We start from the raw sequence: 144,179 nt of genomic DNA on the forward strand, positions 1-144,179 counted from the left end.
TTCTTAATCTGGAAATAGAATAGCCTACACCTAAAAATCACTGTTTTGAACGAAGGGATGTGATTTTGTCCAAGTAACTAGAAGTAGGAAATTAGAACTGAAGACAAGCCACAAATATCCAAAACGAGCTTGACTGCTTGGTTGTAAGCCTACATGTGATATTATAAAAGATTGAGTTGTTCACATTTTGGAGAATGGACGGCTCATTATTTTCAGAGGAATCTTTTGATGAGAACCTAAGGTAAGGGAGGACAGCTCTGAGAATGGGGGGGTGAAGAGAATGTGTGCTTCCACCTTCAATCACCCTGGGACAAGGTGAATTCTGGAGCATAATATGAGGACTCTGTGGGGAAGATAAAAGCCATGGCCCCCTCCCAGAACCTTGGGGATTTGAGGAATGTACTTTAGGGAGGGGAAATTGACTCAAGGGCACTCTAGCAAGCATTAGGCTGGCCCTCCAAACACTGTGCTGAGGCAGTCCAGGGCCAGCACTAGGGTAAGGCCAGCAAGACCGCCAGGGGGCAGCATGTCAGGAGGCATTCCCTCTTAGGGTTGTACAAGTGCGTGGCTGGCATCACAGAGTGCATGCCTTCTGAAATTCTGTTCTCTGGGGGCCTTGCTTGCTTCACCCTAGTCCTGGCCCTGTGTGGCACTCTGATTATTGGGGAATGAGCTGTGGCAGAGTCTCACTCACAGAAGTTTAATTGCTGAATCCTGAAAGTTTCAGTAAATTAAGGATGAAAGCAGAGGCTCAGAAGCCTGAGGGGAGCAGAACATGCCAAATGCGAATCGAAATACACAGCTTTGACACATTGATTATTTGAGTGGAAGGCATTTGAGAAACAGCAGATGCAAGAAGGGCTCTCCGAACTTCTCCTTTCTACCTAAAAGCAGATCATAAAATTTCCCATAAGAAAAGTGTCCTCCACGTATCAGGAAGAGAACATTCTTATCACCAGAGATCGAGAGTCAATGCCAAAATTGATCTGTACAAACCAACCTACTAAAACAACCCTTATCTTTCATTACTTTCCCCTAATATTTCCTAGTCACTTCCTCACAATTTACCACTCCTGGAAGGTTAAACTCTTTTCCTTTGTCTTGTCATTTCTCCACAAATTTATTGTCTTTTTGATTAAAAAAAGAAAAAAAGGTATATAAGCTCTTGGTCCTAATTGCTTCTTCGGGTCTTCAGTTTTCCTATAAAGGCTCCAAGTGCACATAACAATATTCAATAAAATTTGTATATATTTCTCCTGTTAATCTCTCTTATGTCAGTTTAATTCTCAGGCCTGGCCACAGAACCTAAGAGGGTAGAGCAATGGTTTTCCCTCCCCTGCAGGGGTCATGAATGTGTTGAAGAGACTAATTCAAAGTTTGAGTATACAGGAACTGTGAGCTGGAGAGAAGATAAAGGGTGAGGATGAATTCGTAGTAGGGAAAGAAACAGATGCAGAGAATAGCAGACAAAGAATAGCTGATCATGGTGCACTAGAGAGATAGTACTTCAGTTTTTACTGCTGAGGACCCAAGAGGTGTTTTGGATTCTGCATGACCACCCAGTCCCATGGGACCCAGCTCTACCATGGTTCCAGCCATTCATGAGTGAAGCTCTCTGTGGCAAGCTGCAGAAAATGGCTCTAACTTAAGCAGAAGGGAATTTATTCAAAAGGCATTGGGGGGGACTTCCCTGGTGGTCCAGTGGTTAAGACTCTGCTCTCCTAATGCAGGGGCCTTAGTTCGATCCCTGGTCGTGGAACTAGATCCCGCATGCATGCCGCAACTAAAAGATCCTGCGTGCTGCAACTAAGACCCAGCGCAGCCAAATAAATAGATACATAAATTATTTTTTTTAAAAAAAGAGGCATTAGGGGTATAATCAAATTGACAGGAGGTGGGAGAGTCAGACTTGAGGACTGGTGGGAAGCAAGACAGCCCTAGAGACAATAGCTGTCTCGGTGGCAGGAATGGTCTGGTCAAGATGTTGCTATACAGACAGAGTGAAATTTGATAATTGATAGCTTCAGTCTCTTTGTCCCTGTGCTAGAGATTCAAATTCCAGGGAGGGAATATACAATGCCCTAGCTTGAGTCATGGGCCTGCCCTCCTAGCTTGGGTTACAAGCCAAATCTCAAACAATAGCTCCAAATTAATCAAAGTGGAAGAGGCAATAGGGGAAAAGGAAACTGGGGGGCTAAGAACAGGAAAAGATGAATATAGGGAAGCCAAACCAAGAATTGTCCACTGCCCAGCAACGTGGCTTTCTGTCCTTTTCTGTGTTGCCATAGGCCTTCCCACATGATTCTGATTCCTGTCTTTTGATTCCTGTGAGTACCATTACCCCGGCTATCCCGTAACTGTTACTTGAATGATGATTCTCAGTCCCTTGCAACAGAGACAGCTGAGGCAGATTGTGAGGCAAAGGGTGCTCTTCTGCTTTTTTTTGGTCTGTCTCCTACAGAAATGATCAAAAACCTCTCAAAAAAAGATCCCAACTTGCTTCTTCAGAGACTGTTTGGCTCTGCTGGATCCTCTTGACTTGTCAGCTTTTTCTTGGGACATTTTCCATGTGGGAAGGGAAAGGGGTCATAACATAATAGTATTTCCTTTCTCAGTTAATGTTTAGCATGGTTCGGCTCAGAGATCAGCCCAAATGGGCAATACATGGGCCCTTACACTCCCTCATTCTTTTTTTTTAATTGAGCTATAATTCACATGCCATAAAATTCACCCTTTTAAGTAATGTGACTCAGTGGTTGCTGTATATTCACAAACTTGTGCAACTATCACTACTATATAATACCAGAACATTTTCATCAGTTACTCCCCATTTTCACCTTCCCTCAACCGCTGACAACTACTAGTCTATTTTCTTTTCTTTTAATAAATTTATTTATTTATTTATTTATTTATGGCAGCGTTGGGTCTTCGTTGCTGTGTGTGGTCTTTCTCTAGTTGCCGAGAGCAGAGGCTATTCTTTGTTGCAGTGCACAGGATTCTCATTGCGGTGGCTTCTCTTTGTTGCAGAGCACAGGCTCTAGGTGCGTGGGCTTCAGTAGTTGCGGCACGCAGGCTCAGTAGTTGTGTCTCATGGGCTCTAGAGCGCAGGCTCAGTAGCTGTGGTGCACGGGCTTAGTTGCTCCACGGCATGTGGGATCTTCCCAGACAAGGGATCAAACCCGTGTCCCCTGCATTGGCAGGCGAATGCGCTTAACCACTGCGCCCCCAGGGAAGTCCCTACTAGTCTATTTTCTGTCTCTATGAATTTGCCTATTCTGGACATTTCATATAAATAGAATCATATAATATGTGGCATTGTGTGCCTGGTTTCTTTCATTTAGCATGTTTCAAGGCTCATCCATGTTGTAACATGTATTAGTACTTTATTTCTTTTTATGGCTAAACAACATGCCATTGTATGGATACATCACAATTTATTAATCCACTCATAATGATAGATATTTGGGTTGTTTCTACTTTATAGCTATTGTAAATAATGCAGTTATGAACATCATGTACAATTTTTTGTGTCCATGTGTGTTTTCAATTCTATTGGGTATACACCTAGGAGTGTAATTACTGGGTCACGTGTTAATTCTATGTATAACATTTCGAGTAACTGACAAACACCATCTGCAAGCTATAAGGTTCTATTCCAGATCCTCAGCAACACTTGGCCCTCATTTTTATTTTAACCTTTCTAGGGGGTGAGAAATGGTATCTCATCGTGGTTTCCATTTGCATTTCCCTAATGGCTGATGATGCTGAACATCTTTTCATGTGCTTATTGGCTATTTATGTACCTTCCCTGGAGAAATGTCTATTCAAATCCTTTGTCCATATTTTAGTTGGATTGTCTTTTTACTGTTTAGTTGAAAGTGCCCTTTATGTATTCTGGATACTAGTTTCTTATCTGATATATAATTTGCAAATATTTCCTCCCATTCTGTGGTTAGTTATTTCACTTTCTTGACATTGAAGCACAAACATTTTTAATTTTGATGAAGTCCAATATAATTTTTATTTGGTGGCATTTTTTTTTAACATCTTTTTTGGAGTATAATTGCTTTACAAAGGTGTGCCAGCTTCTGCTGTATAACAAAGTGAATCAGCTATACATAAACATATATCCCCCTATCTCCTCCCTCTTGCGTCTCCCTCCCACCCTCCCTATCCCATCCCTCTAGGTGGACACAAAGCACTGAGTTGATCTCCCTGTGCTATGTGGCTGCTTCCCACTAGACATCTATTTTACATTTGGTAGTGTATATATGTCCATGCCACTATCTCACTTCGTCCCAGCTTACCCTTCCCCCTCCCTGTGTCCTCAAGTCCATTCTCTTCCTCTGCGTCTTTATTCCTGTCCTGCCCCTAGGTTCTTCAGAACCATTTTTTTTTTTTAGATTCCATATATGTGTGTTAGCATACGGTATCTGTATTCCTCTTTCTGACTTACTTCACTGACAGTGTCTAGGTCCATCCACCTCACTGCAAATAACTCAATTTCGTTTCTTTTTATGGCTGAGTAATATTCCATTGTATATATGTGCCACATCTTTTTTTTTTTTAACATCTTTATTGGAGTATAATTGCTTTACAACGGTGTGTTACTTTCTGCTTTATAACAAAGTGAATCAGTTATACATATACATATGTTCCCATATCTCTTCCTTCTTGCATCTCCCTCCCTCCCACCCTCCCTGTCCCACCCCTCTAGGTGGTCACAAAGCACCGAGCTCATCTCCCTGTGCTATGTGGCCGCCCCCCATTAGCTATCTATTTTACGTTTGGTAGTGTATATATGTCCATGCCACTCTCTCACTCTGTCACAGCTTACCCTTCCCCCTCCCCATATCCTCAAGTCCATTCTCTAGTAGGTCTCTGTCTTTATTCCCATCTTACCCCTAGGTTCTTCATGACCTTTTTTTTTTTTTCTTAGATTCCATATATATGTGTTAGTATACGGTATTTATTTTTCTCTTTCTGACTTACTTCACTCTGTATGACAGACTCTAGGTCCAGCCACCTCACTACAAATAACTCAATTTCGTTTCTCTTTATGGCTGAGTAATATTCCATTGTATATATGTGCCACATCTTCTTTATCCATTCATCTGTCGATGGACACTTAAGTTACTTCCATGTCCTGACTATTGTAAATAGAGCTGCAATGAACATTGTGGTACAAGACTCTTTTTCAATTATGGTTTTCTCAGGGTGTATGCCCAGTTGTGGGATTGCTGGGTCATATGGTAGTTCTATTTTTAGTTTTTTAAGGAACCTCCATACTGTTCTCCATAGTGGTCGTATCAATTTGCATTCCCATATTTGGTGGCATAGTTAAGAAATCATTGGTTAATCCAAGGTTACAAAACCTTATACTCATGCTTTCTTCTAAGAGTTTTACAGTTTAAAGTTTTACATTTAGTTATTTGATTCATTTTGAGTTAATTTTTTTATATGGTGTGAGGTAGGGGGTACAAATTCATGTGGATTTGTTGCTGTCCCTGTGTCATTTTGCACGTGGATATCTTGCTGTCCCCATGGATATCTTGCTGTCCCCGTGTCATTTGTGGAAAAGATTATTCTTTTCCCCAATGAGTTGTTTTGGTATCCTTGTTGAAATCAAATGACTGTAAATATAAGGGTTTATTTCTGGACTGTCAACTTGATTCCATTAATCTATATTGCTATCTTTATGCCAGTACCACAATGCCTTGATGATTGTAGTTTTGTAATAAGTTTTGAAATCAAGAATTGTGTGTCCTCCAACTTTGATCTTTTTCAAGATTACTTTCACTATTTCAAATCCCTTGCTATTCCATGTGAATTTTAGGATCAAAAGAAAAGCTGTTGGTATTTTGATAGTGATTGCACTGGATCTGTAGATCAACTTGGGGTATATTGCCATCTTAACAATATTAATTTTTCCAATCTGTGACCATGTCTTCACATTTATTTAGGTCTTCTTTAATTTTTTTCAAAATTTTTAACAATTAAAAAAATTATTTCTAAATATTTTATTTGTTTGATGCTATTGAAAATGGAATTGTTTTCTCAATCTTATTTTCTTACTGTTGTTTGCTGGTGTACCTAGGTACAATTGACATTTGTATATTGAGCTTCTATTTTGCAACTTCAGTGAGTAAATTTATTTCTTAGTTTTAATGTTCTTAATGGAGTCTTGGGATTTCCTATGTACAAGATTATGTCATCTACAAGTAGAAGTAGTTTTACTTCTTCCTTTCCAGTCTGAATGGGGCTTTTCTTTTTTTCTATTCTTTTCTTTTTTTTTCTTTTTGCCTAATTGCACTGACCAGACTCTCCAGCACAATGTTGAATAGAAGCGGCAAGAGCAAACATCCTTCCTTGTCTTGTTCCTGATCTTAGGGAGAAGCTTTAAAACTTTCACCATTAAGTATGATGTTAGCTGTGGTTTTTTCACAGATGCCCTTTATCAGATTAAGGAAGTTGCCTTCTATTCTTAGTTTGTTGAATGTTTTTATCAGAAATATTGAGATTATATGATTTTTAAACTTTATTCTATTAATGTTGCTTGATTTTTGTATGTTAAACCAACATTGCATTCTTGGGATAAGTCCCAATTGGTCATGGTATATAATCCTTTTTTATACGTTTTTATACGTTGCTAGACGTGGTCTGCAAATGAATAAATATGCAGCTATTATTTTGCTGAGGATTTTTGTGACTATATTCACAGGGATGTTGGTCTGTAGTTTGGTTTTGTCATTTTCCTTGTGACGCCTTTGTCTGGTTTTGGCATTAGGGTAACACTGGCCTCATAGAATTAGTCAGGAAGTTTTCCCTCCTCCTCCATTTTTTTGAAGTTTGGAAAGGACTTTAGTAATGCAATTAAAGCCAAGAAAATGAAAGACTGTTTTGTGCTGCATAATTCCACCCTTAGAATACAAAATATTACATATCAAGATAGACTATTACGAACAAGATACTAAATATTTAAAAGACAAAAATCAAGACAACAAGTTTTGTCCCAGATTAAGTTTACCCCCTCCTAAAATTCCTAGAGATAATTTACTTAATCTATATCACAAATTTATTTTTAAACCAATGACTTCTGTGTTGGTGAAAAGGCAAATAAAGCACACTCTTTGAAAAGCATTCAAGAAGCACAGCAACATATTAGTAAGAAAGTAAAAAGAAATAAAAATACTATCCTCCAGAAATAATCATCAGAAATATTCGGTGAACACCATTTCAGACCATGCTCTATATCACAGTTATTTAACTCCATATTTAAATGTATTCATTGTTTACCACCAATCCTCTTACTTTACCTTCTGTATACTTAAATCTCATGGATATATGGATTTTTTTTTTTAAGTAGTTTTGTGCTAGGACTCCTGGGCAATGTGATTCCTGAGTTCCTTTCTGCTTAGGGATGTTAATATGCTTCCTTACATGTGTAGTATTCTTGTCTCACATTTTAGCTTATTAGAGATTGTTCTATTATTTTCTGGCATAAATACTGTTGTGGAAGAGTCAAAGGATAATCCCATTGCCCCCTCTTATAGATGACCTTCTTTTTCTGGGTTGATGCTTAAAGAACATTCTTTAATCCTTGAAATTCAACTTAATTTGATATGTTTCATCTCAGGTAGATCATTCTGGAATGATCAAAATCAGCCCTTTAATTTACAGTTTCAGTTTCTTTTAATACTTTTTTTTGCTGCATTTTTTTGGTCACCTCTATTTAGACCTCTTTTTAAAAATTTTTTATTGGAGTATCATTTATTTACAATGTTGTGTTACTTTCTGCTATACAGCAAAGTGAATCAGTTATACGTATACATATATCCACTCTGCATTTTTTAAGCTCACTCTTCTAGGGATAATAATTAGTCTTATGTTGGATAATGTTTGCCCTCTGCAATGTCTAACTTCTAATTGCTTTCACCTTTGTTTTCTTCTCTTATAAGTGATCAACCAGGCTTTCTTTTGTGTTAGAAATCTCTTTTCAGTTGTGCCCATTCTATTTCTTCCTATTTCATATTAATTTGTTAGAGAAAGTTAGTGTTATTTTGGTCCTTGAATTGGTTTTGCAACTCTGCAATTTCCCTTTCCATCTCCTTTTATCTGGTCTCATTTTATCTGGTATTTGAGCTCTTGCTTTATTGAACGGAAATTCTTATTAAATTTTCCTTAGGTGTACTTATGAACATTTTTATTCTGCAAAGTATTTAAATAGTTCCAGATGTTTCTTCCTTAACATCCCACACTCATCTAAACTTTCACCATTTGGGTATTTTGCAGGGGCAGAGAATGTTTAATGCATATCCTTATTTCTGTCATGTTTTAATCCTATCAGTTAGGATGCTTTTGCCTGCAAATAACAGAAGCTCTAACTAACAATGTTTTAAACAATAAATACTTTCTGTTATCTGACATGTCTAGTATCTAGAGGTAGTCAGCTCCAAGGTTATTTCTGCAGTTTAACTATGTCCTTGAGGATATAATCTCTTCCCATTTTTCTGTTCTGCCATACCTCAAAATCACAGGATGGCTGCCACAGCTCCAAAATTCAAGTTTATACACACCAGCATCCCAGGCAACAAGGAAGGGGATGCACTAAAAGGGCCTTATCATTTTTTATCTCTCTTTTTTTCAGAAAAGAAACTTTTCCTAAGAACCTCTCTCCCTTCCACCCCAACCCCTAAATGGACTTCTCCTTTCTTTTTTCCAGAACTTGATCATATGCTCTTCCGTAAATAAGTCACTGAAAAAGGAGAACTGGATTGTCATGATTGGTCTAAGACAGTGATTCTCAACTGAGGGTGATTTTGACCTCCAGGGGACATTTGGCAATACCTGTGAACAGTTTTGGTTGTTACAACTTCAAACCAAAATCAAACCAAAATCAATATTGGCAAGGATATAGGGGGAGAATAGTAGTGGAGTAATTGCACTACCTAACCATACACCATTGTCTAGTGGAAGGAAACCCATTTTCAGTTAGAATACTAATGAATAATTTATTTTTCTCACCAAAAGGGTTGTTAAGTTGTCCTTCCTTTGCCATACAAAGGACAAAATAGAACTCAGAGAGAATGTAGAGGTCCTAGATATATAGAGAGAAATGCTTCAAAATCATGCAGTCAGAAAAAGAGAAAAGTAATTGGGGTTTAACAAGTGAAAAATACTTCTGCAGAGTATAAGAAGAATAAACCTATGAAAATGAACTAATCAAAACAGTCCTCAATGTGAACTTTGTAAATAACTTCATGAACAAAAGTAAAGGTTAAGTAAAACAGAGAATAAATTAGAAAAAAGGACATCTATGGTAGACAGAATAATAAGTCCTCAAAGATACCCATGTCCTAACCCCTGGAATCTGTAAATGTTACATGCAAAAGGGGTTAAGATATGAATAAATTGTCATGAAATAATAAAAAAATTGTCATGAAATAATCAAAAAATCAAATATTTTTTGATTATCCTCTGAGGCCCAGTGTAATCACAAAAGTTCTTACAAAAGGGAGGCAGGAGGGTCAGAGTCAGAATAAGAAATGTGACAACAGAAGCAGAGCTGAAGTTGGCCATAGCCAAGGAATGCAGATGGCCTCCCCAAACTAGAACAGGAAAGGAAATGGATTCTCCGTCGGAGCCTCCAGAAGGAATGTAGCCCTGCTGACACCCATTTGAGACTTGATCTCCAGAACTATAAGATAATAAATTTAAGTTGTTTTAGGCCACTAAGTTTGGAATAATTTGTTACAGCAGCATTAGAGCATCCAAGTACAGGCTGATGTACAATAAGAAGAGCATGAGACAAAGCAAAGATCATCTACAAGACTTGGACAATGCAAAGACAACAGGAATCAAAACTGGATCAAAACAGAGGCAATACCTAGCTAAAAACTAATTAAGAGTTTTCATCATTTTTCACAGTAAGAAAACTGGACATTTCTATGGGAATTCACTGTGTATTTGTTACAGTTTGATGTATGTATTATTTAAGGTTCTCCAGAGAAACAGATCCAATAGGAGATTTTATATGTGAGGTGGTGTGTGTGTGTATGTGTGTGTGTTTTAAGGAATTGTCTCATACAATTCCTTAAATTGTATGGGAGAGCTGGCAAGTTTGAAATCTGTAGGGCTGGCTAGCAGCCTGGCAATTCAGGTTGATGTTGCAGTATTGAGAACTTTGTAGGGCTGCAGGCTACGAACTCAGGTAAGGCTTCTATGTTGCAGTTGTGAGAATTCCTTTTTCAGGAAACCTCAGTCTTTGCTCTTAAGGCCTTGAACTGATTGAATGAGGCCCCATCATATTATTCAAATTGCACTGATTTAAATGTTAATCACATGTTAAAAAAAACAACCCTTACAGATCATCTAGTCTGTTGTTTGACCAAACAACTGCGCATATAATCTAATCAAGTTGACAGATAAAATTAACCATCACAATGTACACATGTACATTTAACTCTATAGTAGAATACACTCATTAATTAACAACAAATCCCTTGTATTCATCAATTTGCCTTACTAGTATTTAGATAAAGATTCTTAATCTGGAATCCATGGACCTCTAGAGGGTCTCCCATCTTCAGGTGGGGGAAGGAGGTCCATGAAACATTCTAATTACATACAGCATTTTGAGTTGATGTGTGTTCATTTTTCTGGGTGATGAGTCCATAGTTTTCACCATATTCTCAGAAAACTCTAGAAGGGTATGAGACTGGCCAAGAAAGGTCAAGAAGCCACTATAGACAGACATCTAAACTGAGTGGACCATTTTTGACATTTGAAGGCTGGGTTCTCATGTCTGAAAAAGCAGCACCCCTACCAACTGCCCTGGGAGTTACTCATTACACAAATACTAAGTCCTCACCAACTGCAAATAATAGATTAAATATAAATCTTTGCTTTCCAACAAAGTTTTCTATATCTTACTCTGATATGATATTGCAAAGTGGGGGGATGGAACGGTCTCATAGTTCAGTCCCAAATTAGTCTTTCAGAAGCAATTTTTGGGTCATTATAATTTTATGGGTGAGCTATTTAGTTAATTCCTGGCAGTGGAGTGAGCAGCAGTGAGGAGCCTTCTAAAATTTTAGAAATGAGAAAGAATGCTGCTCTTTGAATCCTAAACCTATCAACTCAACACATATAAGAAGCCAGCAAAATGTCTCCTAGGCCCTGAGAACAGCTACATAGTTAAAGTGAATAAATCAATTAATAGGAAAAACTAGTATTTTAAAGCAGTTCAGACTACAAATAGGCTGCACAGGGGAATTTATAGGGTGATGGAAATACTCTATATGATACTGTAGTTTTAGACAGATGACTTGTATCTTTGTCACAACCCACAGAATTATGCATCACAAATAGTGAATTTCTGCATGCAAATTTCAAAAATACCAACCAGGATGCCCAGGGATCCCAGGATGGAATGCAGAAAATGACTAATGAACATAATTGTATTACAAATGTATAATATAACTTGACTGAAGAAAGTGAGGAAAACAGGAGCTAACAAGTAACTTTGGAAAACCATGTTTTGACTGGATACTTTAAGGCTAAAGACAAAACTAGTGACGTGAGTTAGCATTTCTGAAACTGCTTTATATATATACTAGGGTAGAAGAATTAAATAAGTTGTAGATAATAGGAGGCAGATTTCCAACTGTCAGATAATAGTTAAAAAATTAATTACAGAGAAAGAGGCTAGAGTTAATCCTATTGTGCTGTATTAGAGTTGGGGATGTATGAACTCATGTTTATTTTAAGATATATGTAGACAGATACAGAAACATATATATGTGTGTTTACATGGGTTAGTATCTACATGTACACACATACATACACACACACACATTTACTAGCTTTGTTCACTGAGTGGGCTGAGAAACAGTGGCAACTCAGTAGCAATGAGCACACCCAGGACCCAAACCTTGGTTTCTAAGTATAATTCTCCAATAAAAGGATACTGGAGGCAACCTGAAATAGCTCTCAAAGCTAGAAAAATTTGGCCAAAGCTGGAACTATTTGAGCAACAAAATAATGACAGTACTCTATTATGACCCAAAGAATAAAATATCCATGAACCTATACTGATATAAACAATTGAATAAATAAGTAGATAGGTAAGTGCTGAAGAAAGAACAAATTTTTCTTACAGAAGAATTCAAAACAATATTTGTAGATACTTCCTCCTCCAGGAAGTAGAGATAATTCCCCTCTCCTTGAGTGTGGGCTGGATTTAGTGACTTGCTTCCAAAGAAAGTATGGGAAAGAAAAATGGTAACTTTCAATGGAGAAAACTGGCAGGTACTACCTTAACCAACTGAATAAGGTTAACATCATCAGTAATAAATCATTTTGATATCATAATACCTCCTGATACATGATGTGCGGAGAACTCACTTCACCTTTGTGGTAATTTCCCCCAAAACTCATAACTCTCATATAATCAGGAGAAAAACCCAAATTGAAGGACATTCTCAAAGTATCTGACCAGCTCTCATCAAAACTGTCAAAGTCATAAAGAACAAAGAGACTGAGAAACTGTCAAAGATTGGAGGGGATTAAGGAACCGTGATGACTAAATGCAGTATGGGATACCAGGTAGGCTCCTCAAATAGGAAAAGGACATTAGCGGAAAAACTGGTAAAATAAAAATAAAGTGCAAGGTTAATGGTATTATAACTATGTTAATTTCTTAGTTTTGACAACTGTACCGTGTTTGTGTTAAGATGTTAACAGTAGGGGAAGCTGGGTGAAGGATACAAGGGAACACTTGATACTACCTTTGCAACTTTTTAGTAAATCTAAAATTATTCCAAAAGTATAAGGTGGTTCTGAAAAGCAAATTCTGACAGAGTGCCTAGTACAAGAAAAACGTTCTTCTGTGGGTCAAGAATACTTCCCCAGGCCTGAGCTGGCTGAAATATGCCTCAGGTCTAACTATATGCTTTGACTGGAATTCTCTGCTTATTCAACAACTTTCGGAATGTTGATTCAGCCTACAAGGGACTGTGGTCCTGGGAAAGGAATGCAGTGAAGAGGGCACAGGAGCATAATGTCACTAGAAAGACATATCCCCTTATTATAAATCAATCATCCAGCATTCAAGCTAATTGCACCAACTCAGAAGATTCTGTTATGAATCTCTCACTGAGAACTTGTTCATTCTAGGGTCCAAAGTCTATTTTCTGGACTAGCAAGCCTCAAATTCAGACCTTACAGTCTGGTGGGTTCCCTCTCCAATTCCTCCCCACCCCCACTCCCAGCACCCCTTTATCCACGTTGTTGTTCCAGCCCATTAGGCCTCCCAATAGTCAGCTCTCCCAGTGATACCTCCAGGAACACCATACCAGCTATATACAAGGTATTTCTGATATCTTGGCATCACTTTTACTTTCTTGAATAACATGAATACCAGTTTAAAAAGTGAGATTCCCTCCGCTCCCTTGATATTTTTACTAAGTAAATGTTGTGGCTGTATCCTAGAAAAATTAGGGCACAACACCAATAAACAATGACTCTAGAATACAGCCTCTACCAGGTTTTTACTGTGCTGAAAGAAAAGAACTTGATTCTCTCCCTCCTGTATAACTAATTTTTCTTTAATCTCTGTGTACATTACTTGTGCTTTTCCTTATCATTCTATGTTTGAAGGCCTATGTAACCTGAATTGCCACTTTCCTTTACAGAGATGAAGAGAGAAGTACTCATGTCATTTGTATTTCAAGTATGAAGTCATTCCTCTTTCTCGCTTTTTTATCCATTCTAAAACTTTGCCTTGAACATCAAGTTCTTCTGGCCCACACGACTCTAACCTGGTTGTCAATAATTTTTAGTAACTATTGTAACTGAGAGCTTTTCTTTCCACTCAAAGTTCACCAAACCCTATACTAAAGACAGAAATGTGTTAGTGAATCAAGCAGAGGCATGCAGAGCATCTTCTGTGTAACCCACAATGAAAAGTAAAGTTGCTGAATATTTGTTTCCTTTTCATTATTCAAACTTGATTACATATAATTTTGTGTGTGTGTGTTTCCTACAGTAAATACACACTTAACTTTGAGAAATGGATGGGGTGATTTTTGACTGAGAGAATTTTTGTCTTATTACTACAGACAAGCCTGGACCTTGAAATGCCTGACTTCTGTATATTTCTCTCACAGGATTGGGTAAAGAGTGGGAAATTTTCTTCCCTTTACATTGTGGATGAGCAGTTAACCCCCCTCATTCTTCTCTCTGGGAGCTGATCCTTGCCAGGGTCCCAGGGCCTTGACGCAGTTTCCTCTTCATTCTGGTCCCCCGTTCCATACTGTGCTCACAGTAGGTGAGGTGAAGGCGAAAGCAAGCAAGGAAGGGGGAAAAAGGTCCAACCTGCTGTTGCCACGGTATTAGTCAACACCATGTCCTTCTGCATCACCTACTTCCTAACTTTTATACTACCCTCATGGTCAAGAAAGGCTGACTGGACTGGGAACTTCCCAAGTTGGGATTTTATGAGAAGGAGAAGGAATGAGAAAGGGTAAACTCCATCCCAATACAGCTTCAGACCCTAATTCTCCCACTCCCTGAAATAATGCCTCACCCTTTTCCATAGAACTTTCTTTAGGTTCTTTGTACACTAATTGCTTGCCTCATGTTTCAGCCTTTGGTCAGCCCCTATTCTCCCTGCTCCTCAACCATCCCACACCCTTACTCCATTGTTATGCTGTTCTTGCACCAGTGCCAGTAATGCGGAAGGCCCACTCTCATTGTCAGAGGGAAGAGAACAGCACCTCCAGGGAATGGTACTGAAGAAAGATTTGCTTCTAGCACCTCAAGATGGAATTCTGTCACTTGCCTTGATAAACCTAAAGAATAAGCATATACCACTATCTCTTGATTCATTTATTTTATCAATGAATGATCAATTAACTGCCTAGTCTCTCCACCTTTTCAACGTACTCACATATTTCCAAGTGAAGATACTTAGTAGGCAACGTTCAGGGGACAGGATAAGCCTGGATGTTTAAATGTGGGAGTTGTCAGCATCCATATGATATCTGACATACAGACTGAATAAACGCGCAAGCTTCAATCCTTATAATAAATTTTAGTAAAGCTCAATTTCTTTTTCATTTCTGTATATATACATATTTTAAAAACACATCTATAGAAGTTCTCACATTTTCTTCCCACACATGCCTGGGGTGGTAGAGCCTTGCTTTGCAGAACAGTGCTCAGGGATACAGAAATCCAATGGCCAAGTTCTACAAAATGTACATTTTCAGTTTTACTGCAAACTGCCAAATTGCTTTTCTAAATGCAACGTACTAATCTGCAAGCAGTTTATGAAGGAGCTCCTGTTTCTTCACATCCTTTCTTAAACTTTATATCATCAGACTTCATACCTGCCAGTCTGTGGATTGATCTCTCCCCTCAGGGATCAGATTCCTGCTCTATCTCATTAGAGGAGGAACTGCCACTCTCACCTTAGCACAAGAACTTTGCCCATTTAATGTCCCTGAAAATAAGATTATTCCACAGAAATAAAAGTTTCGTTAGTGGGACAGTAATTAAATGTGGATTTAATACTTTCTTTTCTGATTCCTATAATCACATAACGTTAAGACATTGTACCAGGAGCCCATTAAGCACTACTACCTACTACTTGGCACGTAAGTAAGCCTTCAATAAATATTTTGTGAATGAACAGAAGGAGATGTCACTACATAGCCATGTACAAATACAACTGGGCATCTCTCTTGATCCCTCTCTTTTTGTTGCTTCCCTGACATGAATTACCATGTCCTGTCAGTTCTACTTCTGAGGTATCTTTTGTGGCCCTGTCTTATGAATTCCCACTACCATTGCCCAAGTTATGGACATCTAAATCTCCTCTCTTCCTTTCTCATTCTTCCATCCCCAAATTGAAAATGTGTGGGCTATTCTCTCATGTTTATGTGACATTCTACATGCTCATCTTCTGCCTAGAAAATACTCACCTGACAATATTCTTACTTACCCTTCAGAATTCAAGTCAAATATTACCTCCTCTATGAAAACTTTCTTGACTCCTGGGCAGTTTCTCCTCTGTGCTCCCACAGATGTTCTAGTGACTCTTCTCATTGGACTTACATTCTGTTGGTTCATCTTTTCTGCTGTCTTGACCAATGCTGTCCAATAGAAATATAATGCAAGCCACATGTAACTTTTCTAGCAGCCACATTAAAAAATGTAAACAGAAACAGATTAAAAGAATTTAAATATTGTAATTTAACCTGATACATCCCAAATATCATTTCAACATGTAACATTTATTAATGAGGTACTTTATTTTTTGGTACTAAGTCTTCAAAATTGTGCGTGTTTTTTATACTTATAACATTTTCCACTCCAGACCGGCCACATTGCAGGTGCTCAATAGCCACATGTGGTTAATGGCTCCTGTACTGAAAGACTAGTATGACGTTCAAAAGGAATCATACCTTGTTAATTTTTGTATTCCCAGGTGTTCGACTTGTCAGAAATGCCTAACAAATGCTTGCTAAATGAATTAATGAATAAATGAACAATGATAAAAATTAGCTAGTGCTGATTGCATGTGAAAGGCACTGTGGTAAGCAATATACATAACTTCATTCCTTTCCCTACAGGCAAATGTTTAGTTGGTATTCAATGGCTACTTAACAGTCATTAAGTAATTAGTCTTGGGAAAGCCACTTGTTTGTTAAGAACTCAAGTTTTCCTACTTGTGAAAGACAGAGGGGATGGGCAAAGTGAGACTTAGACCAGTTCTGAAATAGTGTGGATATAAATGAATGCAGAGCATTTAGAGTTGAGTCATGAAAACAATGAATGATCAGATAAATTTTAAGAGACGATGTTGCACAGTGGAAGGGCACAGGCTTTGGAATTAGGCACACCTGGTTAGAATTCCCAGCTCCACTACTCAGTTATGTGCTCTTAGGCAATGAAATTAAATTTCCCAGTCTTCCACTTCTTCCCTGTAAAATGGAGACAATAGCTACCTGTTGCGGGGTTCGGAAATAATACCTATAAAGTCTTTGGCATGTTAGTATACCTTTAAAAAACAGAAGACATTATTATTGGTTCTGAGAAGCCTTTCATTCTATTTTTTCCCCCTTAGGATTTTAACAGTCTAAAGGTAAGAGTTTAGATAAGGCTTACCATGTGCCGGAAACTGTGATAAAAAGCTTAAAAATATTAACTCATTCAGCTTGATAGCACCCCTATGAGGTAAGTGCTATTACTGTCATTTCCATTTACCCCCAGGGAACTGAGGCACAGAGGGAAAGTAACTTGCCCAGGGTCACACACATAGTAAGTCGTAGTGCTTCGATTCTACACCCAGGTGTTCAGAGTCAGGACTGTTAATCACTGCTCTATTCTTCTCAAGCCAAGCACTGACTAATTTATTAGAAAAAACCTACAATTGGCTGCTCTAATAAATATCATAACAGAGTGGTTAAATGGCTTTTTTATGGAGAACCTAATCTGCGCACTGTTCTCTGATCTGGAGAATAAGTGATTAGGAACTGAGTTAAATATAAGTTTTATTTCCTTAAGAGTCATACATGTGTGTCACATACATGTGTGTGACAGATTTTTTTTACACATAGATGTGGTTTGCTGTCTGAGGTTCTCCCAGTTCAGGCCCTTTGTTTCAACTGTTTCTGGGAAGAGGGCTTTCCCTAGAAGCTCAAGGGTGAGCTGATACTGATCTCAGAGACTTTAGGCACAGTTCTCAAAAAGCACCACCCAGAGAGCAGGACATAGGGGAGACAGAGTCTGTGGTTTACACCTTGAACATGCTGTGATGTTCTAATACAGATAATGAACTAGTGATTCCCACTTCTGGGCATCTGAAACAGCTCGGTTCTGACTAATGTGCAAAGAGAGTAAATCCCTAAAAAAGAAAGAAAAAGAAAAAAAGAATAATTTCCAGGTCTCAGGGTCCTACTGAGTTACTACTGCCCCCAAAGTGAGCTCCAAACAATGACAATGCCACCCACAAAAGAAGGGCAAATGACCACCAAATCAGTTGTGGGAAGAAACTGGCCAGCAAGATGGTTACTTCTTTCCACAGTGACACTTGGAAAAAAGACAGCAGATGGTATTTAAAGAAATGTTACAAATACTGTTCCTCTTCCTCCCAATACCTGTGAGTCAGGTAACACCAGAACACTGTTAGCAATAAACAGGGTCTGGAGGAGACACTTGAGAATGTAGTGAAGGCAAAATTTTACCTCTACCTCCTTAGGGGTTTTCAGCTGGGCCTGAGAATTAAACTGACATAAGACAGGAGAAATGTATACAAATTTATATGTTTTACGTGACACGGGGGCTCTGACAAGAAAATGAAGACGCAAAGAAATGGCAAAACCTACAGGCTTTTACATTAGGTTGAACAAAGAGAGGAAATTGTGGGAAAGTAACTAAATTATATGGGGAGGTTAAAGGAAGATAAGAATTAACAGTTCTGTTTATACAGGATTCTTTCAGCTTTGATTCCCCATTGAAGAATGTTTCTTTCTTCTGGTATAGGAAGGGTATCTTTCACCTGGGAGATTTTATCTCCTGTTTTCAGGAAGAAATGGGGAGATTAGAAGGCTGTTTTGGCATCTGCTATTTTTTCAAGTGCCTTTAGTTCAAAATAATCCTTATGTCACAGTAGCATATTTTGGGGTGGTATATTCTGCCACTTTTTATTCCTCCCCTGTGAAACTTCACCCCAAAGATTCATAGTGCAGAATCTGAGCTTGCAGATTATTCTGTTTCTCCTCGAATTAGTCTTGAGAATAGGTCAGTTTATTTGAACAGTTGTGTCTTAGTTAAAGAGGCAGTGGTGCAGGTGAGAGCAGTAGCTCATCTAAGTTAGATCTCCATATGATGTGAACAATCAGGTATTTAGTGAGGGTTTTTTTTGTTTGTTTGTTTTGTTTTTTTGTGGTACGCGGGCCTCTCACTGTTGTGGCCTCTCCCGTTGCAGAGCACAGGCTACGGACACGCAGTCTCAGCGGCCATGGCTCACGGGCCTAACCACTCCGCGGCATGTGGGATCTTCCCAGACCGGGGCACGAACCAGTGTCCCCTGCATCGGCAGGCGGACTCTCAACCACTGCGCCACCAGGGAAGCCCTCTCCAACTTTTTTAATGTACTGCTGTGTTTGACATGCATCAAGCAATTTATTTTTACTATACGTCCTGATTTTAAATTGAGTTTAAAATTTTACAATCTTAAACATCTAGTAGAGATAACATAAATTCATTTGACTAGTAAACCCAAATAGAATAAGTGCTATGTCTTCATTATATTTACTGTTGACAACTCTGAAGACATGACTTAAACAAGCTTTTATCCCAGATCCTGTGAACCTGAGAAACATTTGGGTTAGTTTCTATATTTCTGAGAGTTTTAGGAATACTTTATATAAGCATTTATTTTTTTAAGCCAATTAAATAGAACTCTTTTACAGAGTAATTTTGGCAGTATCATCCAGAGGTAGAAAAATATTACATGTATACATAGACATATAGAGACATATACAAAAAGAGATCTTACAGTTTTCATTTTAAACCTGAGCCATGAGTTAGGTATAAATATAGAAACACAAAATTTACTAACTTATACAAGAGTTATTTTCATCTTATTAATTTTTTCCTTTCAATTTGACCTTCCCATAGGTAACAGTAGGATAATTGTATAGGGTGGGAGCTCTCTAAAAAATCCTTTTAGATATAGAAGTCCAAATATTCAAGAGTATACCTATTTTAATTATGACTCAAAACCAATAAGCCTTTTATGGCTTAGCCACAGACATGAGAGGCATCCCCAAAGACAGTACAAAAGACGCAGCCCTCCCAAAATCCAGAAAGTTCACTCCCAGAGTTAGCCTAAGAATGCAAAGAGCTTTACTGTCACAGGCAGTAAGAATAGTGTTTGTGAAACTGGTGTCTCTTGTTTCCTACAGGAACTTGAAATGTCTCCAGCTATAGACCAGCTCATTTGTGGCATCGGGTGGGTGACATTAGGATAAGGGCTTCCTAGCACTATGAAGACAACAAAGGTCAGACAACCAAGGCTTCTTATGGACTGGAATCTCTCAAGACAAACTGGAATCTCTCTTAAGACACACTTCTCTGAGAGGTGGCAAGGATGGACAAAGAGAATGCTGCTTGTCATTTTGTGTCTTGATTTCCACCCTGTCTGGCTCGTTACCTGACTCCAGCCAATACTTGTACTGTCCAGTCCAGCTGGTGGAGACCAGAGAGAATATTTTCCCTGGTCACAAAGCCAAGCTCTGAAGATGTGAAACAAGATGAATGGTGCAGCTCATTTTATGATTTTCCTCCTTATGACAAGCACCACTAAAGACAGAGACAAAGAAACAAAGACTAGGAGGCTGTGGATTATAACCAATGGGTACTCAGAACCAAATACAAAGGTCACAACTCAAAGAACTAAGTTTTACATACTTTTTCTCCTGCCAAGCTACATTTAGAAAGGGAAAAAGATAAGGAGAGACTTTCATTATTCTTGCTTTGGTTGGGCCATGCAGGCAGAGATCTAAGGGATTGATGTGTAAGAATTCTTACCTTCTGCTGGCTTTTTGTCAGCTGTCCCAGGATCTCTCAGTGTCCCAACCATTGAAATCCCAACCTCATAACCAGAAACTGTAGGGGAGGCAAAATTTTACCTCTATCTTCTTAAGGTTTTTTGGCTGGGCCTGAGAATTAAATTGGCATAAAACAGATTAACAGTAGAACTGTATACACGTTTATGTTAAATGAAGACTCAAAGAAATGGCAAAACCTACAGGCTTTTATACTAGGTTGAATAAATAAAGGCAATTGTGAAAAAGTAAATTATATGGGGAGGCTAAAGGAAGATACGAATTATTTTAACAAAGTCTATGTATACAGGATACTCGGCTTTGATTTGCCACTGAAGAATGTTTCTTTTCTTCTGGTATAAGAGCATCCTTCACATGGGAGCTTTTATCTCCTGTTTTCAGGAAGAAAAGGGGAGCTTAGAAGGCTCTTCTTGCATCTGCTCTTTCTTAGGTGACTTTAGCTCAAAATAATCCTTATGCTAAAGTGGCATATTTTGGGGTGGCATATTCTGCCACTCTTCAAAAACCAGAAAGTCAGTGGTCAGGACACAAGGAATATTTTAGAAGAGCCAAGAACACAGCAGCTCCATTTTTGTTCCACGTAGATTAAAGCTGTTGAATAACTGAGGGTCAGATGATTCGCCTCCAGGTGAAAACCAAACTTATTTCACAGATCTCTAAAACACTCAGAACAGATACTGGGCATTAAGTTTCACCCTTCTTTTACAGATGAGGAAATGAAACCACAGAAACCTGTGTGTACTCGTTCAGACTGACAATTGATGTATTAGCAGAAATGTTAGAAACTTGGTAGAATTTTTTTGTTTGCTTTTTAATAACAAGCTTTAAAAATATGTTTAAAGCAGACCAATTCTGGATGTCATAATTGAATACAGAACAAGGTAGAGATCACCAAATGAATTGCAGAGAGTAACTGTACTCACTAGAAATTTGGCTCTCTTGAGAAAAGCTGCCTGAAACTCTTTCTATGCTGTGCTCAGTCTATGCTATGAAAGTGAGCATCTCTGATGCATTCTAGATAGCAGTAATGGGCTCTTCACTGCAACTACAAAGTTGTGTTCCCTTTAGTTTTGTCAAAAGAAGTAGTTACTTTTAAATAGTTCACACTCTCCTTTGTCATGAAATCTGTAAAGATAAAGCATGGTGAAAAGAATTATTAACACCATGAGTTCCATGAGAGACATACGTAAGATTCTGTGCTACTCATTATGAGGAACACAAAGATGTATGGAGAAGGCAAAATGACCAGATCTTGTTTTGGAGGAGGCAAATGTGGCATAGTAAAAAGATTATGGAATTTGCCATCAAATAGACCTAGATTTCAATCCCACTTCTGCCACCTAACAGATGTGTGACTTTGGGCAAATTACTTGTCTCATTGAGCCTCAATTTTCTCTTCTACAAAATTCAGATGAATAGATGAACATTTGCATAGGGTTGTTGTAAAGATGGAGTGAAGAACCTCAACAAAACTATGTTTAATGAGATATTGACAGAACAATATATCATATGAGTTAGAAAATGATACATGCCATGAGAAAAGTATTTCCTCACAGCAGGAAGAGGTACTGTTTGCATAAAAAAGTTAATGCTTGACCTTACTTGACTTCTGTTTTTAAAGAAGTTATGGAAGTCTGAGGGAATGCACAAATAGCTATAACTAGTTTATGAGTAACATATGTGTTTTTGGTGTCTATTCCTATTTATTTTCTCAGTAATGTATGGTATCCTTAGGCTGTAAACTATAGTAATACATTTTTGGCTTGGTATAATTTACCTTCATTTACAGAACTGTGTTTCTGTAGCAAGAATCAAAAGTATATACAGGTGTTCCATACGTGAATAAAATTACAATGTAGTAGATTCCAATATATGGCAGCCCAGTTTTCGAGGCTCTTGCTGAAAAGAGATGGGAAAAGCATTTGAATGAATTATTACTTTTTTTTGGTATTACTATATTTTAAGTGTTAGACTCTGGGCAAAATCCTTCATTACCTTTTGTGAAGACTATTAGTCACTTTTTATAGATATATGACTTGGAATTCACGTACAAATGGTGGTGCACTGCAAGGGACATGAGCCACACAACATGCCCATGAGACTGTACCATCTTGGATAGTAAACCGTTGTTTTAATTTTAAGTCCTCTTCCAGAATGCATGCTGCCCATCTGTGGGGGGTCTCTGCTGGAGGGACATGTTACATACACATCGACTTGAATCAAATGAATGCCTTTAAGCTTGCAACCCTAAAGTTATTTTTGAAAGTCATAATGTATTCATTAAGCAATTACTTAATTTCTTCACGTTTTTCTCAGAACTAAGTATTAATTTATATATTTATATATAGCTATTATATTGTTATATTTACATATAACTATTTTTAAAAAATGAAGGTATTTGCACAAAAATTTAAAAATTTGTAATGAAAGTACTCTCCAGAAATAGTGCCTAATTGCTTATGGTATGGTGATAAACCTTAGCAGTGGTTAACTTAGCTCTGTATCTTCTAAGAAGATGCCCCTAAATTCCCTAGGCTGGGTTAGATCCTTTTTATATATATTCTCTCATCCTTCATTATAATGGAATTATCTGTTTATGTCTGCCTCCCTATTACACCCTATACTCTGTGGGAAATACTGTCTTACCTAACTTTATGTGCCTAGTTCAGGGACAAGTACTTTAAACAAAGGTATTTATCAGAAATGAACAACTTAATGACTGAGTTAATAAACACGAATCCTGTAATCTTTAACTTGTTTTGCTGCTGATGCCCTTCCACAGGCTAGCATTTGGCCCATAGTTCTTGTGGCTATTTTGGGAAGAATATTATTGACCTATAGCTAAGAAGTGTTTCATCTGACCCTGGATATTTCAGAATTTTGCTAATGGCCTGGGTTTTAGACACACATACATCTTGCCTAGCCTAGGGAAATGACTCATCCCTGAGGGTAGGCAGCTGTATTAGTTTTGTGTTCAGTGCCCTCTGCCAGGAATGACTGTATCGACAGCCTCAGTATCCGTGGGTTCCACATCTGTGAATTCAAATAACTGTGGATTGAAAATATTCAGAAAAAAAATTCTAGAAAAGTTCCAAAAAGCAAAAGTTTGAATTTGCTATTTGTCAGCAACTGTTTACCCAGCATTTACATTGTATTTACAACTACTTACATAGCATTTACATTGTATTAGGTATTATAAGTTAACTAGAGATGATTTAAAGAATGTGGGAGGATGTGCACAGTGGTTATGTTAGCAGTGGTTAACTTAATTCTGCATCTTCTAAGAAGATGCCCCTAAATTCCCTAAGCTGGGTAAGATCCTGTTTATATGTATTCCCTCATCCTGCATTATAGTGGAATTATCTGTTTATGTCTGTGTCCTTATTATATCCTATGCTCTGTGGAAAATACTATCTTACCTAACTTTATATGTCAAGTTCAGAAACAAAGATTCTTCACCATCTCACATAAGGAACATGAACATCTGTGGTTTTGGTATTTGCGGGGGGGCGGGGGGAGAGTGTGTCCTGAAACCAATTCCCCACGGATACAGAGGGTGACTGTACTTGGTGCTGGACTGTGAGCTCCTCCAAGGCAGAAGCCATGGTGTTCAAATGAAAGTAAAGTACGCAGCTCCGTAAACTTCTGTAGTTTCCAACTGGGTGCAGCACCATGGGTGCTTTAGTTCTGGTAACAGTGTCAGGCACTGAAACAGGCTCTAAATCCTCAGAGAAAAATCATTCTGAACCATCTTAGCTCATCCTTAAAGCACCAACCTGTGAGTGTTATTCACCGTGCCAGGAGCTTTCACTCACTTTAAATTCTCACAGTCCTTTTTTTCTTCCTCTGGTTTCTAGTTTTTGAACGATAGCTAAATCCTAGTGGGATTGTTTATACCATGGGTGTCCCATGGAGCCTACGGTTATGGTAATATTAGAGTTTTTCTCACAATCCTTTTATCATTTAAAAAATTGAGATATTATACATAAAGTGCGTTGAGTGAACTAATCTTAAGTGTACGACTCGGTGAAGTTTTATCTAGGCAGACACCACCTCGGTAACTACCACCCAGATCAAGAGGCAGAACGCTCCGAGCTTCCGTGAGGTTCCCTTGTGCCCTTTCCATTTCCCCTCCTCCCCCCCGCGAGATAACCATTATTCTAATTTCTCTCATGGATAAATTTTGTATGAAATTACTCTGGAAGCAGTGTTAAGTGGAAATATTTGACCCACAGTCCCGCGGGGCTGGACAAGACGCACGCTCGTCTCCCTCTCTATAGGGCACCCCGCGGAGGCTCCAGGGGACCACAGAGCCACGATTCCGCTCTCACCGACCCAAACCAGCCCCGCCAAGAGGCGCGTCGGGACTCACGAAGACAGCACGGGAGCACGCCACAATGGCTGCCAGCGGTCACCCGCGGCCGCCTCGCCGCATCTTCCCCACCTTTCCAGTGGGCGCCGCTCCCAAGCGACGGGCAGCCCGGGTGTGGCCCTGGACGCGACCCGCCAGACCGCGAGCTGCCGGCGGGGGCGCTCGTGAGCTCGGGGTGTGGGGCGCGCGACCATTGGATGAACTTTCCCCGCGAGCTGGCCGGGAGCAGAGCCCACCTCCCGGCCCTCTCTCCGCCCTCCCATTGGCCGTTCGTGTCCCACCCGCGCCCGCTCCCGTCTCCTCCCGCCCGGATGGAAACGGGGTTGAGGGGGTGGGAGGCCGAAGCCAGGCGGAGGGTGAGCGGTCCTCCTAGTAAGGGGGCACTAGAGAGCCAATCAGGACAAGACGTGGAAAAGAGGCGCCGCGTTAGCCAGTCACATTCCGAGGTCCGTGTCGGGGCCGGCTGACGCGAGCGCGGGCCGCAGCCAATGGGCGTGCCACCGCCCGTTTGCTCTTCAGCGGCCGGTCGGGGGCGGTGGAAGAGCGAGTGAAGGGAGCGCGACGCCGACGGCGACAGAGCCCTCTCTGGACTGCCAGGAGGAAAGCGAGGCCCGAGCCTCTGCGTCTAGGTGAGAGGCGGGGACGCCGGGCGGGAGAGGCGGGCTGCGGGTCCCTCCTCGCCTGGCCGGGGCCACGGCTCTGGGAGCCGGGGAGGCAGGCCTGGCCGAGGCGGGGGCTACACCAGCTGCCCCGCCCCCGCCCACGGCTGCGTAGAGCGGGGGGCGCCCGCTTCTGCCCGGATGGTCTCTGCGAGGCTTGGCGGGGCCACCGCCCTCTGGAGAGCCGGGACTGAGAGCGGTGCCATAGGGGGGGCTTGGTTTGCAGACGCGGAGCCTGGGGGCGCCGCCTGGGGCGGTGAGACCGCGTAGAGGTGGCGAAGGTGGGGCGGAGTAGTTAACGGAGGAGCAGGTTTGTGCGCCTGAGGGTGGCAGTGAAAGGAGGCCTGTGATGGCAGGATTCTGGGTCTGGGGACGAAGAAAGTGATGGGAATAGGGTGATGCTCAGAAAAGGGTGCCCGGGGAGAAGGTGCGGAGCCGGGGCGTGTGGTTGGCCTCTTGGAAGTAGGCATTGATTGAGACTGGGGGGAAATGAGCTGGGAGTGAAGGGAGGACAGGCTTGGGACACGTGAATCTGGAGTAAGAGGCACTTACTAAAGCCGGAAGGTGACTGAGAGGCAGAGGTTTTAGGTGAGGTGTGGTTGGAGGCTGTTAGACTAGAAAGCGTTAGGTGGCCAGTTAGGAGAAAGTATACGAGGAGCAAACGAGGTAGGTTTATGTATGGTAACTGAAGGGTGTGGATCTTTTATGAGTAAGTCAGCAAGAATAACTGTCGGTTTTGTCAGGTAGGAGTCAGTTAGCCAGGTCCATAGGTTCATTCACTACTCATCGACGGCCAAACTCACAGACTTGTTAACTCTCACCGCTGAGGTTGATTGTCCTCCCTCCCCAACCCTCCTCCTTCCTCCCCAACCCTTCTCCCACCCGTGTGACAGTTCATCTCATTGTTTTGCCTCAGCAGCACACGAACTCATCTTCTCACAAGCCATGGCACAAATATTGTTTGCTTTTGATTGGATGGCAGTGAGGAATCGCTTAATTCTTATATCAAAAAAAAGTAGAATGTGTTAGTTTAAAGACAACATCACAGGATACTTTGCGAAAACTGCAATACAGGGGAGTTTCTCAACAGTCATGTGTCATAAAAATGATGTAAGGTCTCTTACAGTAACACAAGTAAGAGTGAACATAAGTACAATTCTCTTACTCTATAAGAATCAAGCATTTTGATGTAGAATTTGATTATGCATCCTGCTTGTTGGGAAATTTTTCAGCCTTGGGAAGAGTTTTGTAGCTAAATAGGTTCAAAGTTCTTTTCACTTACAGGAAAGAAAAACGTGGTATCACTGCTACTACCTTTCTGTTTAATGCTTTGGAAGTTTTATTTGCGGGGTATGGACAGAGGTTGGGGGCAGGGAAAAGATAGTAGAAAAGAAAATGGTCCATTACTACATTTCCATTGGATTTAAACAGGAGGAGGTGATACAACTGAGGTATTATTTCTGCCTGAGGATAGGACAAAAGGATTGTGAAGAGTTAAGTGCTTCTTTACCAACATGAAGTAGTATAGTGTTAAGGACAAAACCCAAAGAGGGCATTTGTCATATAGGATGTTTCCTAATTAACCAAATCAACAAAGCATTATAGGTAATGGACCATTCTTTAGGATGTAGAAATAGTTTTGTGGAAGTAATTTCTTGGTAATGCTATTCACTGATCACATTTTACTCTTAGTATAACAGAGTACCTAAGTGCTGAGGGGCTGAGGCGACTCGAAGCAGAGAAGTAATCTGAGTGGTGTGGAGTTAATCAGGGAAAGTTTCCTGGAAGAGGTGAGTGTTGAGCCATCTTTTGAACTAGGAGTTGGGACATGGGTTATTGCAAGATAAGAGGATGGCATTCCAGTAGTATGGACATGTTATAAGCAACTGTGGACAAGAGTGACAAATTAAAAATGGTTTTTAAGGAGGATTGAAGATTTGAATGAAGATCTTTTTAAAAATAAATTTTATTTATTTATTTATTTTTGGCTGAGTTGGGTCTTCGTTGTTGCACGCAGGCTGTCTCTAGTTGTGGTGCGCTGGGGCTACTCTTCTTTGTGATGCATGGGCTTCTCATTGCGGTGGCTTCTCTTGTTGTGGAGCACCGGCTATAGGTGTGCAGGCTTCAGTAGTTGTGGCACGCGGGCTCTAAAGCGCAGGCTCAGTAGTTGCTTGAGGCACACGGGCTTAGTTGCTCCGCAGCATGTTGGATCTTCCCGGACCAGGTTTCGAACATGTGTCCCCTGCATTGGCAGGTGGATTCTTAACCACTGCGCCACCAGGGAAGCCCATGAATGAAGATATAAAGGTGTAGAAATCAGCTAAGTCTGTTGTTATAGCTTAGTTGATAAATGATGGTTTTGTATGGTGGCTAGGAGAGAAAAATTAGAATAGTTGATGATGGATTGGAGATAAGTGGTGAAGAGTACAAAAATGTTTTTTGATAGTTATGATAAGAGGAATATGGTGAAAGTAAATTAGGTTATTGAGAAGTAGATTTGGTGTTCAACCGTATATAATAATAAATTCTTTTTTTTTTTTTGCGGTACTCAAGCCTCTCACTGTTGTGGCCTCTGCCACCGCGGCATGTGGGATCTTCCCGGACCGGGGCACGAACCCGTGTCCCCTGTATCGGCAGGCAGACTCTCAATCACTGTGCCACCAGGGAAGCCCAATAATAAATATTTTTGATTCCTGTACTAGATTATGTTGATAATAATAGCAAAATTTATTGGGTGCAACTTTGTGCCAGAAACTGTTTTGAGCTTTCCAAGCATCATCTTCCTTTGATTATCCCTACTTTATAAATGAGAGAACTGAGGTTCAGAAAGATTTAATTTAACCAAGGTAACACAACTAGTAGGTGGCAGGTCAGGGTTGGCAAAGTCAGTAAGTAAACGTAAATTGAGCATCTGCTTCATGCCAGGCATTGTGTTATTAAGTGCTAGGGATTCAAGGTTGACAAGCAAATTCAAAGTCAGGACTGAGCCATGTTTTAGAGATTGTCAGGAGTTAACAGAAGAGAGCCAGTGAAGAAATAGAAAAAGATTAGTTGGAGAGACTTTTGTAGACACTGAGGAATATACTGTTTAGGGAAACTTAGGATAGAGTTTTAAGAAAGAGGAAGTGGGGGCTTCCCTGGTGGCGCAGTGGTTGGGCGTCCGCCTGCCGATGCAGGGGACACGGGTTCGTGCCCCGGTCCGGGAGGATCCCACGTGCCGCGGAGCGGCTGGGCCCGTGAGCCATGGCCGCTGAGCCTGCGCGTCCGGAGCCTGTGCTCCGCAACGGGAGAGGCCACAACAGTGAGAGGCCCACATACCGCAAAAAAAAAAAAAAAAAAAAAAAAGAAAGAGGAAGTGATCATCAGCAAAATATGTAGAGACTCAGAAGAGGAAAGATTGAGAAGAAACCATTGAGTTAAGTAAGGAAAAACAGTGTGAATTTGGTCTCAAGAAAGCCATAATGAAGATACTAACATATGGACTGGTAGTTAATTGTGTTTAGTGGCAAGTGCTCTATACAAATTTAAAGTTTGGTATGATCATAATTATGGTCAAATTCATAGGAAAGATGTTGGTATGTCCTTTTGTAATATTTTAGTTATTGGCTGGTAAGATCATGGGTAGTTTAAAAATGCTGGTACTTTTTGTATTTTTCCAAGTTTAAAAAAAAGCATTGTTACTTTTATCATTAGTGGGGAAAAATCATTCAACTAAAATGAACTAATAGTGAGAGAATATGTGGGTGGTCTAGTCTGTACTATGTTTGGGGTAGGAGAGAAGATGGTCTTATTTCAGTGTCTACTGCATATGAGCCACTTTGCTAGGCACAGTCCCATCCTGGCAATGACTTGTTATTGTTGGAAACAACCTGAAACTACATTTGCTTAATCTGGGGGATCAGGTTACTAAAGCACCCTGAATCATGGAGATACGGTCTTGGCTTTTCTGAACATTGTTTAATAAATGAATTTAAGGTTAAAAAAAACCAAACCAGTCGTACATTGAGTCATTTTAAATGTGTCTTTTTGACCTTATACCCTTCTCTCCTCCCACACGTAGGCTTATAGTTCCTCTCTTCAGTGGGTTTGTATTGGGCTTAGAGTCTCAGTTCAGTAAGGCAACATGAAAGTGCTGAGTTTACATATAACAAGTTTAACTTAAACACTTAAAATTTGTCATTGTTTTCTGTTCCCAGTTTGAAGAAGAAAAGAGAGAAATTTCAAGAAAATAAGCTTTTCTTATCAAATAATTATTCCAAAGGAAATTAGTAGTATTTGCCCTAGGGTTAGTACAGATTTATTCCAATCTTATAAGTCAAGAATGGGACGTAGTTTTTAGTTTTAATTTCATTTGGTCCATAGGAATTGTGGAAGGAAACTTAATATTTCATCTAGGCACTGTACTATGTTCCTTAAATAAATTATTACATTTAATTCTCAGGCAATTCTCTAAGGTGGTTATCTTATTTTATGAAGAGAATGAGATTTGGAGAAATTAGTAACTTTCCAAAGGCCAGAGAGCTAAGTGGCAGAGCTGGAGATTCCAGTTTGCTTTCTCTGACTCCAGAGCTCATGCATATGAGATGTATGGCAAAAAGGACTTGTTTATTAATACAGACAACTGAAAAAAATGCCACATAGCCTTAGGTATTTAGTAACTATTCGTTACTTTAGAAGATGGGACTCTTGCTCTGTGTGTTTGTGCCTGTGACATGGGGTCTTAAATGATAGTGATTTTTGTGTCTTATAGGGTGCGTTATATTTTATTGCTTTAGAGGTGTGTGTTTTCACATTTTAATATTTTTTGAAATGAAGATTTTACAGTGTCTATATTTTTTAAAAAATGTTTACAAAATGGATACTATGTCTTAAAGTCAAATGTGTCTCAGAATTAAGGAAGTGTGGTATGTGCATATAGTATTCATGTATAACTGTCTTAGCAGTTTGTTTGCATTTTCTACCCAGCCTCCTCCCTTTACTTAGTGTATTGCTTTTTTTTTTTAGTATGGTAGAATACAGAATTGAAGTGTATATTAATAATAAAATAGTCATTCTCTTTAGGTAGTGAATATTATAGGGTAGGAGGAAATTTTTTATGTAGAAAATTCACATTGCACTGTGAATGAGCAGATCTGAATTTTACTTTTGGTTTTGTTAGCAACTTGATGTGTAACTTGAGGCAAGTCACTTCCCCTCTCTGAGCTTTAGTTTCCTCATCTGTAGAATAGAGTGGGGAGGGGAACTTTTAGACCTGTCTAGCTTAAAGAAACTGTATGCCTTCTTTCTAATTAAAAATGTGAATGCCTTAGAGCCCTTTCTTAAAATACTGTATTTGTTGCTTTTTACTATTTTTTCTTTCCCTTTATCTCCCTTTCTTCCCTCCCTGCCCTTTTTCCCGTGGATCCTTGAGGGTATTGTCAGATTCTTAATTTATTAGAGAGTATGAATTACTTTTTATATCCTCCATTTATCAAGACAGGATATCTGAGAAAAGTAGGTAACCAGTAAGTAGTGAATGAATGAATATGTTTTATCTGGGTTAATAAAAGAATTGTTTAAATAAAATACCATCAAAGAGTTGTTGAAGTTTCATTGAAGGATAGTACTGCTGCCTTTCACATAAAGAATGAAATGTGTTTAGCAAAGTAACTGCTCTCTACTGGGCAGATGTACAAAGAGGAAAGCTCCTGCACCTGTCTTTAAGAAGCTCTCTGTTCTAATAGACGAGGCCAATGTCTTTAAACTTTGTATTATGGAAAATTGCAAACATAAAAATATAATAATATGCATATCACCAGCTTTAACATTTTTCAACTTGTGGTCAATCTTGTTTTTTCTGTATCTCCACCCACTCCCCTCCCCCTTCTTAATTTTGAAACAAGTCCCTAGACATTTTTACCTGTTATTACCATACAGCATGATAAATGCAACAATAGACATGCTAATCTAAGTGAAGTGGAAATTTCTTCATATAAATATATTTGAGACTTGTATATTATACTGTTCTGAGCAAGAGAAATTAGATATAATAATCTACTGTAGGACAGGGATAAGTAGTTGGAGAGACTGAATATACATGTATAAAACAGAATGTAGCAACGTAAGATCATATGCCAGTATTAGAGATTCTAAATAGGAAATGACATTGGTGGAGTGTGTGTATGTGTGTGTGTGTTTAAGTTTTAACTGTTTGACAGTTTTAAGATTGCTTTGAGATATCTAGTCTAGATCATTCTTGTTCTTTATGGAATTTTTGCCAAAAATGTTGGCATGGCAGCCACATGAGAAATCCTTCTTGAATGTAAGGAATTCTTACCACTATATCTTATTATTTTGGAGTATTGACTTAAAAACTTTGAACTATTAACTGAGAATTAAAATCTTAAAATATATCCCATGATGCAGAGTCTTAGTCAAAGGTCATAAACTTCTTTGAGCATCTCAGAGCTTTGTGCTATCTCTTCTCCTCAGAAAAAATATACATATACACTTAGTTTTTCTAATAATTTCAGGAGGCTAATAATAAGACTTTCAAAACCCATTCAGATATCTTTGAAGGTTTACAGATTCTGGTTTAATAATCCGTTCTTTAATGTATAGGCAGATAGCATACTGCTAAAACTCAACTTTATTTATTTCTTTGTGCTTTTCACCTTCTACATATAAGTGTTTTTGTTTTTTTTAACTTTAAACAATTTTTATTACACAAACGTTGTCACATAATTGGATATTGCTCTACTCTGTACACAATTATTCTTACTCTCCACAGAAAGGCTGCTTCTTAGCTTCTCATCTGTTGATGGCAATCACTAAAATCCTGATTTTAATAGAATAGTAGTAAAAATGCCTCAGTGATTTAAGTTGAAAGCAGTACATTGGTACCTGGCTCTTATACTCATTTACCAGGAATGTGTAAATGTCTTTATTCAAAAATACAAAATAAATTATCTGTAGGTATGGACAATGACAGCAGTAAACCATTCTATGTTGTCAACTGAAACCAGTAACTGATGGTTATAGTGATTTTCTTAAACATCAGCCAGCCTTTTCTTCAGTCATCTCCTTCAACTGACCTCTCTTAAAGTTATTGGTGAGGAACGCTGCCTTGAGCTTCCTTTCACATCTCATTAATGATGGTAAAGCACTATCCTAGGAATTAGGACATGCCACCTCCCATCCCACCTCCCATCCCACCCATTCCGCCCATTCCAGGATCCTTCTCTTCTTTAGGAATTTCTGTGACTACGACTTCTACTGTAGTTAACAGAGAGGCCACTCCAGCAGCATCCAGTAAGGCACTTCTTACAACCTTAGTTGGATCGGTGATTCCTTTTTCCACCATATTCACAAAATCTCCAAGCATAGCGTCATAACCAACTTCTGAAGAACTTTGCAAAATTTTCTCAACTATCAGTGATTCTTCGACACCTGCATTCTTAGCAGTGGTCATTGAAGGAATTTTGAGTCAAACAAGTGTTTTTCATTATTGAGTGAAATTATAAAATTCATTATGCAATGCCTAATTTTTTAAAAGACCAATTCTTAATTGCATTCTTGGGGGAAAACAAGCTGTAGCCAGTTTGAATATGTAGGAATGATTTTACCAAAGATTTTGGAATAAGTGTATGGAACTTTATATAATGGCTTCTATCCATCCTGAATTAAGATGAAGTAGAATATGATTTAAGAATGAATAAATACATAAATACCACTTTTTCAGAGGTAAAGGAAAATCTTCTTTGACCTCTCTTGCCCTTAAATAGTTAAGATCTGTGGAGGAAAGGATCTGTTAAAGTATTTTGAGGTTCACATTTGTGTTAAAACAACTCCTAGATATGATACACAGAGGCTTAGAAACATGTATTGGTCTGACAGAGGATTGATTCTCTGTAGAGCCCTGAGATCATAAGTGTTTATTGTCCATCTAGGTTGAAGGATGGGCCTAAATATATTTCTTAGAAGTATGGTTTTTTTTTTTAACATCTTTATTGGAGTATAATTGCTTTACAATGGTGTGTTAGTTTCTGCTGTATAACAAAATGAATCAGATATATGTATGCATATATCCCCATATCCCCTCCCTCTTGCGTCTGCCTCCCACCCTCCCTATCCCACCCCTGTAGGTGGTCACAAAGCACTGAGCTGATCTCCCCTTGCGATGCGCCTGCTTCCCACTAGCTATCGATTTTACATTTGGTAGTGTATATGTGTCAGTGCTACTCTTTCACTTTGTCCCAGCTTACCCTTCCCCCTCCTCGTGTCCTCAAGTCCATTCTCTACATCTGCATCTTTATTCCTGTCCTGCCCCTGGGTTCATCAGAACCTTTTTTTTTTTTTAGATTCCATATATATGTGTTAGCATATGGTATTTGTTTTTCTCTTTTTGACTTACTTCATTCTGTGTGACAGACTCTAGGTCCATCCACCTCACTACAAATAACTCAATTTCGTTTCTTTTTATGGCTGAGTAATATTCCATTGTATATATGTGCCACATCTTCTTTATCCATTCGTCAGTGGACACTTAGGTTGCTTCCATGTCCTGGCTATTGTAAATAGTGCTGCAGTGAACATTGTGGTACATGACTCTTTGAATTATGGTTTTATCAGGGTATATGCCCAGTAGTAGGATTGCTGGGTCGTATGGTAGTTCTGTTTTTAGTTTTTTAAGGAACCTCCATACTGTTCTTCATAGTGGGTATATCAATTTACATTCCCACCAACAGTGCAAGAGGGTTCCCTTTTCTCCACACTCTCTTCAGCATTTATTGTTTGAGGATTTTTTTTTTGATGATGGCCGTTCTGACCAGTGTGAGGTGAGAAGTATGGGGTTTTAAAAATTTGTGGATTGTACCTAAAATATAATCGTAATAATGGTTATTAGCATAAGCAGAATCCTTAGGAGATAGGAACAGATCACTTAGCTGCTAAATGAGACATTTGACTGCAGAGCAGAGCATAGGTTGTTTGAAGATCAGTGAATATTAGGTGTATGGCTTTAAAGTGATAACCTTGTGACCCATTGGAGTTAATAATTTTCTGAGTATCTAATGTATTACTAGGAAATAAACTTATTCTAATATACAGTAATACATAGACTTTGAGAGCTAGAAGAGGATTTATCCATCAGTGATTTAGCCTCCCCTTCAGTGAATTTTATGACTGATCAGAGCAATTAATTGACTTGCCCAAGGTCACGTGGTTAGTGGCAGTCACAACAGTGTAGTCTGTTGCTCTTATTTATCTTGGCTGTCTTTTCGTTCTGGATCTCAGTTTCTGGAGAAGGAAATATCTTGACAGAGTTTTTAGCATTGTGACTTTGATTCTCAGTTGATAAATTGACTAAGAATTCGCTGGGCTTCTTAGATGTGTTAAGTCAGTTTCAGAGCTGGAAAGAGATTCTAAGAATCCACAAAGTCATCAAACACTTCCCTCCTGTTTTCTGTACCTTTCTATGCTTGACAGCATTTTGTTTGTTGCAAGCTTTACATAAGAACCTGGCAAGGTTTTAAAGCTAGACCAGGAAGATTTTTGAGAAGAGGCTTTGTTATGGGATTCAGTTGTTTAAAGAGATTCCTGGAAGCTTCCTCCTCAAAACTAGAGACTGGAGTGATCATTGACATTCAAGTTCAGAGAAGTTTCTATTACTTCCACGAAGGGCTCTGATTCCAAGTCCTCATGCCACATTTGGTTGGTGTGGACCTGGTGACCAGGGAGAAGACCTGCGCCTATAGCTGGGGTAAAGACCTTTAGAACGGTGACCCTCCAGCTCTTTTAATCCCGGCCCTTTAGCTGGGTCATTCTTTAGCTCAGTAATTCCCATTTTCTAGTGGAATAATAACAACTAAATTGTCAAGGTATAAGCATTTTGGGGGAGAGAGGGACTTTCTTCAGCAGTTAGGGAAATGGATGGTTCCTTATTTGAATCACAAAAAATATACTTATCTTAAAGTTTAGACTAGTTAGAAAACTGTAGGTCTCAAATTCTAGTGATGGAATTATATAACACATTCTCCTGGTTTAATAAAACAACTAAAATGATAATAATTAAGCTCAACTTAATTAGAAGAATAATGATAATTGAAAACCATGACCAGTTTCACTGACAATGATTGATTGCTCCTCTTGAAAATTACAGAATTCCAGGTTTTGAGTGTGCATATTTGGAGCATTGTGAGTTGCAGCAAGCAGAGTTATTAATTGTATACAAACTGAAGTTTTCGGTACATTCTAATAACATACTCATATTTGCAACTCTTAATAACTGGCTTTATAGTTTATTCATAAGTAGTCTTGTGGATCAATGGAAGGTCATGCTTTCTAAATCATTTGTAGACCATGGGAGGTTTGGTCCATGTTTGTATAGTCATTACCTTAGAAGGCTGATGTGGCAATAATGAGCTTTTCAGGAGCATTGTTTCCCTAGCAGTGTTGGGAAATTGGTGAAAGCCCAGCCTTAAAAAGAGGTCAGATGAACCGGTTTGCAGGGCAGAAATTGAGACATAGATGTAGAGAACAAACGTATGGACACCAAGGGGGGAAAGCGGCGGGGGTGGGGTGGGGTGTGTGTGATGAATTGGGCGATTGGGATTGACATGTATACACTAATATGTATAACATGGATAACTAATAAGAACCTGCTGTATAAAAAAAAATTAAATTAAAAAAAGAGGTCTAGGAGTTTCTTTACCTCAGTACATTTTGTAGGTCTTTGATATGCTAATGCACTTTGTAGCTCTCCTGGTTGGGGATAAAATGTACAGCATCGCAGCCGCATTTACCACAATTTGGAAAATGCTGCCTTGGTGGACTAGAGCCTGTTTTTAGGTTCAGCCTTGGGAACAGATTCAGAAGGCTTCATAAGAAAGTGACACAAGAGAAATGGAGAGGAAATAACAGCATACAGCAGGAACTTCAAAGCACTTTTCCGTAGTTAAGAGTTGCAGGTTATTTGCTATAATAATCAGACTGAGTATAAACAGCTTTCAAACAAAGTCTACTTCTGTAACCAGTGAAATACCTGATTCTAACAACTTGTTCTTAAAGTTACTAATCTTCATGAATAGGCTTTGGTAGTTTTAAATCAGACCACACAAGATACATGATTAGTAATCTGCCTGAGTCAATTTTTTGGGTAAACTTGTATGTGTACGTCTACATGTAATGTTCGTGGTATACATGGAACATTTTCATGTTAAAATCAATTTTGCTGAGTAATTTGAAATGTGTATATATTTTCACGTAAAAGTTCTTAGTTTATTAATCGTCTCATGAAAAATCTGCACAGTCACCACAGATACAATCACTGCAGAGTCTTTACTCCTTCTGTTGTCCAATCTACAGCTCACTTTTTCCCAGCACCAATATTGGCCTTTGCAGTCCTCTTGACTTTCTTCATTCTGTTCTTCGTTCCTTTTGCTGTTTCCTTGAGGTGTTTTTCTTAATGCAGGCCATGTCTTGCATGTCTATGTTAGGGTTCATTTTTCTTTCTGTAGTCCAAGGAATCGTAAATCCTGCCAAAGCCAGTTGTCTTGCCACTGCCAAAATGGATTCTGAATCCACATCCAAAGATGACATCTGGTGTGGTCTTGTACATTTTGGCTAGTTTTTCCTGAATATCGCTCTTAGCTACTTTTGCCTTCCCAGGGTGAAGGATGTCGATGACCAATTGTTTCTGCTAAAGTAGTTGGTTGGTCATGAACTTCCTGGTCTGGAGAGCTACTGTGTCATTTATGATGGTTGCTGATCTTCAAGCAGCCAGAGAGGAAAAGAGTGAAATATTTTTATATTAATTCTTAGGTATATTATGGAATCAGATGCACAACTTTAATGAGTTTTTAAGCAAAATGGGATATTTCGATTTCTGTGTTGTATTGGAGAAGTTTAAGAAGCCTTATCTTTGCTAATACACTTAAAATACTAGTATGCCTTTGTATATTGTATTTCACTTTTTTGAGTCTGAAAGTGTTAGGATAAAAATTACAATATTTAACATGAACACATTTTTATTAAGGTAAGGCATCTGTAGCACAATAGTTGATCTAAAGAAAATCATGTATGACTTTTGGAGGTTACTTTTTTAAGATTGTTTTCTCCCAGAATGGAATTGGATACATGTTTTTGCAAGCTGTGGAACTGTTTATTACCAAACTGTGTTAACAAGAGCACAGCCCTTCTTCTGTAGGCTTTACAGTAGAGAAGTTACCCTACTGGTATACAAGCCTCGAGGACAGAAACAAAGGAAAATGGGTATTGCTAAAAAATTTAAGTTTTCTTGTCAGCAAATAATTTTAATGCTGTAGAATTGACATTTCCTCTCTGATGAAGTAGAACTTGACTTTTAAGGATGTTTTTGTGTTTGATTTTTACATCACTCAAAGGAATTCTGAGTCTGATTTTTCTTAACGTTTAATATTTTCCAGGATAATGAGGTTTTAGAGGCATTTTAACTTGCCAAAGTGCCATGCTTACGGAGTAACATCAGTATACAAAATAGTTGTGTAGTGCCCTAAGAACTAACGAACCTACTGAGATTCCTTACCAAGATGTGTCGTAGAAATTGGGGAAGATTGGATATAGAGAGTTAAATATTGGCATATCAATGTCTGTGTAGGCAAACAGAGTGGCCATTATATTCACTTCAATGGGTGCTTACAACAGGGTTGGACACTAGCATCTTTTATTGAAAACCAAGATGCTAGAGTTATTCTTTTGTTTGTTGAAAAATGCTTTGTAAGCCTTAATTTTTGAAAAGAAAAAGGAACCCACTATTCTTATCAACTTGTACATTTTGAGTTTGCATTTTTTAGTCCTTCTTTTGTTGTTTACAGTTCACTTGCAGAGGTTTTCTTTTATGTTGAGTCTTAATCAAAACACTAAATATTCTAGAGTTATTAAAATATAGTAAAAAGACGCTATACCAGTGGTTCCCGATATGCCTCCAGATGAGAGTCTATCAAAAATTTTAAAAGAAAATATATGCTTACCTATAATATGAGGCCTCTTAATAGTCTAACTAAAATGAGTTGGCTTGTTTTCGGCTACAAGTATGTCAACTCCAAGTGGAAATCTACTGGTTATAAGTTCACAATTAAGTGAATATGGGAAAGTGAAATTTTTATTCAGTGAATGAGATTATTTGGTGGGCAAAATCAGTTGACCCTGGAGCAGCAGTGGAAGTTATGGGTGCCAGTCTTCCTAGAAGTCAAAAAAATCTGTGTGTAATTTTACAGTTGGCTCTCTGTATCTGTGGTTCTGCCTTCTCAGGTTCAACCAACTGCAGGTTGTATAATGCTGTAATATGCATTTGTTGAAAAAAATCTGTGCATAAGTACACCCATGTAGTTTAAACCTGTGTTGTTCAAGGATCATCTGTACTTAGAAGTATGAGGCCCATGGGGCCATTTTTTTTAAGGCATTTTGGGTAACTTGAACATGGATTAAATGGGTTACCGAACCAGGTTTGTTTGCCTGATGTGCAGCAAGCCAAACGCTGAGACACCGAGGTTTGCAGCAGAGAAAGGGTTTATTCAGGAGACAGCCAAGTCAGGAGACAGGAGACAGGAGAGCAGATCTCAGATCTGCCTCCCTGAAGGCAAGGGGTTTGAAATATTTATGGGATAAAGAAGCAGGGTGGTATTAGGCATGGGGAAAGGTGATTGGAGGTAGGGAAAAGGTGAGGTAATTGGTGTTCTTTGCAGGCATATCTGAGTTACATGCTTCTTCTTGAGATGCATGTTCAAAAATGGAGGCACTTAGCATGATATGAGGGTGGAGTTTTGAGTCCTCTGATGTCAAAAGGTCATTTATTGGACACCTTTGCAGGCCCAGTTTTAGGGTCAGTTGTCCCAACCAAAAATCTTAGCCGGCTTGAACTGGATAAGAGCTGACTCCAAGTTTCTGGAAAACAGCATAAGCCCCCAATACTGTAGGGACCCATACGACAGAGGTGTTATCTATACGTAGTGGTTAAGGAGCCAAAAGAAATAATTAAGATGAGCTTGATCAGTGAAAGCATATTACAATCAGGGGGGTTTTTAATAAGCTGTTCCCTTAGCTGCTGTTCTGTAAGACAAGCTCAAGAATTTCTTTTAGTCATCAGTTTCTGTTAACCTATGGGACAGTTTCAAATGGTTGACCATGTCAGGAGTAATGAGCAGTTACTTTACCATATTCTTTGTGGCAGATTGTATTTTCTAAAAGTAGTTGTAACAATGTGTCCCTTCTCACATGTTCTTGTGACCTTGACCATTCTCTCATCCTGAGGTGGAGTTATGTTCCCTTCCCTTGAATTTGGGTGTTCTTGTGAATCACTTGTGAGCAATAAGGTGAGGTCAGAAAAGGTGAGCTTCCATCCAGCTCACCAAAATACTGGTCTTGAAGTCTTCAACAGCTTTTCATCAGTATAGCCTGAGATTGCCATGCTATAAGGAAACCCAGACTGCCTCATGTGGACAGACCACGTGAAGAGGCCCTAAGATAGGAGCTAGAACTGTTCAGCTAAAACTGCTTATTTGAGCCATTCCCAAATTCCTAACTCTCAGAAACTATGAGAGAGAATAAAAATGATTATTGTTGCTTTAAGATGTTGTTTTAGAGTGATTTTGTTACATAGCAATAGATAATCAGAACACTACTTTCCCTGAATCTGCTACTATATACTGAGATTTGTCAGTGTACAGATGTACAGTTAGTGATATACCGCAATGATTTGTTCTGGGATCTGAACATTAACTTTATTTTGGTCTTTACCTTTGATATATAAAGCTTTTTTTCTATCATTCTTTCCTGTACCCATTTGGAAAAGCCATTCCATCCTTAACTATTTAGTAGAATGTATTTTGGTAATTGAAACTGTCATGTTTGTTGGAAAGTGTCCATGATATGTTTATTATGTCATGAGAGCATATGATCATCTTTAGAAGGCCTTTTGCTCTGTACCTTAATTTTAGTTACTATGGTATTTGGCCTTCTCTTAGTTTCCTAGGGCTGCTGTAACAAAGTACTACAAACTGGGTGGCTTAAAACAACAGATATTTATTGTCTCACAGTTCTGGAGGTTAGAAGCCCAAAATCCATGCTCTGTCCGAAACCTGTGAGGGAATTCTTCCTTGCTTCTTCCTAGTTTTTTCTTAGCAATTTTGATATTCCTTGGCTTGTAGCTGTGTAATTCCAGTCTCTGCTTTTGTTGTCAGGTGGAGTTCTCCCTGTGTATATCTATGTCTTTACATGCCTCTCCTCTTATAAGGACACCAGTGATGTTGGATTAGAGACCCATTCTGCTCCAGTGTTATATCATTTACCTTAACTAATTACACCTTCAACAACCCCATTTCCAAATAAGGTCACATTCTGAAGTCCTAGGGATTAGGATTTCAACATATCTTTTTAGGGGGAACACAGTTCAATCCATAACAGGCTTCAAGGGAGATTGATATAATTATGTGTTAACCATTTAAACATTTTTACTCCAGATTAGATGTGAATGGGGTTTTTAATCAGTGACCATGAAGCTCTATTCTCTGCAGTTTAGGTCCCCTTTCTCTCTAGCATACATACATACTACACATAAAATTTGATAGTAGTTTTTTACTGTTTACGCTCATTGACCCTTTTGAGAATCTGATAAGAACAGTGGATTTTTCCTCTAGAAAAAATGTACAAATATATGCACGGGAGTGCACACTTGTACACACACACATAAACACACTCAAAACAATATTTTGCATGAAACTTTAACACGTTCTTGGATTTCCCCGCCACCCCCCAAGCCTGTTCATGAACTTCTGGATTAGAGAGTTATTAATTCCCATCAGTTACAGATACCTAATTTCTATTTCCCTTTTAGTGGAAAAGCAAACGAAAAGGAAAAATAATGAGGAAGCAGAAGTATGTATATGGAATCCCCTCATGGTCATTGTAGCTCAGTGCAGCTTTTTGGGGAATTTTCATAATTCTGTGATATTTACCATGTGCGTAGTCTCTTTTCTGCTTCCATTCCCGTTCCCTTAGCCATGTATTATAACCTTTGGCTACATAAAATTATAAGTAATGTTATACTTTTATGTAGAAAAGAATAATCTATGTAGTTTTAGACCTGTACACAGTATATAAACAAAGCTTTGTATCCTGCAACAGTGTTGGGTTAACTCTTGACCTCTTTAAATTCTGTGTTATTTTTTGATTATTATATCAAGATTTTTTTGAACATGGTAGCGGTCTAGGGTTTCTGAGTCTGCGACAGGATTATATTCTGTGCTCTTCTTCACTTGTAGCCTTTTCTCCAAAATAATATCGCCCAAGCTTCACCCCTGAACATCTTATCTTAATGGGCTCTCTTTTTAAAAATACGTATTTTTAGGTACACCTTGAAAAAGGCTAAAGATCATGTCTTTGTGTTGTGTTTAGTCTCTGACATATCTGTGTTTCTGAAGCCTGTCATTCATTTATTGTTTTTGTTTTGAAAATATTGTATCAATTATTTACTGTCCATTTTAGAGTGATATGCATAGTAACTCTAGTAATAGTGAAATCATAGGCAATGGATATTTAGACTGTGCTGGTTTCCCATTGATGCCTTTCTTAGTAGTTCATTTTTCTGAATGTGGAATATTCAGAATCTTTATTTAGAACAGGGGTTGGCAAACTGTGACCTGCAAACTGTTTTCCTGTCTTTGTGAATAAAGTTTTATTGAAACAGAGCCATGCCCATTTGTTTACTTACTGTTCATGGCTGATTTTGTGCCCCAAATGGCAGAATGGAGTAGTTGCTACTAAGATTGTATGGCCCACAAGCTGAAAATATTTACTACTTGACCCTTTACAGAAACCTTTGCCAACTCTTGGTTTCGAATATTTTGGAATTAATTCCCCCTCTTTTAAGGATATTTGAAATTCTTTTATTTATTTTACTTCTTCAGCCATGGAATCTAAGGGATATTAAAAGACCATTTAGCTCAGCATTCTATCTACTGCTGCTTGAATTTCCTCCAGTACTCCTGCCAAGTGGTCCTCCAGCTTAGAGGTGTAGTAGGATTATGAGACAAAACAGCATTGGATGTGTCTGTGTTAAACACAGAATTGCCCCTGATTGGGAGTCAATCAGTGACTCTCAATAAAAAGATAGATGAAATAGCTTATTCTTTGTCTCTTTGCTCTCCCCACTGTCTCCATTGGTAGGTTATTTACTTTGGGTTTGTTTACATGCTAGAGGCACAGAGGAGTCACTTTTTAAGAGGAAGACAACTAAGTAGATCCTACTTTAAGGTGTAGCTGTAGGTGGAAATTTATAGGAAGCTGGAATGAATGTTTAGACATTGTCTAGAGATTTTCATATTCAGTGCTTAGTTTCCCTAAATAAATTTATAGCAGCTAAAACAAGGAACTAAGAGTTCTTACAATTACCTTTTGTCAGTTTTTACTGTATGTTCAATAAATACTGGTGCAGAAAGAAACATATAGGTAGAGCCAGTCTCACTGCAGAACTTCACCTCAGAACTGTGTTTGGTAATTCTGTGTACTTGACTCCTTGGTGAACATGGTGAGCGTAGGGGTCCTCTCAGGAGATGGGAGAGAGTGGTATCTGATCCAAAGATCAACATTATCCAGACGGGGGAAGAATTTCTCACATTCCATTTAGGAAATCCAGCCTGCTAACGTCTTGTTAAACAACAGTTTCATAGTTAAAACATCATCTGGTTTTTAATCTAGTAGGTTTGCCATCTAATAAAGAAATGAAATAAAAACTCAAGTAATAAAGATTAGCAGAAGAAAGATATTACACTTTTTTTCTTAACACAATGCTCATCTTTTATTTTTCACTTTAGAAAAGATTTTTCGTACTTTTTTTCTCATAGATGAAAGTGAGTTTGTAAATTGTTAGAGGACAAAAGATAGTATAGACTGGCTAATTGATGGGAAAATATACGCTTTCAAATTTTTTTTGGTACCTTCTGATTTTTCTATTTACAGGCTCTACCTGTATGTTTGTTTCTGCACCAGTAGTTTAAAATATATAACACATGCACTTTGTACATAATTTTATTTTATTTTATTTTATTTATTTATTTTTTTTAACATCTTCATTGGGGTATAATTACTTTACAATTGTGTGTTAGTTTCTGCTTTATAATGTACATAATTTTAAATTGTGCAAAAGGATATATAGTGTGTATAGTGAAAAGCAAATGCCCGTCATTTCTCTTCCCTAGTTATCCAATTCTCCCTCCCAGAGGCAACCATTATTACCAGTTTTCTGGCTTTTTTGCCAGAAAAATCTGTGTATTTATAAACATATGCATTCATTTTTTCATTCCTTTTCCATAAAAGGTGGTATATCATACAGAATATTACATCTTGGCTTTTAAAGTTAATCATGAATGCTGTGTTTCATATCAGTATAAGTTGAACCACCTCTTTTCTTCTTTAGTCCTCAGAGGTTTGGTTTAAACCTACTTCTCCTAAAATCATTAATTTCCTTCCCAGAATTAAAAAAATGGGTATATGTGCATGTGACTGTAACAGCATACAGTCCAGAGATAAAGTAGCTATTATTTTTACTTTGATAATAAAAATTTTTTCCTAGTCTAAAAATTACACTCATAACTAAATGATTATTTCCATAAAAAAAGATAATTAAAGTTTTTTAGACTGAAATATTACAGATCAGACTGACTGCTGAGGGACCACAGAGAAATCACTGCCAAAGAAGTATGGGGAAGATGAATAAGGAAATGTAATTATGTGCCCAGCCTTAATCCTTACACAGACGCTATGAAGTGAAGGGGTGGGGATGTATATGCTGTCTGTATGTTTTAGAAATGAGGAAACTACAGAAACAAACAGATAAGTAAGCTCACCCCCAAGATAAATGGATGAGCCTGGATTCCAGCCCAGCCCTGCTAGACTCAGAGCCCAAAGGTCCCCACTACATCATGGCATTGGGTTATCTGAAAGGCTTGTTTCCACAAAGGGGGCCTACCTTGTTTATCAGGAAGCAGTTTATAACAGGGCCGGATTCAATAGAGTACTGAAAATGGCTTCACTAGAGACTTAATTTCTTAATAGCTTATGTAAGGGAGGAAGACTTTTCTTCTATCCTTTTATGTTCTAGGACTGATGCCTGCAAATTAAACTGACAAAAGACATTAATAGAAAAGGCATATGTATATTTTTAAAATGTGCATAAAGGCTTCACAGAAAAGTGAAAACCCAAAAAAAGATGGTTAGACTTGAGAGCTTATATACCATATTAACAAAGGGTTATAAATTACGGAGAAGTGACTAGACAAAGGAAAAGGAGTTTGGGCTTCTAGGGGCAATAAATTGTGGGAAGGTAAATATGTGGGAAAACTAATAGAAGGTATCGGTTGCTAACATTCCATCTTCTTCATGGCCATAAAACTCACCCAGAGAGTCCTCATTATGGCAGCCCTCATTTCTTGGAAGTTTCTGCTTTTAATCAGATGAGGGAAGCTCTGAGAAGAATTCTTTCTGCATCTGTTGAATCTCAGTTCCTTCAGCTCAAAGTAACCCATGTGCTATTAGTGATAAGCTTTGGGGTGTAAATTCTGATCCCATACTCCCTTACACAGAACTCACTGTTTTTCAAAGGTAGGTAAGTGTGATACATAGTATATATATTGGTACAGATATTTGCATATATTGGTATAGATATTTATAGAAACATGTTTGAATTTTGTTATTAATCTTAAGCAAGACCTTAAGAAGCTCTCAGAGCTTCTTGTCTTTACCTTATCTTATTACCTTTACTGCCTTGAGTTTTTTGTTTCTAGTCTTCCAATAAATAGTTCTGTTTAGAAAAGGTCTTTCAGTGGGTCGGGTAGAGTAGAGTTGGAAATAAATCCACTAACCTTCGATAAGTGTGTATTTCTTAACCTGAGAATGATGTCTTTTTATTCAAACTGATAGTGGCAATAATTAAGTCCGCTTCGGTGTTCTTGTGAGTCGAGTTCTAAGTTTGACAACAGACCTTTTCCTTTCTCATTCTCTTTGTTGGGTGCCTCTGGAAATGGCCTTCAGGGAAATACTGGTAAAGTCTAATTGCTCTTGAGCTTTAATTGTTTAAGAGTCTACCTGAACCAGTTAATAGTCTCATTTCTAAACTGTGTTGCTTAATTGGCCATCAGCTTTTACTGTGAAATGATGTGGAGTTTTAAGGATTTTTCAGCCACAATTTGCCTTATTTCATATGCTAAAATTTTCTGTGGAGCAGGTTCTTGACTGTTATATGCCAAGAAGACCCTGTAGTAAAGATACTGTCCATTTCCTCTTATAGTGAATCATACAACTTTAGAAATGGAAAGGAAGACCATCTGTTCCAGCCTCTTCACTTTCCTGCAACTTCTCTTCCAGTGTTATGCACTCACTCCTTACCCATGAGTTGATGCCTTTACCTCACTGTAGGACAAGTGGAAACTTCTTATACTCTCTATAAATGTGGAATTTAGTTAGAAGATACTGGTTTAAATTTGCCTCTGTCTATATATAGGTGCTGAGTGACCTTAGGCAAGAAAAATTATTACGAAGACTTGTAGGAAATTGTATTGGAAAGCATGAGAGATGTAGTTTTTTGTGCTTAATCTCTCCTTTTCCTGTCTTCCTTTTATTATTTATTTTTCTCATCACTAATGGCTTCTGTAAAGCTTTGCTTCAAGCCCATGGACCCACCTCGTTCCTCTCACCATATCCTAATCTCCATGTACTTTGTTCACATTTGTCTTTCTGCTTAGCAAGTTTCTGAAACAACTACTTGACAGTATATTAAAAGTTTTAATTAATTTGAGTTGTTTTTAGCGGTAATATAGGCAAAGGAATTCCCATTTCTTGGCACTAAAGAGCTGCTTTTTTTGGCAGATTTTTGTGGTTTTCATGTTACTGTAATACCCCAGTCTCTCACTTTGATTGCTTTGTCTATTTAAAGAACTCTTTTTAAAAAATTTAAGTTTATATTTTTAGTTTTTTACACATATCTGCTCTTTTTTGGATTTTCCTCCCATCTAGGTCACCACAGAACACTGAGTAGAGCTCCCTGTACCACCCAGCAGACTCTCACCAGTCATCCACTTTATACACAGTATAAAGAACTCTTTTTTAAAAAGTTGAAAATGAGAGAAGGAACTTGTCTCTAATTATTTATCTTAACTAGGTTTCTGAAAGTAATGAGACAACATGATTGGCTTTCCATTAATTTTAGGACATCTATTAAGAGACTACAATTATGTTACAAGGGTGCAGTTTATATTGATTGGGTGAGTGCTATCTTAGAATTATCTGTGGTTTCTCCATTTACATCCATTCCAGGCTCTTTTTGCCCATGAGCCTGCATGTTCTCCTTTTATAGATAAGGAAACAGGTTAAGAGTAGTAGGTTTATCTTAGGATCTCATGGCTTCAAAGTGGCAGAGCCTGGACCTCAGCCACTAGCAAGTAAAGGTATCTTAGTTTAAGTAGCTTTATAATGTGTTCTCTTAATGTAAGTTTATGTGCATAATATAAAACCCACTAGGAAAACCCACTTTAGCAAGAAAGCCTCTAAGTAATTGTGATATTTGGTACCCACCATTTTGCTGGTCTTCTGAAAGATTTCTGCCTCTTTAACTATTGAACCATAGGATAAGGCACTTTTTGAAGAAAATACCCAGCTGCCACTGCTAGGTGGTGTATCCTAAGGCATCTCAAGAACAGTGAAAATAAATATGAATCATGTTTCACAGCTTCTCTGCCCTGGCACATGGAATAATATTGCTGCTTTTCTCATTACTGCAGTGCTGCAGCTACTTTTTAACAGCTGATAGGAGCTTTAGATATTTTCCTGTGTAAGTAGAATCATACAGTAGGAACCTAAACAGCATGCTCTGGAAGGATTGGCAGCATTTCTTTCCTGGCTTCTGCTTTTCCTGTAGCTTTTGGCCATACTAGCAGGACTATGTGGAAGATGTGATAAGTCTAGACTTTCCTTAAAAGGAGTGCTCATATGCACTTACTTTGCCAGTAAGTTAATAGGGTAAAGTATATTGGTGGGTGGGGGAATCAAGAATACCTGGAGACAGAGTTTAAAAATACTTGGTGCTTGTAAAGTTTTTGGTTGTGTTGTGATAAAGTTGGGGAGCTGTGGGAATCTGTTCTTTCTTCCATGAAGAGAACCTTAAGGATAAAATCACATGCAATTAGCTTTAAGCTAGTTACCTGAAACTGGTAAGAAGTAGTTTCATTCTACAACTCTCTTAGCAAATAATCTTTATACTGTTAAGGAGAGAGTATTAAATTCGGTAAAAATTTTCTGTTGTTTGGTTTTAACAGATTTTTATAGGGAGGGTGTCCTGGTAGGTGAGGAAGGGTTGAGCCAATCCTTTTAGGGCTGAGCCAATCACATATTCAGGCTATAAATCTTCAATTATTAAAGGGCAAACTGCTTAGTATCTTTTTCTGTCTTAAATGCATGTGTACACCTATGGAAAACTTTCTGGTTCCTGGTATCTGGTAGGTGCTTAATAAATATTTCTTGAATAGATTTTTACATATGAAGCTCAGAGAATTAAATAACTTGTTCTAGGTCATGTGTCTAGGACACTGTGTTTAATATATATTTAGTATGTAATTGTCATTAATACTTACCAGATTTGTTAGGTGTATTGATGCAGAATTATTCTTCATTTCTCCCCTATGACAACATTTTAATGCTCTATAGTTTTAATTAGGTTTGGGGGTCAACGAAGTCTTGAAATAGTCTTATTAGACCTGAAGCAGATTATAAGTAGAGTAACCATACTGTGAAAACTGGAACACTTTTGAGAAGAGGGGGCTCTAATCAAAGTTAAGCTGGAATAATGTGTAAAACCAGGCTTACTCCAGGAAAACCAGGACATATATGGTAACCCTATATTTACTTTTATTTTTTACAGTGAACTTTTTTTTTTTTTTTTTTGCGGTACGCGGGCCTCTCACTGTTGTGGCCTCTCCCGTTGCGGAGCACAGGCTCTGGACGCGCAGGCTCAGCGGCCATGGCTCACGGGCCCAGCCGCTCCGCGGCATGTGGGATCTTCCCAGACCCGGGCACGATCCCATGTCCCCTGCAGCGGCAGGCGGACTCTCAACCACTGCGCCACCAGGGAAGCCCTACAGTAAACTTTTTATTGACGTATAACATACCTTCAGAAAGTCCATAAATCCTGTGTACAACTTGACGAGTTTTAAAAATGAGCCACCCGGATCAAGAAATAGAACATAACCAGTATCCCAGAAGCCTCCCTCACACCCTTTTTGGTCACTACCTCTTCCTCCCCTGGAATATAACCATTGTTCTGACTTTTAACCGTAGATGATTTTTGCCTGTTTTTGAACTTTATATGCATGATACCATACAGTATACACCTTTTGTGTCTGGCCTCTTTGGCTCAGTGTTCTCTTTGTGAGCCCCATCCATGTGGTGTGTAGGATAATTCCTTCATTCTCATTGTTTTTTAATATTCCATTGTATGAATATACTATAATTTATGTAATATACTATTGACCAGACATTGGGTTTTTAAAATTTTGGGTCAGTAGGAATAGTGCTGCTACAAACATGTAAACATTGTTTATGAGTCTTTTGGTGAACAAATGTACTCATTTCTGTTGGGTATATAATCAGGAATGGAGCTGCTACATCATATGATATGTGATTGTTTAGCTTTATTAGGTTGTACAACTTTTACTAAGTGTTATAACTATCTGTACTTTCTCCAGCAGTAGATGAGAGTTCCATTTTTCTCTCTGAAACTTTACCAATACTATGTATTGTCTGTCTTTTTCATTTTAGCCATTCTGGGGACAGTGTACCAGGATCACATTGAGGTTTGATAACTAATGAAGTTCAGCCCTTTTTAAAACTATATTTTATTTTTATTTATTTATTTTTGGTTGTATTGGGTCTTTGTTGCTGTGCGCAGGCTTTCTCCAGTTGTGGGGAGCGGGGGCTACTCTTCATTGCATGCGCGGACTTCTCATTGCAGTGGCTTCTCTTGTTGTGGAGCATGGGCTCTCGGTGCGTGGGCTCAGTAGTTGTGGCACACAGGCATAGTTGCTCCGTGGCATGTGGGATCTTCCCGGACCAGGGATCGAACCCATGTCCCCTGCATTGGCAGGTGGATTCTTAACCACTATGCCACCAGGGAAGTCCTCAGCCCTTTTTTATGTGCTAATTGGCCATTTGGATACTCTCCCTTATGCTTCCTTTTCTGTTCAAGGCTTTCCCATTTTCTATTGTTTTTTTCACTTCTCCTTATTCATTTGTAGTTCTTCATATATTCTGGGTAGTAATCAGTTGTCATTTATACATACTACTGCAAATATCTTTTACCTGTTTTGCCTTTTCTCTCTGTTAATAGTGTTGTGGGATGAACTCAGTTTTAGTGTCTTCCAGTTTATCAATATTTTTCCTTTTTGGTTAGCACTTCTTGTGTCCTATTTAATAAATATTTGCCTACCCCATGATCATGGAGATGTTCTGTGTCATCTTCTAGAATCATAACTATTTTACCTTTCACATTTGGGTGTATAGTCTGTCTGGAATTCATTTTTGTGTGTGGTGTGGTATAGAAGTCAAGATTCATTTTTTGCTATATGGACATCCATTGATTGTACTCTTCTCTTCTTGTCCCAATACCACATTTCTGTAGCTTTATAATACATCTTGTTACATGGTAATATAAGTTCTCCAGCTTTGTTGTTCTTAATGCTTGTCTTGGCTACTCTTGGCCCTTTGTATTTCTGTAACATTTTAGAGTCTTAGTTTCCATACGTAAATAAAAACAGCTTAAATTTTGATTGGGATTGTATTGAATCTAAGGAATGTAGTACATCTCTCCATTTATTTAAGTATTGTTTGATTTCTCTCAATGTTTTGTAGTTTTCCATTAGTATCTTTTACATTTATTTCTAATTTTTGGTGTTCTCAAAAAAAAAATAATTCAGGGGCTTCCCTGGTGGTGCAGTGGTTAAGAATCCGCCTGCCAATGCAGGGGACACGGGTTCGAGCCCTGGCCCGGGAAGATGCCACATGCCATGGAGCAGTTAAGCCTGTGCGCCACAACTACTGAGCCTGTGCTCTAGAACCGTGAGCCACAGCTACTGAAACCCATGTGCCTAGAGCCTGTGCTCTGCAACAAGAGAAGCCACCGTAATGAGAAGCCCGTGCACCACAACAAAGACCCAACTCAGCCCCCCAAAAAAATTCGTTGAGGTGAAATTCACATAATATAAAATTAATCATTTTAAAGGGAAAAATTCAATGACATTTGCTACATTCACAATGTTATGCAGCTGCCACCTCTGTCTAGTTCCAGAATTCCTTCACTCCAGAGTAAAGCTCCTGAAGCAGTTTTCCTCCACTGCCCACTCTCTCCACTCTTCAGCTCCTGCCAACCACTAGTCTGCATTGTCTCTATGGATTTATCTATTCTGGATATTTCATAAAAGTGAAATCCTATAGTATATGATCTTCTATATCTGATTTTTTAAACTTAGTATGTTTTTGAGGTTCATCCCCCATTGTAGTACGTGTCAGTACTTCATTCCTTGTTATGACTGAATAATATTCCACTATATATACATGATTTGTTGATCCATTCATTTGTTGATGGACTTTTGGGCTGTTTGTACTATTTGGCTGTTGTAAACATTGCTGCTATAAGCAAGTGTGTATGTGTACTTTTTGAGTACCTATCTGCAGATCTTTGGGGTGTATACCTAGGAGCAGAATTGCAGGGTCATATGATAATTTTTTGTTTAACTTTTTGAGGAACTGCCAGACTTTCCCACAGCAGCTGAATCATTTTTCATTCCCATCAGCAATGTGCATGAGTTCCAGTTTCTCTGCATCCTCATCAGTCGATACTTGATATTTTCCATAATTTTTTGGTGTTTTGGATGGTATTATAAGTGGTATAGTTTTTTTTTAACTTTATTTCTTGTGTGTTGGTGGTGTATAGAAATACATTTGTTTTTTTTTCTGTATAAACCTTGTATCTAGTTCTCAAATTCACTTGGTAATTCTAATAATTTACTTACGTATTGTCTGAATTTTCTGCGTACATTTGCATTTCTGATTTCCAATGCTTTCTTTTTTTAAATTTTATTTTTTTTTATACAGCAGGTTCTTATTAGTTATCCATTTTATACATATTAGTGTATATATGTCAATCCCAATCTCCCAATTCATCACCCCCCCCTCACCCCCCCCGCCACTTTCCCCCCTTGGTGTCCATATGTTTGTTCTCTACATCTGTGTCTCAATTTCTGCCCTGCAAACTGGTTCATCTGTACCATTTTTATAGGTTCCACATATATGTGTTAATATACGATATTTTTCTTTTCCTGACTTACTTCACTCTGCATGACAGTCTCTAGATTCATCCATGTCTCTAAGGTGACCCAATTTCTTTCCTTTTTATGGCTGAGTAATATTCCACTGTATGTATGTACCACATCTTCTTTATCCATTTGTCTGTCAATGGGCATTTAGGTTGCTTCCATGACCTGGCTGTAGTAAATAGTGCTGCAATGAACATTGATGTGCATGTGTCTTTTTGAATTATGGTTTTCTCTGAGTATATGCCCAGTAGTGGTATTGCTGGGTCATATGGTAATTCTATTTTTAGTTTTTTAAGGAACCTCCATACAGTTCTCCATAGTGGCGGTATCAATTTACATTCCCACCAACAGTGCAAGAGGGTTCCCTTTTCTCCACACCCTCTCCAGCATTTGTTGTTTGTAGATTTTCTGATGATGCCCCTTCTAACTGGTGTGAGGTGATACCTCATTGTACTTTTGATTTGCATTTCTCTAATAATTAGTGACGTAGAGCCGCTTTTCATGTTCTTCTTGGCCATCTGTATGTCTTTGAAGAAATGTCTATTTAGGTTTTCTGCCCATTTTTGGATTGGGTTGTTTGTTTTTTTAATATTGAGCTGCGCGAGCTGTTTATATATTTTGGAGATTAACCCTTTGTCCGTTGATTCATTTGCAAATATTTTCTCCCATTCTGAGGGTTGTCTTTTCATCTTGTTTGTAGTTTCCCTTGCTTTGCAAAAGCTTTTAGGTTTCATTAGGTCCCGTTTGTTTATTTTTGCTTTTATTTCCATTACTCTTAAGAGGTGGATCAAAAAACGTCTTGCTGTGATTTATGTCAAAGAGTGTTCGTCCTATGTTTTCCTCTAAGAGTTTTTATAGTGTCTGGCCTTACATTTAGGTCTCTAATCCATTTTGAGATTATTTTTGTGTATGGTGTTAGGGAGTGTTCTAATTTCAGTCTTTTACATGTAGCTGTCCAGTTTTCCCAGCATCACTTATTGAAGAGACTGTCTTTTCTCCATTGTATATCCTTGCCTCCTTTGTCATAGATTGTTGACCATAGGTGTGTGGGTTTATCTCTGGGCTTTCTGTCCTGTTCTATTGATCTATATTTCTCCTTTTGTGCCAGTACCATCATATTGATTACTGTAGCTTTGTAGTATAGTCTGAAGTCAGGGAGTCTGATTCCTCCAGCTCCGTTTTTCTCCCTCAAGATTGCTTTGGCTATTCGGGGTCTTTTGTGTCTCCATACAAATTTTAAGATTTGTTGTTCCAGTTATGTAAAAAATGTCATTGGTAATTTGATAGGGATTGCATTGAATCTGTAGATTGCTTTGGGTAGTATAGTCATTTTCACAATATTGATTCTTCCAGTCCAAGAACATGTTAAACATCTCTCCATCTGTTTGTATCATTAATTTCGTTCATCAGTGTCATATTGTTTTCTGCATACAGGTCTTCTGTCTCCCTGGGTAGGTTTATTCCTAGGTATTTTATTATTTTTGTTGCAGTGGTAAATGGGAGTGTTTCCTTAATTTCTCTTTCAGATTTTTCATCATTAGCGTATAGGAATGCAAGAGATTTCTGTGCATTAATTTTGTATCCTGCAGCTTGACCAGATTCACTGATTAGCTCTAGCAGTTTTTTGGTGGCATCTTTAGGATTCTGTATGCATAGTATCATGTCATCTGCAAACAGTGACAGTTTTACTTCTTCTTTTCCAATTTGTATTCCTTTTATTTCTTTTTCTTCTCTGATTGCCGTGGCTAGGACTTCCAAGACTATGTTGAATAATAGTGGTGAGAGTGGACATCCTTGTCTTGTTCCTGATCTTAGAGGAAATGCTTTCAGTTTTGCACCATTGAGAATGATGTTTGCTGTGGGTTTGTCGTATATGGCCTGTTTATGTTGAGGTAGGTTCCCTCTGTGCCTACTTTCTGGAGAGTTTTTATCATAAATATGTGTTGAATTTTGTCAAAAGCTTTTTTGCATCTATTGAGTTGATCATATGGTTTTTATTCTTCAATTTGTTCATATGGTTTATCACATTGATTGATTTGCGTATATTGAAGAATCCTTGCATCCCTGGGATAAATCCCACTTGATCATGGTGTATGATCCTTTTAATGTGTTGTTGCATTCTGTTTGCTAGTATTTTGTTGAGGATTTTTGCATCTGTATTCATCAGTGATATTGGTGTGTAATTTTCTTTTTTTGTAGTATCTTTGTCTGGTTTTGGTATCAGGGTGATGGTGGCCTCATAGAATGAGTTTGGGCATGTTTCTTCCTCTGCAATTTTTTGGAAGAGTTTGAGAAGGATGGGTGGTAGCTCTTCTCTAAATGTTTGGTAGAATTCACCTGTGAAGCCATCTGGTCCTGGACTTTTGTTTGTTGGAAGATTTTTAATCACAGTTTCAATTTCAGTGCTTGTGATTGGTCTGTTCATATTTTCTATTTCTTCCTGGTTCCGTCTTGGAAGGTTATAGCTTTCTAAGGATTTGTCCATTTCTTCCAGGTTGTCCATTTTATTGGCATAGAGTTGTTGGTAGTAGTGTCTTAGGATGCTTTGTACTTCTGCGGTGTCTGTTGTAACTTCTCCTTTTTCATTTCTAATTTTATTGATTTGAGTGCTCTCCTTCTTTTTCTTGATGAGTCTGGCTAATGGTTTATCAATTTTGTTTATCTTCTCAAAGAACCAGCCTTTAGTTTTGTTGATCTTTGCTATTGTCTTCTTTGTTTCTATTTCATTTATTTCTTCTCTGATCTTTATAATTTCTTTCCTTCTGCTAACTTTGGGTTTTGTTTGTTCTTCTTTCTCTAGTTCCTTTAGGCATAAGGTTAGATTGTTTATTTGAGATTTTTCTTGTTTCTTGAGGTAGGCTTGTATTGGTATAAACGTCCCTCTTAGAACTGCTTCTGCTGCATCCCATAGGTTTTGGATCATTGTGTTTTCATTGTCTTTTGTCTCTAGGTATTTTTTGATTTCCTCTTTGATTTCTTTAGTGATCTCTTGGTTATTTTGTAACATATTGTTTTGTCAAAATATGAACAATCCATGTGTTTGTGTGTTTTACGTTTTTTTCCCTGTAATTGCTTTCTAATCCCATAGCGTTGTGGTCAGAAAAGATGCTTGATATGATTTGAATTTTCTTAAATTTACTGAGTCTTGATTTGTGACCCAAGACATGATCTATCCTGGAGAACGTTCCGTGCGCACTTGAGAAGAAAGTGTAATCTGCTGTTTTTGGATGGAATGTCCTATAGATATCAATTAATTCTGTCTGGTCTATTGTGTCATTTAAAGCTTGTGTTCCTTATTAATTTTCTGTTTGGATGATCTGTCCATTGATGTAAGTGAGGTGTTAAAGTCCCCCAGTATTACTGTGTTATTGTTGATTTATTGTTTTGTTTTGTTTTGGCGGTATGTGGGCCTCTCACTGTTGTGGCCTCTCCCGTTGCGGAGCACAGGCTCCAGACGCGCAGGCTCAGAGACCATGGCTCACGGGCCCAGCCACTCCACGGCATGTGGGATCTTCCCGGACTGGGGCACAAACTCGTGTCCCCTGCATCACCAGGCAGACTCTCAACCACTGCACCACCAGGAAAGCCCCGATTTATTCTTTTATAGCTGTTAGCAGTTGCCTTATGTATTGAGGTGCTCCTATGTTGGGTGCATATATATTTATAATTGTTATGTTTTGTTCTTGGATTGATCCCTTGATCCTTATGTAGTGTCCTTCCTTGGGTCTTGTAACATTCTTTATTTTAAAGTCTATTTTGTCTGATATAGTTTTGCCACTCCAGCTTTCTTTTGATTTCTATTTGCATGGAATATCTTTTTCCATCCCCTCACTTTCAGTCTGTATGTGTTCCTAGGTTTGAAGTTGGTCTCTTGTAGACAGCATATATATGGGTCTTGTTTTTGTATCCATTCAGCAAGCCTGTGTCTTTTGGTTGGAGCATTTAATCCATTCACGTTTAAGGTAATTATCAATATGTACGTTCCTATTACCATTTTCTTAATTGTTTTGGGTTTGTTTTGGTTGGTACTTTTCTTCTCTTGTGTTTCCCACTTAGAGAAGTTCCTTTAGCATTTGTTGTAGAGCTGGTTTGGTGGTGCTGAATTCTCTTAGCTTTTGCTTGTCTGTAAAGCTTTTGATTTCTCCTTCGAATCTGAATGAAATCCTTGCCGTGTAGAGTAATCTTGGTTGTAGGTTCTTCCCTTTCGTCACTTTAAATATGCCATGCCATTCCCTTCTGGCTTGTAGAGTTTCTGCTGAGAGATCAGCTGTTAACCTTATGGGAGTTGCCTTGTCTGTTATTTGTCGTTTTTTCCTTGCTGCTTTCAATAATTTTTTTTTGTCTTTAATTTTTGCCAGTTTGATTACTGTGTGTCTCAGTGTGTTTCTCCTTGGGTTTATCCTGTATGGGACTATCTGTGCTTCCTGGACGTTGGTGGCTATTTCCCTTCCCATGTTAGGGAAGTTTTCGCCTATAATCTTTTCAGATATTTTCTCAGGTCATTTCTCTCTCTCTTCTCCTTCTGGGACTCCTATAATGCGAACGTTGTTGTGTTTAATGTCCCAGAGGTCTCTCAGGCTGTCTTCATTTCTTTTCATTCTTTTTTCTTTATTCTGTTCCGCAGCAGTGAATTCCACCATTCTGCCTTCCAGGTCGCTCATCCGTTCTTCTGCCTCAGTTATTCTGCTATTGATTCCTTCTAGTGTATTTTCCATTTCAGTTATTGTGTTGTTCATCTCTGTTCGTTCTTTAATTCTTCTAGGTCTTTGTTAAACATTTCTTGCATCTTCTTGATCTTTGCCTCCATTCTTTTTGCGAGGTCCTGGATCATCTCCACTATCATTATTCTGATTTCTTTTTCTGGAAGGTTGCCTATCTCCACTTCATTTAGTTGCTTTTCTGAGGTTTTATCTTGTTCCTTCATCTGGTGCATAGCACTCTGCCTTTCCATCTTGTCTATCTTTCTGTGAATATGGTTTTTGTTCCACAGGCTGCAGGATTGTAGTTCTTCTTGCTTCTGCTGTCTGCCTTCTGGTGGATGAGGCTATCTAAGAGGCTTGTGCAAGTTTCCTGATAGGAGGGACTGGTGGTGGGTAGAGCTGGCTGTTGCTGTGGTGGACAGAGCTCCGTCTCCAATGGTTTCTTATTCTCTGTTCCTTTTTCATAGTAGTTTACTCGATGGATGCAATATTCTTGTGAATGACTTGGAGGGTATTTATTAGAATTTAAATTTCCTGTAAATTTTTCATTACCTTAGTTTTCGTGGTTGATTCTGTTGCTTTTCATTTTGGTCCTTCTTAATTTTGTGGATATTTCTTAAATATCTGATGATCCTTAGTTATCCATATTTATGAAGGACTAGTATGATTGGTTTTGGTAGCTGATACTGCCTTCCTCTCAGTTTTCTGAAGCCTGATTTTCCAAGAGATCTTTTCTCCAAGTGGAATTACTGAGAGCTCTGTATGAGTTTGTTTTAAGGGTCAGCAGCAGCCAGATAATCTAAGGACCTAAAATTTATTTCTGGGGCACAAGTGCTCTGAAGACTTTTCTTCTTTTGGTTGTTTTTGTTTCCTTTCTCCCAGTGCCCCACCTCCATTTGTGGATGTACAGAGCAAACTCAAACTTAGCCCTACTTCTCTTTTGTCCTTTAGCAGCCATGCTGGATGTTCTCAGCAGATCTGGATACTAAGCCTGGGAGCCAAAGTTTATACAGGAAGTAAGACTGTCAGGAGTGGCTTTGCTGTTCTGTGAGCAACCTTTAGGTACCTTAATTTCCCTAAGCTTTTATTCGGCTTCTTGATCCTGAACTTGGTGTTTTCTATTTAGGGGGTTGGGACAGCTCTTGCCTCCTTATGGTGCTTTCCTATGTTTGTTTTGCTTAGGTTGTTATTTCTTATGCTATGGCTTCTCTATCAGTTTAGTCTCATCTGTTTCGTGTGGAAATTCTTTTTTCTTGCCTTCCTTCCTACCTTCCTTCCTTCTTTTCTTTTTGCTTGTTAATGGGTTTTCAGATTGTTATAAATTTAATTTTTTATAATTGTGAAAAATTTAGATATAAAATACAGGTATCTACTCCTTAGCTTAAACAAAACATAAATACAATTGAAGCTTCTTATTCTCTTTTCTGATTGTATTATACTCTCTCTAATGCATTTATTAATATTATCATGTATATGCATTTCTAAACAGTAAGTAGCATCATTTTGAATGTGTTTGAGCCTTGAATAGTGACATACTGCATGAGTCCTTCTGCATCTTGTTTTTTCCACTCATCATGGTTCTTTTGTGTGTTCATTCTGTTAGTATACTCTCTTTTCTGCTGTTTCAGTGGAATTTGGGTAGGGAGGATAAGTCAGTCTATATATTCCTTACTATATTTCTTACTAAAAGGGAGGTTTAAGTACCTTTTGAATATATTGTCACTACAGACATATAAAAGAAAGGACTTGGTGTTACCTCTTGTTTCAACTGGTGATGATAGGTGAATATGACACCTCACCATGTTATACAAGCTAGGCAATTGAGTCTTGCTGCTGACCTCTATTTGGTGTTATAAATACTTTTGGAGACAGAGAAGCACCACTTATTCATGTTTGGGGTTTAACTGAGGTTTAAGTGAAGATTTGGATTCTTATTGCTGAAGGAATTTTTAGAGGTCACTTGGTACAAACTGTACTAAAGAAACCCAGGCCCAGAGAAGGTGAGTGACTTGTCTGAGGTGGTCCAGGTAAAAACAGGGATTAGAAGCCAGTGTTGCAGTTCACTGTACTTTCCACCTTACTACAATGAGCCAAACGTTAATGTCCCCTTTTGTGTTAACGTTGAACTTTGATTTTTGCCTGTCCTTGAAAATACTTATTTGAATACCAAGAGATTTTCAGTATGTAACAATGAACATAAATCTTTGAAGTTGATGCTTATTTGTCATATTTTCCATAGGATCAGAATGGTTTCAATCCCAGAATACTATGAAGGCAAGAATGTCCTCCTCACTGGAGCTACTGGTTTCCTAGGGAAGGTACTTCTGGAAAAGTTGCTGAGGTCTTGTCCTAAGGTGAATTCAGTGTATGTTTTGGTGAGGCAGAAAGCTGGACAGACACCCCAGGAACGAGTAGAAGAAGTCATTAGTGGCAAGGTAAGTATGGAAAATGATCATTTGGAAGAGAGAAAAAAGTGTGTGTTTGTGCATGTAATTATTGTAATCATCAACAGCTTAGTATATTTCTTAAGTATCCTGAAAAAAATTGGTAAAAAAAAACCCCTATAAGAATGGCAGTAAACTGAATATGACTTGTGATCAGGAGGAGAAAAAAGCTTTCTTCTTTTTTTTTTTTTTGAAAACTTTCTTCTATGATGAACAAAATTATATAACAAGTTCTAAATTACCTTTATGGTAAAGGTTTAATGTGTTTTTAGAATATTTGAGGCAGGTTATTTGTAATTACTAGATGTTTAAATAGTTTCAGAATGATAATAATGAGTTAGTTTCTAACTCCTACTATGCTGTGAGACAGTGCTTTGATAACAGTTAAAAATTTGTAAGCACTAATTGCTCCTCACAAAAGTATTAGGAAGTAGCAAAGTCACATATTCCCATTTGACAAATAAGAACATGGTGACAGAGGGGTTATATAGAATACAAGAGTATGTCATACATTTGAACCTTTAGTAAAATATGGCTAAGAAAAAATGGAAATGAGCTGGAGTAAAATTATTTCACAGTTATAGGCTTTAGAATTTATCTGACATTCATTGTTAGTAAGTTTGGTATAGTAGCTATGTAATTTTTTAGTTATTAGGTGGGTATCTGGTACCTTTTAACCTTCTAGGGCAGCTGTGACTTATGTATAAAAAAACAAAAAAGACCAAAACTAGAAACCTCTGAGTTACTCTGAGCAGTGAAAGAATTGCTGAAAAGTATCAAAAGATATGTTGATTAATTATAGATTAACAGTTCTCTAGAGTTAATAAATAATTTATTAGACATGATTTGTATTCCAGCCTGTTTTGATCTTTCAGTAGAAATCCATAGTTAATAGTGGCTGACATTTATTGAGTGCTTAAGTTGTGCAAGGCACTGTGTGCAAAGCACCTCATATGTATTTAATTATCACGGGAACTCTTCAAGGTAAGTACTGGTCTTATTCCCATTCTACAAGGTCATATAGTTAGTGTTAGAGCCAATGTCTGTGAACGATTGAAACCAGAGCTCATGCTCTGGCAGGGACAGATGTTGATATATCGCATTTTACAAATATGGACAATGAGTCTCAGAGGTGGTTATTTTATCTGAAGTTGTGTAGCTAATAGATGTCGGATATAACGCAGATGACTTGATAACAAATCCCTTTCTACTTTATAGCATTACTTCCCCAATAGATAAGAAAGTAAGGCAAAGATGATGGGACACTTTGTGATAAAATGGAAAAAGTAATCTTGAGAGTTGGATACCTTACTAGTTGTATGTTGTAGCTGGTACACACTGAGTAAAAATAGCTTAATTTCCCTAAGCCAATGGCAAAAAGCTTGGTGCCCAAGTTTACAAAAATTAAAAGAGAAGATGACAAAAGCAAAAGAGAAGTGCATGAAGGGCAGCGAATAACAGAAGTTAACATCAGAAGGAATAAGAGTCAGTTTATGGGTTAGGGCAGTAGTGGGAAGCTTATCTCCTAGGAGTGATAAAGTATGATAACAGAAAAATAATTAAGAGAAAAAGAGAAGGTACACAATAAGACCTGTACAGAAGTGTGGGAGGGTTTAAATATAACTTTTAATTTTCTTAACATTACAGAGTTAAAATAAAATACAGTCACTAATATTCACTACAGTGACTTAGGATAAATTAAGAAAAGGTTAAACTATATTTAGAATGTTTTCTTTACTAAGATGTTAGGTTGTTTGAGAATGATTTCCATTCAAATATAATTTTGGTTCAGAAAGATAAACTTCTCTTTTGTGAAGCATCCACGTTTTTCTTGTTTGTATTCCCCCTCCTCCCCATTAAGAGGTAATCCTAGACCTACAGGGTTGTAACAGTGATGTAAATTAATATTTGTTTTTACTTTAAAAAATAAATTGTTTGAAACTATTAATAGGGCATTAAAGAATAAAAATAATATTTACTTTTGTCCCACTGTTTATTGAGTTTGTCCCCACATGAAAACTTTAAATAATCTTTATTTCAACTAGAAAAACTTCTTTTCTCTGAATTACTTTTTAAAACAAATCTACTTCTTTGAGGGCTACTTAGTGACAGTACAGCTCACAAGGGTAGTTATACTCTAGTAACGTTCTTCCCATTGCCCCAAACTCTCGTGCACTTGTGTTCTTCCCATTTGCCCTCCCTTCCACAAAGATGTGAGTCCTGCTACATACTAGAAGCTGTTCAGGTTACTAGAGATACGGCAATGAAGAAAACAAAATCCCAGCATTTGGAATTTACATTCTAGTTAGGGAGACAAGTTAACAACTATATAACATGTTGAATAGTGCCACGTGCTGTTCAAAAGTAAAGCAGAAAAGGGGGATTGAAAGCGATGGAGGTGCTGCTTTAGATACGATGGTCAGAAAAAGTTCTCTCTGAGGTGACGTTTGGTCAGAGACCTGAATGATGAAGTGAGGAAGAATGCATGTGGTACGTGGAGGAAGAGTGTTAAAGGTAGAGAGAACAGCACGGGCAAAGGCTCTGAGAACTGCTTGGCAGGTTGGAAGAGTGTCAGAGCAAGCTGTGGTGTTTGCTTTACTGGACTCTGTATAAGGCATGTAAAGTAAATACTAAGTGCCGGAGTATTCCTACTAACACTTTCCTCTACCCAAGTGAGATTTTTGCCTTTTAAAATACAATCGAAATTGTTAATTATTCTTTTAAATTTTTGCTTGTTTGACTTGAGGAAGAGGGCTTCAAACAAATATTTATACTTACACATGAGAAAAATGTAGCAAGTGTTAACTTTAAACTCTTAGATTAAGGAATTATCACATGAACTTTCTATGTACTTATTTTTAAAAGTAAGATGTGGGTTAAATGTGAAAACAGAGAACAGAGTAGTGATTACCAGAGAGGAAGGGGTTGGGGGTAGGGTGAAATGGGTAAAGGGGGTCAACTGTATGGTGACAGATGGAAACTAAACTTTTGTTGGTGAGCACGCAGTAGTGTATATAGGAGTCAAAATATAATGTCCTAATCGTGGAACTTATATGATGTTATAAACCAGTGTTAGTTATCTCAATTAAAAAAAAAGACAAGGGACTTCCCTGGCGATCCATTGGTTAAGACTCTTTGCTTCCACTGGAGGGGGCATGGGTTCGATCCCTAGTCGGGGAACTAAGATCCTGGGTGCCAAGGGGAATGGGCCCCCCCACACACACACACAAAAAGACAAGTTTTAGTCATTTTCATTATTGTTTCTAAATTCTTTAGAGACAATAAAAAAAAGATGTGAGTTAATATTTCAGTATTTACTACCGTAAAATCTAGCTACATAATAACTATGCTTGAAGAATTTGCCATCTTAAAGTGTGGTAGGTACAAAGGTCATTTTCAGTTTTTCCTGAGAACTGGGAAGATCAACTAAACTGTATTCAATATCATTTTAAAATTAAAAGTATTTGGTAGCCTAGTGTAAGGACTTTTTAAAAAATGTGATATAATTTATAGCTTTTTTCCAAGTGACTTTTAATTAAAACTCTTGAGCAAATTATTTGATAATGTATATTGACTGCAGTGTATTGCAGACTGATATTATTACCTTATGGCTGTATTTTTTCATATCATCCAAATAGGTTGAAAGATTCTGTTTATTTAAGGCAGTGATTCTCAAACTTTTGATCTCTGGACCCCTTTACACTCTTAAAAATTATTGAGGACTTCAAAGAGATTTTGTTTTTGTGAGGTTTTATTTCAAATATCTTACTGATGTTTTATCGTAGTAGAGATTAAAATTGAGAATTTTTTTTTTTCAGTCCGTAACACCTCTTTGTAAAGTTTAGAGACTTTAACAATACCTTACACAGACTACGTGTTAAATACATGTTGAATGATTGATTCAAATAAGATACTGCTATTTAAAACATTTTGCACAGAGCCTGGGCCATAGTAAAAACTCAAAACATGATAGAAGCAGTAATAGCAATGATAGTGATTTAGTACTTATGATAATTGTAGTGCAATATTAATATTGATTTATTTTATACTGGATTGCTAGATCATTCATCGAGTGCTGAGAGTTATTTAACAAGAACAATTTTCCAAACAGTCGGGTATTCACACTGTAGGTATGATCTGTGCTTCCCGAGTTCAGCTCTTCACCCATCTTTTTCTGTGTATAGATTTATCAAAGTAAGCTTTATGCTGTATTCCTCTTCTAGTTTCCTCTTTTCTTTTTTTTTAACATCTTTATTGGAGTATAATTGCTTTACAATGGTGTGTTAGTTAATGCTTTATAACAAAGTGAATCAGCTATACATATACATATATCCCTGTATCTCCTCCCTCTTGCGTCTCCCTACCACCCTCCCTATCCCACCCCTCTAGGTGGTCACAAAGCACCGAGCTGATCTCCCTGTGCTATGGGCTGCTTCCCACTAGTTATCTATTTTACCTTTGTTAGTATATGTAAGTCCATGCCACTCTCTCACTTTGTCCCAGCTTACCCTTCCCCCTCCCTGTGTCCTCAAGTCCATTCTCTACGTCTGCGTCTTTATTCCTGTCCTGTCCCTAGGTTCTTCAGAACCTTTTTTTTTTTTTTTAGATTCCATATATATGTGTTAGCATACGGTATTTATTTTTCTCTTTCTGACTTACTTCACTCTATATGACAGTCTCTGTGTCCTTGCACCTCACTACAAATAACTCAATTTTGTTTCTTTTTATGGCTGAGTAATATTCCATTGTATATATGTGCCAATTCTTTATCCATTCATCTGTCGATGGACACTTAGGTTGCTTCCATGTCCTGGCTATTGTAAATAGAACTGCAGTGAACATTGTGGTACATGACCCTTTTTGAATTATGGTTTTCTCAGGGTATATGCCCAGTAGTGGGATTGCTAGGTCATATGGTAGTTCTATTTTTAGTTTTTTAAGGAACCTCCATACTGTTCTTCATAGTGGCTGTATCAATTTACATTCCCACCAAGAGTGCAAGAAGGTTCCCTTTTCTCCACACCCTCCAGCATTTATTGTTTGTAGATTTTTTGATGATGGCCATTCTGACTGGTGTGAGGTGATACCTCATTGTAGTTTTGATTTGCATTTCTCTAATGATTAGTGATGTTCATCATTCTTTCATGTGTTTGTTGGCAATCTGTGTATCTTCTTTGGAGAAATGTCTATTTAGGTTTTCTGCCCATTTTTGGATTGGGTTTTTTGTTTTTTTGATATTGAGTTGCATGAGCTGCTTGTAAATTTTGGAAATTAATCCTTTGTCAGTTGCTTCATTTGCAAATATTTTCTCCCATTCTGAGGGTTGTCTTTTTGTCTTGTTTATGGTTTCCTTTGCTGTGCAAAAGCTTTTTTCATTAGGTCCCATTTAAAATTGAGAAATTTTTAAAGTAAAAGAATATACATACAAGCACACATTCCATGAGCCATCGAGAGTGATGATGTCATTACACATGTAGCTTTGGAAAATTCCTCTCTATACTTGTGAGAGAATGAAAGTGAAAAATGCAAATAATGTTTTACTTTTATTATGAAAATAGTTTTGACTTCGTGAACTCCCTAAGTGGGAGTCTCAGGGACTCCTAGGATCTTCTACACTTTGCGAACTGGTGCTGATTAAGAGTGTACAGTGTTGCTTAGACCATGTGGGGACAGCCTACTGGCACATTCTAATGGATATACTGAATAGGGGCAAATGTTCATGCTTTAAGGAGAGAGTTGACTTTTGCAGACATCCAAAATTAATTTGAACCCAAGCTTGGCAGTAAAGATTCAGAGAATAAAATTGGAGTCAGAAACCAAAGTGATTAGAAAGCTGTGAGCTCAGTTTTGCAAGGGCTCTGACTCTATAGGCATATCCCTCCAAAGAAATGTCAATGATAGCATTATTTTTTTTTTTTTGGAAGAGAATGATGCTCATTTGTCTATCTAAATTCTTATAGTCCTGTTGGAAAAAACAAAAAAATTAGCAAATCCTTACATAGCAACTAACCAGATTTTTTACTTTGAATGAACTTCGTATACCTTTGTGATAGTTCTTTGGATTAGAACTAATTGTCATGTCACAGTAGCTTTTCTTTGACATCATGCAGCAGATACTTAACATGTTGCTTTTATTTTTATTTAACTGTAGGATGTAAAATCCTTTCTCCAAAATTTAGAAGTTATCCCTAAACTTCTTAACTACTCAGATAGTGTATGTTAGTCTCTCTTCTTTTTCCTCTTTCTGATTTTTTGCCAGATCCTTTTGGAATTCTTTGCTTCCCTGAAAACCTGTGAGAAGGGAGTCATCAAGGGGGCTATCAGACCACAAGGCCTATTTTAAGTAATAATGCCTGCATGTGTGTTTTGCTGCCATCTCTGCCCTTTGTTTACTCATCTTGGCATTTTATCATGAACCACTTGTAATTGGTATATTGTAATTCCCTTCCCAACACCCTCCTTCCCCCTAGTGAGAGGTTATTTTTTCTTATTCATTTTTTATTTTTCAGAAAACATTTATTGTGTGTACTCAGTGCTGGGCACTTGACTTGATGTAAGGGGTTAAATTCAGGAATAAATAAGAGTCCCTGCCTTAATGGAGCCTACAGTCTAGAGAGTTTTTAAGAGGGAGGAGGGAAGGAAGAGAGAGTGTAGAGGTGTTAAGAGAGATTGGATAGGAGCAATTATTGAAGCTGATGTCTTGGTTGGAATTGAGGACCTAAGTAAAATGTGAAAGAGTTGGGCATCTTCTCTGGGGTCTCCAGGGTAATGCTTCTAAAATTTTTCCTCACCAGTAAGTCTGATTTGTAAAGAAAATGGTTATCTTCTACTGAAAGCCTGAAATTTCATTGAACTTTTATAGTTTAGTCTAAACATATGGCCATTATTTTCAATATAAAAATGCCTTGTCTCCACGTATTTGTCTAAATAAATATTTGACTAAAATACTCTATAAAATTTTGTCATTTTATCTTATGCTTTTAATTCCCCCCGGCACATCCCACCACTTACTCCTAGGGCCATTCATTCCCACTTATGTATAGCATTTCTGGTGAATCAATAAAATGAGTTCTTTTTATATCAAGTAGCAGTGAACATGTACACTTAAAGTTGTTAAGAAACTTTTAGGTAGAGCCTTCTGTGATTTTGAAACAGGAATAAAAGAGCATAGGCATAGAGCATATACTATAGTGGGACATTGTCTTATAGCAGAATTTCTCAACTTCAGCACTATTCATATTTTGGGCCAGATAATTCTTTGTTATGGGGAGCTGTCCTATGCATTGTAGGGTGGTCAGCATTCCTGGCCTCTACCTACTGAATGCCAGCAGCTCCCTCTCCTCACCATCCCAGGTTTGACAAAGAAAAATGTCTTCAGACATCACCAAATGTTCCCTGGGGGCTAAAATTGCCCCAACTTGAGAACCACTGATTTACAGGAATGTCTCTGGGAAGGTAAACCTCATTGCTGGCAAGGAGTGCAAATAGTTGACCACAAAATAAATTCTGGAAAGGGAATAAAATACATTAAAGAGGGCATTAGTGGACTTAGTAAAGTAGGAACTAATTGGGATACCAGTGGGTTAAAAACTTTGGAAAAGATGGTATTGAATAAAGAGATGGTAGCTAAAGAAGGGAAGAGCATCACATTTGAGATGTAACTTGTGAAGCAGCGTGATCATGTATTGGTGGTAGTGGTGGAGATATCTGATATGAAGGGGAATTAAAGGTCATTGGCAGTCTGGGAGAATGAAAAAGTCTGAATTCAGTGTGTTAAAAGTACTTTTCTGATCATTCCTCAGGCTCCTTTTTCTCTGCTAGACCCTTAAATATTCTTCAGAATTCTTTCCTAGGCCTTGATCTCTTTTTACTAGGTCCATTTAGGTAATTACTCAGCACCTTCTGTTTTGTGTGAGGTGAAAGGTTGTATTTTAAATTAGATTTGGAAAAAGCGTCATATAGTCTGGACCTTGGGTGCTCATCACTGCTGCTACCTGGGTGGTTAATAAAATCTATATCAGTAGTCTGACTCTTTCTTCCCTGAACTCAGGACCCACAGAGCCAGTTATCTCTACTAGACCAGTCTTCTGGGGTGTTCTCATTGGCACTTTACACTCAGCATTCACAAAACTGAACTCATATCTCCATAGCTGTACTTCTTTCTCTTCCAGTGTTTTCCACCTAATGAATTTATTCATTTAACAAATGTTTATCATGTCACTATCTTGCCAGGCACTCTGTTATCTAGGGCCTTTGTTCTGAGCAAAATAGACCTAGTCCCTGTCCACATGGAGTTTATATTCCTTATCCCTCTTCCAGTCATTGGCCAAGTCTTACTGAGTTTTTTAAATTTCCCAAACATTAATGCTCTGTTACTTCTAGGTGGTTATACATGCTACTTTCTCTACTTGAAACACTATTCTTCTACTTTATAATCTCAGGTCCTTCCCAACTAGCAGGGCTAGATGTTGCTCCTGTACAGTCTCATAACACTTATATTATCCCTATTTTATTACTTATAACATTATACTTTAACTGTTTACTTGTCTAATTTTTCCTATTAGACTCTAAATAGCCTGAGGCAAAGGTCATAATTCTTGTTTTCTCAGTGTCTAGAAGGTACTTAGTTCATCTGAAATGCTTAGTAAATATTTTATTAATTAATATAAAAAAACAATAATATTGAAGTCACTAGCTAGCAGTGGTGGAGGGGAAGACTGTTACTTACTAAAAGTCACCTGGGAAGGTGAAAGCGAGTACCATATATGTTTTATAGACTTTTTCCCCAGATTTCAGAATCTCTGCTTAAACTACAAATATGGACTTTAAATGGAGTGGAGAGTCAGGGTGTAATAGAACAGTGATCTGGAGGTGACATCATTGTTCCTCTGTAAAATCTGGGATAAAAAATTAAATTTGACTCAAAATTGAATGTACCTTTATACTGTAACCATTTTGGGATCTGATTCTCTAGCTAAAAATTTATTCCTTTGAGTATACTTAAGGAATATTGAATTTTCTATTTTCAAGTTAGAATCCTATATGTATTTCTCAAGTTCATCCAGCTTCATATTCACATTTGCTTACCAAATTTTTTTTCCTTTAACATACTTACTTTGTTTTCCCCTTTAAATTTTTCCTAAGATTTTAGGTAGAGTATGATTACTGGTATTTTAATCTACTAAAAGAGACTAAAAGCAAAATAAAATGAAGTGATAAATTAAGGTTTGGATTTTAGAAATCTGAATGATCATTTTATTTTTATTTATTTTTTAAAAAATGTTATTTATTTATTTTTATCTGAGTTGGGTCTTCGTTGCTGCATGCAGGCTTTCTCTAGTTGTGGAGAGTAGGGGCTCCTCTTCATTGCGGTGCACGGGCTTCTCATTGCGGTGGCTTCTCTTGTTGCAGAGCACGGGCTCTAGGTGTGCAGGCTTCAGTAGTTGTGGCACACGGGCTCAGTAGTTGTGGCTCGTGGGCTCTAGAGTGCAGGCTCAGTGGTTGTGATGCACAGGCTTAGTTGCTCCACGGTATGTGGGATCTTCCCGGACCAGGGATTGAACCCGTGTGCCCTGCATTGGCAGGTGGATTCTTAACCGCTGCGCCACCAGGAAGTCTCTGGATGATCATTGTAAACATTGTTCTGATGTCTGTGCTGCTTATGTCTATTCTGAGAGATAATATAATCTAATCAACAAAGGCATGGACAGTTAAAATTTAACTCTGCAAGCTACCAGCCCTATGTCCTTTGGCAAGTTACTTAACCTCTCTGTGTCTCAGATTCCTCATCTATAAAATGGGGATAACAATGTGGACCCCATAGAGTGTTTTTCATGCAGAATGATAGCAATTTAAGCAACCTTAGGATTCACATAGTTGAAATTTAAAAAATAGTGATCCTTGGGGGAGGAAAAGGTGGTGATGATGGGTTTTAGAAAGTTGAAAAATACTGCCCTAAAATGTTTTTCCCCTTTGATAGCTTTTTGACAGATTGAGAGATGAAAACCCAGATTTTAGGGAGAAAATTATAGCAGTCAACAGTGAACTCACCCAACCTAAACTGGCTCTTAGTGAAGAAGATAAAGAGATCATCATAGAGTCTACCAATATTATATTCCACTGTGCAGCTACAGTAAGGTTTAATGAAAACTTGAGGTAAGTAAAGGTATTTATATGATATTTGAACTGCAGCACAGTTAAAAGATCTAATTTGAATTCTACTTTTTAGTCAAGTCATTTGAAAGTGTTTTGAAAATGTTTGCTCTCTGTTAATTGTAGCATTCCGTGTCCTACAGAGTATTAAAAGAATTTTCTTTCTCTTCTTAACAGTTTAAAAACATCGGATAGCTAGTATATGTTTATTAGAAGTTGCCATAAATTTATATATGGGGCAGGGAGGAGGCAAGAAATGGGAAGTGTGGAGTAGAAGAAAGAGAAGTTTCCCTTGGGTAGGAGTATTAGTCTTAACAACTAATAATGTTTATTTCCTCTGCCCTCCATTCTTTCAGAAGTATATACCCCAGCAGCTTTGTCTACTTCACACATATTCATCTGAAAATTTTAAAAAGTTAGGCTCAGGTTTTGCAGAGTAAGATGAAATGGCTTATACACTGAAGTCATACCCTGTTTTTGTTTTAAAACTTTGGTATCAGTGTTAAGGGCAGGGTACATTGGATATAGGTTTACTTTAAAAACAGTCTGGACTTCCTTCAAGATGCCCTATTTCAAGAAAAAAATAACATTTTAAATGGTCACTATGTTTTTAAAAATCTAACAAATACACATTTCAAATAATGGTGCTTAATTCAGAGCATTTTTTGATGTTATATACAGTTTTATAATGTTAATCTAATTGTATGGTCTTATATCAATTAAAATGGTGCACACTTCTTTAGGTTTCATAATTGCTTGACGGCCTTCTTAAAATGTTTTTAAGTTCAATTCTGATTGTAAAGAGTTTTGAGATTATCCCCCATATTGTCTATGTGTAGAAGTATAAACCTTAATCGACAGTGTATAACATGACAGTTCAGTGCCAAAGCATTACAGTGAGTTTTGCCTATATTGCAGGTAAGGACACTATAATAGTCCCTTAGATTCCTCTAACAATGCTTTATAGTTTCAGGGTGTTTTCTCGCTCATTATTTCATTCCATGCTTAATGTTACCCAATGTAATATAATGGTCAAATCTATTTTATACTTGAGGAAGCTGAGGCAGCACTGTATAATGGAGAGGACATGAGCTTTGGAATTACACACCTTAGTTCTAATCTTGACTTTATCCTTTATTATCTGGTGGTAATAATTTATTTACATTTTAGTTCTTTTTATGCAGCAATTAATGTGTTCAGGATTCAAAAGTGACAAAAGAATCTTATTAGAACTATAGTATAATCTCATTTTCATAAAATATGTATGTACATAAATGTGTATTTATATACATATCTTTTAATATTGGCCAGTTATTATATTTGGATAGTGCGATTACAGGTAGGTTTTTAATATGAAATAGTCCGTCTAACTGGTATTTTTCCCTGTAGTTCTAGCTTTCATTTTTTTCATAACCAAAAGAAAGAGTTCACATAGCCTTATGAAACTGTTTTCAAGGAAAAAGGTATATAGATACTTGATAATTATGGTATAGTCCTCAAAGGGAAAATCAGATGCTTTTGATGGGGAAATTGTTTTACAAACAGGCAACATTCATTAGGGTGAAACTCATCCAAGTAACGAGGAGAACCAAAGTGTAACACTTTTGGGGAATGTTCTCTCCTCTTTCTCTTCCCCTCAGGGTAAACAAGGTTACCATTAACAAAAGGGAAATCTTTTTATTATTATTCTTTCTTCTTTCACTAGAGATGCCATAGTGGAAGGAGGTAGACAGGTGAACAAGAAAATTTATTGTTCTTCTCTTCTTTGTCAGGGCATGCATATTTACTGACCTAATCCTAGTCATTAATTGAGATTATTGTTTTCTGTGGAGCAATTTTAATGGATATTGATGTCTAAGTGGTGATACTACAACATTCTAAAATACTGTAGGTTGACATATAATAACTACTTACAAAACAATTATTCTTTATAGCCACTTTTTAAGTTAGCCCACAAATAAAAAATTGTTCAGAGCCTTTACTGCCAGGACAAGAAAATCCAGATTTTACTCCCAACATTATACTCTGTATTTTGGGAGAAATCAAAATAAATTGTACACAGATCCTGTTTGCAAAGTCCATATTGTCTATTAGAGGAAATGGAATATACTTAAATAACCATAAAATAGGATAGAAAATGTGGAGTTACTGAAGAGCATACATTAAAGTGCTGTGAGAGTTGAGAGGTGGCAGAGCTCATTTATTTTCAGATACGGTGGTCTATAAATCTTGAAGTGGGAAAAAATGGATATCAAGATTAGGAATTATAAAGAAATACTGACAAAAGTTGAGGAGAGAGTGATATTGAGGATAATAAAGGGAGTTACTTAAATAGTTGACCACAGGTATGGTATCTCTTAGTAAGGAAAGTGAAGGTAGAACAGGGCCATTGGACTTGAGAGTAAAGAAGTATCAGAAGACTAAAGACCATGATGAGGACAGAAAACAGGCTTAAGGGCAGAAATGGGAGGACGGATAGTGTGGTCTGGGGAAAATTCATAGTATGAGATTTTAGAGCTAGAGCAATTTTGGGTGAGAGGGCCCAGGGTATGAATATGAGAGTAGGTGTTCAGAAAGGAGTGGAAGTAAAGATAGATGATTTAGAAAAGATCAAGAAACTGTTGAGCCTAAGGGCATGGATTCTCAAACTTTAGAATGTATTATGAATCTTAAGGATTACTGGAAAATGTGTTAAAAATGCATAGTCTTGGGCTTCCCTCGTGGCGCAGTGGTTGAGAGTCTGCCTGCCGATGCAGGGGACACGGGTTCGTGCCCCTGTCCGGGAAGATCCCACATGCCGCGGAGTGGCTGGGCCCATTAGCCATGGCCGCTGAGCCTGCGCATCCGGAGCCTGTGCTCTGCAACGGGAGATGCCACAACAGTGAGAGGCCGGCGTACTGCCAAAAAAAAAAAAAATGCATAGTCTTGGACTGTATTTGCCAAATTCAGACCCTCTAGTTTTGAGATAATACCCAGGAATCCTCATTTTTAATAAGAGCCTAGGGTGTGATTTAAATTACAAACGACTGGATCCCCTACCCTGATTGATTAATTGTCCCCTTAATAGACATCTGTTTCTATATCTTCATTAAGTTAAAAAAAAATCAGCAGCAGTATAGTGATGAGATCTCATGTAGGTAGTATTTTCTCAGAGGTGGGGAAGGGAGTGATGAGGAAGAGATCAGAATGGCCTGGGGAGCTTATATAAGATGTGATTTAAGGGCTTCCCTGGTGGCGTAGTGGTTGAGAGTCCACCTGCCGATGCAGGGGACACGGGTTCGTGCTCCGGTCCGGGAAGATCCTACATGCCGCGGAGCGGCTAGGCCCATGAGCCATGGCCGCTGAGCCTGCGCGTCCAGAGCCTGTGCTCCGCAACGGGAGAGGCCACAACAGTGAGAGGCCCGCGTACCGCAAAAAAAAAAAAAAAAAGATGTGATTTAAGACACATTAAAAAGTGTCTGAAGATGAGGGCCAGCAATCTGCATTTTTAATAAGCTCACAGGTGTCTGTCAAGCAAAGCATGATCTCTGGTTTAAGGTCTTAAAAGTGTTATCAGCATAGATTTTGAACAACCCAATATGTCAATAGAAGACAGGTGAATAAGAAAATTTATTGGCAGTTCAAGTTGAGCTTTTTCCTTTATTAAAGTGGTTTCTATGTCTACATTAGTGATGGACCATAATTACAAAGATTTATTCATTTTTGCTCTCCCCCCAAAAAGCCAGTGTTATATAAGATGCGTTTATGAATACCCATAACCAAAACATAGTGAGAACTTTATGTTTGTTTGGTACTGCTAAATGCTTTCAGATCTAACATGTCAGGGTCTCAGCCTAAAGTTCAAGGTGTACAAATTGGATGGTAGTAAAACAGAATGAGGATACTAGCCTGGCAGAGATACTAAGTTATTTACATGGGCACAAAATGCCTTCAGGTTTGCGCTGTCAGGTGCGGATGGATGGGAAGAGGTGAGTAGGCAAAGCTCAGGAGTGCTTCCTCTCTCAAGTTATTCCTTATTTTCAGTGACCCAGAAATTCTGTCACCATCCTCAGGAACCTGTAACAAAATATCCTTTGTGTTCTGTTCCCAAAACATCACTCTCCCTAACACTATTGTTTTGCAAATGCAAAAGAAAATAGCACATTGCCTTATAGTCTAGTGGACAGTATCCTCTCTGTGAAACGTCTTTTTTGCTGGGTATCTATTTAAACAGATTTTCGTCCCTCAGCTGAGATAAGGAAGGAAAAAGATACACTCATGTTTTTAAGATCCCAGCCCAATTATTCCATTAAAATTTTTTTTTCCTTTTAGTATGTCTTCATAGGTTCTCAGATAATATTAAATTAAAAGAAAAAATAAGTCCCAAGAGTTTTTCCTCTCATGAATTACTTCTTATTCCTAGTGACCCAGAACTTGTTGTTCTGTCCTCAGAAACCTGTAACAGGATATTCTCTGTATACCTTTTCGAAAACAGTACCCTCCCCATTCCCACTGTTTTGCAAATGTGATACGCATCAAAGAACTACTTTACAGTCAAGTAGACCAGATTCTATCTGTGACATATCCTGGCCTTTTAAAAGAACAGTTGGATTTTTTTCTTCTTAAATACTGAAAATGTAAGAATTTCGGAAAGTACTCAAAACTATTTTTATTTTTTTAAAAAATTTTCTTGTGGTTTCTCTTTGAAAATACGTTGCTTTCCATAAAACGTAAACATAGAATTTGTAATTTTACTTATTGAAACAATTTCCATATTTCTAACTTTTTCATAGTTATAATTTTCATGATACGATATTTCATCATGTTACTATACTGTAATTTATGTCATGTTCACTTAGTATAGCAAATATAGGGAATTTTTCTGAGGGTGTGGAGAAAAGGGAACCCTCCTACGCTGTTGGTGGGAATGTAAATTGGTGCAGCCAATTTCTATGGAGAACAGTATGCAGGTTCCTCAAAAACTAAAAATAGAGTTGCCATATGGTCCAGCAATCCCACTCCTGGGCACATATATCTGGACAAAACTATAATTCAAAAAGATATATGCAACCCTGTGTTCATAGCAGCACTATTTACAATAGCCAAGACATGGAAACAACCTAAATGTCCATCAGCAGATGAATGGATAGAGAAGATGTGGTGGTGTGTGTGTGCGTGTGTGTGTGTGTGTGTGTGTGTGTGCGTGCACACACACACGCACACACACACAGAGAAGTATTACTCAACCATGAAAAAGAATGAAATAACGCCATTTGCAACTACGTGGATGGACCTAGAGATTATCATATTACATGAAGTAAGTCAGAAAGAGAAAGACAAATACCATATGATATCACGTATATGCAAAATCTAAAATATGACACAAATGAACTTATCTACAAAACAAACTGACTCACAGACATAGAGAACAGACTTGTGGTTGCCAAGGGGTAGGGGCGGGGGAGGGTTGGATTGGGAGTTGGGGACTAGAGGATGCAAATTATTATAGATAGAATGGATAAACAACAAGGTCCTAATGTATATACACTGGGAACTGTATTTAATATCCTGTAATAAACCATAATGGAAAAGAATATGAAGAAGAATATATATGTATAACTGAATCACTTTGCTGTACACCAGAAGCTAACACAACGTTGTAAATCAAGTATACTTCAATTAAAACACAAAAGCAAAAACACAACCAAAAAACCCAAAAAACAAATTTAGGGAATCTTAATTTCTTTCTGTTTGAAAAATTAGGGTTAGAACAAGTTTTTCCTCTCAGTTAATTTCAGTGGGTTAACTAGATTAATAACTCTGTCATCTCTGTAATTCCTGGTACTTTGTCCTAGTCTCTTTCAGATCAGTTGTATCAGTTTATAGTGTCACCAACAGTGTATTACTTTTCCAGTTTTTTCACAGTATTACTGGTTTGGGGTATTTCAACCTTTTTTCCCTCAAGTAAGTTATAAACAAAAGTATAATAGAAAGGAAAAACTATCCACCCCTTAAGTAATATTTATTGAATGCCTATTTTGGGACTATGTTAAGAATAATGCTGAATACTTGCAAGCTGTTTTGTTTAATTTAACTTTATACAAATCTTAGTAGTTAGTCTCCATTATGTATTCTCCTTTACAGATGAAGAAATTGAGGCCTGAGTGCTTGAATGACTTTACAGGGTCACCTAATCCTAGCTGATAGGCAGGCTAAACCAGGGTTTGAACCCAGATCTTATTCCAGAGTCTTGTTTTTAATCCTGTTTCACTTCATAATCTATATATTTAAAAAATATTATTCACACAGATTTTCCATGTTTTTATAGTTGTCAGTTATTTAATGGCTATATTCTTTCGTTGTGATAAGATACCTACTTTATTATACCATTTCATAGTGAATATTTGAGCTCTTTAGGCTTTTGCTATTACTAGATGATGCTTCATCGATTATTTTTCTGCATATATACTTTTGCATTTGTGAAATTATTTACCTCAAATAAATTTCAAGAAGGGAATATATAGATCATCTTGGGGTCTTGCATTTGCCTCTTGTAACAAATGTATTATAACACTGCTTTGAATTTTGTAAGGTAGTCTTAAAAAGGTGTTTGGGTTAATTGCTACAAAGAGAGAAGTAAACATACTTTTACTTGATTATATATTAATATATTTTAATGTTTTTGAGTTTTCTTTGACTGTTTTACCCTTATTGATGACTCTACCATAGCGTTTTAAAATTACTTAATGATTCTTACTTCTCCTGGTGGTATAGCCATTCAGAAAACAGTATGCTTTCAAAAATCAAGAGGCAAAAGAAGTCTAAAATGACTTCAAAAATGTATGCATAAAAGCCAAAGACTGAAATTATCTGTGTCTATTTCTGGGTAATTTAAAATTTTTAATTTGTGCTTTTATTTTTACAATCCTAATATGAAGTTTATTTTATAATCAGAAAAATTTTAAACACAACTGGTAGAATGGTTGTACTTCATGTTGAAATAACACACGAAATCTGAGCTAAGGGATCAGTTGTAAAGAAACAAAAACCTCTTTGTCCCTTTCTGTCTCTGATGCTCTAAAATGGAAATAAGATTTTTTTAACAGGTGAAAAAATGACACAGCTTCCCAATTTTTTATTGTCACTTTTTCTTTTACAGAGATGCTGTTCAGTTAAATGTGATTGCTACACGACAGCTTATTCTGCTTGCACAACAGATGAAGAATCTGGAAGTGTTCATGCATGTATCAACGGCATATGCCTACTGCAATCGAAAGCATATTGATGAAGTAGTCTATCCACCCCCTGTGGATCCCAAGAAGCTGATTGATTCTTTAGAGTACGTTTGTTTGAAATTTATATACATTTGCTTTGACCCCAAACTTTGGATCCGAGTTTTGGATCTATTTACATGTATCTCTTGGTCTGTTTCAGTTTCTATCTCTTTCTCTCTAAATCTCCACCCATGCTTATGTATACATTTACCTCTTCCTTATTCAGCAAATTATTATGTATCTACTATGTTCTTTTTATTGTATAGATTTGTACCTAAATGACTCTCCATAAAGTCAATGTGTAAAGTCAGTGTAGAGCTTTCACTTTTGACCAGGTGTGATGGTTGGAGGAAAGCCTCTGAACAACTCATCCATGGTATTAGAGTCTCCGTTTTTCCAAGGAATCAATCTTAGCTGCTAAGAAGTACCTGATATCCATGGAGACTAATGACTGCCTATTCAGTCGCAAGGTTCTAATTTATTAAAAGATTATCCTTTTATTTTGCCCAATGGAGTACAGTTGACCCTTGAACAACACGGGCTTGAACTATGTGGGTTCACTTATACACAGATTTTTTTCAATAAATAAGTACTCTAGTACTACACAATCTGCAGTTGGTTGAATCTTTTGATGCAGAACCATGATACAGAGGGCTGACTGTAGAGTTATATGTAGATTTTTGACTGCGTAGTCAACGCAGTCAACGCCCCAACCCCATGTTTTTCAAGTGTCAACTGTATATCTGCAGAGAGGCCTTGAATCATTAGGGAATCGGAGGAGTCATGGTCCTTTAATTGATACTCCTAGTGTTGTTGTTTGTCATCTTTCTGAGGACTAGGATCCTGTCATCAATTATTACTTGAGAAATGTTTGCATTTGATGGATACAAATAGGCATGGCCAAGATTTCATTTGCTTCAGCCTTTACTTTCTCATCGAGTGAAACAAACAAACAGGATCAGAGCAAGAATAAATAAAGGGTCTTTTATAGACGATAATTATAGAAAATTCCAGTATCCGTATCTTCACATACTTGTTAATCCTCATATAATATTCCTGTGAGCTTTTTCCTCCTTTATTCTGTTTGCTTTTCGGTCTCTTTTCTTCCAAGGAATCCTATTCACGTTCAGCTCTTCAGTTACCATCCCCTGTTTTCTCAGTTGAATTCTTTTCTTCCCAAGGGTGCTACAGAATGTTGGTAGCTCCTTCTCCAAGTTTTCTTCTAAAATAAACACATAAGTCCATTTCTTTAAAGTTTTCCTGGAAATATGAGGAAGTGGACAGGTTTGTAAGGAAACTAATAAGTATGGGAGCTTACTGAGACATTCTTATGGCAGTTCCCTGGTTTCTGTTTTCTAATTCGTTTCTTAGATGGTCCCAAATGTCTACCTCATTTTCCTCAGGTCAGTAGGCAGAAGTGTTTAATATCTCTGGGAACAGCTGGGTGTGGAAGTTAATAAATCTTTTTACTTTTTCTCTTATTAGCAGTTTGTATAGCCAGACATCGAAGTTGCTGAGAAAGAGCCTATAACCTTCTAATTCTATTATTTCCTTTCTTTGCTTACAAAGAAATCTGACCAACTGGCCAACAGATAATTTTAGGATAATTCATAGATTGGCTCTGTAAACTTACTCCAGTGATGAGGCTTACTGACTCTAAAAGTCTTTCCTCGATTTAGCTAGTTTGTCTTTTTTTGTACGCGGGCCTCTCACCGTTGTGGCCTCTCCCATTGTGGAGCACAGGCTCCGGATGCGCAGGCTCAGCAGCCATGGCTTACAGGCCCAGCCGCTTCGCGGCATGTGGGATCTTCCCGGACTGGGGCACGAACCCGTGTCCCCTGCATCGGCAGGCGGCCTCTCAACTGCTGCGCCACCAGGGAAGCCCTTGTTTTTTTTTAATATAGCAGCTCTCTCTTCCATTTTTCAAAGTTCATCTCCACTATGGAATTTTTCCTCAGTTGAGTAGCAACCTCCCTTCAATTTTGTTAGTGTTCTTTTCCTTCTACATGCAAAAAGTACTTCCACATACAGAAGAAAGTTTATCTTGATAGTCTCCATTTTATGCACCCTTATCAGTTAGTATGGGTATCATTTGTGCACTGATAGAGTACTTAGTATGCATTGTATTATAGACAGGAAGAAAAACTATCTGAAAACAAGTACATAATGTTTTGGAATTAGAAATTTAGACTGGAAAAGACCATAGAGATCACCTAGTGTATCACCCTCCTCTTACAGATTATCATAGTAGAACTTTTCTTCAGAGACACTGAGAGAATTGGAGGAATTTTGTGACTTCACAGTAGGTTGCTAATTGAACTTTTACAGCACGGTTCAATTTATTTTTATCATTTACCCCAGTATTTGTTAGTGTTGCTAGTGAGAGTATAACAAGTTTTAGTGCTTCACCTTAAATATTTAGATTACTAGACCTTTTATGTTGATTGTAAATGTATGTTCATTTAAAATGTATATAATTTACATGTTATGCTGTTATGGTGATTATACACAAATCTGTAATTCCTAATCTGAAACCCTTGGGGCCAGATGTATTTTGGAATTTATTTAGACTTTAGAAAGGAAATATAATCTATGTATTGTGTAATATGAAATAACTTCAACTGGATTCGGGGTAGCACCCCTCATCAAACACATATGAAGTATATGAATACGTACAACTAAATGATGTTTTTTTTAAAAAAAAAAAGAACATAAATCAGTTCTGATTCACTTTTGCTACCGACCATATGAGTTATTAAAGAACTCTTGGTTTTCAGACCTTTGTGGGTATAGAAACTGGATATAAGAGATAATGGAGTTCTGGTTGATATTTAATGAAAGTAAAGCTAATTTCCATTTTTTTTAGTAAAAGTTGTTGTCAGATCACTTGAGTCAGAGCAACAGATTTGTCTGAAATATGCAAAGTGTTTTTTCATTTTATAGTAAAACATCCGAAAATATTTTTGCATGCAATTTCTTTGTTTACCAGGTGGATGGATGATGGCCTAGTAAATGACATCACACCAAAATTGATAGGAGACAGACCTAATACATACATATACACAAAAGCATTGGCAGAATATGTTGTACAACAAGAAGGAGCAAAGCTAAATGTGGCGATTGTGAGGCCATCAATTGTTGGTGCCAGTTGGAAAGAACCTTTTCCAGTAAGTTGTTAGAAATCTTTGTAAATAATTGGAATTGGGAATTTTAAGGCATAATTCTGTACAAAAAGAGTTGGCAATTTTTTATGAGCGGGTTTTGTTTACTGAACATGGCTTACTATGGCAAAGTTGTTTCCGTTTGTAGAAAGAGACACTCTTATTGGTACTTTTATTTCTAATGTAATACTGTATGTATACATATGCAGATCAATTTTTAAAATGTTAATTGAAAATTAAATCGAAGGCTATGGTGTTGTCTGGAATCAAAGGAGACCATGAGTTTTCTTCATGACTGATGAGGGATTGAACTCTGACACGTCAGCGTTTGTTGGAGTTTAAAATTATTTGCAGATTAGTTTCCCTTGCAGAGGTGAAGGAAATAGAGATGAGAATATTCAGATCTTATTTTATTTAATTTGCTTTTTAGTACCAAAAAGAGGCAAGAGGCCTTCCAAGAGGTTGACTCCTCCCTGTATAGATTACAAGCTAAGGAAGATAAGAGATTTCTGTGATCTGCTGTAGAAAAGCAAGGCATTATGGTATTTGTGAATCCCTGAAATAAGAGAAAACATAAGAGATAAATTGATTTAGGAAAAACTTAGGTCTCTGTAATGGTAGTAAATGATAGTATCTCTTCTGTTGCTTTGGCATTATTCTGTTTTCTTCTGTTTTATTCAGTAATTTTGAGGAGGATTTACCATTTCCCTCAATCTCAGGCTACTGCCTTAGTACATAGCACAAAATCAAACTTAAACAGTCATTATTTAGCTAAAATATTTGACAGATATAAACTCCTTTTTTAAAAATTCTCTTTGCAGAGAGTTAATGGAAGAGTAGGTACGCCTTTGAAAACTATTTTACTTAGTCATTTGCAATCTCAGAGGAAGACTGCTTCTATTTAAGATGGGGAGAAATATTCTGGCCTGAATCTAGTCTGTTTTTTAGTTTTTAGAAGAAAACTACCAAGTATGTATGTGGAGTTATAGATTTCAAATGATAAATCTCTAGTTTCATAATATTTCTAAGCTCCCTCCCTTTTTTTAATTTTTGGTATTAGGGATGGATTGATAACTTTAATGGACCAAGTGGTCTCTTTATTGCGGTAAGTAAGCCTTTTGTTTTATTGAATATTCTGTACTTTTTTTCTGTTTTCTGTGTATCTGTATATTGTGTATATGTGCTTTGGCTTATATATCTTAAGGTGTTGTTTTTAATTTCAACAAAGGCAGGGAAAGGAATTCTTCGAACAATGCGTGCCTCCAACAATGCCCTTGCAGATCTTGTTCCTGTAGATGTAGTTGTCAACATGAGTCTTGCGGCAGCCTGGTATTCCGGAGTTAATAGGTATATGAGATGACAGTGTCACTTGTTAAATATATAGTAACTGAGATGGGAATACTAATGTTAAATAATCCCTCATAACTGATATTTATCAGTTTTATTAACCCATACCAATATTATATAGGCATTATCACTTTAAACTGCAAGAGTTGGTTTAAATAGGCGATGAAGTGGTTCCATCAGCAATTATTAAGAATTAACATAAATTCTTGTGTACTGCCCACAGGATGGACAAGGTCATTAGAAATTAAAAAAACATGTTTTTTTAAAAATCCAAACTAGAACTTGGTATAAACTTGGCGTATATAAAGAGCTAAAATTCGCAGAGAATGGCTTACATATATCAAATATGCACACTACAGCACTTTAATCAACTCATGGGCCTCCTTTTAAAAGGGAGTAGTAGCATTTACAGGTAACACCTAAGCCTAAACACCTAAGCTTCTTAATAACTTTTTTCTAAATAATAAACTGCCCTTATTTTTGAAGTCAGTATTTTATATCTTAAAAAGGAGGGATATGATTATATGAATATATTGTTTCTGGTGAAAGGGAACTCAATTCATAATTGTTTCAGCTAGAGCCTCTGAAAATGGGAAGGAGATAGGAAGAGCTGAGGTTGTTTGTTGTTCTTTTTCCTCGCATGAAAAACAGACACTCCTGCTAATACAAAGAAGAAAATATGAAGTCTATATTATTTTTTATAAATAATTTTTTTGGTAGAATAGGGAAAAAGGGTAGTGTAAATAGTCGTTCAGACACAAAAATTAATCCTTTAAAGGTAATATTTTAAATATTCACTGTAGAAGAGGTACCCATCATCCTCATTTCTTCCTACTTATCATGTAAGATTTAGATTGGTTAAGTTTAGCCTCTTTTTATGTTTCATTGCTTTGATCTTTGTCTTTGCAGACCAAGAAACATCATGGTGTATAATTGTACAACAGGCAGCACTAATCCTTTCCACTGGGGTGAAGTTGGTATGATTTTACCTGTGTTTTTGAATGTTAGAATAAATTTTAACGAACTTAAAATGTTCACTGAGTTTTTACGTTAGAATAACCCATGAGGCATTAAAGCCACCAGTTACCAATTTATTCTTATTTTAATTGCCATGTTAGAATATCTACTAGTACTGCCTTTTGGTCCTTAATAATGTTTCATAAATTTTAAAATATCCTGCTGTATATACCTTCCTCATCCCACCCTTGTCTGACCCTTACTATTTCTCTGCTGCCATCTGCAGCAACGCCTATAGATACTCGTGGTATGGAAATAATGCTTTTTTCCTCCCTCGTGGGTACTCTCAATCCTGATGTTCCCTGTTCACAGGCAGTATCACTTCCAACTACAAGAGTTGGTATATTGTAGGAGATAGCTAGTTGTCCTAAGAGTAATAACTGAAGGAATTAGCAAGTAGAATACATGTTGCCAGAATATTTTCTATTACATTTATTAATCTGTTTAAATTCACAGATTCACAGCAGGTAGTGTATATGCTATGTTACTTGTTTTAGAATAGGAATAGTATAACTTAAAGGCCTACTTAAATTGAATCATTTTTAAGTTGTTGGTTTATGTTTTCAAATTTAAAGTAAAATGTATTTACAGTGTTGATTTAGTACTAGGTCTTATTTTACCTCTAATTGAACAACTTTTGTTACCCTTGAGGAGCGATTTGATTTTAAAGTAAATCTTTGTCTTTCATCCTCGGGTTTTTTATGGCATTTTTATTTCAGTTGAAAGATTGACTGTTAGAGCATATAAGAAAAAGAAAATCTAGGGTGCTTTTAATTTTATGATACTTTGTATTCTTTTAAGAATTTTAAAACACTTTAATGAGTTAGGTTTTTTGTAGTCTTTCATTGTGTTATGAAGTTTAGCAAAAATCAAGTTGAGCTTTATTTTAGTGAATATTCCAGTATACATTTCCATTGAAGTATTAACATACATGATAATAGATTTGATTATTTTGATATTGCATAACCTAAATAAATTACAACAGAAGTTAATTTGGGGTTGTTTTAAGCTTGTTGATATATGTTAATTTGAGCAACTTAATTATTCACAAGCAAAGGATGATGGTTTCCCTTTTCTTTTTTAAGTAAGTACAGTAATAAGAATCTGGAAAGAGGAACAGAAAGAAAGAAGCTATCATGAGAGGTGAAATATAGAAACTGACATTGTAAACTGATGTAGGTAAAACATTAAAAGGATTTTTAAGAGTGAATTTTAGCAAAAATTCATTCATCTAATTAAAATTCATAAATAGTGGCAGTTCTAAAATCATTTGAGTTCCGCAGTCTAATACCCGTATTCTCTTAGCTACTATAGAAAATAGAAAAGTTTGTTTTTTAAATGAGCAAACTCTTACATCTTTGGTAAAATATTTTGCTTTGTAAAAACGTGTTTTTGTTTTTTTTTTCAAAACTTCATTACATGGTTATTATCAAAGCTGTTACACAACTTTTCTTCCTCAGAATACCATGTAATTTCCACTTTCAAGAGGAATCCTCTCGAACAGGCCTTCAGACGGCCCAATGTAAATCTAACCTCCAATCACCTTTTATATCATTACTGGATTGCTGTAAGCCATAAGGCCCCAGCATTCCTGTATGATATCTACCTCAGGATGACTGGAAGAAGCCCAAGGTAATGGTGACTAGCTCTGTCTTATCTGTTCCTCTGACTGTTAAGCAACCCATGCTTACGCTAAAATGCATATTAACTCTGTATTTGTTTATGCTTATGATAAGGCTTAATGGCCTTTTGTGAATGAGAAGACTCTTGAATTTAAGAATTTGTCAGAAAAGCGAAGGTAGTATTATAATTCACTCTGTTTTAAAGTTTGGATGATAAATTATTGTTATGTGCTGAATTCTAGGTCTAACTTCAGGTATTTTTTCTGAATAACAAATAACATTCAAAATGCTTTGACGCTTATTTTTCCTACAGGATATTATCTAAATCATTCCTTCAAGATGAATCCTTTAAACCAAGTATTCAGGCGCCCCAATATTAAGTTGTATTCCAACAACTTATTGCTTCATTATTGGAAGGGTGTCAGACATACAGTACCTGCATTATTGCTCGATCTTGCACTCAGGTTGACAGGTCAGAAACCGTGGTAAGAAGAATAGCAGTAAATACACTATGTATTGGTAAGGTGGTGGAAGCTTGCTGGAGAGACAAAAAGTCGCTAGCATGAGCTTTACCTTTAGAATTACTAACCTGATTAATCACAATCACAGTCAGGATGCTAGGACATTTCTTAGAAATTAAGCATATTTGGGGAGACTAACTGTGGATCTCATCTGATTGGGCCATTGATCCTCCAAAATCCCATAATATAGGAAATGTCCAGCGTCAAGGTTGTCATTGTTATTATAAGCTGAAATTGAGCCCTTCTCTCCCCGTTAAAAACTTGGAGGTGAGTTTTATAGGGGATTAAGGGTTGAATGTTTTGCTTTAAGTGGATTGTGCAGTTTTATATGAAAAAACCTAGGATGCTTCTAGAAAATTAACTGCTTGAGCTATCTCAGCTTCCTATTCAGCTTATAATATGGTAATTACCGTTTTTGACTAATTTTTAAGGTTGAGAATTTAAAACAAAAGTTAACAAATGGAAAACTTTCTATTATAGTTGTTATGGCCTTTCTTTCTTTTCTTTTTTATTGAAACCCCACAAACTTAAATAAAGTAATCCTACTGTCTTTACCACAATTATAGTGAAATATACTATAAAATATTTATTTTTTTAACTATATTGGCATTATAGTAGAGCCTTTGATTAGAGAGTTCAGGATTTGAGTATTTATGTATAAAGAAGATGCTGATTCCAGAACTTTCATCAACTGCTCAAAAAAATAAAAGTGAGGTATCTTCCAGTTACAGTGTATCAAGATCTGAGTTACATGTAGGGAATTTTCTGTGGATTCAGTTGTCCATTATGTTTCTAACCCTGTATGTTAAATATTGAAATACAAGAGAGGTGTTGAATTGAACAACTTTAGAATAGGTAAAGAAATACTCAGTGGAAAGAAGATCCAAAATACATTAAAACCATCTTCAAGTTTTCCTAGAATGATCTGCAAAGTACAGTATTTGTCATTGGCAACATTCTTTCGTGGCTAAAAAGCAGATGTAAATTTATGAGTGATGGCAGTGATGCTGTCTTGATATTAATAAAGTTGTTGCAAATTAGAGCAGAACAATCAAAACTAGGTCAAAAAAGTAAAATAAGTTAAATATATCACAGTGCTTTACACAGAAAATGGGGCTTAGTAAACTTAAAAAATGAAGAGCCTAAGTTCATTAAATAATTTATAGTAGATGTTGCTACATAACAAATCATCCCAAACTTAGTGGCTTAAAACAGCAGTAGTCATTTTATTTCTTTCAGGATCTGGAATTCAGGAAGGAATCCACTGGGCAACTTTGTCTTAGAGGTCTTTCATGTGATTGTGGTCAGATGGAGCTGAAAGGGGGGTGTGCAGTGGAACAGCTGGTATCACTGTCTCTTCATGTTGTGTCAGGATCTCTTCATAGAGTCTCTTTGCAAGGACCAGTGGTAGCCTTAGGGGAATTGGACTACTTACATGGCAACTGAAGGCTTCAAGGAAAAGTGCTTCAGCAGGCAAGGTGGAAGTTATGTGCATTTTCTGACCTACCTAAGGAAATCATGCAGCACTACTTCCACCTCATTCTTTTAGTCACAGGCGAGTCACAGATCCTCCAAGACTGAAGAAGAAGGGATATAGAGAATAGTCAAGATCATCTTGTAAATGAACGGGTGAGATGAAAGGTATTGTTGCAGCCATTTTTGGAAAGTGCAGTCTGCTATAGTCAGGCCTCTGGTGCAAACAATTCATATTCCTCCTACATGGAAAATACTCTTGCCTTTTCCCCCCAAAACCTCTCTGACATCAGCTTGAAGCCAGTGTGGTCAGCGAAATCTGGTAAATTGTGGATGAAGCTCTTTAGGAGTGTTTTTTCAGGTATAGTTCCTCAAGTGTTAATCTGAAAACCTGTGAACTAAAGTGACAGGTTACCTGCTGCCCGTCCACCCAACATATAATAGTGAGACAAGCATAGGAAATACTTTAGACAGTCTTGTTCGAAAGAGAGAAAAAGAGAGGCATGCAGCAATCAGTGGTCCATAACAGTTCTGCATTCCAGCAGGGTCCCGTTTGATGATTTCTTAGTTAGGGCTCATTCCCACTCCCTGGTTGTTTTCTGAGGCTTTTGGCTCTCCCCTCTGAGTCATCCTTCTTTTCCCATAAAAAAAATGGCCTGTGTTTGCAACTGAACAGCCTTCGTACCCTACTTCCTGCCTGTAAAAAGTTGGGAATCTTCAGGGCAGGGATTGGCAAACTTTCTGTAAAGGGCCATATAGTAAATATTTTAGCCTTTGTGAGCCATGGATTCTGTTGTAACTCCTTAACTCTGCTGTTAAATGTAGCTTCCACCTTGTAACTACTCAATTCTGCAGCCTTAGGCAATATGTAAATGAATAAGCATGACTGTGTTCCAATCAGACTTTATTTACAAAAACAGGTGGATTTGGCCCCTAAGCTCTGGTTTGCTGGCCCTTGATCCAGAGGCCTCTTTTCATTTGGTACTGTCTCTGTCCTTTTAAGTGTAAACTCATAGGATTCCTTTTAAAACTGTGTGGGTTTCCCTTGTATCTATTTTAAAACAATCCACTCCATTAGACCAAAGCCCACATATCTTTTTGAGACATAACCTTCTCTATCTTGGGTTCCTTATGAGGTTACTGTGGGATAACACCCTTGAATCTTAGATCCTTAGACTCTTACATCCTGCCTCTTAAACAATAGAGCTTATGTAAGACATGTCTTTAACATCTAGAGTGAAACTTTTGTTTGTCTGAAAGGTTCTATGAAGTATACTACCTTAAATCTTTCTGCGGTCCTAACAAAGAATCTTATATTTACATTCTGGATTTGATCTATCCCCAGAAGTTGTTTCTTAAAGAATTCCTGGCTGGAAATTTACATTCCTTCCAAGTTGCACCCAAACAGATAGTTCATTTTTTAAGATCATCTTTGAGGAAATCTTAGCTAGGTCATCGAGTTTATTAGATACATTTTCCATGTGACCACAGGTGACAATTTTGTTCTTTTAACTTCCAACATTATTTTCCTCACTTACCTTGAAACTCTCACCAACAGTTTCCTTAGAGCCCTTTTATTTTTTCCACTAACACTCTTGGTCCTTCCAGGTTTTAGCAGTGGTTTCCAGGGCCTTCCAGTTTCTGTCTGCCCCCTAATCCTAAAGTCAGTACTGCATGTTTAGATTCTTATTATAGCAGTCCCTCACTCCCAGTACTGATATCTGTTCCCATTATTTGTGCTGCATAACAAATCTTTCAGTTCCCATTATTTGTGCTGCATAGCAAATCTTTCAAATTTATTATCTTTCTTTTTTTAAAAAATTGAGATCTAATTGACATCAAACTTAGCATCTTAAAACAGTAATCAGTTCATTTATTGCTCATGATTTCTGTGGGTCAGAAATTCTAGAAGCCTTTGATGGGGTGGTTTTTTCTCAGGATCTTTCAAGTGGTTGCAGTCATAGGGGCTGGAACAGGTACACTGTAGGAATGGTAAAGGAGAGAAAGGGTACAGAGCAGCTGGGTGGCCAGGCATCTTTCTCTCTTCATATAGTCTCAGAGCCTTTCAATGTGGTCTCTACACGTGGACTAATTTGGGCCTCCTCACAGCCTGGCAGCCTCAGGGGGAGTTGGACAGCATACATGACCTCTGAAGGCTTCAAGGGTGAGTATTCCAGTGAGCAAGGCAGAAAGCTACATCACTTTTTCTTACCTCTCCACGGAAGTCACACAGTGTCACTTCCTCCTCATTCTTTTTGTATAAGTTACCTTCACCTCTTAATAGGGCGATAATTAAGGTGATATTATAGGTGAACATGTAAGATGGGAGATAATATTTGCAGCCACCTTTGGAAATTAAAATTTGCTACAAATAGGAAACATCAAATAAAGAATCTTCTTACATGAGGTTTGTCCTGTACAAGCCTTCCTAAGTATCAAAGCAGGAATGCTTTGGGAGCCTATACTGTAAAAGCAACAAGAGACATAAAGGTTTTTTATTAGGCAATATTATAAATGTTAAATATAAATATAGCAAATTTATATTAATTTATATGTAATATAAATTACATATTTACAAATATAAATATGTAGTTTATATTAATTTGTTCATATATTTACTGAGCAAGGTACTGGCCTCTATACCTTATATTGGGGCCTTAATATAATGCCTAGTTCTGCATTAAACTAATGTCAGTCATGTCATTCGTGATGTCCAGTTTACTCATTTACATTATTCTGAGTACCAGCTAGATAAAAATCTGACTTACTCTATATCTTGACATAATTTAAAAAGTATACACATCATATGGATTCCTGGTTAATAGTCACTGGGGACTAAGATGCATGATATTATCACATGTAGAAGCAGTATAAATTATTTACTCTAGCTCTTGAAATGTAGTAGATATTTCATCACTCTTAAAATGGTATTTAAAAAAAATGTTTCCATTGTCTTGTTTTTTTTTTGATTATTTAGCTTAACTTTCTCCAGCTTAACTTCTCTGAATATGATTTTTTTTTATCTTTGTGATTCTCAGTGGAGGACAATTTTGCCTCCCTCAAGGGACATTGGACAATTTTTGGAGATGTTTTTAGTTATCACAACTGGGGGATAGGTGCTACTAGCATCTAGTGAGTAGAGACCAGGGATGCTGCCGAGCATCTTACAGTGCACAGGACAGCCCCCTACCACAAATAATTATCTGCCCTAAAATGTCTATAGTGCTGAGGTTGAGGAACCCTGGACTAGATGACCATTAAGATCTTGCCTGCCTCTAAAAGATTGTGATTATTTTTTACAGGTTGCTGTAATAAAGAATAAATACTCAGAACATACATGGCAGTGTAGTCCCAGGCATCTGCTCTTACAGCATGTTTAACCAAAGATTGATGGTGCAAAGCTTTAAGTTTCTTTTTATCCCCCATAGTATTCAATCCAGAGTTTTATTGCTTGATAATATTCTGTGAACTTCACACATATATGACCTTTCAGATTTCCTTCTCCCCCTCCAATTTTTTATTGTCATTATGGCTGAATCAGTGATTGGTTTTAGGGTAATTCTGTCACTTGAATGAATCTGAAAATAAGACTAGGTGAGAATTGTCAGTGAAAAAGGAGTTAGGAAGAAAAACTTTTTAGTAAGATGTATGTTGGAAAATCACATTAACTAAATATGTGTATATGTGTGATTCAAGTGTACTATACTGGCTGTGATAGTGGGTGTTAATTACAAATCTGTTAAATCTTTTTGTTGTTTTTTAGAAAAAAATTGCCTAATCGCTTTTCTAAAAGCAGCATGAATTGTTTTTTTTCCCCTTCAAGTACTTTCTATTTGAACTATTCCTGTCCACATTTAGCCTTTGATGCTCAATAATTCTTTTTGTGTTTAATGGAGGTTTTATTTTGGAATTGCTTCCTTGCATGAAGTACAGTTTTTCTTTACATAGTCCATGTTGCCTCATTTTCTTTCAGTATTCTGGATTTAGGGTTTCTTTCTAAATATATATGTCATCAGAATTTCTTAGCTAATGTTACTGTTTTGATTTCCCCCCCATTTCTAATGTTCTAATTTTCTCCTATTTCCCCCGTTTCTGAAGCCCATAATTTTGGGACTTCTAAACTGCATATAATGCTATTACTTATTGTGGGACTATAAATAGAATTCTTTTAAAGTATTACTTCACACGTAATTTTTCTGTTTACCAGAGGTTAGGAATTTTTGGTGTGTGTCTTGTTTCAAAAAGTTCTTTCTTCCGTTCCTCTACTTATCATAGGTAATTATTATTGTATAGATGTTGCTTTTCTGGTTAGTGTTACGATATCAATGACTTATGGTGAGCCATGATATATAAAATGACAAATTTAAAGATTAAAGCCCTTCACACTTCTAAAAAGAAACAAAAAAAGTATCGAACTCCCTTGTTTCCATAAGGATGGATATTGGGGACTTGGGAAGGTGAGTGAATATCTTGAATATCTTGAATATTTTTTTCAGAAAGCTGTCAACATGAGTCATTGATTTCATGGCACGTCCAGACAATCACGGAACCCGTTAGTGTTCAAGAGAAAGTTATTTAAAATATATAGAGAGAGTTGACTAAATGGCAAATGAATATTTCTGTATACTTTGCTTCCATGAAGAGTTGAGATTATAATGGAACAGTATGTTATGAATTCACAGATAATCTTAGTAAAATGCTGAACTAAAATGTGGCTTAAGGAACAAAAAGGAAAGGAATACTAATTGAATCCATTTATTTGCTTAGTATTGTATGTAGAAAATTTGAGCTTGAAGTATTGCATTTCCTTTGAAAATTAATTTCATATATCAGCAGAACTCTCTTTAGGCATTTACTGCTGCTTAAATTCAATTACTGCTGCTTAAACTTACTGCTGCTGTATTAAATTCATTTTGGATTTATAGAATGTTCTTCTAAGATGCAGAAATATTCTTATTTCCTGGTGGTTTGGTACACTTATTGAATTACGTGTTACAATTTTATTGTTAATGTCTCAAAATAGAAACTGGTTCCCTGGGTGGTGATGAGATTTTTCCCTATCTATGCAAATTATGAATCTCAATTTTTCTTATAATACAGGATGATGAAGACAATAACTCGTCTTCACAAAGCTATGGTGTTTCTTGAATATTTCACAAGTAATTCTTGGGTTTGGAATACTGACAATGTCAATATGTTAATGAATCAACTAAACCCGGAAGATAAAAAGGCAAGTAATTTCTGTTTTATATTAGAAAACAAGTAGCATACTAATTAGAGTATGCTAATTAGCAACCCGAGAAATAATTGAGTATTTCCCCCAACCATTATACAATAAGAAATTTGATCTATTTATATTCTCCCATTAAAGCTTCAGTCATAATTGGTGGTGATAAAGTTGCTTTATCCTAGAATTTATAATGTAAGTATGAGAGTAGCAGAGGTATTTTCAAAGCATGATTGACATGTTGATTCTCTTTTTCTCTTTAATGCCAGATTCAAAGAGAATTTTGAATTCTTTATGCATTTTCCCCCCAAACACTCTGTTTTCTTTAAGTTTTAAGGAAAACCTCTCAGAAATTGCTTTTGTATACTCTTTTACTTTTTGCCATTCCACATTTTGCTCTCTGTTAGTTTGAGACTAAACTCTGTATTTTCTTTTTAAGGTTACCTTAGATATTTGAACATGCATACTTAACAAAGTCTAAATTGAGCAATTTCTATAGCCTCTTCCTTAATAATATTTAGGACCATAAAATGTTTTAGCTCTGATTACCATCCTCATTAACTTATATGGTTATATGTTACTTTAGTTCTCTACTTAAACCTCATAATTAGAAATGATTATTTTGTTCAGTTTTACTGAGATTTAACTATATATTTACTAGAGTCTTTGCTATAAGATCTTCTCTTTAGGGTTATTTTTTTTTCTGCTTGAAATATATCCAGAATATGAGAATATGTTTGAGTAGCAGGTATGTTGGTAGTGAATTCTCAGTTTGTGATTATGTTACATGATTTCAGCACATTAAAGACAACTTTCTTTTTATATTTGTCTTATTTTCTTAGTGTTGAAAAGCCAGTCTAATTTGCGCCTGCTTTACAGTATCCTTTCTTAATTTAGCAAGGTCTAATATAATATTGATACTTCTACCTTTTCTTGGATAATGCAAAGGGTAACACCTATCTGCTATGTTGTTATGTTTTTTAATTCTGTATTTATGTTATGTGCCTCACAATCATTCCTATTGTAGTCTAGTCAATTAGTATTCATATAGATTTACTGGCATAATTGTCCTTTTACTGCTCTTATTTCTTCCTCCATCGTCCATCCTCCTCTAATGATTCCAGACTTCAATCTGGAATCATTTTCATTCTGCCTGAAGAGTACCCATTAGTATACTTCTTCTAGTGTGTGTCTTCTATTGATGTCAGTTTGTATCCGTTTTTATTCTTCTGGGACTATTTTTATTTTTCAAAGATATTTATACTGGTATAGAATTCTATGTTAGCAGCTTTCTTTGAGCACTTGGAAGACATCTTCTCATAGTCTTTTGGCTTCTACTGCTTCTTTTCAGAAGTCAGTTGGTCAGACTAATGTTTCTTTGGAGGTAATCCACAGTGCCTTCTCTGGTTTTTAAAAAAATTTTTTCTTTGACTTTCAGCAGTTTTACTCTAATATGTGTAGATATATGTGTGTATATGTGGTATATGTGTGTTTTGAATCTTTGGCTTGGTCTCTCACCATTTTTGGAAAATTTCCAGCCATTGTCTTTTCAGATACTGCTTCTGTTCTATTCTTTTTCACTCTTCCTATGGGAATACAGTTGCACATATGTGTGACCTTCTCATAATATCTCATATCTTAAGTCAAGTCTCCATTTCAGTGCACTGGTACTTTAGTGATTTATTTATGGTAGCTTTTTTATTTTTGGTCTAGAACTTGCTATTTTCAGAAATAATGGTAAATTAAATTGTGAATAATTTATTACACCAAAAAAATTACCTGATTGTGTGTGGAGGAGCACTGAGCAGTGTATAGCCCTCTTATTTTGTCATGAAATAGCATTTTTGTAAGGCTTTCTTTTTCAGATTTATCTACCCTTTTCATCAAATGGCCTACTTAAAGTTATCTAAATTCCTAAGCCAGCTTTCATAACATATTCTGTCTCTTGATGTCAATACTGTTTCTCTAGGAAAATTAATCTGTGTGGTATGCAGGATGTTCAAAAAGAAGAGATAGTGTAGACAGAAGGAAACTGGAAACAGGTGTATTGTTACATGTATAAAAGGAATACTTAGGTCTATTTGGACAATGGGATTTTGTCGGTTTATTTATTTATTTTTAATGGTGCAGGCTTCTTTCTTCTTCATGTACTCCTCTTTAAAAGCTGACATGAGTTTTTAGATTATCTTCTCAAATGTTTCTTTGTTTAATGGACGATATGAAATAAGAACTTTTTTGTGAATAGCAGTAACATTTAAACAATTAATACAGTAAATGTTTTGTAATCATGTCATGTGGAATTAGCCTTTAGAAAAAGTGTGAATTTTTGACTGGTTGTGAAAAAAATTATCCAAGAAAGTAACCAATAATTTTTTTGTTTATGTAGACTTTTAATATTGATGTACGACAGTTACATTGGGCAGAATATATAGAGAACTACTGTATGGGAACTAAGAAATATGTATTGAATGAAGAAATGTCTGGCCTCCCTGCAGCTAGAAAACATCTGAACAAGTACGTTTTTATATGGGTTTGATTTCATCTTGTCTTCCTTATGAAATATTACAATTTTTTCTAAGCTGATAAATTGAGATACTGCTAATAACATATTGTATCAATATTTAAGAAAAGTGGTTGCCTTTGAGCTGTAACTATGGTAGTATTAATTTAGCCTATGATTGTGGAACCTTACTATTTTCATCAGCTTATACTGTCCATTAGTAATAAAGTCAGGTGGAATTTAGTTTTAAATATCACTTTAATCTTCCCTTAATGCTAGTGAAGGAAGAAGTAAAGATATTAGGAGAAAATAAAAGTATATTTTAAACTGGAGGTAATGTAAAGTTTCTTTTACCCTATTTAAATACATCTTTAGAAGAGGAAAAGAGGTATAATAATACATTATTCACTATAGAATTTTTTTCCTTGTTTATAAAATAGTTGTAATTATTCTCTTAGTCTCTTATAAAAGTAATACATACTAATTGTTTAAAAAAAAACCTCAGAAAATAGAAAAGGAAAAATTACTATTAATCCATTATTCAGAGATGCAGTTAGTTTTAATAGTAATCTCTTTTATTCATAGTAATTTTTGTGTGTGTGTGTGGTACGTGGGCCTCTCACTGTTGTGGCCTCTCCCATTGCGGAGCACAGGCTCCGGATGCGCAGGCTCAGCGGCCATGGCTCACGGGCCCAGCCGCTCCGCGGCATGTGGGATCTTCCCAGACCGGGGCACGAACCCGTGTCCCCTGCATCGGCAGGCGGACTTCTCAACCACTGCGCCACCAGGGAAGCCCCCATAGTAATTTTTTAATACAAGTTTTATAACAGTTTTCAAAACTTTCACATTATTATTCTTGTGTTTTCAACTCTTTGAGAATTTGTAGGGCAGCTAGTTGTATAGATGAGGAAATGGAGACTTAAGAAAATTGTGTTTGACAAGGTCGTATTGTATTAAGTGGCAGGGCAAACTAGAATACTGATCTTTGACTCCTAATTCAAAGCTCTTTTGTCTACACCCATTGTTTGTGTGTTGTTTGGTTAACCCTTGAACAACATAGGTTTGAACTGCATGGGTCCATTTATTGATACATGTAGATTTTTTTCTACAAATACATACTATATTACTACACAATGTGAAGTTGGTTGAATTCACTGATGCAGAAACACGGGTAAGAAGGGCTGACTGTGAAGTTATACTTGGATTGTTGGAGGGTCGATGCCCTAACCCCCACGTTGTTCAAGGATCAACTGTAGTCCTATATCTTTCACTGCCTGTTGAAGTTAATGGAATTTATGTAACAGTATTGCATATCTAAAGGATTTATATTCCTTTCTAACACCATTAAAAAACATCAAAAATGTTTTGAAACATGAGCAAGATAATGTGCATGTTGCTCTTTGAGAATAGGAGGGTCTTCCTATTTAGAGCAAGTGCCATGTTTCTTTCATGAATGAGGACTTGTCCAGTTGGCTTTTGATCCTGTGACTGAAGGAGTAAATTCACTTGTCTGACAACTTGTAAGCAGCTAAAGATGTCCAAAAAATGTTTATTTTGTCTGTAGGACGATGTATATGATGAATCTACCTTTTTAGATTAGATAGGAAGCTCCGAAGTGCAAGAGATATGTCTATTGTACCTACTAATGTACTTGCTGACTAGCACAGTTATAGGGCATACAGAAGGATGCTAAATAATACTTGTTAAATAAATAAATTTGCATCCCAAATGTAGTTATAAAAAAACTTTGCATTATTCATTATTAATAGAGGTAATGCATTGTTTGATGGACTCTTGTCCAGAATGTGCACAGTCAGGTTTGTTTGATGTTTGCTAACTTTCTAATTTAAGGACTTCTAGTTAGTTTTTTTTTTTTTTAATAGATTTGTTTATTTACTTTTGGCTGCGTTGGTTCTTAGTTACTGCGAGCGGGCTTTCTCTAGTTGTGGAGAGCGGGGACTACTCTTAATTGCGGTGCACAGGCTTCTCATTGCGGTGGCTTCTCTTGCTGCGGAGTACTGGCTCTAGGTGCACGGGCTTCAGTAGTTGTGGCACACAGGCTCAGTAGTTGTGGCACATGGGCTTAGTTGCTCTGTGGCATGTGGGATCTTCCCAGACCAGGGCTCGAACCCATGTCCCCTGCATCGGCAGGTGGATTCTTAACCACTGTACCACCAGGGAAGTTGCTTCTAGTTAGTTTTTAAATAAGTTGCAGCTTAATATGGATTTGAATTTTGATTAGATTAAAACTGAGCATGAATTATCTGCTGTCCAACAATATTCTATTCTAGAAAATAGTATCCAGTACATTTCTTGATTTGCTTTTCAGGTTGAGGAACATACGTTACGGTTTCAATACTATCCTCGTGATCCTGATTTGGCGCATTTTTATCGCAAGATCACAAATGGCAAGAAACATCTGGTACTTTGTGGTTAGTCTGTGCTACAAGTTTCTGTCTTACTTCCGAGCATCCAGCACTATGAGATACTGAAGACAAGAATTTAGCATTAGAACATCTATGCATATGGTGGTCTAAATGCACAAAATGTAAAATGTACTTAAGTCATTTCACCTTTTGTCAAGACATTAAACCATCTTAACTCAGAGTGTGGAGTAAATTATGGAACGTTTTATGTAACATATGCTCATAAAAACCTAGTGAATACACTGTGGTATGCCAACTCAAATCTATAATAGCCACCAAAACCATGACTTAACATTTTGATCCCTGGGGAAAAGGGGTTGGGTGAGGATAGGAGTGGGGAAATAGGAACACTGACCAGTATAACTGTGCAATTCTGGAACATATTAATTAAAATATGCCTTAACATACAGTGATTTTCTAATTATAATATTTAGTGCAGTGGAAAGCATTTATTTGGACAGGAATACTAGCTAAGTGGTAGATATTTGATTCTTCAGTGTTTGATTTTTTTCATCAGTTCAAGTGGGTTTTAGTTTTGTTAAAATTACAACCAAACTATTTTCACCTCATCCTGTAAGTTATTGAGTAGTCTCAGACATGAGAGACACGTTCTCATTTTTCTTTCTCTGATTAGAGGTCTGATGCATATCATTTTTCTATAAGCAGTCAGTTGCTTTCATAATCAGAAGGCTATATATTATTATAGAGGCCCTACTGGATCTAAATGAGTTTGAGAATCATGTCAACATATGCTATGTGTTTTTAGAAGGAAAATGAAAATTCAGTAAGACAGTTAGTATCAAAAAGAACAGGAATACATTTTTCTTGACCACATTATGACCAAATGAAAATCCGTTCTGTGACATTTTGTTCATATTTTGAAGCTGGATGATTAGTTGAGACTTTGACAAGCAGGTGTGGGTGCAGGGAGGAATTCACCATACTTATGCTCTCTGCCCTTTATAAATTTTATTAATAGGACTTTAAAAGGCTTATACTGTCTTTCCAATGAAAACTAAAAGTACATTACTATGGAAGAATGTATTTGCAGGTAGTCATAGCATTAAGAAAATGTTCTCGTGTGTAAACACATACTAATTTTTGACCTTGAGAGCTGAATTTCTTCCAGAAAAACAAAATAATACATAAAATAATGTGTATAAAATTAAAGAACTTTATTTACATACCACATAAAGTAGCAAACTGTTGAATGAGTTTAAAGATATCATTTATTTTTTTCTGCATGTGGTTTTAGCTTTTAGAAAGGAATTCATTATAGAAACAAGTAATAGCAAGAAAATCAATGTATATTTTAATGATACATTATAATTCCCTTTAAATCTTAATAGGTAACTCTCCTTACTGTTATAACACATTTGCTTTAACATATCAGCATAACATGTTCTAATTTAGCTGATCAAGTTGTACTATATTTAAATCATTAACAATGTATCTTGAATATGTTTAATGAAGTCAGTTCACAATACAAAAAGTTACATAGAACTTTACATCTTAATTTTCTTCATCAATTTAAATGCAATGTATAAGAAATTTATTTTGTTATTGTGAAAAAAACTAAATGTAAAGGAAACCACCTTCTTCCATGCAGGTGTATAATCTTGAAAAGGAAAATGCTTCCATGTTGAAGCCAGATTTTCTGTAGTAAACCTTTTAAAACATTATTTTAAAAGAAATATGTATATAAATATAAATACATATGTATTCTTTGCAATGATACTAAAGTCTCTGGTTTAGGACCATACCTTGTGTAAGGTGTGAGAGACCATGGCAGTGTCTAAAAATGGAATAAATGACGATGCCTTTGATTTGAAGTGGCCCACAAAGTTAACTATAGATGCTCTATACATTGAGTACTCCATCTCTCCAAATACATTTCCATAATGTGTTGAAAACATGCTAACATTTGTATGATTTTTACACATCTGCTGAATATACTTAGAATCAGATGAATTGTCTTTGTGTCTTGCAAAAGAATCAGGTACAACTTTGGAAGGTGTGTGAAGCACATGGAATGTGATGTCTCTGAACTCTGTCAGTTCTAGTAATTGTTCTTGTAATCTAACTTAAAGAAATGATAACTGGGAGGGTGCTGAGGCCACTGCATTAATTTTGTGTGTTTAGAATTCTTCTGTCAAAAGAAAGCTAATGAATAAATTAATATGTCATTCTGGAACTTAAAGTTCTAAAATTAGTATAAAAAGTATATAGGTTGTTAATCCTCACCAACTTGACTTTAAGCTTAACTCAAACAAAGATTTTGGAAATCATTTGTATTTATGTCATTTGCTAGATATGGTTTTTAGTTCTTTCTGATTGTGTTTTACACACAAACTCAAATTTTAACAGGATAGCCTGTTAAATAAATCTAATATTTCATTTAACTCATTTGATAAAGCTGATTTTTAAACATTGGGTTTTTTCCCGCTATTCACCCTTGATTCTTATAATTCTAACATATGCATTTGTCAGTCGTGAAGTCATTATAACTGTATTTAAACTTGACTTGGCAACATTAATATGTTCAAAAACTCAACACAGAGAAGCATGGCAATACATTCTTTGACTTAAGGATGGTATAAAATAAATATTTTCTGAATCTGTGTAATAAAGCTTGGAAGCAGGGAGGAAAAATCTTCTCTCCCTTTTTTGTGCTTGTCTGTAGGAACTGTTTCAGGGTTTTTTGCTTTTTGTTTTAAATGTAAATCGATAGTCTTTTATAAGAAATAAATAGAAGCATTATTGGGTGCCTTTGTTTGTAAACCAAAAAGTAATAAATGAATCCCTATATTTCCATTATAGTATTTATTGTATTTTTACAATAATTGTCCTGAAAATTACTCATGGGGTAATGTGGTTAGGATTACGGGAAACAGTTCTCATTTATACTTCTTACCTTTTTAAAGGTGTACTCATTACTTTTTATATCCTAATTTTATTGAATTCTAAATCTCTTACACAGCATTTTAGGGGAAGCATATAGGCAGGATGAATACTTTTTGTTAAAGTATCATTTTTATTTATTAGCTGGAATGAGGTGGTTTTTCTAAAAACAGTGCCAGGGTGTCATTAGGCTCCAGCTCCTCTCCTCCACATTGAATGATATTATATTAATTTATAAATACATTTGTTGTAATTTGTCTATTGAGTAAGTATAAGGAATCATTCATCAGTAATAGAGGGTAACTAAAAAAGGAGAGAGCTGATATCAGGCTGGGGTACAGGTGAATATAAATGTCCTTCCTAGCCAAGCTCTTCTAGGCTGACTCCAAGCTGTGACTTGAAAATATTAGCACAGACTTGCTCTATTTTGAGAAAAACTCCCTAATCTTTTGCATGAGAAGCTAGAGAAAGGAAGGTATACTGCATAACTTGATATAGAAATGTGTTAATTAAATTTACAGTCTCTGTGATAAAAGAAATATGAAATATTTTCTTATTGAATTAGTATTTTTATCTTGAGACATTTTCAAGTCATAGAATGAATGAATGCCTTTTTTTTTTATGATGGTACTCTCTTAGCATACATCTCTGCTACCCTTAAGATTCCTAAACAAATCATCTTTGTCATTTGAGCATATTTGTTAAATTATTCCTTTGATTTTTCTTTATTAAAGAAAATTTGAGTAACATTAAGTTTGACGTGCTCCTTTGCAAGTTGATGGCTGTAAGAATACATTTATATAGAAAAATGTAAAGTGATAAATATGAGTTAAATATCTTTATGGTGGGCAAATAAGGCTATAATTGTCGTTTTCTTTCTTTTCTTTCTCCCTCTTTTTCCCTCCCTCCCTCCCTCCCTTCCTTTGTCACAGATCACATACAATACCTATACTTATATACAAGATGAAGAGAGGCAGGGACTTCCCTGGCAGTCCAGTGGTTAAGACTCCGCACTTCCAATGCAGGGATGCAGGGGGTGTGGGTTCAATCCCTGGTCAGGGAACTAAGATCCCACATGCTGCGTGGTTCAGCCAAGAAATTTTAAAAAAAGATGAAGAGAGGCCGTGGAGATTTTTCCGAATTTATTAAAATATATAAGCATACCTCATTATTCTCCTCAAAATATTTACTTTGAGATTCTCTCCTAGACATTTGACTTTGTTTTTTTATGGGGTTGAATTAGGTGTCCTCCAAAGATGCTTTGGAGGCAGAATTCCTTTATTTTCTGCTGTTATACAGAAAACCTAATTCTCTTTCTCTCTTTCTCTCTCTCTCACATATATCTGTGGAAAGCTTATCTTCAGTTTTTGAGAGCAAAGTGTAACTAGAAAGTGTTAGGTTGAAACACGTAAAAATGCTAATACTTGATGGTCTTTGAACTACAAAGATAATCTCATATGACTCTACCCTAGTATTAGAGCTGCTTTTTTTGTTTTATTTTTTAACAAACACACCTGAACCTAAACATACAGATGAATGGATTTTATTTAAAATAGTCATCCCAGGAGAATATATGTTTATTTCATCAGTACTTAATTTTTTGACATATAATACCTACTTCTCTGCTTTATGTTACATCTTTCACAGGTTTGTCATTTTCCCGAACTGGGTTGTTGATTTCTGGTTGTTGAGAGGAAAACCAGCTCGCACCTTTTACACTGTAGAAATAACATTAGTGAACACTTGTTGAGCACTCACTATGTGCCAGACACTACTCTAAGCATTTTACATGTATTAACCCATTTGTGACGTACAGCAACCCTTTGAGAAGGGCACCTCTGTTACCCATGTTTTATAGGTGTGGTAACTAAGGTATGTAACATTAGTAATTTATCCATGTTAACACTGCTAGTGGCAGAGCCAAGGTTTGAACTCAAGTAAGTCTAGCTCAAAAGCCTGCTACACTTGTCCATGGCACTATACTGTCTTTCACTATAGGAGCACGTGCTTCTGGACCATTTAGAGAGGTTCTCTTATATGCTGTTGGGTTAGGCACTGTGTTTTATATATTGCAATTATCTGTTTATCTGTCTGTATCACTCAACACACTCTAAACTTGTCAGTGGTTCAGATCAGAGTATGACCCACTACCCTTTAGGGTTGTATGACTTAACATAGGTAAGTAAACATAGTTTTAATATAACATATAAAGAACAAAATACTAAAAGCACAAAGGAGTGATTTACTGCTTAGTGTTTCAGGGAGGAGCTCATACAGACATACAACAGTTGAATTGTGGTTTTAAGTCTCATTGGAAGAATGGTGGGAAAGGGAAGCATTCCAGGTATAGAGAAGGGCATGTGTAAAGGGAAGTGTGGGGAGCCATGAGGAAATATCTTGGTGCCAAAGGGGAGGATGACTAAGGGAAGATGAGGCTGGGGAGGCAATTGGGGGCCAACCAAGGGCCTTTATATGCTCAGAATTCACTATGGAATGTGGAATGGCTGTGGTCAAAAACACTCAGAAGGTCCTCCTAGCCAAAGCACACCAATTCCTATTAAATATGAATAGATTTTGGACTTCAGTGAACTGACCTATAACACTTATTTCCTGAATGAAATCAACTTAAGAGAAAAAATTCTACTTAAATAGTGACACTAAGTATTTTTGAGAATACAGGCCACACCAGTGTTTAAACAGCTGGTGTCTCTGTTTTTCAGTTTTCTGTGATTCTCAAAGTATGATCCCAGACCAGCAGCATCAGCATCTGCATCACCTGGGAGCTCAATAGAAATGCAGCTTTCAGATCCCATCCAGACTTACTGAATCAGAAACTGGGTGGGGCCCAGCAGCCTCTTCTGAGGTGGCCTCCAAGTGATCGTTACGCACACTAAAGTTGGAGAACTGCTGGTCTGAGTAGTCAGTCTTCGTGAGATACCAGCAAGGTCCAAGTAGAGTACATTCCTAGGACCTGGGACAAGGTCTGGAAAGTCCCACTTGAAACTAAAAGTCAATATATAAAACATGACACAAAACACATAGTAATACATAGGAAATGGTCTGGCCTCACAGGAATAATGCCAAAATGTTCAAGAAGTTAGCCTTATGTGATAATTATGGGTGGTCTAGTTTTTTGACCCTTATACTTTCATATTTTCTACGTTTTCTGCAATGAGCCTGAGTTTTTTGTAAACTAAAGCAAAAGTTTTTATTTTACAGTAACAAATGAGGGTGTGTTTCCGGAATCTGGAAAAATAAGAAAAGACTTAAAAAAAAAAAAAAAGTCCATTCATTCTGGGTTTTTAACTCCAGATCTTGAGATGGCATTTTTGTCTCATGGTTAGAGAACAACAACTTACTATGCTATGATAGCCTTTGAAATTGTCCAGGTCTTTGTTAGGTTTTTGGTAAACTTGGTAAGTATATTCATTTCTGTGCTTACTAGTTTCTTACTCAGTCTTTATCTGGTACTAAGCATGAGTGTATGTCCTTTCTGTGCAGCCAAGTTACCACAGTCCTCCAACTAGCTTACTTTCCCATTGTAATTCCCATTATAATGCTCATTTTATATATCAATTAATTGTGAGTTTATGGAGAGTCAGCTGTCACAGAGAGTGCTCAGCTCTTCATAGGTTGAGAAGGTGTTTCTGTCCTTAAAACTGGGTTCTAGAGCCTGTGCCATGGGAACCTCGCATAATTACCAAAGCATGCAGGCAGTTGAAAGTATTGCTAATTTTAGAATGTTTTACTTGAGAAAATCTGAAATGATTAGGGGGTTTGCCTTAAGCTATATGAAAACAGGATCTAACCCCATTAGATTGAAAATACCTGTTTACTCTGTTTACTTCATGCACTTGTGAGCTCTCCCATAGGGCAGGGCCTATTTCTTTAAGGAACCTGGCACATAGAAGTTACTCAATAAATGTCTCAGCTTAATTGATAATATGAAGTTTGTCCTTCCTTCTATCAGCCCCAGAATTGTTAAGCTTCCTTTTCCTATATAATACAAAATTAAAATCAAGAATTTGCCAAGGGCTTCCCGGGTGGCACAGTGGTTGAGAATCTGCCTGCTAATGCAGGGGACACAGGTTCGAGCCCTGGTCTGGGAGGATCCCATATGTCGTGGCGCAGCTGGGCCCGTGAGCCACAACTACTGAGCCTGCGCGTCTGGAGCCTGTGCTCCGCAACAAGAGAGGCCGCGATAGTGAGAGGCCCGCGCACCACGATGAAGAGTGGCCCCAGCTTGCCACAACTAGAGAAAGCCCTCGCACTCGCACAGAAACGAAGACCCAACACAGCAAAAATAAATAAATTAATAAACTCCTACCCCCAACATCAAAAAAAAAAAAAAAGAATTTGCCAAAAGGAATATAAAAGTTGACACCAATAATTTCATTTTTTTTCCTCACCTAGAGTTGCTAACAAAAGACAATGCAAATGCTCCAAGTTAGAAACTCCACAATTGACAAAGTTTAGTCTTTTATTCCATAAGCATTGATTGGCTCTTTGCTTTCCACTAATGTAAAGTCATGCTATATACAATCTTCTGAATTCTTAGTAGATCATAAAGTACTAGTACTGCTGTCTGTACTGCTTCTAGAGTTTTTCTTTATGAAGACACTTATCCAAAGAAATCTAGTTGTCTAGAATGAAGGGCAACTTGATTCCTGGTGTGTGGTGATTCCTAGTGGTGTGTGCTTTAGATCAGAAAATCTCTGGATAAGCTTTATGAATCTGCTTAGTTCAGTGGTGCGAAAGCAACTGGGAGGGTCGACTGTGCATGTAACATCTGGCAGCACAGTAGAATGGCCTGATGGCACATTTTTGACCTGGCTATATCATCTGCCTTCTTCCCCAGTATACCAGAATGATCTTGCAGGCCTAGGCCAATTTTTGAATTTTTTCCCTTTGACACGAGGTAATGTTCAGTACACTATATGAAATGCCCGCCCTGCTCTGACATCACTTCAACCCTCAATTTCCTCATTGTATAATTTCAGTATTGTTCAAACTTATACCATGTTATGAGCACCCTCCTACTTCTCGAATTGTCAGATGCACTTTACCTGCAAGCATATTGTATCCATAGACATCAATACTCTGCTTAACAGAGCATAAAATTGTAGGTCATCGCAGAGCATAAGGACAAATTCTTCAAGAAATGTCAGTACTGGGATTCTGGAGTATCCCGAGATCCTCCTTGGCACTAGGCACACGTATTAGCGTAATCTCAAAAAGGCACACAGAACCATCCCCTAGGTTGGGCATCCTAGGAGGAATCCCTTTTATCTGAAAAGAAAGCTTTTTTTTCTTAACACAGAAAAAATGCAAGGGGAAAACGTTGACTTTGAGGCGTTTTAAAACTCCAGCTCTGGGACTTCTTCACAAAGCCCAGGTAATGTACTAAAACCTAGCCTCATCTGTTTGAGAGTCACTACTGCTTGTTTGCCCACTCTGGTCCCATTGCTACTCTGCCTTTTGTCACATAGTTCTTGACAGTTCTCTCTCTGCTCTTGTCTTCCGCATTTCCCATTTGAAAACTCCCTTTCCAGCTGCAGTGAGTCTTCCAGAATTACTGACATTCTTCTTGCAGGGAGTTGGACTAATATTCCTTCTAGGAGGCTTAATTCCTATAAGGTCCGCACACATGAAGGATTTGCTGTTTTAAAAAATAACTAAGCGGAATTCCCTGGTGCCCCAGTGGTTAAGACTCAGTGCTTTCACTACCGTGGCCTGGATTCGATCCCTGGTCAGGGAAGTAGGATCCCACAAGCCGCGTGGCACAGCCATGTTAATAATAATAATAAAAATAACTAAGCAGTTAAAGATTAGTGTCGAAAGGGATTCTCACAGATATTCTAATTGTTCTTGAGAATGAATACTCCATGTCTACTTTTCTAACATACTGTTCCATGGTAACTGGAGCACAAGTACATAGTCACTTCTAAAATTTAAAAAAAATACAACAAAACTTCCGTAAGGGCAGAGAAGCAGAATTGTATAGTAGAAAAAGCATTAGTTTTGCTGTAAGACTAGGCATGAATCAACTGCCGCTTATGAGCTGTGTGACTATGAATGAGTCATTTAACCTCTCAGACTCAGTTTCCACTTTTGTAAAATACCTGCCCAGGAACGTGGTTGTAAGGATTAAATGATATAATGAATATAAAGTGTGTGTTACATAGTGTTCAGTAACTATTTCTTCAAAATCACCAAAAATGCCTAAGGAATAAAGCTATGGAATAATTATGGAATTAGTTATACTAATGCAACGCAATTTATATTCTCCAATTTTATACTATGATTTCCCCATTTCTGATAACACTTTTTTTAAAAGATTTTTTTAATGTGGGCCATTTTTTTAAAGTCTTCTTTTAAAATCTAAATTTATTTATTTTTGGCTGTGTTGGGTCTTTGTTGCTGTGCACGGGCTTTCTCTAGTTGCGGTGAGCGGGGGCTACTCTTCGTTGTGGTACACGGGCTTCTCATTGCAGTGGCTTCTCGTTGTGGAGCACAGGCTCTAGGCGTGCGGGTTCAGTAGTTGTGGCACGTGGGCTCAGAACTTGTGTCTCATGGGCTCTAGAGCGCAGGCTCAGTAGTTGTGGCACATGGGCTTAGTTGCCCCGCGGCATGTGGGATCGTCCCTGACCAGGGATCGAATCTGTGTCCCCTGCATTGGCAGGCGGATTCTTAACCACAGTGCCACCAGGGAAGTCCTCATTTTTTATTTGACACAATATTGCACACACAATATGAATTTGACACAATATTGCCCTCGCTTTTATGTTTTTGGTTTCTTGGCCCCGAGGCATGTGGGATCCTAGTCCCCTGACCAGGGATCAAACCCACACCCCCCTGCATTGGATGACAAAGTCTCAACCACTGGACCGCCAGGAAAGTCCCAGACACCACTTTTTTTAATCATTAAGGAATACAAATTTTGAACATTTTGAATAAAAGTATAAGAAATCAGTTCTCTTTACACCTTGCAGTGTTAATATTATTATCACTTTAATTGAGCACCCTTCTCCACTGTGGCTTTTCTGCAATCAACAGGACTTGCCCACTGGATAAAATGAGGATCCTTCAAAATTTCCTCATACGGGAACAGAAGTCCCACTTAGTCATTTCACCCGCGGGCACGTTGAGACAACTGGCCCTCTTTATCTGCCCTAATGATCTGTAGTCAACCCAATAGTTTGTCTTCTTGCTGAGGTAGATTATAGCACATGACCTGGGCCTCATTTGTGTTCCAAGAATTCTTTGGGGAGTTTCCCTCCTCTTGCTTTTATTTAAAAGAGATAAAACAAACTTGAACTGCAAACTGTCAATTTTTTCTAATTGTTTATATAACTTGGCTGCTGGAGCATTTCGCATTCCATTAGCTCTGTAGTCCTCAATCCTGATCAGTGGCCTGTAATTAGGAAAAGACTTGAACTATCCAGAAGCCAATTCTGGAAATCATCCCACCCTCACACATACACATTTAAAATATTCGTTTTTGAACAAGGTTTCTTCCTCAGAATCAAAAATCTTCAGGAAATTTTCACTTACAACTAGAAATTGCAGGGTACGTGTATTTGTATACTGTTAAATCACAGATTCTTAGCTCTAGATTTGATTCTTTGCTTTGCCAGGCATTCTGTACAGCTTTCTCAGTCTTCCTCATTTTCAAAGGAGAATGTACAGTGTTTCCACATCAGTTGTCAGGTTCCCCTCTTCCCCCTCCCACCCCTACCCTGGGCTTCAATTATTTTTTTTCCAAGATAAGTCTAGTTACTTTTTACCTTTTTTCCTTGGTTAGAGCTTGCTGGTTATTTCATTTGAGTTTCTAATTCTGATTCACAGTCCTCACTTTAGAGGCACCCCGCCTCACCCTTTTCCCTCAAGAGGAAAGTTCCTCTGCTGAATGTTCTTTGCCCCTGCAGACCCACTCTATTCTCCACGCTGCTCTTTGCCACGTCAAGCTGACCTCTGTGGATGACACATTTGGGTTCCCTTGCCTTCTGGCTTCCAGTTGGATTCAGCCCGTGAGAGGCACTGGCAGGAGTAGAGGACAAGAGGAGAGAAAGGATAGGACTGTTTGCTCCTCAGTCATTCCCTCTGAGCTCTGGTTTGGCAGTGGTTGCATTCCTCTACCAAATGCCATTGCTGCTGCAGGGTGGCCTCCCTCCTACAGCTCCGCATTTCTCAGAGTTCCAATCATCGTCTCCTCCCCTTGCCTGCAGCTCCCCACTGTTGATAGTCCCTGTGCTTCACCGTTCCTCGTCGTTGCTTTAACCCTGCTCATACTTTTATAGTCCCTTCCTTGACCTCTGTTACTTTTCTCAGTGTGCCATCTGTTTCCTGTCCGGTTTGGATACAGCTCCTCATCTACATCTTAGCAATGCTGGTACCTTCCACTAACACAGTTCAGGACCCCAAATGTGGTGGAGTAAAGCCTACTGGTTGGTCCTGAAAAAATGTTCACTGCCTTTCTCACTTTTTCAAGTTGGCTACTACTTCCTTTGTCAGTACCTGATATGGGCACACCATCATTACATGGGAATCATCCTTGCTCTTCCATATGTATTATATCACTGTGGAACCGATTGCTAATTTGCAGATTTGGTGAGCCCACCAACATCTAGAAGGCAAATTCTTTGCCTGAAAACAAAAAACAAAAAAAACCCCACTCTTTCTACCTAGTCTGTCTTCCCCATCTATACATCCCATTCCCAAAAAGGCGTGCGCACATGCGCGTGCGCACACGCACGCACACACACACACACACACACTCTTTTGTTGTTTGTCAGTGGAGTCACGGTTGTAGTACTTCAATAAAGAGCCCTTCATCCGTTCCTTAAGATGAACTCAGCTCTGGAAGAGACTGTTCAAGGTTGTCAAAAAATGGAAATTATCTCTTATATTTTTCTCCCTGTCCCCCAAACTCTCCTCCTCTGTCCCATCAGATGGACCCCATCATCCACCCAGGTAAACTAGAAATGGGAATCATTCTTTGCTCTTCCCTCTCTTTATACTAATTTTTGCATTAGTCACCAGATCTTTGCCATTCTATTCCCTTAACATTGGGGATATGTTAACTTCCTTCCATCTTCATTGCTACCGCTGTGGTCCAGAGACCAACATTTCTCTTACCTGGATCGTGATGACATTTTCCTAACTGATTTCCATGCCTCTTGTCTGGTTCCTCTCCAAAGCATGCTCTCTTCAACAACTGAATGATCTTTCTAAATCACAATTCTGATATGTTGGTTTCCATACTTAAAACCCCTAAGTGACTTCCCATTTGTACACTGTACCCAGGATAAAGTTTGTACTTCATAACACAGATTTCTAAAGCTCATTATGATCTGAACATTCTCATCTCCTACATTTTTTCCTGTTCCTCATGCCTCAACCACTTGCTTTTCTACCAAAGGTCTAATCTCTGTCTTGTCTTGATCACGACGTGCCTCTACCTGCAAAATTTTGTCAGCTCTCACCCATCTTTCACTTTTCAATTTAGGCATCAAGTCTGTATCAAGAATGCTTTCAATGGCAAATATCCAAAAACAGATTGCTACTAAGTTTTCTTATATAAGAAATCTGGAGATAGGCAGTTGATAGCATTGATTCATTATTACTGTCATAATCATTATGATCATTACTGTCATAATCATCATAATCATTACTGTTATTATTTATAATAATAAGATTAGTCTTCTAACCATCATTCTTAAGTGATCCCAGACTTCTGATAAAACTCCATTCCACATCTCATTCTTCTGGTCCAAACCAGTTATTGTAAACGGACATTATCTTAGGTATTATTGCCAGTCAGTTGGTAACTAATATCTGTATTGAGAAAAAATTTGAGACCCAAGAGAGGCTCAGCAGAAGAGAATGCGAGGCATGATCATTTATTGATGTCTGCCATGGGTGCAAAAACAGAAACATGGGATGTGTGCAATATATCTGCCATCTTTTGTCAAACTTAAGCATCTCTATGTGGCCTGGTTAGAAGTTGCACAGTTAGCTTGTCAGGATGGAAAAGGACAATTCTAGAATAGGAAAAACATGATTATTTTTTTCTCCTTTAATTTGCATAGAGTGAATTATTCCACTTTAAATTATAAAACTCACTTTTCTAGGATTAAACCCAATTTAGTTTTTGTATAGTGTCTTTTGTATACACTACTGAGTTTAGCTTGCTAATATCTCTACTTATCACAGTCTACGTGGAATTAATGTTACACCACTTAGCATATAAGAACCTTACAACAGTATATTTCCAATTACCCCCTTCCCATTCTTCATGATACTGTTACCAAACATTTTTCTTTTTTTTTTTTTTTTTTTGCTTTTCCAAATGTTATAAACTGTAATAAATTGTTAATACTTTTGCTTTAAACAGTCAGCTGTTTTTCTTGTAATGAAAACAAGACTTTGTATTTTCTAAAGTACTTTTTTTTTTTTTTTCTAAAGTACTTTTAAGAAAAAGTATTTAACATTTATGGAGTTCTTCATTTCTTCATGTAGATTCATATTTCCATCTGGTGCCATTTCCCTTTGGCCTGAAAACATTATCATATCTTGTTGTGTAGGTCTGCTGGTGATGAATTCTTGTGCCTTTGTCTGGAAATGTCTATATTTCATCTTCATTTTATAGGATATTGTCTCTGGAAAAAGAATTCTAGGTTGACAGTTTTTCTCTTTAGCACTTTACATATATCATTCTGTTGTCTTTTTTTTTTAATATCTTTATTGGAGTATAATTGCTTTACAGTGGTGTGTTAGTTTCTGCTTTATAACACAGTGAATCAGCTGTACATATATCCCCATATCTCCTCCCTCTTGTGTCTCCTTCCCACCCTGCCTATCCCACCCCTCTAGGTGGTCACAAAGCACCGAGCTGATCTCACTGTGCTATGCGGCTGCTTCCCACTAGCTATTTTACATTTGGTAGTATATATAAGTCCATGCCACTCTCTCACTTCGTCCCAGCTTACCCTTCCCCCTCCCTGTGTCCTCAAGTCCATTCTCTAGTACGTCTGCGTCTTGATTCCCGTCCTCTCCCTAGATTCTTCATAACCATTCTTTTTTTTTTTTCTAGATTCCATATATATGTGTTAGCTTACGGTATTTGTTTTTCTCTTTCTGACTTACTTCACTCTGTATGACAGACTCTAGGTCCATTGACCTCACTACAAATAACTCAATTTCGTTTCTTTTTATGGCTGAGTAATATTCCATTGTATATATGTGCCACATCTTCTTTATCCATTCATCTGATGATGGACACTTAGGTTGTTTCCATCTCCTGGCTATTGTAAATAGAGCTGCAATGAACATTTTGGTACATGACTCTTTTTGAATTGTGGTTTTCTCAGTGTATATGCCCAGTAGTGGGATTGCTGGGTCGTAGGGTAGTTCTATTTTTAGTTTTTTAAGGAACTCCATACTGTTCTCCATAGTGGCTGTACCAATTCACATTCCCACCAAGAGTGCAAGAAGGTTCCCTCTTCTCCACACCTTCTCCAGCATTTATTGTTTGTAGATTGTTTGATGATGGCCATTTTGACTGCTGTGAGGTGATACCTAATTGCAGTTTGATTTGCATTTCTCTAAGGATTAGTGATGTTGAGCATTCTTTCATGTGTTTGTTGGCAGTCTGTATATCTTCTTTGGAGAAATGTCTATTTAGGTCTTCTGCCCATTTTTGGATTGGGTTGTTTATTTTTTTGATATTGAGCTGCTTGTAAATTTTGGAGATTAATCCTTTGTCCTTTGCTTCATTTGCAAATATTTTCTCCCATTCTGAGGGTTGTCTTTTCGTCTTCTGTATGGTTTCCTTTGCTGTGCAAAAGCTTTTAAGTTTCATTAGGTCCCATTTGTTTATTTTTGTTTTTATTTCCCTTTCTCTAGGAGATGGATCAAAAAGGATCTTGCTGTGATTTATGTCATAGAGTGTTCTGCCTATGTTTTCCTCTAAGAGTTTTATAGTGTCTGGCCTTAGATTTAGGTCTTTAATCCATTTTGAGTTTATTTTCGTGTATGGTGTTAGGGAGTGTTCTAATTTCATTCTTTTACATGTAGCCGTCCAGTTTTCCCAGCACCACTGATTGAAGAGGCTGTCTTTTCTCCATTGTATATTCTTGCCTCCTTTATCAAAAAATAATGTGACCATAGGTGCGTGGGTTTATCTCTGGGCTTTCTATCCTGTTCCATTTGTCTATATTTCTGTTTTTGTGCCAGTACCAGACTGTCTTGATTACTGTAGGTTTGTACTATAGTCTGAAGTCAGGGAGCCTGATTCCTCCAGCTCCATTTTTCTTTCTCAGGATTGCTTTGGCTATTCGGGGCCTTTCATGTTTCCATACACATTGTGAAATTTTTTGTTCTAGTTCTGTGAAAAATGCCAGTGGTAGTTTGACAGGGATTGCATTGAATCTGTAGATTGCTTTGGGTAGTATAGTCATTTTCACAATGTTGATTCTTCCAATCCAAGAACATGGTATATCTCTCCATCTGTTTCTATCATCTTTAATTTGTTTCATCAGTGTCTTATAGTCTTCTGCATACAGGTCTTTTGTCTCCTTAGTTATGTTTATTCCTAGGTATTTTATTCTTTTTGTTGCAGTGGTAAATGGGAGTGTTTCCTTAATTTCTCTTTCAGATTTTTCATCATTAGTGTATGGGAATGCAAGAGATTTCTGTGCATTGATTTTATATCCTGCTACTTTACCAGATTCATTGATTAGCTCTAGTAGTTTTCTGGTAGCATCTTTAGGATTCTCTATGTATAGTATCATGTCATCTGCCAACAGTGACAGCTTTACTTCTTCTTTTCCAATTTGGATTCCTTTTATTTCTTTTTCTTCTCTGATTGCTGTGGCTAAAACTTCCAAAACTATGTTGAATAATAGTGGTAAGAGTAGGCAACCTTGTCTTGTTCCTGATCTTAGTGGAAATGGTTTCAGTTTTTCACCATTGAGGACGATGTTTGCTGTGGGTTTGTCATATATGGCCTTTATTATGTTGAGATAAGTTCCCTCTATGCCTACTTTCTGGAGGGTTTTTATCATAAATGGGTGTTGAATTTTGTCAAAAGCTTTTTCTGCATCTATTGAGATGATCATATTGTTTTTATTCTTCAATTTGTTAATATGGTGTATTACATTGATTGATTTGCATATGATGAAGAATCCTTGCATTCCTGGGATAAACCCCCCTTATCATGGTGTATGATCCTTTTAATGTGCTGTTGGATTCTGTTTGCCAGTATTTTGTTGAGGTTTTTTGCATCTGTGTTCATCAGTGATATTGGCCTGTAGTTTTCTTTCTTTGTGACATCCTTGTCTGGTTTTGGAATCAGGGTGATGGTGGCCTTGTAGAATGAGTTTGGGAGTGTTCCTCCCTCTGCTATATTTTGGAAGAGTTTGAGAAGGATAGGTGTTAGCTCTTCTCTAAATGTTTGATGGCTTTGCCTGTGAAGCCATCTGGTCCTGGGCTTTTGTTTGTTGGAAGATTTTTAATCACAGTTTCAATTTCAGTGCTTGTGATTGGTCTGTTCATATTTTCCATTTCTTCCTGGTTCAGTCTTGGAAGGTTATAGCTTTCTAAGGATTTGTCCATTTCTTCCAGGTTGTCCATTTTATTGGCATAGAGTTGCTTGTAGTAATCTCTCATGATCCTTTGTATTTCTGCAGTGTCAGTTGTTACTTCTCCTTTTTCATCTCTAATTCTCTTGATTTGAGTCTTCTCCCTTTTTTTCTTGATGATTCTGGCTAATGGTTTATCAATTTTGTTTATCTTCTCAAAGAACCAGCTTTTAGTTTTATTGATCTGTGCTATTGTTTCCTTCATTTCTTTTTCATTTATTTCTGATCAGATCTTTATGATTTCTTTCCTTCTGCTAACTTTGAGGGTATTTTTGTCCTTCTTTCTCTAATTGCTTTCAGTATAAGTTTAGTTTGTTTGTTTGAGATGTTTCTTGTTTCTTAAGGTAGGATTGTATTGCTATAAACTTCCCTCGTAGAATTGCTTTTGCTGCATCCCATAGGTTTTGGGTCATCGTGTTTTCATTGTCATTTGTTTCTAGGTATTTTTTAATTTCCTCTTTGATTTCTTCAGTGATCTCTTGGTTATTAAGTAGTGTATTGTTTAGCCTCCATGTGTTTGTATTTTTTACAGATTTTTTTCCTGTAATCGATATCTAGCCTCATAGTATTGTGGTCGGAAAAGATACTTGATATGATTTCAGTTTTCTTAAATTTACCAAGGCTTGATTTGTGACCCAAGATATGATCTATCCTGGAGAATGTTCCATGAGCACTTGAGAAGAAAGTATATTCTGTTCTTTTTGAATGGAATGTCCTATAAATATCAATTAAGTCCATCTTGTTTAATGTATCATTTAAAGCTTGTGTTTCCTTATTTATTTTCATTCTGGATGACCTGTCCATTGGTGAAAGTGAGGTGTTAAAGTCCCCTACTATGATTGTGTTACTGTTGATTTCCCCTTTTATGGCTGTTAGCATTTGCCTTAGGTATTGAGGTGCTCCTTTCTTGGGTGCATAAATATGTACAATTGTTATACCTTCTTCTTGGATTGATCCCTTGATCATTATGTAGTGTCCTTCTTTGTCTCTTGTAATAGTCTTTATTTTAAAGTCTATTTTGTCTGATATGAGTATTGCTACTCCAGCTTTCTTTTGATTTCCATTTGCATGGAATATTGTTTTCCATTCCCTCACTTTCAGTCTGTATGTGTCCCTAGGTCTGAAGTGGGTCTCTTGTAGACAGCATATATATGGGTCTTGTTTTTGTATCCATTCAGCCAGTCTGTGTCTTTTGGTTGGAGCATTTAATCCATTTACATTTAAGGTAATTATCAATATGTATGTTCCTATTACCATTTTTTTAATTGTTTTGGGTTTGTTATTGTAGGTCTTTTCCATCTCTTGTGTTTCCTGCCTAGAGAACTTCCTTTAGCATTTGTTGTAAAGTCGGTTTGGTGGTGCTGAATTCTCTTAGCTTTTGCTTGTCTGTAAACGTTTTAATTTCTCCCTCAAATCTGAGTGAGATCCTTGCCAGGTAGAGTAATCTTGATTGTAGGTTTTTCTCTTTCATTACTCTAAATATGTCTGGCTTGCATAGTTTCTGCTGAAAGATCAGCTGTTAACCTTATGGGGATTCCCTTGTATGTTATTTGTTGTTTTTCCCTTGCTGCTTTTAACATTTTTTTTTGTATTTAATTTTTGATAGTTTGATTAATATGTGTCTTGGCGTGTTTCTCCTTGGATTTATCCTGTATGGGACTCTCTGTGCTTCCTGGACTTGATTATTTCCTTTTCCATATTAGGGAAATTTTCAACTATAATCTCTTCAAATATTTTCTCAGTCCCTTTCTTTTTCTCCTCTTCTTCTGGGAGCCCTATAAATCGAATGTTGGTGCGTTTAATGTTGCCGCAGTAGTCTCTGAGACTGTCCTCAATTCTTTTCATTCTTTTTTCTTTATTCTGCTCTGCAATAGTTATATCCACTATTTTATCTTCCAGGTCACTTATCCGTTCTTCTGCCTCAGTTATTCTGCTATTGAGTCCCTCTAGAGAATTTTTAATTTCATTTATTGTGTCATTCATCATTGTTTGTTTGCTCTTTAGTTCTTGTAGGTCCTTGTTAAACGTTTCTTGTATTTTCTCCATTCTATTTCCAAGATTTTGCATCATCTTTACTATCATTACTCTGAATTCTTTTTCAGGTAGACTGCCTATTTCCTCTTCATTTGTTTGGTCTGGTGGGTTTTTACCTTGCTCCTTCATCTGCTGTGTGTTTCTCTGTCTTCTCATTTTGCGTAACTTACTGTGTTTGGGGTATCCTTTTCACAGGCTGCAGGTTCATAGTTCCTATTGTTTTGGGTGTCTGCCCGCAATGGCTAAGGTTGGTTCAGTGGGTTGGGTAGGCTTCGCGGTGGAGGGGACTAGTTCCTGTGTTCTGGTGGATGAGGCTGCATCGTGTCTTTCTGGTGGGCAGGTCTCTGTCCAGTGGTGTGTTTTGGGGTGTCTGTGACCTTAGTATGATTTTAGGCCGGTTTTCTGCTAGTGGGTGGGGTAGTGTTCCTGTCTTGCTAGTTGTTTGGCATAGGGTGTCCAGCACTGTAACTTGCTGATCGTTGAGTGGAGCTGGGTCTTGGCGTTGAGATGGAGATCTCTGGGAGATTTTCACCATTTGATATTACGTGGAGCTGGTAGGTCTCTGGTGGACCATAGTCCTGAACTTGGCTCTCCCACCTCAGAGGCACAGGCCTGACAGCTGGCCGGAGCACCAAGACCCTGTCATCCACATGGCTCAGAATAAAAGAGAGAAAAAAAGAATGAACGAAAGAAAAAAATAATAAAGTTGTTAAAATAAAAAATAATTATTAAAAATTAAAAAGTAATAGAAAGAAAGAAAGAAGAGAGCAACCAAACCAAAAAACAAATCCACCAGTGATAACAAGTAGTAAAAACTATATTAAAAACGACAACAAAAAGCAAAAACAAAAAACGGACAGACAGAACCCTAGGACAAATGGTTAAAGCAAAGCTATACAAACAAAATCACACACAGAAGCATACACATTCACAAGAAAAGAAAAAGGAAAAAAAATATATATATATATATATATATATATCATTGCTCCCAAAGTCCACCGCCTAAGTGGGATGATTCGTTGTCTATTCATGTATTCCACAGATGCAGGGTACATCAAGTTCATTGTGTAGGTTTAATCCGCTGCTCCTGAGACTGCTGGGAGAGATTTCCCTTTCTCTTCTTTGTTTGCACAGCTCCTGGGGTTCAGCTTTGGATTTGGCCCTGCCTCTGCATGTAGGTCACCTGAGGGCGTCTGTTCTTTGCTCAAACAGGACGGGGTTAAAGTAGCAGCTGATTAGGGGGCTCTGTTTCACTCAGGCCAGGGGGAGGGAGGGGTACGGAATGAGGGGTGATCCTGTGGTGGCAGAGGCCAGCATGACATTGCAACAGCCTGAGGCACGCCGTGTGTTCTCCTGGGGAAGTTGTCCCTGGATCACAGGACCCTGGCAGTGGCGGGCTGCACAGGCTCCTGGGAGGGGAGGTGTAGTTAGTGACCTGTGCTTGCACACAGGCTTCTTGGTGGCTGCAGCAGCAGCCTTAGCGTTTCATGCCTGTCTCTGGGGTCCATGCTGATAGCCAAGACTCACACCCGTCTCTGGAGCTCGTTTAGGCGATGCTCTGAATCCCCTCTCCTCGCACACCCCAAAACAATGGTCTCTTGCCTCTTAGGCAGGTCCAGACGTTTTCCCGGACTCCCTCCCGGCTAGCTGTGGTGCACTAGCCCCCTTCAGGCTGTGTTAACGCAGCCAACCCCAGTCCTCTCCCTGGGATCTGACCTCCGAAGCCAGAGCCTCAGCTCCCAGCCCCTTCCCATCCCCCTGGGTGAGCAGACAAGCCTCTTGGGCTGGTGAATGCTGGTCGGCACTGATCCTCTGTGTGGATCTCCACTTTGCCTTCTGCAGCCCTGTTGCTGCACTCTCCTCTGTGGCTCTGAAGCTTCCCCCTCACCCCCCCGCCCCCATCTCCACCAGTGAAGGGGCTTTCTAGTGTGGGGAAATTTTTCCTGCTTCACAGCTCCCTCCCAGTGGTGCAGGTCCCGTCCCTATTCTTTTCTCTCTGTTTTTTCTTTTACCCTACCCAGGTACATGGGGAGTTTCTTGCCTTTTGGGAAGTCTGAGGTCTTCTGCCAGCATTCAGTAGGTGTTCTGTAGGAGTTGTTCCACATATAGATGTATTTTTGATGTATTTGTGGGGAGGAAGGTGATCTCCGCGTGTTACTCTTCTGCCATCTTGAATGTCTCCATTCTGTTGTCTTTTGATCTCCGTTGCTTCTCATGAGCAGTCAGTGATTATTCTTATCATTGACCCCCATATGTAATGTGCCTTTTTTCCTCTGGGTGCTTTATTTTTATTTTCTTTTAGCAATTTGACTACGATGGATTTTTAGTTTAGTTTTTTTTTTTTTAATGTTTATGCTGCTTGTGTTTTATTGAGCTTCTGGGATCTGTGGGTTGACAGTTTTTATCAAATTTAGAAAATTTTGGCCATTATTTCTTCAAAATCTTTTCTGTGCTGATCTTTCTTTCCCTCTGAGGCTCCATATATACGTATATTAGACTGCTTGACATTATCCCATAAGTCACTGAGGCTGTGTTTTTCAATCCTTTTTCTTTCTGTGTTTCAGTTTGGATAGTTTCTATTCACCTGTTTTCAAATATACTGATTTTTGTTTTGTAGTGTCCAACTTGCTGTTAAGCCCATCCAGTAAATTTTTGTTGTGCTGTTTTTTCTTCTTGGCCATGCTGCACAGCATGTGGTATCTTAGTTCCCCGACCACGACCACGGATCAAACCTGCGCCCCCTGCAGTGGAAGCGCAGAGTCTTAACAACTGGACTGCCAGGGAAATCCCAAAATTTCATTTTAAATATTATGATTTTTAGTTTTAGAATTTCCATTCTGTTCTTTTTTTTTTAATAGTTTCCATTTCTCTGCTGAGATGCCTTACCGCCATCTTTTTTTTTTTTTTTAATCTTGAATATATTTATAATAGCTGTTTTAAAGTCCTTGGCTGTTAATTCCAGTGTCCTCTCAGAGTCTGTTTCTTTGGACCATTTTGTTTTTGTTGTTGCTACTCCTGGTTATGGGTCGCATTTTCTTGCTCCTTTCCAGGTCTAATGATTGTTATTGCTTGCTGAGCCATGTGGATATTACATTATTGAGAGTCTGGATTTGTTTTCTTCCCTCAAAGAGTGTTGTTTTTTTGTTCTTTTAGGTAGTTAATGTATCGGCACATCAGTTTGATCCAACTGGGACTTGGTTTTAGGCTTCATTAGGGTGGGACTAGCATAGCCCTTATTCTAAGGCTAGAGCAAACCTACTTCTAAGATATGGTCCTTCTGAGCTCTCCACTGAATGCCTGGGATGTCACTTTATTCTGGCTAGTTGGAACACCAATATCTCAGCACTGTGCAGCCTTCAGAATCCTCATTTCGCTTATACAGACCCCAATGGATAATTCCTTTCTGACAGACCTGTGGTATCTTGCTCTGTGCATCTACAGGTTAGCATTTGGTGAAAGACCCAAGGGGGTTCATACGCAGATTGCAGGAGCTCCTTCCCTGTGCAGCTCCCTCCTCTCTGATATCCTGACTCTCAATTTCCAGGCACCTCAGCAGCTCCAGACTCTGCTCTCTGTTTCCTCCACCTAGGAAGACCACGCTCAATCCTGGGCTCCCCAAGGCTCTGGAAGTCCCTCCTGAGTGAGAAGTGGGTGGTCTTGCTACTGTTTCTGGCCATCTCATTAGGGAGGTGCCTGATATCCAGGAAGAAATCTGCAGCTCCCTTTCTCCCCCTAGATCCACCTGGGGCACCCAGCTCCCTGCCCCTGACGTACTCCTTGCTAAGTTTGTCTGTACACACAGGGCTTCCAAACCAGAAAACTCTACCAGATGTCAGTGTGGTGAAAAGGGAGGACTGGAGAGCCTTCAGCTTCTCCACCATCTCCACTGACACCCTGGAGCCACCACTTGGTATTCTTCGGTAGGGATGATTTTTCTCAAATGTATGAAAGGCTTGAATACAAGAAGTTTAGAAAATATTGATATTTGTATTTATCTTTAAATTTAAAGAAATGTGACAGTTTGGGTTTTGGGGAACAGACTCTGGGTTGGGGTTCTGGAATCAAGCTGTTTGTTAGGGATTAACACCTGTGAAATTGGTAGAGGTGGAAATCAAACTGTGTTGGATGCTGATAGAGCCTCAGCCCTCCAGCAGGAAGTCAGCATTGCCTGTTAGATGTCTTGCATCAAGCCAAAATAGCTAAGCCTAGATACGCCACCTCCCTCGGTCACCAGATAGGGGCTGCCCCGGTGAGGGCATGATTTTGGACATGGCAACTCTTCAGCTGAGGCAGACCCTGTAGGAGCTGACATCAAAGGCTGTCTGCTGACCATGCTCCCTGCAGCTGAGCAGCAAGTCCTCCCTCAAAGGGGACTGTGGTGGTAAACCTCCATGTCTACCACACAAAAAAAGTGGGAAATGCAACTTTAAGACAAATCCTCTTGCCAATCTTCCCAACCTGATTGCTACTCCTAAGCTCCTTCTAAATAGAAATTCTGGAGCCAACTGGACTCATCCTTTGAAATACCAGGAAGTAGTGAGAACTGGACTGTCATGGAGCCTCACTGGGGTTAAGTCATGGCAGGGACTCCAGCAGGCATTGATCCATTTATCCAACCATCTGTCCGTCTTTCCACGGGTCCACCCACAAATGTTCCCTGTGCCAGATTCTTAGACATGTGTTGGGGAGGTAATTGTGGCTATGACACCTTCTCTGTCCTCAAGGAACCCAGAGTCAATGGGGCTGACATCACAGAGAGCACTGCAGCCCTCAGTGTGACCTGGGCAGATGATTGGACCCACAGCAGGAGGGCCTCAGCTAGTCAGTTGTCCCACTGCTTCTGGGCCCAGAAGCCAGTATCAAGACAAATGGGAGGCACTGAGAAGTCAGCCCACATGGGGTAGCAGCCATGAGGCCATGCCAGGGCTGGGCTGGCAACACCTGCCATAAAAGGGTCAGGCCTCGGGCTGGGGTGCCTGGGGTGGCACAGGAGAAATAGGCCCTGGGCTCTGTGGCAATCCTGCTGGGCCGGAGCCCTGAGGTGTCTGGGCACAGGGTGCAGCTGAGCTTGGAGGAACTGAAGAAAGTGTAGTGAATCCAGAAATGAGGGGGGAGGAAACAGGCTGGGTGGACGTAGGAGTGGAGTGGGGTGAGGGGCAGCAGTAGTGACTGTGACAGGTGGGAGGGGCACAGATTCAGACAGTGGAGACAGAAGGTCAGCTTCCTTCTGGGGTTGAGGGTCCTGTTTCTAAATGTTCTTTCTCAGACGAGCTTACTTGGTGGTTCCTTACTCCCTCCTTCGTGCTCCTGCTGCCTTCTCCCTGACCCAGAGCTGACCTAGGAGGAGGCTGATCTTCCAAGAGAGAAAGTCACGGTGAATGAGAAACGGGAAGACCAGCCCTGAAATGGGCACCAGCCTCACCTGGCTGATGATGACCCTCTGCTGAGGATTTCAGCCAACAGAGGGCAGGCGGAGGAAGATGCCCTGGGTGTACCTAGGGCTGCAGCCATCGTTTCTCAGGCCTCTGCTGTTTGGGGAGCTTGAAGCAAGCTCAAAACTCTCCTACAGTAGGCTTCATCCTGGAAATATTTCCTCTGCCTGCTGCAGAGACACAGCTCCCATATCCAAAACATACCTGCTTACGTCACCTTCTCACCCAGGCAGGTCCAGTCAGGCTGTGAGGAAAAACGGCCTTCGGAAGGTCTGGAGCCCTGCAGCCAATATTCCAATAGGCGTTGCCTGACCGGGGCCTAAGGAAGCGGACCTGAAGGCCTGAGGGAGGCCTTTTAGAAACTTCAGCAGTAATATTATTTCTGGGCAATTTAGGCCTTCCCTCAAAGCCCTGGCACATGCTGCATCTATGGCAAGAAAAAAGACAGCTGAAGGTTTTCGCAAGATACTTGCCTTTTGGAGAAAAGCCAAAGAAAAAAGAAAGGATTAGCACGAATGCTCAAGCTGTTGTTTTCTGCTGGGGCAAATTCTCTTGCACCTGGGCTTCAGGGGAAAATACAAAGCACGACTCTTCTGAGCACCCCTGGTGGGCTGCTTTGCCCACTTCCTGTTGTGGTCATTCAGTGCTCTTCTTCACTCTCTGCAAGTTCCCACATCAGTCCAGACTCCATTCCCCCAAATCACAGACCTTCAGGTGTGAACCCCTCTACTTACAGACTCACCGCTCAGCACTGCCGCCCTTCCCTGCGTCTCAGAAGCTGCATCCCTCCACCTGGTCAAGGCCAGGCCCACCCCTCTCCTCAGGTGCCCTTCCTGCCTTGATGTGTTCCAGGACACTTAACCTCTCTATGATTCTTTCTAACCTCTCGCTCCCCCTGCTTCCTTTCCTCTTCCCTAGCCACTTGCTCAGATGTACCCCATCAAGAGGCAGAGACTCTCCACTGGCTCCTTTTCACACTAATGCCTTCTTGTTTCTCTCCTGTCACTCCCAATCTTGAAAGAGCAGTTCTTTCTTGCTTTTCTGTCTTGGCTCCCTCGCTGCCACCCACATTTCAGCACGTTGTGCTCAGGCTAGTCACATCCAACAGATCCTTGTCCGCAAGCCCTTATCTCCTTTGACCTTGCTGTACCAGTTGGCAGAGTTGGCCACTCCATTCTCCTTGATCTCTCCCCTCCCTTGGCTTTCCCTAATACAGCTGTATCCTGGGTGTCCCCAATCTCCTTTATTGACATTGCTTTCCTTTTTTTCCCCTTCTCTTTACACAAGCTCTGTCCTCAGTACTCCTCTCTCCTTCAAGTGCTCCCTGGCAGTGACCCATCCACGAGCATGAGTTCCCCTCTAGTGATTCCAAGTCTGTATCCTCAGCTCAGATACCTCTCCTGAGCTTCAGATCCACATTTCCAGAGTCCACCTGTCACCCCTTGAGGATGTACATAGACAGTTTCAAAAAGGAACTGGTCATCTTCCCACCTTCCATTTCTCCCTTCTCCTGTGTTATCTTAGTCATGTCTCCTGTGTTATCTGTCCTAGTCACTCAGTACATGTGGTTGCCCAAGCCAAGCACCTGGGAGTCATCCTTGCTCCTCTACTTGCGCACTTGCCTCAGTCCCCCTCCCCCCTCCTCCCCCTCTTCCTCTCTCTCCTCCATTACCACTGCTCTACTCTGGTCCTCATCTCCTCTTACTCCAGTCACTCCGATAGCCCCCTAGAAGAGTCAGCGCCTCCTGTCTGACACTCCTGAAACTCATTCTGTGTAATCAGAACAGTCTCGCAAACCACACAGCTGATCATCTCACTCCTCTGCTAGACACCTTCAATGGCTCTCTTACAGTACAATCTCCTCATTGTAGTCTATAAAACCATCTCTGACCTGGCTCCTGTCGACTCCTCCAGCTTCCCTTCTCCCTCCATGCCTTGCATTTTACACTCCAGCAACAAGCTGATGGCTCTGTAACTTTGTTCATGCTGTTCTTTCTGTCTGGAATCTGTTCTCCTTATATTTCCCCTTTCACTTTCCCTACTCCTTATTTAATGCTCAACTCTGATGTTCCTTCTCCAAGACACACATCTGATTGACATGCCCCTTCTCTGAGCTTGCAACTATGATAGCTTGTGTCACCATCGCACTGTAGTTATTTATGCAAAAGAGTGTTCTAAGTGAGCCTAGAATGGGAGTCAGAATTGGTGGACTGGACAGTCCTTGGATTCTATTGGCAAGAGCTGATACGCATGAGGGTAGTTTAGGGGGAAGTACTGAGTGTGAGATTGGACAACTGGATGACTGAGAGAAAGATGGGAGATAGGAGAGGCATTTATTCTCTGCCAAGCCCTTTGAAATGTGAGTCCTGGTGAGGGTGAGTCATCAACCTTGTGCAGCTCTGGGCTCTGGCAGCATTAGTTGGCCCCCAGGTGACGAAGTACAATGCAAATGTAAGGAGAGGCTGTTCTCTTCTCAGCATGGACCACTATCAGTCTGGCACCCTGAGGCCTAGAGGTTTGGGGATCATCCTTGGCACCCAGCCCTACCTTGTATGGTTACACATGTTGTGACTTCCACGTGGGCTCCCGGACAAAGGGTTGGGAGTGGAGCTCAAGTCCACCCAAAGTAAGCAAGACCTTCCTCTGCTTTGCATAGAAGATTTTATGGTCTTGTGGCGGCTCTGTTGGAGTAGCCATGGCTTTCCTGGAAAGGGCACTGTCATTTCTGGGTGTGGAAAGGCTCCCTTGTGCACCTGTGAGGACACAGGACATTGACAAGAGAGAACCAGGGCAAGCTATAGAGTAGGGGTTAAGTGTTGGTTAAACTGATGAGTTGATTCATGATTATAGGTCAAACACTCCTTGGAAACTTCAAGAAATATTTGAGGGACTCTGTAGGGAATTTAAGTCTCTGAGTGAGTTATTTGAATGCATGAGCCCCCATCTGTATTCATAAGCTGCTGAGGACTGGGGACATTGAGTTTATATTTTCAGTCTCCCCATACTGGACCCCCAAAATCTAAGGATTGGATTATTCTTATTCCTTTTTCACTCCCTGAGGCTAAGCACAGTGCTTGGACATAACAGATGATAAATGGATGGATGGATGGATGAAAAGACTATTCTATTGATTCCTTGCCCCAAATCCAAGGGATTTAAGGAGGCCATAGCAGCCCTGCCCAGGCCAGTCCCAATAGCAATTTTCTCTTGTTTCTTCAGGCAGGGTAATAGCCCTCTGACAGTGAGAGACTTGACCCTCACCCAGGAGGATGCAAAGAAAAACAGCCAGTGGTGGATCTGGCTTGTGCATTGGCTCTGGGGACTGTGAGCTGTGGGCCTTTATGGGGCCCTGGGGAGAGAGGAGTGCTTCCATGAGGTGCTGCCTCCACAGGCTCTGGCTCCTCTTCCCCACGTAAAGGTGGCTAGATCAGTACATCCCTGTGCAGCCACGGCGCCAGCCGAAAGCGAGGAATTGGCTGAGGCAACTTCGGGCAGCCCTGGAAGAGAACACCCTGCCCAAGCTCTACTCCCCTTCCTGCTTCCACTCCGCAGCTCTCCTGGCCCTATTCTGAGCTGAGCGAGGGCCCGGAGAGTAGTGGGCATGGAGCCGTTGCACCATCGTGCACGGAACCCACTGTAGTCCTCTGCAGACCTGTCCTGCCAGGCGGCTGAAAGAGCATGCCTTTCTTCACTGCCTGGGAGTTACCTGGCTTTGGGCCCTTTCCTCCCTTTCAAGAAACCACCATTTGCTTGTGACTGAGAGGAACAGGCCGGTGTAGGGGAAAGGGCAAAGGCCTTTAGAGTCAGAAAGATCTGGGTTCAAGGCCTGGTTCTCCACTTGGGCACCTTAGGCAACTCATTTACTTCTCCTAGCCTCAGTTTTCTAACCTGAATGCAAAATGAGTCACTGCGACGATGAACCGTGATCATTTCATGTAACGTACTGGGACAACGCCTGACTCAGAGTAGCTTGCTTAATAAATGCTAGCTCTTATCATCATTACAGGCAAGCTGGCAGAACAAGTTCTTTGGCCTCCTCCTGGGATGAAAGCCCTTGTACAGGCTAAGAGCAAATATTCTGACAATCCAGTGGTGCCACTTTATCCAACCGAAGTATACACGAGCAACGTGGAACAAGGGTTTACTTTCACTGAGCTGGTGCACCAGGTCTTGGAAGTGAATTCAATTTGGCAAATGTTTGGTTTTTTTTTTGCGGTACGCGGGCCTCTCACTGTTGTGGCCTCTCCGTTGCGGAGCACAGGCTCTGGACACGCAGGCTCAGCGGCATGGCTAACGGGCCCAGCCGCTCCGCGGCATGTGGGATCTTCCCGGACCGGGGCACGAACCCGTGTCCCCTGCATCGGCAGGCAGACTCTCAACCCCTGCACCACCAGGGAAGCCCTGGCAAATGGTTTTTAATTGCCTGTTTGTATCCACGCTTAGTCTGGAGTTTCAAAGGGAGGACGGCATCATTCTGGGGCCAGGGACAGGACGACTAGGAATCTGAGCAAGAGCCGTGGTGGGGGGGGAGCCGAGGGAGCATACCTGGGCACCGTGTGAGCACATCCATCTCAGCACCTCCCCACAGAGGCCTGCAGGGATGCCTGCTGGCTTTTAGAAATGGTGGGAGCCGTTCCCTGCAGATGAGAAGGAATTCGGTGGCTCTGTGTCACCTGCAGGAGGGCCCAAAGCCCATCATGTAGCCATGAGGCCGTTTACAATTTGGCCCTAATTTATCTTTTCACTTACATCTCACGCTCAAGCTATCCTTCCCCCACCCAGACGCTCAGTTTCTCAATGGGGCTGCTACTGCCATTTCAGGCGGGACATGTCTTCATAATACAGGACTGTCCTGCATGGTTCAGGACATTGGACTTCACTGGCCTCCACTCACTAAATGTCCGTTGCACCCACCCCATTACCATTCATTTCCAAATGCCCTCCCCCTTTTCCAAATGCACCAGGTGCTCTTTGCACTTGTCTGAGCCTCTGCCTGGAATGTCCCTCCCACCCCCACTTCTCCACCTAGAGAAGCGTCACATCTCTGGAAGCTCCTCCTAATTCCCCACAGGCCAAGTCACAGCTACAGTCAGTCCTTCCCTCTGACCCTGCTGGGATCTCCACTATTGGACGGGTTGTTTGGAGGTCGATTTCCTTCGTTAACCTGCAGCCCCTGAAGGCTGGACCACATCTTAGAAGCTTTTTTTGTAGTCCTCACAGTGCCTACCATCAAGCTCGAGATGCAAAATACGCTTCACCCTGGGTGCCTCGGAGTAGCGCCGCGTATTCCCAGGCAGGGCGGGGCGCGCTCCAGGAGACCCGGAGGGACTGCAGCTGGCTTCCACTGCCACCTGGCGGCGACCCAGCCCTCGCTTTGATGCAATGGAAAGAGGGCTGGGCCCGCGGCCAGCCCGCCCCAGCCTGGGCTCCTGAGGCCCAGTTTCAGAGGTGCTCCGGGCATAAGCCAGGATATTACAGCAACCATCATGATTATTATCACAGTGGCAACCACTGTTTATGCAGCTGTTTACAGTTTAAAGAGCTTTTATTTCATACACACTATTTTACGCAAAGCGCATTGCAACCTTGGGAAGTCGCCAGAGCTTAAATTATTATTCTTGTTTTTCAGATGAGCAAAGGGAGATGAATAATATCATTAACAACACCAGCTACTACTATAAAAATAACATCTCTTCTTCCACCTCCATTCTCTCCTCTGTCCTAATTACTGAGTGCTTAATATGTGCCAGGCAGTGGTCTAAGGGATTTGCAAACATCACATAACAGCCTCTTGAATGGGACTTTTCCTATCTCAGAGTTTGGACCAGGCCCTAAAGCCATGTGCCCATGCATTTTAAAGTAGCGCTATCCGATAGAAATATAACGTGAGCTGTATATGTAATTAAAAATTTCCAGTAGCCACATTTTAAAAAAAGACAAAGTGGTGAAATCAATTTTAATGAGATAGTAAATTCATGCAATACATCAAAAATATTATTTCGACGTCTAATTAATATAAAAATATTAATGAGATATTTTACAATCTTTTATTCATACTAAGTCTTGGAAAACTGGTGTCTTGGGGACATAGCTCATCCCACTTTGGACCAACCATACTTCAAGTGCTCAATAGTCATACAAGGTTAGTAGCTGCCATGTTGGGTGGTGTGCTTCTAGAGAAAGGAATTTCACCATCCAGAAAGACCTTGCTCACTGGAAGTCTGCAAGCCAGCTCATGAGTCTTAGCCCACCACTATCAATGTCTAGACCATTTGTAAGAGGAGCTAGGGGATTGGAGGAAGAGAACTGGGGAGTGAGAATTTCTTTGAAAAGAGTTGTTGGAGTGCTGTGTGATTTCATTCCCCTACTAATGGAGGAGAGGAGGGCTGTTCCCTTTCTCCAATTTGAACTAAATAAGGGAAACTTCTATGCAGTACAGAAGCTGATGCCTGACTAGTGCTGGGAGAAGCCAAGGAATGAGCCTGGCTGGGGTTGACCCTGATGTCAGAGGAGGGAGAGAGAGCTGCAGAGTGAATAAGGTGAGCCGTGCTTATGGCAGGGCAAGGGGCATGTTCTCCATGGGACACTCGTCACCTTGAAGGGGCCAGCCCAGAGGACCTCATGCCAGGACAGAAAGGCTGCATGGAATGCACCAAAGGATCAGGGATGGAGGGGCCAGGTGCGAGCAGCCAGTCAGAGTTTGTGTCACTCACAGCTGAGGATGGTGCAGTGAGAGCACCCCACTGAAGGGAGTTTTTGAGAAACCCACAAAAGACCTCCATGGGAGAAGGGGCCAGGATGTTGATACCTCCCACCCAGAGTGTCCCAAACCTGTGTTAAAACGTTATCTGTGGAGGACCTTGCCCTTTTCCTCAGATCTCCTGCTCTTCCCGTATGTGACCTGAAAGAAGGCCCAACATGGCAGCTTGAACAAGTGGAAGGCAGTGGAGCAAGGAAGAGGGAAGAAACTGACCATTACCTTCTTCTCCTTCTGTGGCTTCTCCAGCAGTGGCAGACATTATATGGGGAGGTAGGGCAAGCAGGAACTGAAATTCCTAGAGAGGGACACAGGACTACGTAGCCTCAGCTGGGTCCTGCCCTGTCTTTTGACAAGGCTTTTATACTTTGGTGATGATCATTCATCCCATGAACACTTAGGGAGCACTCCACAGTAGTAGTTGCTGTTATCACATACTAGCCTTTATTATTTGGGTTAAAATGTATTTTAATAAATAACTATTGGTAACACTGAGGTTAAGTTGGAAGCTTTGTAATACAGGTAGATTAATCGGAGATCTCTGATGTAAGCAAAAGAAATCCAGCTCAAACTAGCAAAAGTGGAAATGGTAATGGAGTAGATCATATAAGTGAGAAATTTAGTGGTGACTTACCTCAGGAACAGTTTAATGCAGAAACTCAGACAATAGTATGTCTTCTTTTAATCTTAGAATTTTTTTTTTCTGTTTCTCTTTGTGTGATGACCACAAACTTTCTTACTGTAAATGACGTCTCCTGCCAAGCTACGCAAGATGGCTGTCCATTGCTCCAAATTTGCAGCTTTCTAGCACTGTAACCTGAAAGTAAGATAGCATCTTTCTTGCTAGTGTCAGCAGGCATGTTCTTAAGACTCTGGTTTGACTGACTCAGGTGTCCACCCTTTGGAGCTGGGGATTAGGCATAGACAAGATGTGGTAATTGACCACATCCAAAACACAAGGACTGGGGGCAAGTTTCCTTGGGAATGAGGGTGCTATTGCCAGAAATGAGCTGGGGAAGCATGCTGAGAAGATACAGCTACAGTTACCCCTATCCACTCCGGGGTACAAGTGCACAGAGCTGTGGGCACACAGAAGAGGGTGTGACCAATATTGCTTCTTTAAGGAATTCCCAACAACCTTTGTCAAATACCTCATTCAAATCCAGATACGTTATGTGTATTTAATTTTCCTAATATTCCTCAGCTGGATATCTTCTATTTGCCCCTCCAGATCTGCCCTTCACCCTTCTCTAGCCTGTTCTGTGCCCAGGAGGCTGACTTCTCTGGACTGCATCAATGGCTCCTTTGCCCTCTGGTTGGATTTCCAGTTGGGGTTGGCCAATGGAGACAAGAAATTGAAGGGTAAGAGAAGGACGTGCTGGGATATTTATTCTCCAGGTCCCTTAATTCAAGATTACTTGAGCTGGCCAAGTGGTGTGGCCCTGTAGACAGTCACTCTGCTTCCAGGTTTGCCCTCTCACTGTCACTCCTTCAGGCTTGGGTGGTAACATCCCCACTGTTCTAGCCCGGGGTACTGTACTATTCCCTGTGGTTTTCCTACATCCTGCTCATCTTTGTGTATAGTCCCTTTATAAGACTCTCTTTTAAACCATCCTAATATGTGTACGCTGTTACCTGCCAAGACCCAGACTGATATAAAATCTGTCTGCAAAGCAAGTGAAAATTAGTTGGTTGTGATTGTCTTTAAACCACATTGACTCCTTATGGTCTCTGCTTTTTTCCTAAGTGCTCACAGACCATTCTCTTCACAGTACTTATTCCTTCCAGACTCTTGTAGAGAGTCAACACCAAGCTTGGCAGCCTGTAGTTTCGGAACACTCTTTTAAAAAGAATCACTGCATTTGCTAGTCTCAGTTATTTAATGTCCTTCCTTATGCTCTAAAGTGCTCTAGAAGCTTGACCATTTCGTCCCTTTAGTGTTTCAGCCAGAATAACCCAGGTTATGCTGTGATAATAAACAACCTCCAACACATGATGGCTTCAAACAGAAACAGGTTTATTTCTCGTTCCCAGTACGTACTCATCACAGGTTGGCAGAGGGCTCTGCTCATGGCAGACACTCAGAGACCCACAATGATGGAGCTGCCGTAACTCAAGTGGTGCCGGTCATTGTGCCAGAGGGAAAGAGAATCTGAGAGTCTTGCAAGGACAATTAAATGTTTGTCCTGAAAGTGACACCAAACTAGTCACAAGGCCTCATCCATGCACAAGGGGGCCAGAAAGGTAGTCCTACTGAGTGTCTCTTTTAGGGGAATGTTGTTATTTTAGGTATATATCTCGTTCTTCCAACTGGGGTATAAGCTCTCTTGGGACAGAGTTATTTTTCTACTGCTTTTTGTTAGTATATGTCTGGACCCAGATCATGCTCAATAATTACTCACTGGAGGGACAGCTTATCCAACCATGATTTTAAGAGTGAATGACATTTGAAAAAAAAAAAAGAGTGAATGATATTTGAAGACAGGAAGGTGTGCTGGGTGTTATGATGTTTAGGCAGAAGTTGCCAAGGTTTTGGTGTGTGTGTGTGTGTGTGTGTGTTTTAATGTTAATGGTAAATACTAGTTCTTCCAATAGTAAAATCTCATACAGAAGGTAAAAAGCATAATACAGAAGGAAAAATGCATCTTCTAGATGTGCCAGTTCTACTACTAGGTTTGTTTTAAGGTAAATATACAATTTGGTTTGGAACCAACACAATGCCTGGCACATATTAGGCTAAATATTTGTTGAATGAATGAATGAGTATCATCTCTGCTTATTCACTTAGCCTCATATATCAGCTTTTTCTCGTTGCCAGGCAACAGAGACCATATGTTCACTTTATACATAGTATAACATAGAAGAGCTGGACTACAATGCCAATAAGGTGAAATGAATGATGAGGGCTCTTATTGAAACACAAAGACAGTAGAATCTGGGCTAGAGTGGCTTTTATTGTAAAGGGGGAAAGGGGTGGGTGGAGGACCACAGAGGCCATACCTACTATTTGCTGGCCACTGCTAACCTCACCTATGTAACTTTAAATCCCCCTGGCTTCACCTGCCTAAGAGTGTAAAATACACTGAATTAACATAGAATCCCACGTCTTGAGTGCTGTGAGTCCCACCTGCTCACAAAGGAGTTCCAGGTAGTTCCAAAGCCCCCCACCCCAGGTATTTCTACGTACCTGTGCTCAGGCTGAGTCCATTCATGCTTTCCTGCTCCTCGATGCAGGTTGGTGCCTGCAAACCATGCTGCCCCTGCTAGGGGTGCCGGTGGTTTAATACACAGTTCTGTCATGCACAGCTGTCTGTCCTCTGGCCAATTCTTTCTAACATAAATGAAGAAGCATTTTGAAGGGATGTAAGTATCTCCTTTGACTGTATAGTTTAGGATTAGCTTGTAGATAAGCCAGGACTGCATAGAGTACACAGCTTTAATGCCAACAGAACAAGACAGGTGTGGGCAGTGACATGTGGCACTGGGTGATGAAAGAGCCCTGGAAAGAGTTGACTTAGAGACGATGAAAGAAGAGGAGAGAGGAGTGGAACACAGTTGTAATTGCTCAGAGGCCACAGGAAAAAGACAGTAGATTGGAGACGATGTTTATATGATGAAAACAATCCACTAGGGTTATTTAAGTGTTAGAAACATCACAGTCCAAATCAAATAGATTTGGCTTAGTCCTTTATCTGCCAGAATTAACGAGAAAAGCAAAGTCTGTCATTGCACGTGCCTCTGTGTGTGTGCACACGTGCATGCCTATGTGCACACCTTTCCTATCCAGCAATTATGCAAGAGCCCTGGGGGCTTCTGGGGTATTCCCAAAAGAAGGTTTTTGCAGGTGGGTGCAGCTCTTGCTACTTCTTGGTCATGTCTCGTTGGATCCATTCAGAAGCAGCGGATTCCGTGTATGTTATAACAAGCCCAAACAGAGATCTTTGCCAAGATTCCTACCCAAGCCCTGGTTCCTTGTGCCCAGTGTTCTTAACCATCTCTGTTTGGAGCCTCTAGTAGTTTTTTTGCTATGCAGCATCCATCCTTGACTTCTTCCAGTTGTAATAGCCAATTCTCACAGTTTCAGGGAAGAAATATGTGACTGGCCAACTAGAGTACTATGTCTCATGGCTTCAGTAATTGGCTCAGTAATTGACATATATTCTGTTGAGAAGCCAGTGAGAGTTTGTCTGTTTGTTTGAGACAGCTGCTGGGGGAACATTACATGGATCTTGACAATGAAGTCAACAGAGAGAGGGAAATGCAATGTTGAGAGATGAATAGAAACAGTCCTCGTGGTATATTTTAGATCCCTGGAATAACCCACTATGGGTAACCCATAGTTACCCATGCACTTTTAGTAACAAACAAATAAATTACCCAACCTCATCTTTTCTCTCCTCTTTAAGCCTGTTTGGCTGTGTCTTCTGTTATTTGCAATAGAAGGAATCCTAATGTTACTGAGTCCTGCTCATCCTGGGGATATTAAGTGAGATGAAGGTCATGGTCATTTGTGAACCCAGCTTCTCCCCTCTAGCCTGAGTCTTAAAGAGTGTAATTCTCTTCTTGTTTGCAAGTTTTCTCTCTCTTCAACCCTTGGGATACTTTCTTCTCTGGAACAATCCAGCTCTAGGTTCTAGGTGACTAGGTCCTTGAAAATAAAAGCCTGTTAATTCTCCCACAAGGCAAAGGTCACTTAGATCTTTTGAACACAAATGCTTGTCTGTTCTTCCAGGAATAGGGGAGGGAAAATTTACCTTTTCATTTGCCTTCAGCTGGGGGAATAAGCTAGAATCAATATCTCAGTAAATTGCCTGCTAATTAACTTTAGAAGGTGTAATGGTAAGGCAGCAAGTCCTAGTAATAGAGCACCTGACCTATGACTCAGTTTCAGGCATGTTTGAAACACTATGAGGACAGGACAGCAGAGGAAGACAGAGGGCACCTGACCCAGCCCTTCCTGACTAGAGAACTCTTGCCAACTGCCACTGGAGAGACTGGGTGGCCAGAGGTAAACTCACTTGGCAGATTGCAAATTCAAATGCCACCAGGGGCCAGGTGGATGACAAAATAAGTGAACTGGGGGAGGACGGAGGAGGCGTGGGGTCTTCTGTGAACAGGAGAGGTTGCCTCAATAAAGAGGCAGCCCCTATTCAACGGAGCCTATGTCTCCATGTGGGAAAACGGGCACCATGTGGCTCCAGTTTAAGAGAAGCCCTAAATTTTGCAAGTTCTGAATGTTGGCAGCCAATTCCAAAAAAAAAAATAGCACTATTGAGCCAAACAAAATATTCAAGCAGGCCGGATCCATCTTTTTCTGTTCCTTTGTTTAAATCCAAGATAAATAGTTGGTCTAAGATATCATGTTCATCAGAAACCAGATTCCCCAAACCTCACAAGCTACTAGATGGGTGCCTGGCTTGGACCACTGTGGGTGATGGGTATCTGCATTGATCTGTTCCTCCTTTCCATGCACTGGACCCGTCTCTCGTTTGAGGACTGCTCCCTCTCCAAGTACAGGTGGTTTGGCTGGGGCCGACTCAATCCCTGAATCCAAGGGTCAGCCCATAACCTGATCCTCTGATCATCCCTGGTGGACTAGGGCAAGGTTGGGGAGTAGTGCATCAAGCCACACCAATGAGACCGTTTCTTTGTTTGTTGTTGTTGTTACTATTATTATTTTTGCAAAAATTATTGGGAAAGAGAAGCTCTCTTTCCTCTGGCATTGCTAGCTGTGAATATTATACATCTGGAAGATCCAGGTGCCATCAGTGGCAGAGGGCCTGGAAAAGAAGGACACTGTCACCAAGGAAAGTGGAAAATGGGGAGAGTGCAGGTGAGAGAGACAGGGACCAAATTTGAGCCCCTGACTACAGCTGAGCCTGACGCCATATCTACAGCTGAACTTTTGATTAGGTTAGCAAAATGTAATCCTTTTCTTAAGATAGTTTGAGTTTAGGTTCCCTCACTGGTAACCAAAATAAACTTGTCAAATATATACTGTATTGTTAACTACCTGTTAGCACCTCAGACATAATTGAAGCCTGGGAGCCCAGAGCTTTGATGGTGCCTCCCTAGCAGGAGGTGAGACACTTGTGAATCCAACATTGAGTTTGTAGGGAGAGAGGCCAGAGGAAGAAGGAGGGCTGACAGATCCATCCTTTCAGCAGGGGTTATTGTCAGATGTGTTCCAGGGAAGCATCCCACGTTCAGTCTGTTTGCTATAACACTTGTGTGTTTGTGAGTGATTGTAACATAAATTAGCTCAAATGTAGTTGATAAATGGTGGAATGGTGTCTGTGAAATGTGGGAGTTGTGCTGGTTCATAGGAGATGCTCCTAGCCTGTCAGAAGATGAAGGCAAAGTTTAGGACCAAGGCTGACGACAGCAAGCTGAGGAGGGAGGCGGTCTGGTGCATGGTCCTCCCTGCCTCATGTCCCCCTGTCGCCTTAGCTGAGCCATCACCTTGGTCTAGGAGTGCTTCTTGCTCAGTGCGCCCCCATCCTGCGCGTCGTTCCCTTATTTCCAAGACTCAGAAGACTACGCTTCTCCCACACTGCCTCCTATCAAATTACCTTCTCTTTCTTTTTTTTCTTTTTCAGGCAAAGTCCTTTGTTTTCTGCAAAATGTTTTATTTATTAAGTGCTGACCATTCTTTTTAAACTCTGCTGATATTTTAAAAATTAAGATTTTTATTGCTTTTGTTAGTGTTCTAGTTGCAAAGTTGGGTAAGTTTTCAACTATCTGCCTCAATCCTCTTTCCCCCATAAGTCTTATTATTTTTAGTTTGCAATTTGCAGAAAGTGTCTTTTTGTCCTCTCCCACAGGAACACATATATCTCGTTATTGAAGAAACACTTGCACTTTTTAAAAGAGCAAAATGGTAGATAGCTCTAGATGTGCTGAGCCTGGACCACATTGCTTCAGTTCTCATTGATTTTCCTTGCTTTTATACAGTAGCATCAAAGTTCAACCTGTCTTATCACTTTTTTTTTTTTGGTCTAGTATTGAAATATAAAGAGACTTGAATCTGATTCCTGGTTCCTGATAGGCTGAACCCAGGAATTTTTCTGGATCCCTGAATCCAATTTTCAAACCTGGGTGACCTAACTTGTGCTCTGCCTCTCAGCATCCAGGAGGAGCCTTTAAACAAAACTATATACACCAACAACACAGCATAAGCAGATGCCACACACTGTAAAGGACACAGGATGCAGGCAGCTGGAAAATTGTGCTACAAAAATAAACACCCGGTTTCTGCAAATTGGGCGGCTCTCATTAGCCCGGGGAAGCTCATTCTCATGGTTAAGTAGTTAAGCTGCTGATTAAAGGCACAAGACTATTTAGGCACCTGCTTATTCTTTCATTTTCTTTTCATTACTTTGGCCAGGAGATGGTGCTCTGGAATGTAATCTGCCAGAGGACCCGTCAGATTTGGAGCTACAAGAACAAATTCAGCACCTGCAAATACTCTTTCTTAAACTGAGAAAATGACTTGGATTTTCCAACGGGGAGAGGAATGCAATTTTAAAACCAGTTAGAGACCGAGTGGCTAAGAACATAACACTACCTGTCATTTTTCTTTTGGATTCCCAAATCCAATTAACGATGATTCGTGGTAGGGGCAGGTACAGCGCAAGACTGTGATGTTAAACTGGCAAGTAAAACTATTTGGAAGTAAAAAATATAAAGCACTTCAGGAGAAACTAGTTTTAGAGCCTACCACATTAGAATAATGACAGTGTACCATTATTAATAATAATGGTACACTGGCCTGAGGTGACCTGGATTTAAATCTTGTACACAAATGATGCATATAATGGCTTACACCTTCCAGGTATGCCTTTGCATGTTACCAGAGGCCTTCAAAGCCATCATGCCCAGGACTGAGTAAACCAGGATGGATCGTCAAATATTGCTTTTTAGGCAGCTTCCACCTCTATTCGAAGGGCTAGTTCTAGAACATAGCAACTTGGGGTCTGAATCTTACATTGAGATGTAAGAGAGTGATATCCTAAAATAGAATCATACCACTATTGATGGCTGCCATGTGCCAGTTGCTCTGCAGGAGGTGCTCTGAGTGTTCTTTTTCTCTCATTCCTTACTACAACATCAAGAGCCGGTTGCTCTTGGGCTTCCCTGGTGGTGCAGTGGTTAAGAATCCACCTGCCAATGCAGGGGACATGGGTTCGATCCCTGGTCCGGGAAAATCCCACATGCCGCAGAGCAACTAAGCCCGTTTGCCACAACTACTGAGCCTGTGCTCTAGAGCCCACAAGCCACAACTACTGAGCCCATGTGCCACAACTACTGAAGCCCGGGCGCTTAGAGCCCGTGCTCTGCAAAGAGAAACCACCGCAATTAGAAGCCTGCACACTGCAACGGAGAGAAGCCCATGCACAGCAATGAAGACCCAACACAGCCAAAAATAAATAAATAAATAAAATAAATTTATATATATATATAAAGAGGTGGTTACTCTTATTATCCTCGTTTTACAGATGAGGAAACAGAAACTTGAAGAGGCTAAATAACTTGCCCAAGGTTAAACTGGTAGGAAATATTACAGCTAGTAAATAATTCACCTGGTTCCAGAATCCACACTAATTATTATGCCGTTAACCTCCCCGGAGAATTGCTACTGTGTGTTTCCCACTTAAAACCTTCCGAGGTCTTTCACAGCCCACAGGATAGAAACCAGATCCCTTAGCCTGACACTTAAGGTCTTTTATGAATTATGAATCAGAAAAACGGCAGTGATATTATCTAAGGCCATGTGTAAGGCAGTGACCACCAAGTCCTATCACTGCAACTGTTTTGAAGCACACACCCACAACACATGAATATTTATTCATGAGTTATTTATGGGTTTTCTTGTCGAATCAGGCATTAAATACTATTAAAATTTATTTCTAATTTAAAAGAAATTCTAAAGAATGTCTAATATATCCTTCCTTCACCCCCAGTGGAAGATCTTATTCATCCCTTGCCTTGCACACTCTGTGCACACTTGGGAAACCACCAGCCTAAGGTGAGGCCAGCTGGGTCTGGATCTCTGCTCTGAGACAGAGATTCTCCCTTGTCAATGTTCAGGAGAGCTCAGGCCCTGAGAGGCAATGGGCTGGCATACTTGTGCTGAAAAATCTTTTCCCTGGGATGGGGAGGGGGTGAGTATCATAATTATCTATAACTTGGTAAGCCTGGAAACAGAACTAAGGGACATATAGGGACTGAATGATGCTTGCACTTCGTGGTCCAGGATGTGCAAAGTCCATTGGCCAAGGCATCATCTCCCATAAAGTGTGCTTGGATGATGTATCAGTTTTCTAGGGCTGCCATAACAAAGTACCACACACAGGGTGCCTAAGACAACAGAAATTTATTCTCTCACAGTTCTGGAGGCTAGAAGTCTGAGATTACAGTGTTGGCAGGGTTGGTTCCTTCTGAGGGTATGAGAAAGAATCCTGTTCCATGCCTCTTCTTTGATGTTCCTTGGCTTGTAGACACAGTACCCCAATATCTGCCTTCATCTTCACAGGGCATTCTTTTTATGAGGATGCCAGTCATGTTGGATTAGGGAGTCTGCCCTTCTCCAGTATGACCTCACCTTAACTAATTATATCTACAATGACCCTATTTCCAAGGATGATTGCATTCTTGGGGGTGAGGATTTCAACATATCTTTTTTTCTTTTTTTAACATCTTTATTGGCGTATAATTGCTTTACAATGGTGTGCTAGTTTCTGCTGTATAACAAAGTGAATCAGCTATATGTATACATATATCCCCATATCGCCTCCCTCTTGCATCTTCCTCCCACCTTCCCTATCCCACCCCTGTAGGTGGTCATAAAGCACTGAGCTGATCTCCCCTTGCGATGCAGCTACTTCCCACTAGCTAGCTATTTTACATTTGGTAGTTTATATATGTCAGGGCTGCTCTCTCACTTTGTCCCAGCTTACCCTTCCGCCTCCCCGTGTCCTCAAGTCCATTCTCTATATCTGCATATTTATTCCTGTCCTGCCCCTAGGATGTTCAGAACCTGTTTGTTTTGGGTTTTTTTTAGATTCCATGTATATGTGTTAGCATACGGTATTTGTTTTTCTCTTTCTGACTTACTTCACTCTGTATGACAGACTCTAGGTCCATCCACCTCACTACAATTTCGTTTCTTTTTATGGCTGAGTAATATTTCATTGTATATATGTGCCACATCTTCTATATCCATTAATCTGTCGATGGACACTTAGGTTGCTTCCATGCCCTGGCTATTGTAAATAGAGCTGCAATGAACATTGTGGTACATGACTCTTTTTGAATTATGGTTTTCTCAGGGTATATGCCCAGTAGTGGGATTGCTGGGTCGTATGGTAGATCTATTTTTAGTTTTTCAAGGAACCTCCATACTGTTCTCCATAGTGGTGGTATCAATTTACATTCCTACCAACAGTGCAAGAGGGTTCCCTTTTCTCCACACCCTGTCCAGCATTTATTGTTAGTAGATTTTTTGACGATGGCCATTCTGACTGGCATGAGGTGATACCTCATTGTTTTGATTTGCATTTTTTTAATGATTAGTGATGTTTAGTGTCCTTTCATGTGTTTGTTGGCAGTCTGTATATCTTCTTTGGAGAAATGTCTATTTAGGTCTTCTGCCCATTTTTGGATTGGGTTGTTCGTTTTTTTGATATTGAGCTGCATGAGCTGCTTGTAAATTTTGGAGATTAAACCTTTGTCAGTTGCTTCGTCTGCAAATATTTTCTCCCATTCTGAGGGCTGTCTTTTCGTCTTGTTTAAGGTTTCCTTTGCTGTGCAAAAGATTTGAAGTTTCATTAGGTCCCATTTGTTTATTTTTGTTTTTATTTCCATTTCTCTAGGAGGGGGGTCAAAAAGGATCTTGCTGTGATTTATGTCATAGAGTATTCTGCCTATGTTTTCCTCTAACAGTTTTATAGTGTCTGCCTTACATTTAGGTCTTTAATCCATTTTGAGTTTATTTTTGTGTATGGTGTCAGGAAGTGTTCTAATTTCATTCTTTTTCATGTAGCTGTCCAGTTTTCCCAGCACCATTGATTGAAGAGGCTGTCTTTTCTCCATTGTATATTCTTGCCTCCTTTATAAAGATAAGGTGAGCATATGTGTGTGGGTTTATCTCTGGGCTTTCTATCCTATTCCATTGATCTATATTTCTGTTTTTGTGCCAGTACCATACTGTCTTGATTACTGTAGCTTTGTAGTATAGTCTGAAGTCAGGGAGGCTGATTCCTCCGGCTCTGTTTTTCTTTCTCAAGATTGCTTTGGCTATTTGGGGCCTTTCGTATTTCCATACACATTGTGAAATTTTTTGTTCTAGTTCTGTGAAAAATGCCATTGGTAGTTTGATAGGGATTGCATTGAATCTGTAGATTGCTTTGGGTAGTAGAGTCATTTTCACAACGTTGATTCTTCCAATCCAAGAACATGGTATATCTCTCCATCTGTTTGTGTCATCTTTGATTTCTTTCATCAGTGTCTTGTAGTTTTCTGCATTCAGGTCTTTTGTCTCCTTAGGCAGGTTTATTCCTAGGTATTTTATTCCTTTTTTTGCAATGGTAAATGGGAGTGTTCCCTTAATTTCTCTTTCAGATTTTTCATCATTAGTGTATAGGAATGCAAGAGATTTCTGTGCATTAATTTTCTATCCTATTACTTTACCAAATTCATTAATTAGCTCTAATAGTTTTCTGGTAGCATCTTTAGGATTCTCTGTATATCATATCATGTCATCTGCAAACAGTGACAGCATTACTTCTTCTTTTCTGATTTGGATTCCTTTTATTTCTTTTTCTCCTCTGATTGCTGTGGCCAAAACTTCCAAAACTCTGTTGAATAATAGTGGTGAGAGTGGGCATCCTTCTCTTGTTCCTGATTTTAGAGGAAATGGTTTCAGTTTTTTACCATTGAGAATGATGTTTGCTGTGGGTTTGTCGTATATGGCCTTTATTATGTTTAAGTAAGTTCACTCTACTTTCTGGAGAGGTTATATCATACTTTCTGGAGAGGTTATATCATAAATGGGTGTTGAATTTTGTCAAAAGCTTTTTCTGCATCTATTGAGATTATCATATGGTTTTTAATCTTTCAGTTTGTTAATATGGTGTATTGCATTGATTGATTTGCATATATTGAAGAACGCTTGCATTCCTGGGATAAACCTCACTTGGTCATGGTGTATGATCCTTTTAATGTGCTGTTGGATTCTGTTTGCTAGTATTTTGTTGAGGACTTTTGCATCTCTGTTCATCAGTGATATTGGTCTGTAGTTTTCTTTTTTTGGGACATCTTTGTCTGGTTTTGGTATGGTGGCCTTGTAGAATGAGTTTGGGAGTGTTCCTCCATCTGCTATATTTTGGAAGAGTTTGAGAAGGATAGGTGTTAGGTCTTTTCTAAATGTTTGATGGCTTTGCCTGTGAAGCCATCTGGTCCTGGGCTTTTGTTTGTTGGAAGATTTTTAATCACAGTTTCAATTTCAGTAGTTGTGATTGGTCTGTTTATATTTTCTATTTCTTCCTGGTTCAGTCTTGGAAGGCTGAGCTTTTCTAAGAATTTGTCCATTTCTTCCCGGTTGTCCATTTTATTGGCATATAGTTGCTTGTAGTAATTCCTCAAGATTCTTTGTATTTCTGCAGTGTCAGTTGTTACTTCTCCCTTTTCATTTCTAATTCTATTGATTTGAGTCTTCTCCCTTTTTTTCTTGAGAGTCTGGCTAATGGTTTATCAATTTTGTTTATCTTCTCAAAGAACCAGCTTTTAGTTTTATTGATCTTTGCTATCGTTTCCTTCATTTCTTTTTCATTTATTTCTGATCAGATCTTTATGATTTCGTTCCTTCTGCTGACTTTGGGGTTGTTTTGTTCTTCTTTCTCTAATTGCTTTAGGTGAAAGTTTAGGTTGTTTATTTGAGATTTTTCTTGTTTCTTGAGGTAAGATTATATTGCTATAAACTTCCCTCTTAGAACTGCTTTTGCTGCATCCCATAAGTTTTGGGTCGTCGTGTTTTCATTGTCATTTGTTTCTAGGTATTTTTTGATTTTCTCTTTGATTTCTTCAGTGATTTTTAGTTATTTAGTGGTGTATTGTTTAGCCTCCATGTGTTTGTGTTTTTTACAGTTTTTTCTCCTGTAACTGATATCTAGCCTCATACCATTGTGGTCAAAAAGATACTTGATATGACTTCAATTTTCTCAAATTTACCAAGGCTTGATTTGTGTCCCAAGATATGATCTACCCTGGAGAATGTTCCATGAGCACTTGAGAAGAAAGTGTATTCTGTTGTTTTTGAATGGAATGTCCTATAAATATCAATTAAATCCATCTTGTTTAATGTGTCATTTAAAGCTTGTGTTTCCTTATTTATTTTCATTTTGGATGGTATGTCCACTGGTGGAAGTGGGGTGTTAAAGTCTCTTACTATTATTGTGTTACTGTCGATTTCCCCTTTTATGGCTCTTAGCATTTGCCTTATGTATTGAGGTGCTCCTATGTTGGGTGCATAAATATTTACAAATGTTATATCTTCTTCTTGGATCAATCCCTTGATCATTATGTAGTGTTCTTCTTTGTGCCTTGTAATAGTCTTTATTTTAAAGTCTGTTTTATCTGATATGAGAATTGTTACTCCAGCTTTCTTTTGATTTCCATTTGCATGGAATATCTTTTTTCATCTCCTCACTTTCAGTCTGTATGTGTCCCTAGGTCTGAAGTGGTTCTTGTGTAGACTGCATATATACAGGTCTTGTTTTTGTATCCATTCAGCCAGCCTGTGTCTTTTGGTTGAAGCATTTAATCCATTCACATTTAAGGTAATTATCAATATGTATGTTCCTATTACCATTTTCTTAATTGTTTTGGGCTTGTTTTTTAGGTCCTTTTCTTCTCTTGTGTCTCCCACTTAGAGAAGTTCCTTTAGCATTTGTTGTAGAGCTAGTTTGGTGGTGCTGAATTCTCTTAGCTTTTGCTTGTCTGTAAAGCTTTTGATTTCTCTGTCAAATCTGAATGAGATCCTTGCTGGGTAGAGTAATGTTGGTTGTAGGTTTTTCCCTTTCATCACTTTAAATATGTCTTGCCACTCTCTCTGGCTTGCTGTTTCTGCTGAGAAATCAGCTGTTCACCTTATGGGGGTTCCCTTGTATGTTATGTGTCATTTTTCCCTTGTTGCTTTTAATAATTTTTCTTTGTCCTTAATTTTTGTCAATTTGATTACTGTGTGTCTCGGCATGTTTCTCCTTGGGTTTATCCTGCCTGGGACTCTCTGTTCTTCCTGGAGTTGGCTGACTCTTTCCTTTCCCATGTTAGGGAAGTTTTCAACTATAATCTCTTCAAATATTTTCTCAGACCCTCTCTTTTTCTCTACTTCTTCTGGGAGCCCTATAATTCGAATGTTGGTGTGTTTAATGCTGTGCCTGAGGTCTCTGAGACTGTCCTCAATTCTTTTCATTCTTTTTTCTTTATTCTGCTCTGCAGTAGTTACTTCCACTACTTTATCTTCCAGATCACTTATCCGTTCTTCTGCCTCAGTTATTCTGCTATTGATTCCTTCTAGAGAATTTTAAATTTCATTTATTGTGTCATTCATCATTGTTTGCTCTTTAGTTCTTGTAAGTTCTTGTTAAACCTTTCTTGTATTTTCTCCATTCTATTTCCAAGATTTTGCATCATCTTTACTATCATTACTCTGAATTCTTTTTCAGGTAGACTGCCCAATTCCTGTTCATATGTTTGGTCTGGTGGGTTTTTACCTTACTCCTTCATCTGCTGCATATTTCTCTGTCATCACATTTTGCTTAACTTAACTGTGTTTGGGGTCCTCTTTTCATGGGCTACAGGTTCATAGTTCCTGTTGTTTTTGGTGTCTGCCCCCAGTGGGTAAGGTTGATTCAGGGGCTTGTGTAGGCTTCCTGATGGAGGGGACTGGTGCCTGTGTACTGGTGGGTGGTGCTGGATCTTGTCTTTCTGGTGAGCAGGATCGTGTCTGGTGGTGTGTTTTGGGGTGTCTGTGAACTTAGTATGATTTTCGGCAGCCTCTCTGCTAATGGGTGGGGTTGTGTTCCTGTCTTGTTAGTTGTTTCGCATAGGGTGTCCAACCCTGCAGCTTGTGGGCTGTTCAGTGGAGCTGGGTCTTAGCTTTGAGATAGAGATCTCTGGGAGAGCTCCCACCAATTGATATTATGTGGTGCTGGGAGATCTCTGGTGGTCCAATGTCCTGAACTCAGCTCTTCCACCTCAGAGCTTGGCTCAGGCTTGACACCAGGCCAGAGCATCAAGACCCTATCAGCCACATGACTCAGAAGAACAAGGAGAAAAGAAGGAAGAAAAAAAAAAGTAATAAAATAATTAAAATTAAAAAATAATTATTAAGATAAAAACATTTTTTAAAAAGTAATAAAAAAAGAAGAGTGCAACCAAACCAGTAAACAAATCCACCAATGATATCAAGCGCTAAAAACTATAGTAAGATAAACATAAAAATCAGAAACAAGTCAGTCGCAGACAGCAAACACCAAGTCTACAGTTGCTCCCGAAGTCCACCGCCTCAATTTTGGGATGATTCGTTGTCTATTCAGGTATTCCACAGATGCAGGGTACATCAAGTTGACTGTGGGGATTTAATCCACTGGTCCTGAGGCTGCTGGGAGAGATTTCCCTTTCTCTCCTTTGTTCGCACAGCTCCTGGGGTTCAGCTTTGGTTTTGGCCCCACCTCTACATGTAGGTCGCCTGAGGGCGTCTGTTCCCCGCCCAAATAGGACAGGGTTAAAGTAGCAGCTGATTAGGGGGCTCTGGTTCACTCAGGCCTGGGAAAGGGAGGGGTACGGAATGCGGGGCGAGCCTGCAGCGGCAGAGGCCGGCATGACATTGCAACAGTCTGGGGTGCACCGTATGTTCTCTCAGGGAAGCTGTCCCTGGATCACAGCAGTGGTGGGCTGCACCGGCTCCCGGGAGGGGCGGTGTGGATAGTGACCTGTGCTTGCACATAGGCTTCTTGGTGCCTGCAACAGCAGCCTTAGCGTTTCATGCCCGTCTCTGGGGTCCGCGCTGATAGCCACAGATCGCGCCCGTCTCTGGAGCTCATTTAGGCAGTACTCTAAATCCCCTCTCCTTGCGCACCCCGAAACAATGGTCTCTTGCCTCTTAGGCAGGTCCAGACTTTTTCCTGGACTCCCTCCCAGCTAGCTGTGGCACACTAGCCCCCTTCAGGCTGTGTTAACGCAGCCAACCCCAGTCCTCTCCCTGGGATCTGACCTCCGAAGCCCAAGCCTCAGCTCCCAGCCCCCACCGGCCCTGGCAGGTGAGCAGACAAGCCTCTCGGGGTGGTGAGTGCTGGTCGGCACCGATCCTCTGTTCAGGAATCTTTCCGCTTTGCCCTCTGCACTCATGTTGCTGCACTCTCCTCCGCGGCTCCGAAGCTTCCCCACCACCACCCCCAGTCTCCGCCAGTGAAGAGGCTTCCTAGTACGTGGAAAGTTTTCCTCCTTCACAGCTCCCTCCCAGAGGTGCAGGTCCCATCCCTATTCTTTTGTCTCTGTTTTTTCTTTTTTCTTTTGCCCTACCCAGGTACGTGGGAAGTTCCTTGCCTTTTGGGAAGTCTGAGGTCTTCTGCCAGCGTTCAGTAGGTGCTCTGTAGGAGTTGTTCCACGTGTAGATGTATTTTTGATGTATTTGTGGGGAGAAAGGTGATCTCCACATCTTACTCTTCTGCCGTCTTGAAGCACCCCCCTCAATTCACTTCTGTATCGCCGCTCACCCAGCATGGCACCCGGCGCCCCAGCACGTTTTGCTGAATGCAGGCATTCCCAGCTGATTGCTGCATTCTGTTTGTTACCAGTGTATCTTTTTTAAAAAACTGCTTGATTGAGATATAATTCACATACCATACGACTCACCCATTTAAAGTATGTAATTCAATGGTTTTCAGTATATTCGCAGAGCTGTGCAATCATCACTACAATTAATTTTAGAACATTTTTATTGCCCACAAAGGAAACACTGTGCTGATCCTGTCACTCTCCATTTCCTCCAACAGTCTCTAACTTTAGCAATCACTATTCTACTTTCTGTCTTTATGGATTTGCCTCTTCTGGATATGGGTATAAACGGGATAATACAATATGTGTGATAAAATTTCATCCATATTGTAGCACATATCAGTACTTCACTTATTTTTATTGCCAAACAATGTTCTATTTTACGGATAAACATGTTTTATCCAATATTGGATGGACATTTGCATGGTTTCCACCTTTTGGCTACTTAAATGGTAACATATGCATATGAATGTTTAGATGCTCTGCACGAGTTTTTGTGTATCCAAAAACTGGGTCAGGTGGTAACTCTGTGTTTAACCTTGAAGAAATTGTCAAACAGTTTTTCTGAAGCAGCTGCATCGTTTTACGTAGCAGTATACGAGGGCTCCGATGTCTCTACATCCTCGCCATCTCTTGTTATCTTTTTTACTGTAGCCATCCCAGTGGGTGTGAAGGTGTATCTCACTGCAGT

General features: G+C 38.8%; 1 protein-coding gene and 1 pseudogene across 5 annotated transcripts; one reads left to right on the forward strand and one right to left on the reverse strand.

Moving 5' to 3' along the window:
* Positions 1-25,530: 25,530 nt before the first annotated feature.
* On the forward strand, positions 25,531-98,690 carry FAR1 (fatty acyl-CoA reductase 1). 4 transcript variants are annotated; one of them, XM_082660764.1, is made up of 13 exons: positions 25,531-25,640; positions 27,363-27,460; positions 58,979-59,174; positions 69,163-69,338; positions 76,474-76,653; positions 79,578-79,755; positions 80,810-80,854; positions 80,978-81,096; positions 82,006-82,073; positions 83,574-83,745; positions 90,830-90,959; positions 93,343-93,470; positions 95,786-98,690. In XM_082660764.1, the coding sequence occupies exons 3-13, from the start codon at positions 58,986-58,988 to the stop codon at positions 95,946-95,948; spliced, it is 1,548 nt and encodes a 515-aa protein (XP_082516890.1). In that variant the 5' UTR covers positions 25,531-25,640; positions 27,363-27,460; positions 58,979-58,985; the 3' UTR covers positions 95,949-98,690. The 4 variants fall into 4 exon arrangements, with proteins under 4 accessions (XP_082516890.1, XP_082516891.1, XP_082516892.1 ...); XM_082660765.1 differs by lacking the exon at positions 27,363-27,460; XM_082660766.1 differs by lacking the exons at positions 25,531-25,640; positions 27,363-27,460 and adding an exon at positions 28,546-29,090.
* Positions 36,920-37,395, reverse strand: LOC309825574 (small ribosomal subunit protein eS24-like; annotated as a pseudogene). Its single transcript has one exon. The product of its transcript is annotated as a small ribosomal subunit protein eS24-like (transcript).
* Positions 98,691-144,179: the final 45,489 nt, after the last annotated feature.

This window comes from Grampus griseus (genome assembly GCF_964374135.1).
Source record: "Grampus griseus genome assembly, chromosome: 8".
NCBI classification, from domain to species: Eukaryota; Metazoa; Chordata; class Mammalia; order Artiodactyla; family Delphinidae; genus Grampus; species Grampus griseus.

Excerpts from the sequence above, each read along its gene's own strand:
- FAR1 (XM_082660764.1), top strand. The coding sequence starts at position 58,986 with ATGGTTTCAATCCCAGAATACTATGAAGGCAAGAATGTCCTCCTCACT. Across the intron at positions 82,074-83,573 it reads TTTCCACTGGGGTGAAGTTG|AATACCATGTAATTTCCACT; the intron begins GTATGATTTTAC and ends TTTCTTCCTCAG. Across the intron at positions 83,746-90,829 it reads ATGACTGGAAGAAGCCCAAG|GATGATGAAGACAATAACTC; the intron begins GTAATGGTGACT and ends CTTATAATACAG.